Here is a 144,179-nt window from a genome sequence, read left to right on the forward strand (position 1 = left end):
TCAATTCTAACGTGAAAGGGCATATTAACAGTTTGTTTGACATTAAAATGTCTATACCTAAAATGCCATAACTCCTATACTCTTGAGTAACCCAAAAATTATGTTTAATGGTTTTTAAATTACCTAGCTTAAGGTCAACGCAAGCACTCCCTATGGGGTGGATTTCATTGTCGCCAATACCCTTTATAGTTCTACTGAACGGCTTAAAGTAGTGGTTTATGCCATTTGTTAGATTCTTAGGCAATATAGAAACTTCACATCCAGAGTCAATTAAGAAAAGAACGTTTGTAACATTGTCCTTTGCAAATAATAGACTTTGAGGCAAGGTTTTTGGATTTATAGACGATTTATTTGAAATAGCAAACGACCAATTAGTTTTTACAATTGGTTTTGTCGTGATATCATTACGCAATTGAGAGTGAGAGTGTAACGCTATCTGCCCTGCGTTGTGATAATAGTTAATAAATTTACAAAATAACTAGTTGTAAACACTGACAAGTTTAAATTTATTAAAGCACTATGACGTTTGCTTAACGACGAATTTTTAGTACAAAATGCTATTCTTGTTGTAGCAACGGTCAGTTTTATTTATAAACTCTTGTTGATGACATTGAATTGGAACTTTTAGTGGATTGCAGTTGAGTGTTTAAACTTTTGTAAATTTGTTACTTTAAAAGAAGTACCAAATTATAGATTAAACTTTGTTGCTTATTGAAGAAATTATTAAATTATTCTTCAGCTTTATCAACTTTTTGTATAATTTTTACTTGAGTTAATACGTATTTTTTAAATCACATTTGTTATTAAATATTGTTGATTAAACTGTGCTGTATAAATTATAACCGGTTGTTTTTAGTTTAAGCTACTATTTAAGTGATTACTATACCATTAGAATGATTAAGACTAAGAAGGGCTTAAGACATAAAAATAAGTTAACGGGTCATGCAGATACTGAGCCATCAGTATCTGCTGACTTCAAGAGTTTGTTTCAGGTGATGGCTTTTTAGGCTGCCATGGTTTGGCAGAGGGACGAATTGGTACGGATTCTACAGGCTTATTAAGAGGAACTCTGTTCCCATCCTCATGTCCTCTCATTGTTTTGAAGATGGGAAATCGTTTTTTTGATCGTGTTGTTGCCGTAACGGGGACATAGGGCAAGTTGAAACTGCAGCACAATAGTCTGCCCTATCTCCAAACTTTGCATGTTTGTGACAAAACGCGTTTTGTTCGTAATTCGTGCGCTTGTTATACCCTTCCCCGAAATACCCCTGACTACGACTGTGTTCATAGCTGCGGAAATGTTCCCTTTTTTGTGGAATGTTCTCATGCCATTTTTGTTTGTAATATCTCTTATTGTGCTTAAATCGCTGAGGTTCGTATGAAAAGTTTTTAGCATTTTCAAAGACCCTCTGTTCTTCAATGTCGCATATAAATTCCGTGCGCCTAATAAACTCATTATATTCAAGCCCAAAACATTCCTTTATTTTGTTTTTTAAATTATTAGGGGCATGTCTGTGCATAAAGTATTTAATTCTGTCTTCCTCTTTAGACTTTGCCCATTGCTTAGCTGCCAAAAACAAGTCCTGGAATTGAACTGGCTCTGGCCATGATGGGCTTGCACCTAATATGCGAGGCAATTTGCTTCCTTTCCCTTGTAAAAAGTTAACAAGACTGCTATAAGTTCTGTCTTCGTCGTGTGTTTCAACGAAGTCAATTATATCTGAACGGGGCCAAATTCTCTGGAGAATTTCAAACTTCTCCATTTCAGATGTTATACCATAAGCCGTACACCGGTCTTCAAAAAAACGTAACTCCACAGCCGGATCGCGTACGGCATCAATTTTTTGAAAAAGCTTACAATTTTCAAGAGTTTTTTTCTTGAAACTTATTTGTGTTGACATTTCACCTAAAGCGTGCGAGGTGTGATTGTTAAGGGTGAGGCCGCTGTCATTTATGGTCTTATTGGTATCTAATCTTCTATAAATAGCTTTTAGTTCATTTTTTAGTTTATTTTTTTTCTCTAAAACCTTAGCTTGCTCTAGTAAGTGAGCTAAATCCTCAACGTCTAAGTCAACTTCATCTATAGCATTAAAATCTACAATTTCATTATTGTCCCTAGTCTGCGCGCTTACTTCTGTTTCATGAGCGCTGTTTATTGTCGCTTGAATATTGCTGGGAGATTGTGAGTTCGATATCAAGTCAGAGTCGCCATTGAAGTCAGCGGATACTGATGGCTCAGTATCCGCATGACCCGTTAACTTATTTTTATGTCTTAAGCCCTTCTTAGTCTTAATCATTCTAATGGTATAGTAATCACTTAAATAGTAGCTTAAACTAAAAACAACCGGTTATAATTTATACAGCACAGTTTAATCAACAATATTTAATAACAAATGTGATTTAAAAAATACGTATTAACTCAAGTAAAAATTATACAAAAAGTTGATAAAGCTGAAGAATAATTTAATAATTTCTTCAATAAGCAACAAAGTTTAATCTATAATTTGGTACTTCTTTTAAAGTAACAAATTTACAAAAGTTTAAACACTCAACTGCAATCCACTAAAAGTTCCAATTCAATGTCATCAACAAGAGTTTATAAATAAAACTGACCGTTGCTACAACAAGAATAGCATTTTGTACTAAAAATTCGTCGTTAAGCAAACGTCATAGTGCTTTAATAAATTTAAACTTGTCAGTGTTTACAACTAGTTATTTTGTAAATTTATTAACTATTATCACAACGCAGGGCAGATAGCGTTACAATGCTATTGGCATTTTCTCCTTTTCGAGAGAGCTATCTTGTATATAAATTAAATTATGCTTAAAACTGGCTTTAAGTTTTGGCTGCGTAGCATCAACTTTAAGTCATGGCGGCTTTTCGCTACACTTAGTTGTGAATGGTTTCAATCTGGTTTATCGAGTTTAGTTCGCTTTTAGAACACTTTATGAGTTTAGTTTAAACGAACACTAGTTTTCAGCTTCTTTGATTCAAGTACTTTAGTTTTTTAAAAGAATTAAATCTCGATTCATTGGCTTTATGTTGTATAGTATTTTTATCACCCTTTTGTTTCGCAATTTCATTGTAAATACAGTCATTATCACAGACTCGAATTACGTTTAACATTAGTATAAGTAACTTATTTATTAAACCTTTAGTAAATAGTAAGTAAGTCATATTAGTCAATTTATCAAATATACTTTAAGCTTTAGCTTGGGGACATCTCTTATATAAGTTAAAGCGCACGTTGCGTTATAAACCAGGCCCTTAACACTGTATAAGTAGAACACCCCGTAAGCAATAAAGTAAAGAAAGTTTTTAAAAACCACAGTACACTACACGCTTTTAGAAGCAAACTTATTCAAATTATTACTTTAAGTAAAATAATTACTAGCTTTGTAAATCTTACAAATTATATTGTTAACAGTATAAAAATAAACTGTTTTTTAAATTACTATAGTGTATTAATTTATTTTACAAACTAAGTTTCGGTCAAAGACCTCGTTAGTGCTTAAATAAATCTTATTCAAATAGAATTTGAATATAATTTATTTCTCTCTTTACTTTTTTTCTTAAAGCCAAAACATATAATATTACTATAATGTATTTTAGATCACTCATTTCTAGCATTTTTATAAATAACAAAAGTGTAAAAAAGCTTTATAAAAACGATGACATCTTAATTACTTTTAATAAATTCTTTTATAGTTTAGTTTATTGAACAACAACAAAAAAGCGCTTAAAATATTTGGTGCTAGGACCTGGTGCATAAAAAACCCTTTCGGTTATCACTCGCAGACTACGGATACCTTTCAACGTTTTGTCCAGGAAAAGTTTATTTGTTAAGAACTAGCACTTTTTTTCAAACCAGTAATAGTATAATAATTTTTAAGTTTCTCAAATCATCTTGGTTTTTTATAAACATAGAGATATATTTATAAAACTGGTTATGTTTATGGTTTTAAATATGTGGTCTTCAAGTACTTAACTAAATTATGTGTCTTTCTTACGAGTAGCTTAAAGTACTAAATTTACAAATAATATATTCTTACTTAAAGTACGTGATTCCTAAGTTATAAAATATAACACACTGTAAATCAAACAAAAGTACTTTATTATTAAAATATTAGTTACAACAAATCAGAAAAAAAAAACCGTTTAAATCACTACACAGGTAAAAACTATAAAAAATAACAACAACCGTAAAGTTTATAATTAATAACAGCTTAGAAGAACTAATGTTTGCTATTTGATATTCTTGATACTGAAACTAGATGCTCGATGTTCTTAAACTCGTAGTTAACTAGATGTTGAATTAACTTGATGATACGTTGATCATGCGAACTTCGTCGTAACTTAAGACGGCACAATTTAAAACTCATGCGTATTTGAAATACAAACGCCGATATATACGCATTTGAAAGAAATAAAATCCTTCGAATAAAAATGTTATTTTGGAAATTGGGAAAATTGTTTTCAGAAAGCTAAAAGAATAATTTATTTATACAGCTGTTTTGAGTTTTAACAGAACTATAAAACAAAGTATGCCGTTGGCACACTTTCTATTTCGTTCCTTTCAATTAAAGTAACTAATGTTAGATTTCAATTTTTTTTTAATTAACCTTATTCCCACCGAGCTTTTGATTATGTTTACAGCGTTTATCGTATCACTTAAGAAATTTAAAAATTTTGCCGCACAAAATGAAACTGTCAGTATTTTCTTTTAACCCATTGTTTTATACAAAATAAAAGATTTCTGAGCTTTTAAAGATGCATTGAAAAAAGAACTAATATTTTTAACATTTTATAGAAAACACATGGAATATTTTAATTTCTTTCTCTATTTTCAAACTTAAAGTTAAATAAACAAAATTTATAACATTTTTTTAAAAACATTTTCCAAAACAATAGTAGTGTAATATAGTTTTTCATGCAAAAACAAATTTTTAGAAGAATCAACTATAGAATATTTCTTTGAAAGCAACACAAAACTTTATGCATTTAAAAAATTTTTTAAAGACAAAAAGCAGCAAACGCTTTTTTAGTTGTTAACGGTCAAAATTTAGTGGGAGTTAAAAACACTTTAAAACTCAATTTATGTAAGAAAAATTTTAACACGATTCAAATTTAAAAGCTTTACATTTGAACTTGATTAGTTTACGGGGAAAGAAAACTTTTAAACGTAGGGAAAAATAAAGTTTCTTTAAACTTAATATAAAGATGATTTATTAAACTTTTGTATCAACAAATTGTTATGTCATACCTTTTGCTTAATTGAAAAAAATAAAACTTCAGTAATATATCTTGTTAAATTTAAAAAACATTATTACAAGTAAAAAAAACTATAAAACTTTACAATTCATATATTTTATCAAAGAAAGAATACAAGACAAATACGCTTAACAGTTTATAGTTAAACAGTTTAACAGTTTATAAAAAAATTACCTGAGTTTAAAATATATTTAAATTGATTTTCTTTGTTAAATAAAATTTTAAAATTGTTTACTATTAGTAAAGCCTGTTTTGTTAGTTTTATGAAAATACCTACAATTTGTTGTCGAAAGGGCTTTATAATAAGTGTTAAAAGTTTTAGACCTGCTATTAGTAATTCTGACTCTTTTCTGTTCTGTGTTACAACTTCTTTTTTATTAAAGGAATAAAGTACTACCAATTGTTTTTCTTTTTAGCCAATACGCTCCTTGATACACTAGTTTCTGATTTTGTTTTTGAATAATTGTAATAGCCTGAGTCTTGTTTATAACTTTTAAACTGCACTGTTGGCACCTGATGTTTTGGCTCGCTATCATATTTTTTACTGTAACTGCTATTTTTCTACTGTTGCTTCTGATGCTTTTCTTTGCTAAGTTTAACTTGTTTTGCTGTAAAAACAAAAGCTTGCTTATAAGCTCTATTAGATTTTTTTTCTGCTGTTAGGGGTTACTTGAATGATGGTTTTAGTTTAATATTTTTTATTGAAACCTTTGGTTGTAGTTTGAATATTTGTCTACAAGTACTTACTTAGACCCTTAAACTGTTTTACCATTAGGATCTGTTACGTTTGCGGCTTCTGACATGCTCTTTTTACCTATAACAACATCAAACTGGACTTCTTTTCCTTGCACAACAGACCTTAAGAATTTTTTGGTGTTGTTTTTGATGATAGCTATATAATGAAAAAAATATCGCTGTTACGAACATCACGATGAAAAAAACCGTAACTTTTACGAACATAAACCACATTACTTTACCAGTTACTCCAATTGCTACAGTTTGTATGGTTACCTGAGCTTTTTCTTTGGCTTTTTGTGAAACTTTAGTTGTATTAGATGTTTTGGTGGGTAAATATTGATGACATGACAAGCATAATGCTCTATTAAATTATTACTATAGTTCCCATTGTATGATTTTGTTGGTTTAACTTTATCTATATCTTGATTATGTTGGCGATAAATGTGATAATGATTAAAACGATTATCTCTTAGATGAAAGTTTTGTTGATGATTAAGACGACCTTGCTTATGGTAATTTCTTTTAGACTTATAAAGATTTTGCTCATACTGCTGTAGTCTATCGTAATTAACTTGTTTAGTTAGGTATTAATGCGTTTACTTTATGAGCATTCCATATGGCTAGTCCTTTTTTTTGAAAGCTTCTAAGCTTTCATCAAAATGTTACTAAACTTATATTTGATCGAAAAGGGCATCAAGGATTCAAAAAAAAAATTATGTCCTGCTCAGGAATTTTATCTAAAAACTCAGCTAACTGATTGTCCCTAACAATAAAAAAGTTTCTTAACAAACTTCAATATATTTCACATCGTTCTGTCATGTTATAATAGTCTGACAACTCTCCCCTCGGCCAAAACCCTGTTTAAAAACCTATACTTTTCTATATAACTAGAAATAATTTAATAAAGCACTTCTTCCTCTAAATAATTTATGATGTCACAAGGGTTTCTTAGAAAGTCTAATCTTTTAAATTTTTTACTTAGTCTTTACGCCTCAAATGTTTCGCTAAAGTTATTAAATTTATTTTGATTACTTTTTTCGTAATTATCGTAAAAAGGTTCGCGTTTTTCTAGCATCGCACGTTCTTTATGCGGTTGGCTAGACTAATTTAATCTATTATTCAAATTCTGAGTTTCGTTTTACAATATTTTTAACTCTTCTTTATTTGTTAGCTGCTAAACTTGCCTTAATTTCCTAAGTTTCTTTTGAATACTATTTGACGAATAAAATTTAACATTATCTTCCATCATCTCTGCTTGATGAGAATTATTAAGATTGAGACCGTCATTGTTGTTCGTGTGCATCTCTTCTGTTTACTGCTTAAAGATTCTTAACCAGAAGGTACCAGGTTCTTGATAGACACTGCTAGGTCTCCAATGTAACCATAGAGATATATTTATAAAACTGGTTATGTTTATGGTCCTAAATATGTGGTCTCCAAGTACTTAGCTAAATTATGTGTCTTACTTACAAGTAGCTTAAAGTACTAAGTTTACAAATAATATAATCTTACTTAAAGTATGTGATTTTTAAGTTATAAAATATAACACACTTAAAATCAAATAAAATTACTTTATTATTAAAATATTAGTTACAACAAATCAGAAAAAAAAAGTTTAAATCACTACACAGGTAAAAACTATGAAAAGTAATAACAATCGTAAAGTTTATAATTACATTTACCTCTCGCTTATTTACGCACATTGTGTTTACAGAAAAAGTGCGTAAATATATGAGAGATCGTAAAGATACGAGAGGTACCATATATACTTACTGTAATGGCTGTTTTTTGATATTGCTTCTAGTTAAAAGTAGACTGGGGAGTAAAAACAAAAGATAAAACTATACATATATTAAAAAAAATGTAGAAAATTTTTACATCTTTTAATAATAAGTAGATTTTACAAATTATACAGCAATCTCACTTTATTTTACCAACATATGTTTCTGTGTGTCAACGAATCAACACACTTCAACTGGGTTCTGTAAAAAAATAATTACTGTAATGAGAGAATAGAAGCATAAAATAAAGTAGGTGTATACATGTTTTCATTAAAATAAGATATTTCTACAGATAATAGTTATTAATAGGTAAAATACTTAATATTAATATTCTCATTACAGTAATTATTCTTTTTACAGAACCCAGTTGAAGTGTGTTGATTCGTTGACACACAGAAACATATGTTGGTAGAATAAAGGAAGATTATTGTATAATTTGTTTTTATTTATATTCCAGTGAAGTTACTTCTCTAGGATCTTTTGTTAGCAAACAATTAAGTCTATATCTTGAACAGTTAAGTAGATTTTATCTTTATTTATATGTGACTTATTAGATACTTAACATTATACTATTCTACTAAGCAAATTCAATTTATAATTAAGCAATTGCTTACAATTAAGAACAGGTGTGGTGTCTATATAAAAATTTGTTTCTATAGCTTTTAAAAAAATATGCATTTAGTGCTGTAATGGATTTCTTCTTTTGAACAAAAATATGTTAAGTATAAGAAAAAATGTTTATGTTACTACAACTTTTTTTTAAATTTCACCTTTGCCCACATAAGGATAAACTTACCTTGCACTGTATGAAAGGTATATTAATGGATTTTTTAACTAGGAATTTACACTATTTGACACAGTCATATTTCTTTTAAAATTCTAATTCAATCTCTTATTGTTAACAAAACTTCTGATATACTGAACTATAACTAAATGTTTATCAATTAGTTAAGGAACATAAGTTTACAAAGTCTAAAGATATAGATAGGTAAGTTTGCATTTGAAACTATATTTTAAATAAAAAATATACAATAAACCTAATTTGTGCAATATTAAAAAAAACAAAAATTTTATTTTTTGAATGTTTTTGAATTCTAATAAGCGTAATTAGACGAGAGTGCGTAACGTCACGAGTGCGTAAAGATGCGAGAGGTTACTGTACTAACAGCTTAGAAGAACTAATTTTCGCTATTTTATATTCTTGATATTGAAACTGGGTGGGTGTCACTTTTGCACGGTGACTCTTTTGCACGGAGGGTCATTTTTGCACGGCCTTACTTTTTCACGGTAACATTTTTACACGTCAAAATTTTGCACGACGTTACATTTGCATGGCGACAATTTTGCAAAGCGTCACTTTTGCACGGCATTATATTTTCACATATACTTATGAACTGCGAAAATTTTAAATACCAGTCAATTTTGAAGGGAGCTTCACTTTTTCACGCTTCTAATTTTTGTTTACTCAAATAAAAGTTTAAAAAACTTAAATATTATTTTTTTCAACTTTAATAGTATTCGCTTTTAAAACCAAGTTGTTTTGAATGAATAAAATGTGGTAGTTTTTTAAAGAAATTTTAATGTAATGTTTTTATTTAAAGTTTTACGTAGAACAATATAATAACGTACCATAATTCATTAATTCATATTTATAATCTTTATCTAAATGAACTAGATCAACACAGTTTTTTTAATTTTAAATTTAAACAGTTTTGAATATTTTAAATAAAAATAAATTGAATTTCGTTAATCTTTAAACAGAAATATAAACTTAATTTAGTAGGGCTTTAAAACACGAATCTTGAGACTTATTTTCTATTTATATTCTCTTGATGTTAGAATTAGCATTATATAGTTGTTAAACAAATATTTTAATTTTTTTTTTAATTTTAAACAAATGTTAAATTAAAAAAATATATATAGTTAATTTATGTAATTTAAAGGTATTTCCGATTTTACTTGATGTTGATTTTTAGTTATATGAAAAGTTTTTTTTTTAAATAAGCGTGAGAATAAAAATAGCAATATAATAGCGAATTTTTCATGATTTAAACTTGGATTATTTCATTACTATAATGTTGCATGATCATGAAATAAGCCAATGAGAGAGCAACATTTGGAAGTTTAAATTTATGTTCATCAAAAGTATCAAAAGGTTAAAATTTTGCTTTTTATGTTAACCTATAAATTTTATATCAAATTATGTTTTTATCTTTGTTTTAATAAATAAACGTTTTGTGTTATTTTTTTTAATGTGTCTTTCAGCTTAAGCAGTCTAGGTTTTGATGCTTAAGTCCATCATATGGACAATAAACTTGTAATCGTATAGTAAAATATATAAAAAGGCATAGCTGTTAATTAATATATTCAAACTCAAAATAAACTAGAAGAATTTACTACACTTAAAGTATTTTTTTATCTTAGTTTCTAAATAAATTAATTTTTTTGTCCCTGAAATGAATCTTTTATAATAATTTTATTATATCTTTTCTTTAGGTTTTTTCTAACATTAGTTTTTACTGTTTAAGATTTTAAATCTTTCATTTTTTGCCTTTAATATAAGTATGTTATAAAATTTTAGATTTCAGTTTCTTTTTATGTTACAGATTTGGTACTAACTAAAACACTTTAAATTGGCCTGCATCCAAAAAAGATGTTCCGTAAAAATTGTAAACGTGAAAAAATGTCGTCGTGCAAAGATGATGCCGTGCTTAAGTGATGCAGAGCAAAAATGACCCTACGTGCAAAAGTATCTCCTCGTGCTAAAGTGACGACCGTGCAAAAGTGACCACGTGCAAAAGTGTCCCCTCGTGCAAAAGTGACGCCGTGCAAAAGTGACGCTCGTGCAAAAGTGACCCGTTCCCATTGAAACTAGATGCTCGATGTTCTTAAAGTCGTAACTCTTAACTAGATATTTAATTTAACTTGATGATTCATTGATCATGCAAACTGCATCGTAACTTAAGACGACACAATTTAAAACTCATGAGTATTTGAAAGACAAACGCCGATATATACGCATTTGAAAGAAATAAAATCCTTCAAATAAAAAATGTTGTTTTGGAAAGCGGGATAATTGTTTTGAGAAAGCTAAGTGAATGATTTTATTTTTACAATTTTTTTAGTTCTAAAACAATTTTTTTCTCAAAACTTTAAAATAGTGTATGCCGTTGGCACATGTCAACCGTAATTTGTGAATTATTTGTCTTCATTTAAGCAATAATTGTGAATTTATAACAAATCTTTTCTGATATTTATGAAGTTCAATTTTTTACATATTTAATAATTAAAATAAAAAAGTTTAAAAATTAAAACTGTATTTGTCAAGATTTACAATTTCGTTTCAAATTTAACTATAAAATTTAAAATTAAACCAAGTAATTTTTACAGTATTAGTTAAACGAATTTCACTAAATTTGTTTAAAATCTCTTCTTTTTTATCAAAGCCGTAATAAATAAAGATTTAATAAATATAGCTGTTTCTTAATTCGTCAATTCTAGACGCTGAAAATACGATTTAAGTTTTAGAATATTTACAAAACTTTGAAATCACCAAAAATAAAATTTGAGTAAAATTTCATCTGATTTTTACTTTATTTAAACTAAATACATATAAGTTAAGATGTTATTGTAACAGGAGCAGCTAATTTTTTTTAGTTTGGGTAACACTAGTGATTTAACAGATACAAGATCCGGATCCTACATGAGATTTGGCCGGATCCGGATCAATTTAGTTTGGAAAAACTTTTTTTACGCGATCAGCTTCTTTCAGTTTTATATACTTAGATTACTGTACTTTAAACATTTAGTTTATATAAAATTAGTCAAGCCAAACAAACTAATTAAAGTTTAGTTAATTCAACCATTTTTTCTAAACATACAGGCACATACATCCATTAGAGTAAAAATAGTGAACTATTAATTTAAAGTTTCATGCAGATTCTTCTACTGACTTTACAACCTTGTTCTATTTATAAACATAAAACATTTTCTTTTTTATATAAGACATATATTTAAGTTTTAATGTACTTCAGTTGCTTAAATGTCTTTACAGTTTTAATTTAAGTATATTGTTTTCATTTGAGTATATTTAATAATCTAAAAACTCAACAAATACAGCTCATTTAATATTTAGTTACTATAACTTTAAAAGGCAGCAATTTTTCGACACTACACACATCTTGCCAGGTTTGTAAGAAGGTATCTTTCGGCACCACCATCTTCTGTTTATTCTGAAAGGTTATTTATAGAAACTGGTAATTTGTACGAACAAAAGCAAAATCGATTGCTTCCAGAAATCGGCGAAAAACTTCTATTTCTTCATCTTAACTTGAAAAAACAAGAAAAGGATTCTTAGTAGCTTAATCGCGTTGATATAAGTAAATGTTATTTACTAAATGACTTACTTTTATATATGTAAATAGTTGCTTAAGAAGTTATTGTTTATCTTATAGCTCGAAATTTTGTAAATAAAAGTATAATGTACAGCTTATCATTGTTTTAAGCATTCTAACATATAATTTGTATATTTTACGTCATACAAAGTACATTTAAGTTTAGTCGTATAAGTACCTAAAAATTCAAATCTTTTAATTAGTTTAAACTAAGATTTCGTATAGAAAGATTTTTTTTATTACAACTTTCTTTTTTCTTGTATTCATATAAAATATTTAGAAAATAACAGTGTGTTTTTTTTAACAATATATTTGTATTAAACATTTTTTACTAACTAATGGTACTATGATAATTAAATTTTATAAGTTTGTTCTCTATTGAAACTACACAAAACATTTAGGATCCGGATCCGGTCGGATCTTAAATAAATAAAGATCCGAGTCCGGATCCGGCTGGATCCTAAGTAGTGGATTAGGTAGATCACTATGTAACACAGACATCGTTTGTAATTAAGCACTAAGTAACTTTTAATGAAACACCTAATAAATAATTTAGCTTTACTTTGTGGTTATAGGACTTGCTTATTATAATATAAACATACTAAAGTATTGTAAAAGAAAATATTGATTTTTTAAAAACACATATCTTTTTTTAATATAGATGTTTTTTTTTTCAATTTCAAATTGCCACATTTATAGACCACTTAAAGATTATTTAATTTAAATTGTAAACAATTTATTGACATTGTTAAAGTACCGTTTGAAAATTAGCACTATACTTGGATTCAACTTTTTTTACATTTATATATTTCTAGTTAATGAATATGTTTAGTTTTGAGTAAAAAAATTAACTAAATAAAAATGTATGACTTTAGTATCGGTATTAATAAATGTGTTACCGCATATATAAAACAATATAATTTTTTAACTAAATGAATTGAAAGAAGAATTTTTAGATCAACTAAATTTTTGTTTATTTTAATATTCAAAATTTTAAAAATTAGTAAAAAAGCACAAACAAATCTGTTGCTATAAATTTCCTATACAACAAAAACAGTTTTAAAAGATCAAGTTTAAAATGACCAAGTTTAATAAGATCGAGCTTAGATAATCGAGTTTAATAAGATATTGCTTAAAATAATCGATTTTAGTATGATCGAGTTTAAAACGATTGAGTATAAATAAAGTAATCAAGTTTAAAGTTATAAAGTTAATATGATCGAGTTTAATATGATCGAGTTTAGTATGATCGAGTTAAATATAATCAAATTCATTATGATCGAGTTTAAAATAGTTTAGTAAAAAAGTAAAAATTGAATAAGATCAAGTCTGAAATATTTACGAGTATTTACAGTATAGGCTCCAATATTTGCTATAATTTATTATCTCAAAGCTTTTTTTGATTTACTTTAAAGATAGATTTTATTAATTAATGTACAGAATATTTGATCAACTTTTTCTGTTTTATAGCTTTATTATAAAATTTAACAACACACATTTTATACTAAATAATCTAAAGTAAAAATCTTTCAAGAGTGTCTTTTAATACAATATCTTATTAGGAATAAACTGAAAAAAATATTGAAACAAAAACATTAAGAACAATATTTGTATATAACAGCATTAAAGTTATATAAAATGACGTAACTATCAAGTTAGAATTCGAAGGCTAGTGCTGAAGCAACATTCCTGCTTGCTACTGTTATTAAAAGTTATTAGGTTTAAAATCATACTAAAGCGAACCAACGATAAAAACTTACAATAACAAACTTAAGCTTTAAAAATATTTAAGAAAACGATAAATATAAAATTATATATCATAGTTATATGAAAAGTTTAGTCTTATAAACGAACTTTTTCTGTTTACACAAGGCGTTAACGATTGTATTGTCGGAACTTGAATTGTCCGAGTTTAAAATCTCATTTAACCCGATTGTATACATTAGGCTTCTAGAATATTTCGCTGAAAAAATGTTCTAAGCATGCATTGAAAGTTAAAAGTTCACCTCTTAGTCTTTAACTCTTTGTAGTAACTGACACACTCATGATTATCAATTAAGTGTTGTCTTATCGCACAAAAATAATTTTTCCTAGGTTTTTCTGATAGAGCAGTATACAAGCTTTTAAATATTTTTGGCACATGCTGATCAATTTGTGATTAAAACCTTTGAGGTGTTTTTCTCACATAGTCACTACTACACGTAGTTCCTAAGGTACAAAAGGATCTTTAAGACAACGAGCTTATAAGTAAAATCCTTCGCAAGTTGAGTTCAGAGGCTTTTTTTTTTACGTTTACTGTACATCTTTTGGTCCAATCAAGCAGAAATTATGAGTTTTAACGGGTATGCTTAAGCGCTTCACCAGAATTTGATCTGCTTGCTATCTTGAAAACACTTTAAAATATTTTTTTTTATTGTTATAAAGATAACTTAGTATCAAACTTTATAGCCATAGCAAGAATTTTAACATGGTTAAAAATTAATGGTCTTCAGAAGTTTCTAGTCCACTTAAGACTTCCTTATCCTAGGAATACTTCTGAGATTCTCTAGGAAAAGTGTGAGGAACTAAACAAGATTTTTTTTTATGTACGCTTGAAAACAACTTTGTACACTAATTGAGCACTGAAAAAAAATAACAAGACCTTTTTTCCACCTAAAAAAAGCAACGTAGTCTATGAATTTAGCTGTTACTGTGTTAGTAACTACGTTGAAAAACGTCTCAAAGGTTTTACATACATACTGATCAGCCTTAAAAAAACTTTTTTTTTGCATTTGGCTAACACTTATTTGACATTCATAAGTTTGCCAGTAACTACAAGGAGGAGAACTTTTCATTATTAATGCGAGCTGAAAACTTTTTTCAGCTATTTATTCTGGAAGCTTTATGTAAACATTTTAAAATCCAAGTTTATGTAAATAGATAAAACTAGTTTATCAAACTAGACTTTGAAAATCTTTGAATTAAGTATTTTTATGTTAATCGTTTTTCTAATTATTTCAAAATTTAAACACTATAGTTGTGAGCCTTTATCTTTGGTTCGCTTTAATATACTTTTATTACTGAATAACTTTTGATAGTAGTAAATAGTTATGTTGTACTAGCACTAGTTCTTGGTTAAAATTAAATTTAAGTTGTACATTCGACTATAACTTCATTTTATATATTAACTATACAAAATTTAAATTTAATCATTTGCTATCTGGAGTATATATATATATATATATATAATTTATTCAAATGGCGATTTTAAAAATTCTGGAACATATGTTTCACAAAGCTTTAATTTTTCATAAAGCTTTGATCATCAGCCAGTTAAATTCAAAATAAAAAGCACTGTACTAAGCAAAGATACAAAAGTTATGCAAAAAAACAAAAAACAGTATGACGTAATATTGTACATTACAAATATTCAGTACAAAAATCGATCTACCTTCTAACTAATCAAACAACTAAAATTAACGAAAACAACAGTTAATTGACTATAAAATGCTTCAAAATTTGTTGTGTTTTAAGAGAAGCTTTTTTATATGTCGACAAGACGATATAAATTCGCTTCTCTTATTTAAACAACCTTCCTTTTTTAACGCATACATAACGGCTGTTGATTCTTTTAAGCACAGCCTACAAACAGGGTTGTTACCATCTGCTATTGGCTGTGCTCTTTTTATCACCTCCCAAGTTAATTTAAAATCAATGTTTTTGCGCTTAAGGCCGCAAACATACTTCGAAAGCTCAGCTTCATTTTCGTATACACCACCTTTAAAGGATTTTTTATGGTTGGCATACCGAAATCTGAATTGAGTGGAGCATAAGCCGATGTAGAACTTCTTTTCAAGGTCAGAGTTAACTGTTGCCTTGTAAATAATGTTCTCTGACCGGCATTCAAATTGTATTTACAGCCACCGGCGCAATTACACTGATTTTTGATTGAATTACTTTTGTTTAAAATCCTTTGATTATGTGACTTGATTAATCTCTCCAAATTCGCCATACATGAATAACTGATTCGCATATTATGTTTGTTAAATATCTTTGATAATGGGTTATTTTTGTTGAAATGTTTTTTTACTAGATTTATAAATTCTCTGCCGATGTTTGTTTTAACTGAAGTACAGAATGGGGGATTATACCAAATTATATTTCGCTTTCTTTTACTTTTATTGGTCGTTTAGTTTTTTTGCTCCGTTGTTTCAAAATTAAGTTTATCATTGTAACCGCATTTTTTCATTATTAGTTCGTAATCTTGTTTCGTCTTTAAAAAGTTTTCTTCGTTGCTTGATCTTTTATTTAAACGTTTATTAATTATTTTTGGTATTTGGTTTATAATATTTTTTGGGTGGCTAGAATATTTATTTATATACATAATTTTTGCGTTTTGCTTTTTATAAGGCATATATGAGAGATCATGCAAGTTGAGCTTCACATCCAGGTAGTCAGTCGTCAACATTGGTGATTCAATAGTGACTCTTAACCCCATAGACTTGAAGAAGGCGTGCGTTTGTTTTTTTAGCCTTTCAACTATAAAGCCAGAAGAATTGGGCAGTACAGCTAGACCATCGTCCCTGTACAACCCAACTCTTTCTAAACCAAAGATATTCTTCAACCCATCTAACAAAAAAAGACCTACTAATTCACATAACTCTGCACCCATGAACGATCCCTGCGCTACATCAAAAAGAGAGCTGGTGTTATTTGCTCTCTTCTTTTGCCACAGGTTTCCTTGTTCATAAAGTACTATTTTACATGCGTTTTTTATTAGACTTAAATCTTCAGTAGGTACGTTAGTATAAATACCAGCAAATTTTAGTGATTTTATTACCAATTCTTCGCTGATAGAAGGATAAAAATCGACTACATCAAACTTAAAAAAGCTGTACGTTTGTTTTTCCAAACCAGTGAACCAATTTAAGACTTGGTCTGTATCAGTCCACTGCATAAGTTTAGATTTTAAACGCACAGCCTTATTAATACAGTCAATCTTAACCTTAACTATGCGACCTACATCGGACTTAGAAGTATTAATCAATCTACATTTGGGATGTGTCAAAAAGTCATTTTTTATATTATTCACCCTTTTTTCATATTTCTGAAAAAAATTACTTTTAAAAATAGTTTTTAAGTCTTAAATAGTTTACACTCATAAAAAAATTCAGTAATTAGTTAACTATACAAAATTGATATCTATGTGTTTTGTAGAAAGCTTAAACAAATTCTTTAACATAATTAATTGTCGAACACTTTAAACAAATACCTTATTAGTAATTAATTAGTCTTTTACATGGTTGCCATTTTAAAAGCAAAAAAATCTAAATAATATCAAACCAGCCTAAGTTTATTAAAAATTGAAAAAGCTAAAAATTTGCTGTTAATCAAGCTTATATACTTATTCTAATTATCATCATTATAAAAAAGTACACAATATGTAAGAAGACAAGAAACAAATACAATTAGTAATCTACACTACAGTTAAAAAAAAAGTTCTGAGAATTCGAAGAATTATTCAAAGTTTTTGAAATTAAAGTTTCACACTTATCTGAGTTTTAAAAAAGTGTTTCAAACAGGTTTAACCTAGTCTGAGTTATCAAATTTTTAAATTAGCCTGTTTGTTTGGCAACTCTGTTTAAAATAAAGTTGACAAAACAAAGAAATAACGAAGTTTGTTAACAGTAAATTAAACATAGAGCAAAAAGAATTATAAGTCAGCTTGAATGGACAATTAAATTCGTTAAAAAATTTTAACAAAAGAATAAAAGTTTATTAAGTCATTAATGAAGTAGAAAAACTTAAAAATTTTTAAGCATTATAGCAATTCTTTATCTGCAATAAAAGTATTGCATTTAAAAAGAGTATATGTGAAATATAAGACGAGCTATAAGAAGTAAAAAACCTTAGTTAGAAGTTATTGCGAGAAACGAAAAAAACAAACAAAACGCTAAAGTCAGTTCAAACAAAGCACATGATTATCTTCAGTGACTACAGACTGGAAAAAATTGTTTTGGAAAAATATAAAGTAGCAAAAGTAATTACTAAAAAGAAGATACTATTTAGAATTTAATTTCTTTTTAACAATTTATGTCAGCGATAGTATTTTTTTGTTTATTTCTTCAATGACAACAAGAAGTCGTGTTTAGAAAATGTCTGAAGATTATAAAGCCGCGTAAATCAAATTAGGACTTTAATCAATCTGTTAAGATGAGAGCACTGATACAACAAAAATTGCTCACACAGTAATTTTATTAAAAGTTTTTTTACTAACTTTGACATTTTAGAAGAATTTATAGGTTTAGTTCCAATCCAAAGCACAACAATAGGTAAATACATTTTAAAAGCAAAGGTGCAATGCACCAATATGAAAGTTTTTGAAAATAAATTATTTTTCTTCCATTTTTAGTATGAAATTAAAGTAAGAAAACTGTCTTAAAGAATATATCAATATTAAAAAGATACTATCCAGCTACTTTAAATATGTTTTTTAACAAAATAAAATATTTATATGGTAGATTTTTTGTGTCAAATCGAAATCTAATTACTTTAAATATAAAAATTGTTTGAAATTCCAGGTTTTTTCTAAAATTCTCAAATTCAAGCTTTTCCGCGACTCGTGTTTTTTTGCAACACTGATTGTTCACACTTATATATATAAAACAATGTAAATAATATTTCGAATTATATCAGCTGAAACACTTAAAATTTAACATATAATATAATTTAAACCAATACTATGAATTAAACAAAGCATACATCATAAGTTTAATTTGCCACTCTTTAAAGCAAAAAAGCTAGCCTGAGTGACTAAAAATTTGCCTGATATTTTCGTATATAAAAAGCAATTCAAGCCAAAAACTGAAAAAGTGACTAAATTGGCCTGAGTTTTGAAGTCTTCATATGGTCAAAGTCTGAATGTGTGGCAATGTTTAGTTGTTTATTTGCTGGAATTTGAATATTTTGATTAAGAATGTACAAACTTAATAAATTTACCATCCCTAAATCTAGTTTGTATTAAATAGGTATGTACTTCCAAAAAAACAGCAATTGTGTATATTAATATGCAACGCATAAAAATTAACTTAATTTGCCAAAAAACATTGTTTGAAAAAAATGAAAATGCATAGCTGACAATAACTATTTAATTTCTCTCGTTTATATTGTTTTAAGAGTGTGTGTACACACTTAGATATTACATGTAGAAACAATAATGTTATAAAATTATGCATCAAATACACTTAATCTAACTTAAGGTTTTAAATAACAAGTGGTTTAAAATATGAGCACCTTTTTAAATTGGTGTGCATAGGAATTAATTTAAACTGCGAAGAAAACTTCTAAAAAATCAAAGTATGTCAAAACCAAAATAAAGCTTATTTCTTATTATTATGTTAGTTTAAATTTTTTATGCATTCTCAAACATAAAATTTAGTAATAAACATATATAAAAGAAACTTAGGTATAAAAAACATTTAAAAAGTTAAACCTAAACTTTAAAAAAACTACAATATAGTCAATTACTGTGCATTACTTTTGTACAAAATAGAAAACATTTGCAAGTCGTTTTTTTAAATAGGTATTATATAACTAACTTATTAAATCCAGGCACTCTTTACGCTTTTTTTTCTGAAAATTGCTTGCTGTTGTAAGAAAAATAAATACTATGAAACTGAGAAAAAAAAAACCTGTTAGAATGCTAATCTGTCTTTTTTACATTTTTAAGCTAAAGTAGTAAAGTCTTTTAATTATTTTTAAATGTTATACAGGGATTCCAAAACGATATTAATAAAATTAACCAAACTACCGAAAAAAATTTAACTTAAAATAAATTTTTGCTAAGCGGGCCACATTTACATGCTCGCGGGCCACAAAATTTTCTTTCGCGGGCCGTATTCCATTCAAAAAAAAATTGTGCTCGCGGGCCGCAGTTTGCCGACCCCTTTTATGGACTAATGTTTAGTATTATATACAATATATAATGTTAACCCGACTTTTATAGAATTGTATAATATTTGTAATTATTAAATCTAAGTTATGATAAAGTAAAGTAGAATACAAAATACTGTAACAAATTAAAATAAACTCACATGAAAGTTGTAGAAATACTGACTCATAAGACTTAATCGCCGTTAAACATTGGAAAAAATATTCAAGAATTACGTCACAATGTTATGTTCTATTACAAAAACATTAAAAAAATCATTTACGTTGCATTGCAAGATAGATAATTTATTACTTATGTTTAGAAAAAAGCAGTCAGGCATATCAATTAAAAAACATTTTTACTACTATTTTAACTACATAACAAGTAATCTATTGTAAATAAAAAGAAGAAAAACAACAAACATAATTAACTGAATTAATAAATAAATTAAAAAAATTAAATTGAAGTGTCACGAAATGTTGAACACTTATTATTTAATTATAGTTTAAGGTAATTAAAGCTACAGAAACTTGGGGTTATATATTTTTATAAAATGTTTATAATGGTTAAATGTAAATTATAATATGAGTAAACTTAGGTACAACTTAAAATAACAAATTTAAGTTTAGATTTTAAAACTTAAACCACTTACACGCAGACCCGAAAGACACCAAAGCACAAAAGTTAAAATTGCTATTAAGCATTCACAGCCCTGATTAAAAACTAAGTTACAGCACCGTACATAAAAACACCACAACTTAAACTGCATATAAATTGCATATAAAGTAAGATAATTAATTATTACTTTAGAAAAGAGCAGTAGAGTGTTAAAATTAAATACATTTGAAACATATGTTTTAAATATATAACAAATTACGAATTTGTGTTTAATATGAATGTAAATGTGTAAAACAACACGGTGGTTATGTGCTAAGTATAAAGCTGCAGTAAAAAAATCCTCTCACCGATCTGTTGGGAGAATTAGGTAAAAAAGTACGGTTTATCTGTGATTTAAATACAGGCTTTCATCAAGCTTGTAGCTTAACACATTAATGAAAATGAAAAATATATAGTCGAGTAAGACAACCGGCGGTTCTTCTTCAAATAAAATATTGGCGCTTTCTCACCTTTACCTTTTCTTTCACATGAAAACTTACACTTTCACTTTGTATATATTAATATAATTTTATATCCTTACATAACTTTTACTTGTTTATTATTTTATACATTTTTTGTATAAGTCACTTTTCATTCTCCAACCTGGTTTTTGCTTATTACTCAAATATTTGATTTTTTATTTTTTTTATGTGTTAAGCTCCGAGTTTTATTGGAAGCCTGTATTCAAATAACAGATAAACCGTAATTTTTTACCTACTACGCCCAATAGATCGGAGAGAGGATCTTTTTACTGCATGTTTACACTTAGCTCAAAACCACCTTGTTGTTTTACACATTTACATTCATATTAAACACAAATTCGTAATTTGTTATATATTTAAAACATATGTTTCAAATGTATTTAATTTTAACACTCTACTACTCTTTTCTAAAGTAATAATTAATTATCTTACTTTATATGCAATTTATATGCAGTTTAAGTTGTGGTGTTTTTATGTACGGTGCTGTAAGTTAGTTATTAATCAGGGCTGTGAATGCTTAATAACAGTTTTAGTTTTGGACTTTGGTGTCTTTCGGGTCTGCGTGTAAGTGGTTTAAGTTTTAAAATCTAAACTTAAAATTTTTATTTTAAGTTGTACTTAAGTTTACACATATTATAATTTACATTTAACCATTATAAACATTTTATAAAAATATATAACCCCAAGTTTCTGTAGCTTTAATTACCTTAAACTATAATTAAATGATAAGTATACAACATTTCGTGGCACGTCAGTTTGAATTCATTAATTAATTTATTAATTCAGTGGTGTATTTTTGCTATTTTACTTCTTTTTATTTACAATAGATTACTTGTTATATATTTAAAGTAATAGTAAAAAAAATTGAATTAATCGTCTTACAGCTTTTTTCTAAACACAAGTAATAAATTATCTATCTTGTAATGCAAGGTAAATGATTGTTTTTTTTTAAGTTAATGTACTAGAATATAATATCGTGACGTAATTCTCAAATATTTTTTCGAATATTTAACGACAGTATAGTTTTATGAATCAGTATTTCTACAATTTTCATGTGAGTGTATTTTGATTTGTTATTTTACTTTGTTAACTACTTTACTTTATCATAACTTATACTTAATAATTACAAGAATTATATAATGTCATAACAGTCGGATTTAATATTATATATTGTAACTATTATTAAGCATTTATCTATAAAAATCTATAGTATTCATTCTCATTTTTTATACACACATGTATCTACCTACTTTAGCTTCTATTCTTTCCTTACAGTATTTATCTTTTACATAGCTCCGTTGAAGTGTGTTAACTTTCTAACACACAGAAACATTTGTTATTTTTATAAAGAAGAGTACTTTTTAGTTTTATTATCATTTTATATTTTATAAAATGGTCATTGTTTTAATTTCAATATGACTTTATTTCTATTTATTCTTATTAAAACACTGTATTGAAAAGCTAAAGTTGAAAGTTCTTTACAAAAAAATATTTATTATGAAATGTTTGCTGTTGAATCTTTTAGTAAGACTGCAGAATAAAATAACTTGTACAATCTTTACTTAAAGCCTATTTTTATACACTTTTTTTTATCATTACAATGTAAAAATCCAAACAAAACTAGTTTTTTTAATAAATACTTAAAATATTTCATTCCCAGAAATATCACTGCTTCAATTGTAGCTGTGTAAGCAAGCGTAAACTTTTAACATATGTTTTGTATAACTTGAAAAACTAATTTCAGTATTCTCTTAAGATATGATAAAAAGCCCCAAAAAACAAAAGACATTATATTGCAGCAACTTTGGTATTGTTTATTATAATTTTTTACCGGTAAATGGGAGCGCGATAAAAAACTTTTGAAACCTATCGTTTTTGCTCTAAATTTCTGAATGACTGCGAAAATTCTTAATCTTGTACCTTTAATTGAATTATATAATGATATATAACTACAATTTTATAATGATTATTTACTTATAATGTCTGCATTATTAAATGTAATTTGCCTAAGACATGATTTTAGGTTTTAGTTAACAATATTTGTCTTGTTGCTATGAAAATATACAAAGCACAACTTTGATTTTATTTTTAAGGCAAATTTATTATAATTAATACTTTTAGATGGATAACGTATGATAAAAATAAACAAAAAACCAGTTAAGTTCAAAGTCCTAGGTCATGAAGAAGTTTGTAGATGCTCTTAAGCTGAACTATTGTTTAAAAATGCGCCAAGGAACTAAATAATTTTTGCGTTTGGTTATTTGATACTAAAATATGATGATAATAAATATTTTTACGGAGATCTTAAATCAACTACTGCTAATTCAGAACTAACATTTTATTTGAACACTGCACTACTTTTTTTACATAAACTACTTTCAACACTTATTAAATATAAGTTGTGATTAATTTTGAAGCACAAAAATTGGTCGAGAATCTTTTAACTTGTTTTGAAAAAATTTAATCAACCTAAACAACAGAACAATAATTAGTAAAAAATCAAGGAGTTATTTGACATGTGTTGAAATAAAAACGAATTTTTAGTTATATACTTATTTGATAATACAATAATGTAATGCAGTTTTAAGTCTAAATGCTTTTAAACTTAAATAATAAAAAGTTTCTAAATAATACTTTTAACATAGAATAATAAAAATAAATTTCTTTTCACTGCATGGTTTATACAAAACTAAAAGTTTTCTGAAAATTGAATTAGATACACTGGTAATTCAACTTTTTATAAACTCAAAACGTGTTGTAGTTGTATTTATGTGCCTTCTGCAGCAATCACAACAAACTGTAGGGGAGCTTCTGTTGGTTTTTCTTCAGACCGTCCTCCTACTTAAAATATTTTAAAGTAAATTACTTTGAAACTATTGTTTAATTTTCAGTTACAACATCGTTAAAAAAAAATTTAAATATCACATTTAACTTGACAAAATACTTTTTTTAATTAATGTTTCAAAAAAAATAGCTTGTTTTATTAACTTATAGTTTTTGTTCTTAATAAGGCTAAAAGTTTCAAGCTTTAAGTCATAACTCATATTTAAAGGAAATTTATAAAAAACTGAAGCAAAAACGGACTGAGAAAGTTTCTTGTAAAATATTTAAAAGATCTACTTTTTATTAAAATAAAACAGTCTTTTCTAATTTTTTTATAGACTTATTGTATCCATAATTAACCTTTCTATTAGTAGTTTGTTATTTTCAAAAACTTGTGAACATTTTGTATAGAAAATTCTATAGCTGGTTTTTTAAAATCATTAATCTATACTTTTGTTTAATATGAATTTTATTACAACAACTTTCTACAACACAAACTGAGACACGTAAATATATGTTATACGTAAAATACATGATTTTTAGAACCTTGATATACCAAACTTTAAACCAAAAAATGAAAGTATTTGGCTATCCAAAACAATTAGACAACTCTACAGCCACATTTAGTTTTTACAGTTCTAAGTAATAGCGTTCTGGAAACCAAGCTTGGTAGCATAATTGTCACTGTAAAAACTGGCGTACTGCCAAAAACTACTTAGGCATGACATTTTATGTTTAAACAAATAAACATATAATTATTATAAGGAAATCTCTATTTCTAAGAATCCCGCTTGGCTTGGTATTATCTGACAATACTTTTTTATTTTATTAAAAAAAAAGTATCTTAATTTAATAAAATCATCCCCTGTAGTGATAGCATAAAAAAACTATATACAGTATGAACAAGTTTAAAAATAATTGATTTAAAACTTTGTCAAGTCAGTTTGTACTTGGTATTTTTATACTAAAAATATTACTTAAATTAAAAAACTAGTAAACTATACTGTAAAAGTTTAACATACCTAAACCTATAACAATACTTAGAGCTATAGCTAGAAAGAGAAGTATGAGAATAGATCCTAAAATAAGTGAAATACATTTTCTTCTAGTAATAATTTCTTCATCTTCATCTGAGCCAAAATACTTCCACACTTTTGGGTGAACTACACACCATTTAGAACCAAGTCCATACAACAAACTGTTACGACGCTTTTTACTGTTTCAACAACAAGAAAAAAACTTACTGTAGTGCTTTTTTTTGCAAAATTTCAACAGCAACATTTAAAAAAAGCTTTATTTAGTATAATTAAAACAAGTTTTACATTGAGTATGTTTTTAACCTTTTTAATGTGTAAAATTGTGAATGAAAAATAGCTTAAATAAATTTATTACAATTGAGCGTATATTAACTACAACTAGATTCTCTTACTTTTTAATAGAAGTCGATTTTATGCTGAAAATATTTTTGAAATCTAACTTTGACTTCTTATCCTTCGGTTTTATTTTTGATTCAACCTAAAAGCATTTCAAAACAGAAAAATACATTATATAAAACTTAATAAGTTTATAAACAAGTTATTTATATTGTCAAAACAACCTTTACATCTTCTTTATCGTCTTCAACAACAATTGAGTTATCATCAAAGTTTTCGAGCTCACACTATTTAAAAAAATTTATAAGGATAAAATTTTACTCAGTTATAACTTATTTTTTCTTACCGTTGTTTTAGTACTTAAGCGCTCTTTTCTAGAAATAAAGCTTTTTTTATCTTGTTCTTCTCCGAAAGAGTTTAATTTATTGCCATGTTTGCTTTTAAGATTAGCATGAGAAGAAGACGTAGGCTAAAATTTTGTAGTTTTATTATTCGTTTCAGTAATATATTTTGTGTTGTTTTGTAGTATGCAAGGTAAGTTCATAAAATACTATCATCTACTTAAGTACGCAACTTGATTACACCATAAAAAAAAGGGTGTACTCTACTGAAAGTGCGTATTTAACAAAGTAATTAATGAAATGCTAAGGTACATTGTAAACACAAGTTTTGTTTGATCAAAAGTACCTACTCAACTGGAAACTAAAATTTAAGAAAATATTATTCAATCAAAAATTTTTCAAGTGCTTAGTACATATTACAAATGTTAAAAAGTGCCATATGTTTTATTCGTTTTAGATTAAATAATAAAAGGTTATTAAAAAACTGTTTTCAAAAAGTAAGTTTAAAAAAACTCGATTTTAATACTAAGACTTGTAAATGTGTAATACATTTACAATAGTTTTAAACAAATTACGTATAAAAATAGGTAGTTAATTATTCAATTAGAGAAGCAAAACACCATTACTAAACTATATACTAGGCAGCTTACAATTAAGAAAAATGTAGAAAAATAGTTAACGCGTTGTATACATATTTAATGTAGTACTAAGCTTTGCAAAACTGTTAAAGAATGGCACTTTTAGCAAACGTGTGTGCAAGTTAAAAAGTCATTTAAAAGTACATAAAAAATGTATAATTTTTATTATATCATTAGTAACTTGAAAACCTTTTTTATAGTATTGAAAATAATAAAGTATAGCTATCACGAGTTTTCTACACATGTAATTCTAAAAAGTTTTTGTTCTAATCACCATTTTCATACTTACCTACAAGCTTTATTTAAGCTGCATTTAATGTTTCCTTGAAATCTAAATTCTAAGTCACTAACGAGTACTTTATAGTTCGAAATAATTATTATGACTAAAAAATATTACATCTTTTGTACTAAAATATGTTTAAATGATTAGAAAGAATGTTTGATTTTTAGTACTTAAAAAAATAAATGTAATTTTAATTCAAAGCACAAACATCATTCTTTGCTAAATATGTATAAATAATGTTTATCTACTTCACCGTAATTCTATCTCATTTAAACCTCAATAACTTTCATTTTTTTAACAGAAGAACTTGAAATATTTTTAGAAGAACTTTTCAATGATATTTCAATACCAACTGAATTTTTTGGAACTTTATCTTTATTCAATCGAAAAACAGACATTTTACTCAAACTAGCATTATTATCTACGTTAACTTTTTTTAGATTTTCTCCGTGAATTAGTTTAGAAGCATCCATTTTTTTGTCTAATTTTTGCATTAGGTTATAATTTTGATGACTGTTTTTTTTAGCATATGTTTTATTTTGGATTATTTTTGGGTTATTTGTAGTATCTTGTTGAAGCTCAGCTCTTTTTTTAAGTTTAGTATATAAAAAAAAACTAATTTTTTTTTTTAAACTCGTAGTAAAACTTTCCGGTAAATTTCCTTTTTTTAAACTCGAATATCTGCTCTTGATGTTTTTGTTATCAACTCTTAAAGATGCCTTTGAGATTTTTTTTGTATTTTCTGTCTTTTTAAAATCAACATTTACCTCTGGTAAATTACAGCTTAAAGCTGATATCTTGTTTATTTGAATTTTGTTTATGTTTGCTTTGGTTTCATGTAACTTGTTAGTCAGAAACTCATTTTTAAGAACATTATTACAATTATGATGCTTAATTTCGTTACTAACTTTACCTACAGCTTTTTTTTTTTGTGATGGTGGAAATTTAGTAGATTCTGATGAGCTCTTTAAAATACATGAATTGTTATCAATTTTCGTTGAGTCTTTTTCGATATATTTTTTTACAAACTTTTTAATTTCATAATCTTTGTTTTCAACTTTAGACTTCAGTTGTGGTGAAAAGTGCAAAACATCATTATTTTCTTTATTTTTTATTGCTTTGTTTACTACTTTGGTATTTTTGTGTAAGCTTGTCAGTTTTTGTTGGGCCAGAAGTTTGTTTTCTTTACATTGAAAGCTTAGGATATTGTCGTTTTTACTATTATAAGAAAAAGCTTTTGAAAAAAGTTGTTTTTTAGATTTAATCGAATTACATTGATCTGGTTCCATTTCGATTTTTATAAAACTTTCATCGTCAGTCTCAACCATTACAACTACTGGTTTGTTTGTTATTTTCACTTTATTGTCATAAGTTTCTGCAGCTTCTTCAATTTTAAGTTTAACTGTATGATTTTCTTCATTTTTAACACTTTTTAAGTTGTAGTTTTCAAAAAGATCTAATTGTTTAGTGTTTTGTAAAGATAAAACTTTAGATTTATAAATTGCATCGTCATAAGTTTTACTGGCCTGATTATTTTTCAACTCATCTTTGAAAATTTTAACATTTACTGTTTCTTCTTTGCAAATACCTTCAGGTTTACTCCTTTTTTTAACCTCGTTTTCCTTAAGTTTTTGTTTAATTAAGTTATCATTTGTTTTATAAGATGTAGCGTCTCCACTTTTACTTTTAATTGTATGATTTTTTTCACTTGTAGCACTTTTAAAGATGCAGTTTTTTAGTGGATTGTATTGAGGGTCTTCTAGATCGTCTACCTTTTCAGCTTTAACTAAATAAAGATCCCTTAAGTTGTTTTTTGTCATATCTTTAATTTTAATTTGATCACTATTTTTTCTTTCATCGAAAACAGTTTTTAAATTGTGTGATTCTTCTTTGCATTTTTTTTCAGACTTACTAGTTTTGTTAGTCTTACTTTTATTAAATTGTAACTGAGTAGAATTTATTTTTGATTGAAAAGATTTATCTAAATTGTTTTGTTCTTGTAAATAGGATTTTACAACCTGCTTTTCGGAAACTGTAAGTAAGTTTTTTCCGTTTTTAGTATTCTTAGTTTGTTCATTTTGTATTATTACAACACTTTCTTTTATTTTGTCAAAAATTTTACCATCTTTAAAGCTTTCATTTTTATTTTTGCCATTTTTTAAATCGCTGTAAGGCTCTTTTAAATCTATCAAACCAGTTTTTTTTACTAAATTTTTATTATTTAATTGGTTTAGTGATAAAGTAACCTTGTTATTTTTAAAACTGACAATATTTTTAGAAATCTCAGCGTAGTTGTGTGCATTTTCTTTATGCACTAAACTTTCCAATGTTTTTTTCTTTTTTAGTAAAACATTATTTGATTTTTTTTTTAAACCCAATCTTTCGTTTTCAACAACTTTAGTAAGAATGAATTCTAAAACGTTTTGAATTTCATCATTATTTGTATCGATTTTTAATAACACCTTACCATTGGTCTCAACCAAACTGTTTTCTTCTATTAAAGCAATTTGTTTTTGTGCAACATCTCTTTTAACCATGCCGTAATTGGTTGTTAATAAGTTAGTAATTTTCGCTGAATTATATTTTTCTGAACTCTTAAAAAGCTCTTTTTCTGTAGCTGGTAACCTTATATTTTTGTAAAAATGGTCATTTTCTTCTTCTGGTTGTATACTTATGTCTAAACTTTTGTTAACACACTTTACTTTTTCGGCTGATTTTTTGTTTTTAAGGTCTTTTTGTTCAACATTTTCGTTCCGATTTTGATCGTTTTTTAATTTATTTAGACTCTTTATTTCTCGATTAACGTTTCGATCTGCGCAGCTAGTCATGTACAATAACAATTTTCTAACTTCAACAACTACACTGTCATCATTTTTAAGCCTGTAACGAGTATTCTCATCGTTAATATTTTTAGTAAAATAGTTTTCTTTGTCCAATGCTTCTTGTGTACTATATGCTTTCAGTTTATATTTTTCACAGCAAAAATTGTTATTTTCAGATTTAAAGTCATTTATAATTGAGCCTATTTTAAAGAATGAAGATTTATTCAAAACTAGCGTTCCTTCTTTTTTATTTTCATTACAATCGTAGTTTGTGTAATTATTTTGATTTACTTCTTTTTTTAAGTCTATCTGCCAAACAATTCAAAACAATTTAAAAAGCTTTAAAAAAAAATTTTAATCCTAAAAATCAGTAAATAAAAATTAATTACAAAAATTACAGTAGTTAAAAACATTTAGTAATAGTAATCAGTTTATAGTATATATAGTTTTGTAATATTAAATAAAAAAGCCTCTAAATTTGCTATTTTTATTTTTTAGTTTACCTAATCGTTAATAGAGCTTCAAAATTTCATTTCTTTTGATAAAAGTGTATCTTTAATAATTTTAAATACTTTTTAGTTTAATATTTTTGAATCCAACTAGAATAACAAAACAAAACTGTATGGATTAAATTAAACTAAAGTTGATTTATTTTATCATTTGTACTTAGCAAACTAAATAGAAGAAGATACTTTATATGCATTCACAAAATAAAATCAATTGATAAAGTTAAATAAAAAAAAGTTAGGTTAAAGTTTAAAAAAGTTTAAAAAAACTCATAATAAAATTAACGAATTCTGAAAAGAAGACTTTAGTAGCTATGAAAAGTATTACTTATTTACGTAAGCTTTAGAAATTCTTGAAGGATTAAAATAATTGTAGAAAATAACTAGCAGTTTCTTTAACCATAATTTAAAAAACCGTAAACAAGTTATAAATAAAATAAAAAATTACAATAAAAAATATATCTATTGCGTAAATTTAGAACCAAATAAACCTTAACTGTTTAAAAAGTCAACTTTGTTTAACTGTAAAAAATCAAAAACTGCCAAACCTTTATATTTGATAAAAAAAAACTTAAAACAGTAATATATTTATATACTAAAAAATGTTATTTAAAAACATTATCAGTTAGTATACCATTAGCCAAAAAATGAGCAACTTGTATATATAAAACTCATTCGTGTTATAATAGTAAGATGATGGTTGAATTTAAAATTTTAACAAAAAAAAGTCTACATTTATATTTGTTTAATTTAAATTAGAAGCATTTTCGAAAAAAAATTTAACGACTTTGTTCTAAATAAAATTTTAATTATAAATATTTACAGCTAAGTATTAGTCTCATATTTACTTATACCTTTTTCAAAACACTTCTACTTGTTTCTGATTTATTTTGTTTATTTGAAGATTTTAAAAGCAAACAATTATTCTTCAATGTTTTAAATTTCATAAGAAATGCAAAATATTTATTGTTTGAAATTAATTAATAAATTAGATTAAGTTTTAAATTTGTAGACTTTCTAAGCGTTTTGATAATAGTTCTTTATAACTAAGTTACACTAAACCAAGACTTTCGAGTTTAGATAATGCCGAAGAAAATCATTCAGAATAAAGTTTATCAATTAGACACTACTTAATCCCGTTTTTAAATGTTAAAAAAATTATCTATACCAAACAGTATTTTACTTTTCATGTATGCTGTATACAAAAAAAAAAAAACACTTGGAAAGTTTATTACTTTTGTGTTCTAAGAAAAAAACTTTACCTCGTTAGACAGATTTGAACCGATTTTTGAAGTATTCGAATTCTCCTCACCAGATATGAATTCATTATGCTTGCCCTGCAGATCAGCTTCAAAATTTTCTATTTGTTCTTCGCTTTTTTCACTACTTGCGTCTTTTAAAGACCTTCTTTCGGGAGCTGGGCTTACTTTTGAGCTTTGTTTGAGAAAAAGTATAAAATACTTAAGAATTTTTTTTTAAATACAAATACTATACTATTCATTATAGTTTTTAAAAAATTCACAGTTTTTTTATTACGAGTTTGTAAGCATTTATTTTACAATAGAATATTTATGTTTTTATTAACAATAGTTTTTTTTAATTTTTTGAAGATAGAGCTTGTAAACCACATAAATAGTCACGATACTTAATAGTTTCAATATTGTCAATTTTTGTAAGATAAGTTATTTTCTGCTTTGATGTTAAGTTTACTCATAATAAATATTTTTGTGCAGTAAGTTAAGTTTGAAAAATACGCTGCTTCTACTTTTGTTACTAATTTAAAAACTTTTGCATTAAACAAAATTAGTAATTGCAATTAAAAATTTTATAAAGTACGGAAAGGAAAAGTTATATTAAAAAAATTTTTTAACAAGTCTTGTGCACGGTTTAATTTTATTTTGATTTAAATTTAACTATGTTTAATTTTGATTAAAAAATTTTTTTGGTAATGACTGCATATATTTAGTCTTTCTCTTTTCTTGTTTACTATTATAATCTTGTTTGATTTTTCAATTTCAATTTTTTCTAGTTTACAAAGTCTGCAGCCAAAATTAGAATTAATCTTTGATCTTTTCCTGTTTGGAGTTTCCTATTTTATTTTATAATCTGTATTGTTATCTTTTAAATCCCAAATAGAGTTTGCTAGTTTTGTTGTATGTTTTCTTTTATTTATATTGTTAAACGGAATTTTGATTCCTATATCTTTCTTTAAAACTATATTTCGTAGATCCCAAGTACTGTTTGGTTGCTTTTTTGGACATTAAATCTAGGACTTAATAGGACTACTTTTGTTAAATGAAAGTTTAAAATAGCTAGGATTTTTTACAGAAAATGAGTTCGGATTATATAGAGATGACGGGCTAGCATAATAAGAAGCAAATCACCAAGATCAGCTAAAAATACTGCTAAATACTTAATAAAATTATTTAAACAAAACGGCAAAAATAACAATAGAAACCGAATTATTCAAGCAGATTTTTTTACATGTATCCTTTAATAAATTAAATTCAAGTTACTAACCTTACTGAAAAACAAACTGTTTAATTAATATTATTAATATAAATTCTTTACATCCCCGACATATAAAAATGATATGCCAATAGTGATTCAGAAACGCCTAAGCTCATTGTCATCCAGTGAAAAAATATTTAACGAAATAAAAGTTTGTTTAGATGGAAGATTTTTTTTACTGAACATTTGTACTGTACAACTGTTTAGCAATGTGCAATTAATTTCGAACCTACAGCTGACGATTAATAACAATTTATTGTTTTTATGAAAAATATGTTCTGTTATTTTGAAAATCGAATTTTCTCAGTAAATTATATATATATATATATATATATATATATAAAAGGTTTATTTAAAGATGCAAAGATTTTTTAATAATAAAGCCCTCAAGGTGGGCTCAGTGTGAAAAATTTAATTTATTAAGTTAAATAACTTAATTCTATATATATATATATATAACTTATTGAAATAACGATTTTAAAAATTCTGGTACATATGTTTCATAAAGCTTTAATTTTTCATAAAGCTTTAATCATCAGCCAGTTAAATTCAAAATAGAAAGCACTGTACAAATTTTGAATTTAACTGGCTGATGATTAAAGCTTTATGAAAAATTAAAGCTTTATGAAACATATGTACCAGAATTTTTAAAATCGCCATTTCAATAAATTATTTAAAAGCCCTTCAAGTGGGCTCAGTAGAAGGTGTTTAAGTTTAAACATTAACCTTATTTTATATATATATATATATATATATAGAATAAGGTTAATGTTCAAACTTAAACACCTTCTACTTTAAATTTTGAATTTAACTGGCTGATGATTAAAGCTTTATGAAAAATTAAAGCTTTATGAAATATATGTACCAGAATTTTTTAAATCGCCATTTCAAATATAAAATAAGGTTAATGTTCAAATTTAAACACCTTCTACTGAGCCCACTTGAAGGGCTTTTAAATAATTTATTGAAATGGCGATTTTAAAAATTCTGAAACATATGTTTCATAAAGACAAAGAAGATTGTCTCTAATCTTCAACCAGTTCAAATTTAAAATAAAAAGCACTTTGGCAAACAAAGATGCAAAAGTTTACATAAAAAACAAAAACAATATGACGTAAGAATTGTGTGCATTAAAAAAGAGTTTATGTGTGCGTTAAAAAAGGAAGGTTGTTTAAATAAGAGGAGCGAATTTATATCGTCTTGTCGACATATGAAAAAGCTCCTCTTAAAATACAACAAATTTTGAAGTATTTTATAGTCAACTAACTGTTGTTTTTGTTAATTTTGGTTGTTTGATTAGTTAGATGGTAGATCGATTTATGTACTGAATATTTGTAATGTACAATGTTCAATTCTTACGTCATACTGTTTTTGTTTTTTTTGTAAACTTTTGCATCTTTGTTTGCCAAAGTGCTTTTTATTTTAAATTTGAACTGGCTGAAGATTAGAGACAATCTTCTTTGTCTTTATGAAACATATGTTTCAGAATTTTTAAAATCGCCATTTCAATAAATTATATATATATATATAAATATATAACTAAACTCTCACACAAGATTTTTAAGAAAATCTATAAGAAAAATCTCACACATCTTGTGTTTCGAGTCTTTAGTGTGATAAGATTATTACAAACACTCCAGACCTAACATCAATCTGTCTTGAGCATTCATTAAAAAACATTCAACGTAGTAATAGTGAACACCACTTAAAATGTACCAAATGGTTGATAAACTAGTAAGGAAAATTCGTTAGGAAGCTTTCCATTTTAATTTTGATGATAATGGACCAGTTAAGAATGAATACAATGGAATTTTCTAACCGTGTAGAAATCCTAAGGAAGATTAACATCTAAAAAGATTTGAAAATGATTTATATGATTTAATTAAGAGTTTGAAGTTTAAAAAAAATAAAAAACCCGTTGTTCACAAAAACGGAAAATTATTTAAATGAAATAAGAATATAAAACAAATTAATTGCTTTTGCTGATAAATCATTAAATATTTATAAAATTGAACCTAAAAATTACAAAAAACTAATAGAAGAAAACATAGCAGCAAACTACAAAAAGTGCGACAGCAACGCAACAGAAATAATCAATAAAGAAGCTCAAAAAATTATAAGTAACTTAAAAATTCCCGGTAAAATTTCAAAAATATGCATTTGTAACTATAAAAGATCATAAACCTGGATTTACGAATAAACCTAGATGTAGAGTAATAAACTCGTCTAAAACAAATATTTGCCAAGTGGCTAAGAAAACTTTAGATAAGTTAATTAATAGAATGAGGTATGTTATCAAGTTATACCAATGGAAAAAAAAAACACAATCAGTTATAAACTAATTCACTAATATTGAAAACAAACAAACCAAAGATTCAATAAGCTTGATGAAAAAGACTTCTACTCTAGTATTTCAAAAAATACTCTGCTAGAAGCACTAGCATTAGCTAAAAACTATTGTGCAATAAGTAAGGACGAAATCGAAACATTTGTTCACTGCTACAAATGAGTCCTTATTTACAACAATTATGCGTGGTCGAAGAAGGAAATTGTGATGGTTTTGATATATCGAAGGAAAGTTTTCATGGTGCAGAAGTATGCAAACTAGTAGGGTCACTTATACTGTATAAGATTGAGAAGCAAAATATCTTTCAGTAGAAAAAGTTTGTAATTTATAGAGACGATGGCTTAGTGATCGTAGAAAGTAAGTCAGGTCCAATTATTGAGCGGCTTTCAAAAAGAATCAGAAAGGTGTTCAACAGATTCGACTTAAGAATAACTATAGATCCCAACCTTGTAAAAACTGATTTTTTTGATGTGGAGCTAGCCTTCGCAATGACATTTTACACCATACTTTAATGACACAATGCAGAAAACTAAATTTCCATGCGACATATGTCAATGTATAATCAAACCACCCGCTATGTGCTGTCAACCAAGTACCTAAAACCATTAACAAAAGGTTGACAATTATATCTAAGAATGAGAGCTCCTTTAAGAAAGAGTAACAGTACTACCAGTAAGCTTTTTAAAGTTGTTAAAGGAGGTCACAAGCACGATAAAAAGACAAAAAGGAAAAGTATCCTGTATTTCAAGCCACCATTTTCTTTGTAGGTAGAGACAAAAATCGGTCAATGGTTCCTGAAAATTGTTAGCCAAAGTTTTGGCCTAATGCACCCGTACCATAAAAATTTTAATAGAAAACTGTTGAAAAGTTCGTACTCGTGCATGCCAAACATGAAGAGCCAATAATTTCTCATAATGGCAAAATGTTAGAAGATAAGGCAGAGGAACGAAAGCAATGCAACTGCAGAGATAAATGCTTAGTGGATCACAATTGTTTATTAACAAATGTCATCTATAGAGCGACGGTAATAAAATCAGAGAAAAGTAAGCAGTATGTTGGCTCATCAGGTTTAACGTTTAAAAGTAGGTACACACGTCATAAATGTTCTTTTAACAACACTAAATACAGACTAAAAACTACGCTTCGAAATATATTTGGGATTTGAAAGATATAAATAAAGACAGTAACTGAGATTTCAGCAAGAACAAAAGACAAATTCAATTTAAAACATGGCTACACTCTCTGCAATATGGAAAAAGGCGAGATCTCGAAATTATTCTCATATCTCGCTTTAAATAAGCGAAATGAACATTTTAGTAATTTTAAAAAAATTTTAAGCATTTATTTTAAATAATCTGAACGTTTATTTATGCAAACTTAGTGTGCCTTACATTTTTTAATGATTTATCAGTGACGTAACAATGCTTAACAATTTTGCTTAATTTCGTGTACATTTTGATTTATGTTTTAAGATACTACAATAATAAATAACTTAAGAGCTTTTCTGCCTAACAGAATAGTGAAACAATTGTTTTTGTAAAAAGTAGTGCTTTATTAATAAATATATTTATAAATGGGAACGGGTCAAAGTTACATGAATGGGCTATATTACGCGAAGATAGAAATGCACGAAGGGACAATTTTGCACCAAGGCTCAATTTTCACGAGTTACAACTTTGGTTGGAGGGTCATTTAGGAACGAGAGTAAAAAAAGCTAAAAAAGTTTGTACAAAAAACAAACTAAAAGATGAATTAATTAAAAAACAAAAAGATAAAAAAGATTACTGACCGAGAGTAAGGGTCGGGGGTAACAGTGACAGTAAAAAAAAACTAATAACAACTATTAGTAAAAAACACTAGAAAAATAAATTAATTAAAAAGAAAAATATCTACCGATCGATGGTAAGGGTCAGGGGTAACAGTGATAGTAAAAAAAATAAACAAATAACGAATAATAAATAAATTAATAAAAAAAACCATAATTTACCGACCGAGGGTGTGACACTTCAACAGTGTTTTTCGCAGTCGAAAGTGGCTTTCTTTCTTTTCTCTCAAATTTGTTTAACTTAATTTCAGTAACGCGCTTGTTTTGGTGAGTTAGTTTTGAGTGTCTTAGTTGATAACGCTTATCTATTGCAAAATTTTGTGTTCGCATCGTACACTTGTACGTTGGCAACTGTTTTTTATATGAACTTTTGAATTAAAGTAGTTTATTTGTACAGTTTGTTATATTGTGTTTAGTTGATTTCTATACATTACAATACACCTTTATGTTTAGAGACTCGATTTCTTTTTATAAGTATTTAAGCATTCTAACAATCTTACTACTTAATTGGGCTAAGCTTAAATGATAGTATAAGTTAAAATTCTCGTTTCATAAATCGACTTAGCTAAATAACTTAGCTAAGTCAATTCCAAACATTTAAGTAATCGCCACCGATATTGTTATAACGCGTTAAGTCAGTTAACAGCCAGATTCGCGTATCTAAGTAACAACTTTACATCGTTCGATTGGTAAAAGGGTTATTGGTAGTAAAATAAAATAAATATAAAAACTAAATTAGTTAAAAAAGTTAATGATAAAAATTTTAATAAAAACATTATTTAATAAAATTAACCCGTGCAAAAATGTCTCCGTGCAAAATTTTCTGCTCGTGCAAAAGTGTCTTCGTTTAAAAATGACCCTTCGTGCAATTTAGTCCCATCGTGCAAAAGTATCATCGTGCAATTTTATGCACTCGTGCAGTTTTGTCCGCTCGTGCAAGTTTGACATACAAGGGTAATTATATATATATAAATACATAATTGCCAAAAAAAAAAAAAAATTTAAATACTTATTCAAGTAATTTGTGTTACAGATATACATTAAGGCCATGTTGATTGAATCATAGGTTTTACATATATAATTATTTTTATATATTTTTTCTTTGCTTGGGTTTAACAAAAAAAAAGATAAAAATAATGTGTTACATTTACTTCTCACTTCATTAATGTAATAAAAGCTTTTCACTAAAAAACTCTTAAACTGCTTTGTTTAATAACAACAGATATGAAAAGTATATTAGCTTAGAAATAGCTTGGAGAGCTAAAGTATTTAGACAATTTTAATTAAGAAAAAAAAAAATTAGTCAAATAATATTTATATGTAGGGCAATGTTCTTACATTTAGGCTCATAAATGATCTTTAGTTTAGAATAAACGCATAAAAATACCTTTAGTGTAGATAATTTTGTTTTATTCTTACTGCATATGTAAATTTTAGTTATATAATTTAAGTTTGTTTGTTTATATCTGATATTAATTTATTAACAATCCTTATCAGCCGTATACAAATTGTCATAAAATAGTAACTTAAAAAAAAATTTCAATAGAATTCACAAAAATTTCGAAGACACAGTAATAAGTATATTACAAAAAGTAAAACATAGTGATTAGAAACTATTTTATTTTGAATTTAAATAACATAACCTATCAATATTTACTATAAACATTTTATTCAAGACAAATTAAAATTTGAGTGTAATGATGAAGTTTGTAAAAAAACTAATACTTTGCATGAAAGCGTAACTAATAAAGTTGAAGGTTTATCTGAGTCATAAACAATGAGGTCTCACCTTGTTTTAGAAAGTAGACGTTTACGGTTACAATTAGATATGTTATCCTTCTGAAAGCTTCTATTTACAATACACTCTTTGTTAACTTTTTTCTCATTTTTTTTAGGCTGCGCAGATTCTTGTCGTTTCTAATAATTAAACCATGTTTTGATGTAAAAGTTTTACTCTATAGTTTATTTGGCAAAAAAATTTACCTCTGTTAAACAAAAATTATTGAAAGTAATCCTTATATATAGATTATATCTTAACGTTGCATCATTTAAGTTTACGCACTTAAAAACCATTTCAAATATTCTTAAAACAACAGTTATATACTTTTCAGTATAGATAAACCATATTGTTGATTTTTTATTATAAAAAAATACATAAACTATCATAACATTGTATATTTGTTTATCAGATTTACTTTTTGTCTGAAAAGCTATTTTTGAAGTGAAACGTCGTAAAGTAAAATTAAAACAAGTTTATTATAATGAAAAAAATACAGACGAAAAGTAAGTAAAGTTACTACAACCTCATAAAAGCCATTTTTGATGTTCATTTTGTCGAAAGTTAAAAATATTTTTTAACAATTAGCTTACTATATGCTAAAAATGTTTTCTAAGGTATTCAATTTATTTACATTTAATAAGTAAAATTTCTGTTACTCTATCTTAAGTACTCAAGTTATTAGATCCTTGTTTTAGAGTTAACAAAAGTGTAAGTAGAACTGTGAATGTATATTAAAGCCGATGAAACTCATAATTATAATTAAGCCTATAAACAAAAAACATCATTTTTTTAAACCTTAAAATATACCGTATTAATCTAATTAATTTTGCTTTGTAGCAGTTAAAAACGTCTAAATTACTGATGTGAAGTATCAACATTAGAAATAAAGTTCTGTCCGTTTTAGTAGTTTACAAAAAAGTTCATAAATATATTATTTAAAGCGAACAAACTCAACAAAATTACTTTTAACCACATTCAGAAGTGTTGAACATCATATCAACCATAGCTATAATAAAACGAGGAATTACTTAAAGTATAAAGTTAAGAAACATGTAAATATATCTAGTATACCAAAACTACGAAGCTAAATCATATAGAAAAGAACATTTTTAAAGAAAGCATAAATATTAACTAAATAACGTATACAACTAATCAATCAAGATTCAATAATGCAAAAAAAAGGTCAAATACACAAAAAATAAAATTCAGGTTCAAACTTAAAATGTAAATTGCATCTACAATCTTTAGGTTAAAATTAAATAGTCCTTTTAATATGATTTCAAGACACTTCTCTTGGACTCGCATAGCTCTGTTGAAGTGTGTTAAATTGTTAACACACAGAAGCATATGTTAGTTTAACAAAAAGGAGTACTGTGAAATTAATTTATTATAAAATATAGATAAGTTAACAAATCTATACAAAATCCACTTTGCTTCTTATTTTTCGTCAGCTTCGGTTTCTCAATATATTAATTTTCCCTTTTTATCAGTCTTTTGTGTATAGTAGATCACCATGTGACATGGTCATTTGCAAGCAACTTCTACTCATCAGTTATTTTTTCAAAGCTTTTTAGGTGGTACTTACATACGTCCTTAAAACGTAGTATTACCTCGGTTGCGTTTGCCAACGACCAACTCGCTATATAACAAATATTTTAGAGTTTGCACTTCAACCATCCTTAGAACATGACCAAACTAGCGAAGCTTGCTTTGACTGAGAGTAACGTACAAGGTGGTATTATATATTAGTATTGTACGAAATATAATTACCAATAGGAGTATGTCTTCTATAAATACTTTTATAGTTTCTTTGATTGTTCAATCGACTTTAAGATTTTCTAAAAAAGTTTGAAGTCAACTAATTTCATTATGATGAATTCGTAGTTTGCGTGCAGTTCAGATTCAGTATAATCAAATACGACTGATGCTCATTTATTAAAAAAGCAAAATATTCATTCATATGTCGTTTATTATATATAAGATTTCATTTATATCTGTATATTTATAAGTCATCTGTTTTTTAAGTAGTATGTTTTTTAAGCCTGCAGCATAAACTTAGTAGTCAAAAAGTCCTGTGTTTTATACCAAATTGTTTTCTTATTTGAATGTACATGGATTACTTTTACCACTTGTTTTTTTGATTATTACTATTTTAAAAATTGTTTATTTCTAATTAATCTACATTTGTCGTATTGTGGTATATGATATGTATTTATACATTTAAAAAAAGATTTAACTTTAATACTACTTCGTTTTTTACAGCTAGGTTCACCACGATGTTGAAAACTGATGAGCGTAGCGAAAAGTATTTCTATTTGTTTTTTTCATTATAAAAACTATTTTTTGTTTTTGTTCATACCATAAGCTAAATGCTTGTAAATTTAACTTCTGTTTCTAAAAAAAATATTAAATTTTTTGACAGAATGTCTTAACACAAGCTAAAAACGTGCTTTTTCTTAAGATAACTTGTCTTCTGAAGTAAATCCTTCTTGTAGATATCTTAAAACATAACGTTGTTTTACTACTTTAGTAATTTTTATCCTAAGTTATTTTTATGTATGTAAGATATATAGTCTCAAAACTTGCTATTAAAGTATTGAAAACATTATACTCTTTTTTATTTTCCAGTTTTTATTGCAAATAGTTCTTCTACCGTAAATAGTTAAAAGTCAGAATAAATAAAAAAGAATACGTATATTTTTTTAGTTCGCTTACAAAAAATAGTTTTGATAAGCAAAAATTTAAACAAAAAAAATTGGACAAGCAAATTTTCTTAAAAATTATGAATCTAATTTTATTGTCTAAAACCTAAGTTAAATGACATGCTTTTTAAACTCGCATCTAGCATAGGGGTGGGCAACGTACGACCCGCGGAGTGAAAATGACCGACCCAAACCTTTTTTAAATTTAAATGAAATCCAGCCTACGAGTGAAAGCGACCGGCCCGCTAAGCATTTTCAAAATTATATGAAACCTGGCCAGCCAATGTAAATATTACAAAACTTGTTCAAAATATTTTTTTAAACAATTTTCACAAAACAAAACTGTAAGACTTTGACCCTGAAAACGTTTTTAAATGGCTATTAATTTTTATGCAGTGATTAGAACATTATTTAGTTCTAGTATTTTGTTGTATCTCATGTCAGTTTGGAATATTCCTTTCTTAAATTAGCCAAAAACAATTTGTTTACCTAACTAACTTTGGTGATCTTACCTACCATAATTACTTTCATAAACATAGGACGTGTCAAAAATTGATGTCTTTCCCAGATAAGTAATGAGTTGTTTTTCTTTTTTTTTTAAATAATTGACAATTATTTCAAATCAAACTGCTTAACTTTATACTTTAGTTAAAAAATATAAATATTCAAGTTGAGACTACAGTTTGCACTCTTTTATGCGATTGATTTTTTTATTGAGGATTGTTGATCAACTATATTGTTAAGTTTAGTGATAATCATTTGATAAATATTTCAAAGTATTATCTAATTAACTTCAAGTATGATTTTCTTAGAAAATTAATTTGTGTATGTTTGTAATAACATTTTACTATCTATTGAAATTTTGAATATTAGTTATTAATTACAAAAGCAAAATACAAGAAACTTTTATTTTTTTAACTTTTTTTTATTATGTTTGATACTTTGAGAAAGGTTGTCCCACACTCAGACTACTAAATAACTCTTGCTAGTTTAAAAAGATTTTAAAACTCATCAAGTTCAGGATAGTTTGTATTCCAGATTCGGATTTTTATAAATTTCAGGCAAAATTTCATGGCTTAATTATTGTTTTTTAGTTTTGATTTCATTAAGTATTTCAACATTATTTTGATGTTATTAAGTATTTAAGCTTGGTAAATGGTAATTTTTCAAATTGATTTTTTTTTTTACACTTAAAGTAGTTTTTGATCAATCAGCCTGGAATTCTTGTCAAAAATAGTAGAATTTCCTGTTAAATTTTAGAATAAATTAAACATATTTTGCAACATATTAAATATTATTAGATTTATTTTATCTTTTTCAGATTGTAGTATCAGGTTGTAGTAGATTTTAGCTATTTTATCTTGAAAAATGATGAACTTAAAAATTTAGGAGTAATTATGTTGTAATGACTAGAATTTAGTAGTTTAAAATTTAAAAAGACCTCTAAAACCTCAAGATATCCATTCAATCAATGTGCTGAGGATAACTCAGAACAATTTCAATATTTTTTATATTATAAATAGTTTTGTTAAAGCATTTGGTTTTTTTGATGTTGAAAATTTTTAAGTTTTTTTTTAAGGACTTGAAAAAATGCAGGATAGTTTAAGGTCTTATAGGACATTTTTTGACTCTAATAGTGGCAATACTGCACCCTGTATTATGAACTTAAATAAACATAGCTCTGATTTTTATTTCTAAATGTATATGTATGAATAAGTAGTTTAGTTGAAGAGCAATTTAAAGTTTTACTCATATTAATCAAATATACTTTTTATTTAATGTTGCCTAACAGGCAAGCCACTCAAGATAATTTGTAATTTTTAAAATCTCAAAATGACACATAGCAATTTAGGATGTTTACGAGTTACCACACATTTAAGGTACTCAAGAATACTCAGGATATTTTAAGATTTTTAAAAATCTCTATAGGACTCAATATAACTAAGAATAATTTGAATTTGATTTTTAAACTCAGGCTGATTCATGATAGTTTTTTTTAATAAAAATTCCAGGATATTTTTAAGATTTCTGAAAATATCAGGCCATTTTTATGCTCGATTAATTTTCAGTAACAAAATTATTGTATTTATAAGACTATTTAGTATCAATTCGGTCCAGAGTTAAAACAAATAAAAAATTACGAATACTTAGTAAGTATTTACATAAAATTCCATACTTGGGAAACTTGGTACTTAAAAAATGGATTCAAAATTCTGAAGTAACCAATCCATTAGCGTTTAGCTAGATCGAAATCTTTTTTGAAACTAGTTTTCAGACGAAACCGGATCTTTATCTAAAATTAGTACTTAGCTGGATCCGGATAATACTTTTAAATTAGGATCCGGATCATCACTAAATCGAAATGCTCCAGCCTACCAAGAACAAAATTTTTCCGGATCCGGCCCGTCGATTATTTTTGTTGCCCACCCCTAATTTAGCACTCAACAATATTTTTTTTTTATGACTTTAACATTTATTTTTACACAGTGGAATGACAACTGGTCAGTAAAGTGCGGCATAGTTTTTCTCTTTTTAAGTCAAAAATATCTTAAAAAGATAGAAATATAGGAAAAATAAATGAAGCAAGAACAAACTATAGGTGCGACTCTCTTCAGAAAGTCAAATGCAAACAAAAAAACATAAGAGTCTCTAATTAGAAAAAGTAAGTATAATTTTACAAAGTAAAATTCAGCTCTGTTATTAACACTAAGCTTAGCTAGAAATTATGTTTTGATGGTTTTTGTGCGAGGTAAATCTTACTGATCATTCGACGGCCTTCTGTGTAATACATCAAAACTTTCTTTAAATTTTTTTTTATTAAATTATCTTTTAGTTTTGTTATAAGTAGAAATAAATGTATTAATATAAATTTATAAAACAGTTTAAATCATTAAAGCTTAAAAATGTTTATAAATATTGTGTTGTAGTTCTGTGTTAGTTGAAAATACTTTTTGGATTTTTTTCTTTTCTGTTTCAGTAAAAGCAATTTTTTCATCCGCTTGTTTTATTTGTTTCTGCATTTCTTCGATTTGCTTTTCAAGTAATGTAACTCTCGCATCCATTTTCTAAAAATAAACTAAAATACTTGCACTAGCTTCTTTGTTTGATATATTTTATTTAAGAGTTTTGACTTTTTTGTGTAAGTTTTATGAGCAGAACTTTTATTAATTTTAGAACAGCTGTTTATAGATTGTATGTAAACTAGTTTTCTAAGTATTCTAGTTTTCATACTTAAATTATAAACCGTTTATGATAAAATGCTATTTAGAATAAAATATAAAGTTTAATCTTTTTACAAATTTAAACGTTATAGTATATTACAGTAAGAAAAAATTCATAAATAAGTTAATATTATGTAGTTGATTTATTTTTATAATAATTACTCATTTTAGCGACAAATTTCTAGTTTTGCGATTCATTCTCAAATAAGTTTGGGTTCGCCAAACTTATTTTCATAAAATTTTGAAATTAATTGCTTTAATATTTTAGATTACGTCCCTTAACTAGTTAAATACCTATTTACTTTTTCGCTGCCAACACTCGCAATTTAGCTTAAGTCAGGGTTTCTCAAACTTTTTTTCATAAGGCCCCATTTGAAAAAGTTAAAAAGGCATTGATCGCCTCCAACAAGAAAACTTATTAAAGATCATTTTTTGCTCTTTATCACCAAATCTAGAACATCTTGTGTAAGTTTTAATTATGGCATAATACAAACTTTCTAAAATGGCCTATATTGGTAAGCTCTAGTCTAGCGTAGATTTCAAGTTTTCCTTTAATGTCTAAAGTAAACTACCCTTAAACAAGCCTAAAACTTTTTTTTATTTTTATCATGAACTCAAAAATATCTAATGTAAGCCTCAAAATTCTCCCGTAATGTTTAGTTTAGTTTAAAATTCTTCCATACTATCTAATGTCAGTTTGAAAATTTAACCGTATTGTCTAGTATAAGATTTAAAACTACCCCAATAATACGCCTAAGACACTTTTTTTTGCTTTTCATCATCAACTCAAGAGTATCTGGTGTAAGTTTCTAATTATGGTCTTATGGCCTCCCTACGGCCCCTTTACTAATAACGCCCCTACCCCCCCCACCTTTGGGTCCCTTTCTAACCCCCTGAATTTCTAAAATGGACCCACTTTGGGAAACCCTGGTTGAGCTGTATGTTTATAGCCAATTATTTAGTAACAGTTTAATTTTTTATATCATGATTTTAAATTAGTCACTTTTGTTATAAAATTTTATATATAGTTTTTAAAAGTTATTAGATTAAAGAGCTTTAAAAACTTTTTAAATCTAAAAATTTCATAAACCAAAACTAAAACAAGTGTCTGTAATTCATGAAAGGATAAAAGAATAATTACTTTTAATCACTCAACATCTTTTTGTTGATTCGTTTACAAAAAAATACCAATATGATACAAGTTTCAAACTTATCTAAATTCTTTATTTTAAGTATTTACTTTTTATTTTATTTTCATATAAAAAAAAGTTTATAAATGACTTGCAAACCTCAAGAAAATAAGTAAATTCTTATTTTCAGAATACTAGAGATAGTAATAGGTATTTGTTTATATTTTTAATTTACTTAGGGCTCGTGTCTTTGCTAAGGACTTTTTGATATACAAGGTGAGCCATAAGTTCTTAGACTGATTAAAAAAATATAAATGATAAATGGTTTTAAATGCTTATAACAATAAAAACTAAAAACCAAGACAATTTTTAAATTTGTTTATTATATAAATCTTTCACCGTAATTATCAACAGAAGCAAGCAGCGTTTTCTGGGTTGTTCATTCTCATTCTCTAAAAGCAAATGTGTTCAAAGCATTAACACTTTGATGAACAGCATAACAGACTTTGCTTTAAACATAGAGCGCAGCGAAATTATACGAGATTTCAATCAGGTGATGCAAGAGATGTTAATTAATCAAGAGATGTTAAAAATTTACAAGAATTGAAGTGATTATAAGTGTTAATTTTTTATTTAAGTTTATGATGGTGCTTAACCTTGTTGAATGGTAAACTATTGATTTTTGAAGCTTTTTTTTTAAATCTAAAACTATATTAAAATCATTTGAGAGATATGTGTTGAATTTATTCCCCTGTTTAAGAAAAATCAGAGATGACATCCAATACTTGGACACTGCAGTTCACACTATAAATGAAAGCAGATTTTTTGTGTAGTAGGCCTTTTTTACGGAACTGCTAAAATTTTTGTATAAACTTTTTTATTCTTATTATTGAAAAACCTACTATTTTAAATGGGTAGGTATAAAATTTTGCACGAGCAGACAAAATTTCATAAGGGGACTAACTGCACGAAGATACTTATACAAGAAGACCTTTTTTGCACGAGCAGACAGTTTTGCACGAGTTGAACTTTTGATTTATTTATTTTTATAATTTATTTATTTATTTTCTCTTTATAATTTAGTTTGATTTTCGTTTTACTACCACAGTTACCTCTTACCCTTGGTCGGTAACTTTTTTTTCATTTTAATTAATTTTTATTTATTTATTTTAATATCACTGTTACCCCTAACCCTTGCCCTCGGTCAGTAACTTTTTTATTCTTTTTGTTTTTTATTAATTTATATTTTACTTTTATATATACATTTTTTTGTTTTGTTTTTACTCTCGTGCAATTTAGTCCACTCGTCCAAATTTGTCTTTGTTCAAAAGTGTCTTCGTGCAAAATTGAAACTTCGTGCAACTTTGACCCGTTCTCATATTAAATATCTTTTGATAAAAACAAACAACATGTCGCTCTAAGATACCAGCCTTCAAAATTTTTAGAAGAATGTTTGCTTTAGCTAGAAGTGAGAGCTTTTTTGCTTTTTCTTATATTGCAAGAAATAGTTTGAAATCATTTTGATAGTTTATCTTATTGAAGTTACACTCTCATGCTATGTTTAGAGATCTTTTAAGACTCCTCCTTAATCTTTAAAGTACAGCTTTAATCATGTTTTTTGATCTAGAAGTGCGTTGTATTTAACTTCAAGTACAGTGTTTTGGTGTACCAAACTCATTTAAAATTTTCACAATAAACTAAACTGAAGCCTTTGCCACCTTAGAGAGCTTAATGATCTCTATTTTTTTTCCTGCGTAATTTAAGTAAACCATTGCTTTTCTTTTACTCGTTAAAGTAAATTGTGAAAAAATTACATTTAAAGTTCTTAAAGTATGATGACAAGCACTACTTTAAATGTCATTTTTTTTTTTTATTGAAAGAGATATTATGATTTAAAGTCTTTACTTTCAAGTTAAAAATATTCCAAAGAGTTTTGGTTAACCCTGTAAATTTAGAATAAGTATTGTTTTGTTGTAGACGTTTACGTTTTTTTTCTAAAAAAAAACTTAAATTAATGCTCCTTTTGAATAATTAGGTCTTATTCTATTTTTATCAAGCCTTTGTTGTATACCGTCTTACTATTAAAGACCGGGTCCGGTAGATCAGAAGTTTTTGTAACCCTATTCGCATATATGTAAAAATGTAATAGAAATGGAAAAAAATCTACCAATAAATGCATTAAGACTTGTAAAAATGTATAGATTATGTATTATTTTGTAGTTTAGTTACTGCTTTTAATATAAACCATCTATAAACATTTGTACTTTTCATTTCTGCACATAAATATCAAAAATACCATAAAAGACTAAAATATAATTTTCAAATTTCAATCTTATTATTAACAAAAATGAACATACATGATCGTTGTTTGTAATTGTGCTTGTTTCAGTGTGTAGAGTCATTTGAACCTTCAGTTGTTTTTCTAATTCTAGTTTTAAATTTTGCATTTGTGATTGCAATTCATTCTAAAATATTACAAAACGTTACGTAACTTAAAAAAAAAGTTTTTAAGCTAAAAAAAGAGGAAATTTAAAGGAGTAGGAATTTAACTTTATATACAAGACATTATTACTTAAAAAGCTCTGGAGATCCCTTTAGTATAAACAGTGTTAGCTAAAATAACAATTGTTGAACAAAATTTATTTTAATAATTAAGTTCTTATATATTGAGCACTCTATTTAATACAGTTCTATAACTTATGTATACAAGACTAATGGTCTGTAAAAATACTTGTTAAGATTAAAGTGTTGTTTTTTATCTTTTTTTTTTTTTTTATTTATTTGAAAGTCATAAACTATTTAATCAATTTATAAAAATCTATGACCTAAAAAATATATTATAAATTAACACGAATTTAACTTGTTCAAAACTTATTTTATAATTTCATTTGCTAAATGCCAATTTGTTAAATTCGTTTTTAAAGTTTAATGAAAACTTAAAGAAAAAGTCAAAAATATTTTTTTTATTTACATTTCAAAGTTTAATTAACAGTAAAATAAAAAGCTTCAATTGTTATGACTTAATACCTTTATATAATTTTGTTATTTTTATAAAGAACTAACATCAAGTATTAAACAAAATTGTTTTTAAGATTTTAATTACTAATCCATTCTTCTAAACATAAAAATATAAATTGTACTTTAACAACCAAAGACGATTGTACTCACTATCGATCAAATTGGTTTAAAAAAGTTAGCCTAAGTGTGTTGGTCAAAATAAATATAGTTTTATTACACTTTTAGTTTATAGTTTTAAATATGGTACAAACCGTAAAATGGTAAACTGTAAGATGTTAAAACTTATTTTTAAAACTTATTTATAAACAATATACAAAAATTGAATTGCATCAAAAAAAGAAATTTAAATGTCAAATATGTAGGTATTGTTTATGAGTGTATTAAAGGATTTTTAAAATTATTCAACGTCAAAAAATGTATTAATGTTACTTTGAAAAGCTGAAAAAAAAAGACATTTTAAAGTAAGTCTTCGCTCAGTGGACCTGCTACTGTAGAAAAATTTTTGAACATATCTTTTGAAATTAGTTGCTGGAAAGCTAAGATTCTGACGTCTTCAAATCTCAAATCAAAATTAAAAAATGCTGCTACAGAAGAAGTTAAGACAATTGGAGCGATGCGACTTAAAAGTTTTGGATTTTAGTGTAAAAAAAAAGAAGAATCAACCTTCAAAGATAAAACATTTAAAATTTTTAAATTTCATTTTTCTAGTTTAGAAAGGTATTTCAAAGTTTTGTTTAGCAATTTTAAATAGTTCTTTTATAAGAAAACTTGTTTAAGTTTTTTACCAAAAATATTAAAAAAATAATAAACAAAGTTATGTATGTAAACATTATTTTCAATTAAATTGGTAAATATTCATATTTTATAATAGTTTCTGCTCTCACCAGTAAAATGGGTAGCTGTCAAATTTGCACGAGCGTACAAAATTCCACCAGTGCACAAAATTACTTGAGTGCACAAAACTGCACGAAGGTACTTTTGCACGAAGACACTTTTGCACGAGGGGATAAAGTTGCACGAAGGATCACTTTTTAATGAAGATTTTTTTTCACATGCAGACAATTTTGCACGGAGACATTTTTGCTGCGTTAATTTTTATTTTTATTTATTTTTAATTTTCAATTATTTTTATATATTTTCTTTTTTTTTACTATCACAGTTACCCCTAACCCACCCCCCCTTTTTTTTATCTTTTTTATTTTTTGTTTGATTTTTTTTGTTTTTTTTTACTCTCGTGCAAAAGTGTCTTCGTGCAAAAGTACCTTCGTGCAGTTTTGTGCACTCGTGCAATTTTGTGCCCTCGTGAAAATTTGTCTTCGTGCAAAAGTATCTTCGTGCAATTTTGTGCGCTCGTGCAATTTTATTCTCTGCAATTTTATTCTCGTGCTACTTAGTCCCCTCGTGAAATTTAGTAACCTCGTGCAATTTAAACCCGTTCCCCAGTAAAATATAAGCATATGATTTAAAAAAAAACCTGTATTCTAGTAGGCTATAATAAAGTTTCAAAATAACTAATATAAAATATTTAATTTTTACTTCTAAGTTATTGACATACTTAGCACCACGTAAAATTACCTTTTAAATTTTCATTGAATAAATTAGGTAAATCGTGTATTTTTTTTTCAAAACTTTAGTTCAATTTTTAATTAATATTCAAAGTTCTTATAAAATAAAAACAACTAAAATAAGAGTTTAACTTAATTTATTTTAACTCTTTAAACATTATTAGAAATATATACAAAGCAAAAAAATTCAGAAAGGTTCTTTAATACTTTAAATCTGATTATTTTTGTTCTAATAACATTATTTATGTATGTATTGAAAAACTCAGCTAGAATATTAATGAGCTACAATAAGTTTAATTTTGTAAAAAAGTTTCAAGTTTTGATTTTATATATAATTTTTTTTTGAATTCAATGCAATTTAGGTCCATTGTGCCCTAAAAATCTCTGTTTAACAATCGTAGTACTTGCTAAAGTTTACACCTGTTTTTTATAAAGTTCATAGATGAAATTTTACTTTGAACATAAATATAAATTTTTAGTGATACATTTCAAGTTCTGAGTATATTACATCTTATCTAATTAATATAAAACTTTAATCACTAGCTCTAAATATTTTTAATGTATTCTAAACAAAAAAAAATTATTTAGTCAAAATATTATTTAAAAAAAGAATAATCTGGTACGCACAATGCACATAGTTTTATACTTAATTATGCACAGTAAAAAACATTTGAAATTACTTTAGACTGATCCCTAAAATTTAAATGTTTTAAGTGCTTAATCGTCAAATTACTTTTTCAGTATTATGAATAAAAAGTTGAATTTTTATTTTGTATAAATTTTATATATTTTAGTTTCTGATCTACTTATCTTAAATCAATACTTTAAATATAACACCTAAATAGTTTTTTTTCATGTTTCATATTTTGCAAAAGTATTAGTTTTTTAAATTCTGTATTTTTTATACATATATCATTTAAAATATTGTTATTATTATATAAAGTTTTAATAAACGCTTCTATTTTGTTTATAGTTTACTTTTAGTTCTTCTTGCTGGAATTTTGTTTCTTCAAGAGCGTTTTCTACATGATCAAGCGTGTCATATCCTGTTGATCCATCTCTTGTGTTGTAAAAATCTGCATCATCGTCATCGTCATCTTGGTCATTTTCATCTTCTTCGTTAAATGGAATACTCTTTAAAAAATTATGAGTTTAACTTTTCTATAGCTAAAAACTCCCTTTTCTAACCTTCTTCAACTTTGGTTAAAAAAAATTTTTTTTAAGTAGTTTGTTAATATTATTTAACTGTTCAAAATATAGGTTTAATTGTTTGCTAACAAAAGATCTAGTAAAGTAACTTCACTGGAATATAAATAAAAACAAATTATACAGTAATCTTCCTTTATTCTACCAACATATGTTTCTGTGTGTTAACGAATCAACACACTTCAACTGGGTTGTTAATGGGAAAGATAAAGTTATCTTTCCCATTAACAACCCAGTTTCTGTGTGTTGGTTCGTTAACACACAGAAACATATGTTGGTACGTTAAAAGAATGTTGTTAATGTTTTTGAACAAAATTGTTTATGTAGATATTTTATTATTATTTATCTTGTTATTAAAAATTTATCTACGATTTTTAAACATGAACAGTATCCAATAAAACAAATCTCTTCTAAAAGTCAAAACAAAGAAATTTTCTTCGAATCACCATGTAAGCAAAATCTTATTCAGCTTAATATGTTTTACAAAACGGCTGTTACAATTTGTCGGGAGTTTTTAGGTTGCAAGCAACGTCCTTTTTTTTTATCATAACTATAGCGTGACTATTTTGCACATATAATCTTAATTATATCACTAAGTCTCTAGTTTTTAACTACTTTTTCTTTTTTAGAACTCTTTCTTTAATTTAATTATTGCAATAATTTTTGTCAGATAAATTTTAGCATTAACCTTAAGCTTTAAAACCAATTTAGACCCTTAGTTTAAAACCTTGTTCATATAATTTTAAATATCGATCTATTGGATCTTGGTTTGAAAAATATTTTGATCATTTTATCGATTAGAAACATTAAGTCAAGATCTTAATAAAGAAACAAAGTTTTTATAACTTTAGAAATTAATCACACAAGATTTATAACAACACAACTCCAGAAATAACTGTAAGTAAAACATCAATGCAAACAAAACTTCATAATAAGATACTTCTACAAGTAGCGATTGACTTACCTTGCAAAAATTAGAAAACATTCTTCGAATTTTATTGAAGTTAAAAAATGTTAACGAAAAACTATAAGGTTAGTTTTAAACTTAATTCTTACTAGCAAAAATTTTCCTTAATTTGAATTAACACAAAACTTTAAAATATAGTTTTGTACTTGTTTTACTTCCTCCTTTTAATGATACAATATTTATTGTATTGTTTAAAGTTTTTTTTTCCTCTGTCATTTAATAATGATTTACGTTTTTTAATGTTTTATATGTAATTTAACTAAACTTAAAATAAATAAACCAGAAAGTACTTATTATTTTTAATTTTCAACTACAATCTAAATTAAAGAATACATCGGCGAAAGTCATCAGAGACAGAGCCAGGACATTCATGGGTATTGAGAGCTCGAAATTTGTTACCAATAACTTGTAATCATACCACCTTGATCACCAGATCACATTTTCTCGGTAGACTGAGGTCCGGGTTTTGTTCTTAAGAAACTATCCAGAGAGTTATTGCAAAATAAAGCTGTAGTCGTCGATATAAAAACAATTATTATGGTTTATCTTCGTGATACAAAATTGCTAGTATTAAATTGTTAAGTTGGCATGTAATTTAAAATACATGGTACGGAAATTTAACAAGCTGTCATCACTGATATGTACCAGAAAATGGTAGCTTTGTAGTTAAACATTATAAAAGAATTTAGACTACAATTGTGACAAACTCGCCCTTTTTTTTATTAATTTGTAATTTTAACTTTCGGCCATTTTTGTCATGTATTGGCAGCTAATGTTTAATTTATTGATAGTTGTTGTTATCATGAGCTTTATCATTACTAACGTGTTCATATTGCCAGCCTACATTTGAAAAGTGCCAACTTTCTATTCATAAATCTAATCAGTTGAACATTGTTTGAACATAATGTTTATAAACTGTTTGTTTCTTTATTGCTGTTCTTAATTTAAATTACACAGATTAAACTATTTGTAATTATAAAATTTATTGTTGTGATTTTTCACCTAGATTTTACTTATAAAATTAAGATATTTAATATTTACTTTCTTGTGTTTAATATTTACTTTCTTGAACATTTTTATAACCACGGAGCAGGAAAACGTAGATAAGATCCTTAACGTTAAAAAACTTTGAAATTGTACTTTTAACCTTTTGTATTAAAAAACCTGTACAAAAGTACCAATTTTTCCATTTTTGTTTTGTTAAAATCTTTAATTATTGTAAATCGAAAACTGTACCTTTAAAATATTGCAGTACATATAGCTGCAAGCACGATTTGCGTCAAATAACGCATTTTGGAAAAATTAATAAAAAACAACATAATTTTTAATTTAAAAAAACCACTATTTTTTATACTTATTAGAATGTTTTTTTATACACTTTTAAAGGAAATTTTAGTTTTTTAATGCATTCTAAATATATTAAAAATATAATTTATATCATTTTGATAATAAAGAGCTGTATCTATTTACCTTTACCGGTTACTAAGAGGTATGGTGTTCTTAATAACAAAAGTAATGATACTTTATAAATTATAGTCTTAAATACAAAAAATTGTATCATACAATGAATAAACGTTGCTTTAAACAATTTATTTAAGCACTTTTAATTTTTAAACTAAATTTAAAACTATTAAAGCATAAAACATTATATTTTACGTTTACAATCTGTTAGTTATCCAAAACAGTTACAGACAAATTGTTTTCTCATGAAATAAGTGAACCGATTAAGCAAAAATTAAGTTAAAGACCCAAACCTAACATAAAGTATTTATTGATTTATTTAGTTTAACTTTAATCTATTCTTTCTAAAACCGTAATTATCAAAATATATTTTTTTTAAACTCAACTGATAGAAATTTAAAAAAAGGTTAAGGCTAACTTTTATAAACTTTCTTTGAACATTTATTTTCTAAAAGCTCAAAGCGTAACTTAAATCAGGAGTCAGCAAACTGCAGCCCTTAAAGCTAATCTGCGGTCCGCTAGATAACTATCAGCTCAAAACAAACTTTTAAAAACAATAACAACAGGTTATTTTGAGGTAAAAGCTTACAATCAGACGCTTTTTTTAATAGTTACATTTTGATAGTGCTCTCTTATTTCTTGATTTATAACATTTTCGGTGAAACTAATAACTTTGTTTTGATTACAACAAAAAAACAAATAGATTGTTTTAAACAGTGCGACCCACGAGCCAATTTCTTCTAAAGAAATTAGATTCTGACTTATAAAAAGCTTCCGACTCCAGCTTTAAGTACTTCGACAAAAAAGCATCACAGTGTCCTTTTATAATGACGTATCTGATTTATAAAATAGTAGATGCTAATAAAAAATAAATAGTCTTGAATCTATTAATTATTAAGCACCAATTAGTTTAAAACAAACTATATCTATCAGCAACTTGTTATTGTTTTATGGTTATATCCTATTCATTAAAAAAAATGAAAAAAACAGAAACTCACAAAGCTTTGTTTTTCACTTTTTTGGTCTGTTTCAATAATGTATACTGGTCGAGATAGAACCTGGTCGTGTATTGTATAAAATTTTATAAATTAAACTTATTAGTATATTTAGTATTCATAAACCGCTTAAACTATTAGTAAAATATACTCTAATTATGGTATTTAAAACTAAAGTAATAAGTAACTTGTAAAAAACAGACAATCGATTAAAAGTTTTACTTTTTTTTTACAACTTAGTTTCAAAAGTTATAAAAAGAGTAATAAGTTCAAGAGCTTTAAAAAGACTTTCCCTCAGAAGTGCCCAAATTACCTAAAACTTCCGTACCTTGGCAACATTTATGGGAAGTTTTCTGAGAAAGTAAACCAGATTTTCGGCTGTGTTTGTTTAAGAAGAATTTTTATGCTGATCGACCTCTAAATAAAACTTAGAAAAATGTTTCTTCTACCCAATATAAAAGTAACATCAAAACTTTAATAAATATTTTATATTTATTATAATGTAGTAATAATGAAGGTTTTTGTATAATAAGTTAAGTTTAAAAAAATACGCTGATCTTGTTAGTATAGGTATTTATGCATTTTTTAAAAGTTTGGAAAGGTTGTATTATTTCAGTCTAATAGTTTTTTTGCTTGAAGAGGTCGCATTTTTTTTGCTACCGAAACCGGTCGTGAATAAAATATTTAATTTGCACAACTCTATTCAAATAAGCCCTTTACAATTAAGTAAATTAAGCATTCTTTTTTAGTTAAGACAAATAACTATAGAAAGGTTGTATTAGAAACATGTTTGAAACTTTTCAAAATGCATAAATTCTTAAACTAACAAGATCAGCGTATTTTTTCAAACTCAGCTTATTGTACAAAAACGGGTAGGTCTTTTTATGGGTAGTATTTTATGGTTTCTATTTTATGTGCAGAATTGCTGCAATCAAATATGCCCTTAATTTTAGGTGATGTCATCAAAATTATGGGTAGTATTCGGTAGGTCTTTTTATGGGTCCTATTTTATGGGTAGAATTGCTGCAATCAATTCTGCCCGATAATTTGATGTGATGTCATTAAAATTATGGGTAGTATTTAGATGTTGCTGCAATTAAGTTGCCGCAATTAAATGAAAAATAAATTATTTTTTAGGCCTTATATAAATATTATGGATAGTTTTTGTAGTTTTAAATTTATAAACAAACAAATAAAAAAAAAACTTGAATACACATAAACCAATAGCTTGATTTATTCTTACATTTATTTAGTTATATTTTGTAAATTAACAAAATTAATGGCTTGCAAGATTATAAATATTTTGGATAGTTTATGTATCTAAAATTTTTTAAACAAAATTAAAAAATTAAACTTGAACACACCTAAACTAATTGTTTGATTCATAATTGTATATATGTAGTTTATATTTACTAATCTTATAGAAGTAGTGGCTTGGCCTCATGTGTACTATTTTATGGGCACTATTTTATAATTTAAACAAATTTTTCAATTATTAATTTTTAACAAAATGTAATTTAAATAAATGTAAATATAAATCAAAAAATTATTTTATTTGTATTTGAATTGTTTTTTTTTTTTGGTTATAAAATCTTAACTACAAAAACTATCTTATTTAATAAAAAATAAATAAACAAAACTTGTATACACTTAAGTTTTTTTTTAATTTATATTTAGTAAAATTATAGAAGTTATGGCTTCGCTTTATGTTTACTATTTTATAGGCACTATTTTATGTGTAGAAATTACTTTAATCAATTCTGCCCATATTTGATGTGATTTCATTTAAAATATGGGTAGTATTGACATGTTGCTGCAATTAAATGTAAAATAAAACAATGTATAGGCTTTATACAAATACTATTGATAGTTTTTTTAATTAAGATTGTGTAAACAAAAAAATAAAAAATAACTTTTATACAAATAAACTAATTGTTTGATTTATATGTACATTTATTTAAATTATATTTTGTTAAAATTTATTAATTTAAAATTTTGTTGAAATTATAAAATAGTGCCCATAAAATAGTACACACAAGGCCAAGCCACTACTTCTATAAGTTTACTGAAAATAAATAAATAAAAAAACTTATAAATCAAACAACTGGTTTAAGTGTATACAAGTTTTTGTTTATTTTTCTTTATTAAATCTTAAATAAAAAAAAATATCCATAATCTTTTAATTTTAAGTCTAGCCTTTACTTTTGTTAGTTTAGAAATTATATTTTAAATAAATGTACGTATAAATCATACAATTAGTTTATTTATATTTAAGTTGTTTTTATTATTTTGTTTATAAAATGTTAACTACAAAAACTATCCATAATATTTATATAAGTCCTAGACAGTAAACATGAAACAGACAGTAACATGAAACTTATAGAAGTAGTGACTTGGCCTTATGTGTACTATTTTATGGGCACTATTTTATTTGTAGAATTGCTTCTAAATTAAACATAAAACTATCCATAATCTTTCAATAAGTCTAGCCTTTATTTCTGTTAGTTTACAAATGTAATTTAAATAAATCTACAACTTAATCAAACTATTGGTTTATGTGTATTCAAGTTATTTTTTATTTGTTTGTTTATATATTTTAAAATAAAAAAAACTATCCATAATATTCATATAAGGCCTAGACCAGGGTTTCCCAAAGTGGGCGATATTGCCCCCCTGGGGGCGATTTTAGTAAGTCGGGGGGCGATAATTAGTAAAGGGGCGAAAGGGTGGGCGATAACTAGTAAGGGGGCGAAAAGGGGGCGATTTTAAAATTTTGGGCTGTCATAAAATCTTTTATTTTTAAATTGCTATTTTACTAATTTTAGCTTGCTATTAAATATTTGACCCTTGGTAAAACTTAAACAAAAAAAGTTTATTTTATTTATATAAAATATAGAGACAAAAATCAAGTGCTTATGACTCCTACTTTCAAGTAAATTACATATTTTCATTCATATATTTTCTTATTTAACAATTACATAGATCATAGACGATCGGAATCCCTCTCACCATTTATAACCTGACATATATGTTATTTGGGATTATAAATTGTTCATAAAAATCTATGTTATATATTATTAAGTTTATAGGTAAATTGGCAACCCTGTATAACTTTATTTCTTATTCTAACTTAGAGACTTTTCAAAAAAATATTGGAAATATCAAGAGGTGATAGTTATATTACCTCATGATATTTCCAATTGTATTTTGAAAAGTGAATTTTTCCAAAGAACGAAATAAAAGCTTTTGGAGTCAACAAAAACTAAGGCAAAAGTATCCAATCATTTGAGAGGAATATAGATTGTTGTTTATAGTTTTTCCTTTTAGCTATGTTGTTGAGAAAGCTTTCAGATCAGTTATCAACATCTTGAGCAAAAGATCTTATCTAGATATTTGTAAAGGAGACTTTTTATTACTGATTAAGAATCATATAAGGAAAACTTGCAAGCAGTCATGAACCTCATCCTTCACATTATTTTATGATTTTTTTTTTGTTTTATTTAATCTTTTAAAATACTTTTTATTTAACCTGGTTTGTATTGTATTTAAGTAGTATATTTATAATAAAATTTTATTAAGTTATTTATTTTACAACAGGTTTGCATAATGCCTAATGAATATTAATTACGGTAGACTTCCTCTTGAGTTCGCACTTTTTACCCAAAAAAAGTGCAAATTTATATTTTCTAAAATTTAACTTAAATAAAGTCTATTACTAACGAAGTATTAATAAAACAAAAATACATAATATATAATATCCTAAATAGATCTATTTTTTGATGAACAATTGTTTTATGTTTTAGTTGACGTTATGTTTATGCATAACGTTATTGCATATAATATATTTAAATTTATCATTTTGTAAAAAAATGGTAATAATTTTGAGTTTGCACTTTTTGATTTCGTTCAAAGTGCCAACTCAAGCGGAAGTCTACTGTATTTATTAAATCATTTATGTTTTAAATCTGATATTAGTTTTATTTTGACCTGGTTAATTTTGTAGTTTATATTTGTCGTTTTACATTACATAAAAAGTTTTTATAGCATAGTGATTAAAGTGTTTGTTTAACATAAATTTATTTAAAATGTTTTTGCTATTACTTGTTTAATCTGTATAAATAAGTCTTGATACCATTAAAGTTTTTATTTTAAGTTTTTTTTTTGGTTTTAAAAGAGTATAGATTTGAGGTCTCTATTTGAAATTACTTCAAATTTTTCATTTAAAAGATTCTTAAACTCAATTTTATTTTCTAACTTGAATTATTATGGTTAAAAAACCCATTCATTAAAGAATTTTAAATTATTAATACAAATGTTTTTTGTTTTATCTTAATTTTTAATATATTAGCAATTAGAATGTGTTGTTTATTTTAATAGTTCAAAACTAGCTTTTAGTTTTTCACTATTTTCTTCTGGTAAATTATCTTAGGCTAATGACTAGAGAAAAAATAAATTTAAAACAGTATTAAATAAGCCATTAAAAAGACTGCTGCAGTTACAAAACAAAATTTTAAGCTAATTAAAAGAATTTTTTAATCGATTGCTTTCTGTTCACAGAATTAACTGCAAAACTTTTGATTATTTTTTGAATTTATATTAAAAAAAAAGAAAATGTTAAAATTAAGGTTTAGTTTCCTAAAGGTTATTCCAAGTCAAATACTATTTAATGGTATTCTATTACAAAACATGGAGTTTAAAAAGTTTAAAATTAAGTTTTTAACTTTACAAGTAATTTGCTAATAATATATCTTAGCATTGAAATTAATAACTTTACTTCATTAACTGAAGCTGTTGATGAAACCACTTTTCATGTGAGATAATCAACCAGTCGGTCAAACTTCCTCAAACTAGATCAAAAATTATGTTTTATTATTTATTTTATTATATGTAATATAAACTGTTCATTTTTTTATAGTTTCTTAATTTCTGGTATAGTAATTTTAGAATATGCCTATTTATAAAACAATTTTAGTACTTTGTGCAGCTTAAACAAGTTACTTAGTATTAACTTCTAAATGTCCGAAATTCGTTATATGAGAGATTATTATAATGTCAGGTTTAAATTAAGATATCAGATGGGTAACGTACGGTTAAGATCCAGTCAAATATCGACATGCTAAGTAATTTGGAAACTAATTGTGCAAAAGAAACAAAATTTAGTTTTTTGATACTAAATATTTTGAAATACACTTTCAATTTGGTTTTCAGTTTACAGTAGTATTTCCTAGATCACAATAATACTAAATCGTTTTATTACAATTTTGCTCGAGTTTTTTAATTTTTTTCTATGTTATTTTTTTAAATTATGCAGCCCATAATTTTATTTTATAAACCAGTTGAAACTAGAAAATATTTAAAGTAAATATGAATTGCTGACTACAAAAGTTGTCCACAACTACCCTAAAAGTTTCATTATTTTCAAATCAGTTCATATCTAAACAAGATTAATTACAGATTACACAAGGCTTTTTAATAATTAAGTTTTTTAATACACTTAACTGGGCTTATAAGAAAACAAATGTAACTTATTTTCTCAAGCCCTGTAAACTACTTTGAACACAGCTCAAATGTGCGTGCATAAGAAGTACCAGACTAAATTACATTTCGAACACAACTTTTTCGGCTCAAAAGTTTCTACTCAAGAGAAAAACTACTTTGTAAAATCGTGGGGGGCGATTATTTTTCGAATTTCTGTTAAGGGGGCGATTTAGAAAATGAGTTTGGGAAACCCTGGCCTAGACAGTATTTTACATTTCATTTAATTGCAGCAACATCTAAATACTACCCATAGTTTTCATTACATTACATCAAATAATGGGCAGAATTAATTGCAGCAATTCTATCCATAAAATAGTGCACATAAAATACTACCCATAAAAAGTCCTACCGTACAAAAACCTTCATTATTACTACGTCATAATTATTATAAAATTTTCAAATTCTAAATTTCTGTTAAACATAGTTAATAAACTTTAGATTTACTGATGAGTATATGAGGTTATATCTCTTATCATGGTCGCTGATAAGTCAAACAATCTATATAAAGTGGGCAAATGTACTTACAAAAAAGTATTAAACAAAAAATGTACGCCGAGTATAAAATATCAAACAAAAACACTGTAAATAAAATAAATGATGAGACCTATAACCTAATAAAAACACACAACGTAGAAGGCAAGATACCAAAACTCGAAGAAAAACAAGCGTTTTTTACAATCAAAGATCACTAAGAAAACTTCCCCAACAAAATCGATTACAGAGTCATAAACCCAAGTAAATCAACTTTCACCAAATACTCAAAAAACTTAATAAATAAAATTAATTGTACAATACGAAAACATTCTAAATTAAACCAATGGAAAAATACAGATGAAGTGATCACCTGATTCAAAAATTCAAAAACTAACAAAAACTACAGATTAACCAAATTTTACCCAAATACAACTAAAAACAACTTTATTAAAGCCTTAGTATTCGCCGAAAAGTTTTACCCAATAACATACAAAGAAATGAATCTAATAATACACTCTTGTAAGGCAATTTTAACACATAAAAACCAAACCTGGGAAAAAACAAGCTCAAACCAACTATTTAATGTAAGTTTGGGATCATTTAACGGGACAGAAATCTGCGATTTATAGGGTTATTTTTACTGAATTAAACCAAAAAAAGTAAGATTTTTATAGATAACTAATTCGGATTATATAGAAATGACGGACTAGGGATAATAAGAAGCAAATACCCGAGATCGGCTGAAAACACTGCTAAATTTTTAATTAAATTATTTAAACAAAACGGCTCTAAAATAACAATAGAATCCGGTTTATTCCAAGCAGATTTTTTAGATGTATCCTTCAACATATTAAACTTAAGTTACCAACCCTACAACAAACCAAGCTCACCAATTTTATACGTAAACAACAACTCCAATCACCCCCGACAAGAACTAAACCAACTATCCGAAACAATAAACAGAAGACTAATAAAACTATCTAACAATGAAAAATCTTTTAACAGTGTAAAAAGTGAATACCAAAAAGCATTAATTTCAGCCATTTACAAAAATACCTTGAAATATGATAAGACTACTTTATCAAAAATAAATAAAAGACAAAGAAAAAAAGATATAGTATTTTTCAACCCACCATTTAGTCTAAATGTAAGCTCTAAAATAGGTAAACAATTTTTAAATCTGATTACCACATCCTTTGATGAAAACCATCCATATAATAAAATATTCAACCGCAACACAATTGAAGTATTACACAGTTGTACAAGTAATTCCAGAAGTAAAATAATAGCACACAGCAATAAAATATTAAACAAAAACAATTAAGCCGATAAAAGCACCAAAAAAGACAATCTTTGCAATTGCCGCTAAGAACCTTGCCCTTTAAACAATCAATATCTAGTCTCAAACATAATATATAGAGCAACAATAACATCAAATAAAACAACAAAACAGTACTTAGGATCCACAGGAAATACTTTCAAACAAAGATACAGAAACCACAAATCATCATTCAACAACATTAAAAAAAGACATACAACAGAACTGGCAAACTACATTTGGAATTTAAAAGATAACAATATAGAGTACAAAATTAAATAAGAAATATTAAACAGGAAAAATCAAAATTCAATACTAAATTTGGCAGCAAACTTTTGAAGTTAAAAAAAATTGAAATTAATAAATCAGACAAGAACACAACATTAAACAAGAAAAGCGAAAGACAAAATATTTGCATTCATTACCAAAAATATTTTTTAGCAAAGTTAAAACTAACTATATATAAAACAAAGTAAAATTAAGCCGCGAACACGAGTAGTTTAAAAGAATTTTCATATGCCTTAAAACATTTTCCCAATATAACCTTTTCAAAACTTTCAAAATGCATAAATTAACAAGTTCAGCGTATTTTTTCAAACTCAGATTACTGTACTATAAACTCTATCCATTATTACTACGTCTACATTATTATAAAATTTCTAACTTCTAAATTTATGTTTCAAATTGTAATAAACATTAGCTACTGAGGAGTATATGGGATTTTATATCTCATATACGAAATGTTCGTCTAAAGTATTGTTTTTTATATAACCAAATAAATAAATATTTATATTGTAAGCATTACGTATGCTTTCCTAAAGAAGAGAAGAGTTTTTTTTCGCGTGTAGCAAATCGAACAAAACCGAACGCGGCGAGAGGGGCGGATCATTCATTCACTAGGTTCACTTGCTTTGGTTTCTGTTTGTTGAGCTGACGTTTGTAGTCTATACAATTTCAAGCTAGTTTACGCTACAACGTAGAGTTAACGATTGTGTTTAGTAAGTGAGTTAATTTGTTAGATTGTGTTAGTTGCTACACCTTTACTGTTTAGTTGTTTTGACAGCTGATTCTTGAGCTTCTCGCCAAGAAACCAAAGCAAAGGTATATTCAGTCTTTTACTGTTGATCAGCTTTTGTTGTAAATCGGACTTTTTCTGTAGTGTTGCATTCAAGAGCCGCTAAGAAACGAAGACAAGCGTATTTTCCATACAGCTTTCCGTTTCCGGTTTTTCTTTAACAAGTTTTTAACGAAAGTCAAGTACTAACACATCTAGCGAAAAGTGCCGAGAAACAAACCATCGAGCTCTGAATTGCACGTGTGTGACTGTTTTTTTTGTAGCGTTTTGTGTTTTAATTGTAGATTAAATTTTGAGTGCTAAAAAGTTGTTTTATTAACGATAGAACGTAGCCAAGTAAATATTAGATTATTAGTACTGGTATATTGTAGTTTAGCCCTTATAGTAAGGTATTTTACAATAAGTTTAACTAAGCTACTTATTTACCTTCTAGTCATAATTAATACTTCATTTCAAATAAATAGTAAAGTTATTAAGAACTAGACTAACTAACTACATTTCAGCTTACTTCAAGAATACATTTAAAGTCAACTACGGTTTAGTTGCCACCGTAACCGAGATCTTAACCTCGGTAAGCAATGAGTACTACCAGTAAGAAACCAAAAATCCTTTCAGCCACGAGCCTCACTAAGCTGGTTACGAAGTACACTAAGCGTGCACATTCGGCTGATAAGGCAGCAGAAGGCAGCATAAGGCAGCTCTAGTAGACGCTTCCAACAAAGTAATCCTGAGCTCAATACAGTCTCTGACCAGCACAGTGTGCGTTCAGATAACACTGTAACAGCTGAGGGTTATAATATATACAGCTATTTTGGAAAGTATTCTATTAATATTAATGAACAAAAAAAAGCTTCTACATTTAAAAACTCCTAGACACGCCCCTAATACCGATTATAGTGTAATACATTAGTTATAATGTTTAGTTGATGTTAAATGGCTCCATAAGAATCATTTCGTACATTAAACTTCTTAAAAACATATATTCTACATTCATTATAAAAACTGATTATCTTCTAAGCTATTCTTATCAATTGTAAAATGTATACAATTTAGTAATATACTTTTTTTTTTGTCTAATGTTCATAAAAAATATTGTTAATTTAGAATTTAAAAGTTCAGAATTTCTTAATATAAATATTTACTTAGCAGAATTCATGTGCACTGTGTAATTTTAAAAATGGTGATAAGAAAACCTAGTTTAAAGTATAAAATCTTGTTTGATAAAGGATACCTTTTGGTAGCTTATTGTAACAAAGTCTGAAGTTTTTGCACTGCTTCATATTCATATTACCTTAATAAAAAACTTAGCTACTTTTTCAAAACTTTTAAAATATTTATCGTAATTAAAAGTATTACTACTCCTGTATATAATTAAGTATTTTTTGACATACATCAGTTTCTGATCGCGTGATTTCGTGGTTTATTGTACCTAACTGGTTTCCCATTGTCTCAATTTGTTTTTCGAGGTCATCAATGCGTTGTTGAGTTCTTTCATCTCTTACACAAGATTCGTCTTGTTCATCAAGCTCTATTTTAAGAAGCCGACGCAAGTCATCAAGTTGCTTTTCTGTCTAATTTTGATATTTACTTCAGTCGTAATAAAAAAACATGACTCTATTACTAAAAACTAAACTGTGTGGCAACAGCTTTTTGTAATGTACTTATTAAAAAAAATAGCAAAATTTAAAATATCGACGTTATCAGAGAATTTTTTCTATAAATACTAATTTCAATCTAAGCTAATAAAGTTTATATATACGTACTGTACTACTGTGAAGAAAAATTAATAAGTAACAAAAATAAACAATACTATTATTCTTACTAGCTTAAATAAATTTAAGTTTTATAACATAAGCATCTCTAGAAAAAATTTGATTATTAGACTGAATAAGCAGATGATATATCAATAAAATAATAAACGTTTTATGCTAAATTTATATTCATAGCTTTTATAATTTATTCTGCAAACATTTATAGCTAAACTAATCTGTATAATGTTTTCTCCTATTACTTACTTGATGAATAACTAAAACGTTTGTTTTATTCTAAGTATACCAGGTCTACTTTATCGAACTGTTTAGTAAATATTCTTATTATAATTTAAGAAATATTAAATTTTTTAATAAAAATTGTTTTGAAATTGTATAGAATCTTGAAACATTAAACAATGATTTCTGTGCTAAACCTTTGTTTCTTCTTTTTTAGTAAACTAGACTGAGTAATCAAAATGGTAAGCATCTTTTTCAAGTAACATATTTCGTATAATACTTTTTTTATGAAAAATCTAAGCAAAATTACTGATAACACCTCATCATTTAAACAGCTTGAAATAGTTTAAAATAATCAGAAACTAATAAACTTTACATTAAATAAATTATTTTACAAACTGACTGATTTAATTAGGAGGACTAAATTAAATTATTAATAAAAATCTATAGAAAATTAAGATAAATATGTAGACATAGATAAGGTAAAAATAAATATACTAAATTGAATCCTTATTTGTAGTTTAAGAAGTATCTTTTAGAACATGAGTTGTTGCAATCACTGTGAAAGTAATTAACACAAATAAAAACTTAATTAGTTTTTGAAAAAACTAGTAGTTGAAAAACTATTATTATTTTTTTTTAATCTAAGATGACCAAAAGAAAGGTAGAGAATATTACCGTTTCATCATTTAAAGAATTTGTATTTAAGGATTCTTATTGCAATTCTTTTACTAAATCAGTGTTCGCCAAACAAAATACATTAAACATTTGTATTGCTACTTTCGTAAATGTTACTTTTAAGTTTTATTTTGTTGTTATCCTATATTATTTTCATATATATTCATAAAATTTCTAGGTTCGAAAAAATTACGCGGTTGGGAAAAAAAAAACTATTTTCTAATTAATTATTAAAGCTTTTAAAGCTAGCTGTTCAAGTTATGTAAACGTTTGAGGCTAAACTGATCTGTTTAACTATTTACTTTTTTTATCAAATCCACAAAATTTCTTTTTTGAAAGAAACATAAAAGATACCAATCAAAAAGCTATAGTTAGTATAATAATTGAAATAAGATTAACAATACAATAAATAAAGTCTTGTTATACTTACAAGCGTTGCGAAATCTTAAAAACTATAAAAACAACAAAGTGAAATAAATTTAAAGTTTTGATGTAGTTGAAAAGAGCATATAATATTTTTTTTTAAAGTTTACTTGAACTGTTTAGAAAAAACAAATCTTCAATAAAAAACAAAAATATAAACTGAACCAAGTTTATCATTTTTTAGTAATTTACGATTATACTAGGCATTTTAAAACTAAACATATTTAAAAATGTTAACGAATTTGAGCTTCTTTTCTTTATTTTTTTTTATTTCATAAAATAAAACTTTATTGTGCTTTGATTTAAGAAAAAAAATGAAGTGTATTATCTAACAGCTTAAATATATGAAATTTTTAATTTTAATGAAATTTCAAGTATATTAAGTTTTAAGTATAGATATATAAAACATAAATCAGCGAAAACTCATGTTGAACATAGAAACAAAATTATATTTAAAAGCAGATAAAAAATTTGGAAAGTATTAATACGTAAAACAGAAATCAAAACAGTCTTGCATTTAAAAATTTTTTTTGTTCAAAATGATTTTTTTTGAGCTGAATTGTCGTATTAAATGTTTCGGTAAATAGATTTAACATAAAACAATTAAAGATGAATATTATAATATACGAAATCATTTATTACTAATTTTGGTAGTAACTAGGTTTTACTGCGAGGCGGATTGTCAAATTGAAATGCTTATTCTATTTGACTGTACAATGTTGTGTTAAAGGTTTATTACAAGTTAAAAAAAACAAAAAAAAAATTTTTGAACCAACTTACATCGTTTTGTTGTTTAAGTAGCCGGTTCGTAGTTCTCAGTAATGAACTTTTAACTGAGCCCTAAAATTTAAGCACAAGGTTTTAATCTATTACTTATAAAAAAATTAAAGAACAAAATACTAAAGATATTTGCTATAGTAGTCTTTTTAAACATCTTATTTAAAGCATCATATTGAAAATATAACATAACGCCAATTTATTTTTTACTGTGTAATCATGTAAAATGATCAATTTATTTTATAGTTTGTTCTAAACTGTACAATAAAATTATAACTTACTATAAATAACTAACATTAAGTTCCTTTAGTTTTTTATAATCAAAAACATTTTAAACGTTGAGAGAACGTAATAATAAATGTTTTAAAGTTTCATTTAAGTATTTTTGTATAATAATTAAATATAAAACAAACTACATAATAATATCTAGTTTTAGGAATGTTCAAACATGTATGCTTAACAAAAGTAAACACAAACTTAATTAAACGATTAAAAGCTACCAACAACAACTACAAAAAAAGCGTTTTATAATTTAAATGAAGTTTAATGTTACTAATTCAAAGCATGTTAACTTATTTATTCTAATTTTAAAATGATTAAGTTCAATTTCAAGTTTAATATTAAGAAGACCAGTTATTAAAAAAACTAGTAGTCTATACATTAAATTAAGCAACAGGGTACATAAACTTACTTTGAAATTTTTTATTACACAATTAGTTTTTTCAGTTATTTTAAAACTTAATTTAGTTACAATAAAACTTTTATGTGGTTAACTTACATAATGTATTTTAATAACTTCTACTTGTAAAGATGATGATCTATTTATGTTAATTAACCAGTATATTTTTTTTCAATTCCAAATATCACAGTCGATAATAACTATATTTTAGTAAGCTAAACTTGCTTACATTATTTCAAATAAATTATAATTTTTTGTGTAATAAAATAAGCAAAAGTTTAAAAATCAAGGACACAAAATTTATAGTTTTAGACTTTTAAATTTAAAAAAAGTATTATTATAATCAAAAGAGTAATCAAAGTATTTTATTTCAATTCGTATTCATTCCAATTTAGTAAGAAACTATTTCTGATGAGCCTTACTACGAAAGTACTAAAATAAATTTAAAGAAAATGAAATGTATTTTGTTATATTTTTTTAAATCAAAAGAGGTAAAGTTTCCAAATTTATTGCTTTGTAGCTTAAAATTTTATACCAAAAAACTATTTACATCATGGTAATAAAACAGATTCAAAATTTTTAATTATTAGATTTAAAATTTTTTTGTCACAAACTTAAGATTTTTATTATAAGCGTTGTTACTATTTAAATAAATTTATTTATATTAAAATTCTTAAAATAAGAATTTTTCATTGTTAAAAAAGACTTTTTTATGTTTTTTTTTGTTTCCGACTACCTTAGTTCTAGGTAAATTAATTATTTTATATAATAATTAACTTAAGCCAGTTTACTTTACACCTTTAAATATATTTGTTGTGTTGCTTTTTACCTCTACTTGATCTTTTTTTGGGTTACACAAATTAGATTTTATGTTTTTACGGCAACTATCATTTTCTTTTGTATTAATACATTGTTCCTTTAAATCTGTAAAAGTCTTTTGTTTCCAAGGTTTAAAATTACTTTCTCTTTTTTTATGAGCTATGTTGTCACAAACATTCATGGCAATTAAGTTTTTCTTTTGAGTATTTTCTTCGATAAGGGTTGCCTGGCTTTCATTTTTTAAACTAGAAAAACTTTGCTTTTCAAAATAAATTTCGTCTATAAATTTTGAACATTCAATAACGTTTTTTATAAGCCGAACTGACTTGCTTTTTTTGTTTTTTTTCTTTGTTCTACTTAATTTAATTGCTTCTATGCATATTCTATATGCAAGTCCTTTGCAAAAATAACTTAATTTTTTGTTTAAACAATCTTTTAATATTATAGTTTTAAAGTTTTTTATTTCTTGTTTCTTATTATCATCTTCTACGTGAAATTCCTTAAAATTTTTACTTGAATTGTTGTTACCAAACTGTCTATTATTTTTATGTTGGTTTTCGTTTGAATTGTACAAACAGTTGTTTTTTGTTTTTTTGTCGCTATAATTTATAGTTTTTCTGGGTTTAATTATACACGTACTTGCTTGTTTTTTAGAAAACTCTTCGACAAAATTTTCAAATTTGTTTGTTTTACCTGAATCAAAGTTGCTTATATAATTTACGGAATTATACCTAGGAAAGTTGTTTAACATACTATCTGTAATCGTAGAAATTTTAGGAAGATTGTTTTCAATGTTAAAACTTTTGACTTCGACATTCTTTATGTTATCGTTTTTTAATCGTTGTATGTTTATATTTTCTTCGTTTACAATTTTGACAGGTAATTTTTTTAAATAAATATTTGGTAGGTCCTCATTTTCTTGTTTTAAAGTTTTATTTAGATCGATCAATGGCGGAGTTAGAGCTTTTGTTTCTTTTGCCTGTCTTAAATCTGACACTTTTAGTCTACTGGTTAATCTGCCATTTCTAGTTGATATATTTCTACTACTACTTTTTCTTTTAACACGTTTTTTTTTTCTATGCTTACTTTCTTCCTCGTGTGTTGAATATTTTTCACTGCTCGAACTTGAACGTAAATTATACTTCTTTAAATACATTTGATTAGCTGCACAAGAGTTTTTTTTCTCAAAATCTTTTTTTATATTTTTTAAGATTTTTGTATTGTTATCAGAAGACCTTTCTGATACAATGTTAGTATTAATTTGTTTTTTTTTTGCTTCAGATTTTTCAGTAACCTTTAATTGTTTGAAGTTAGGAATTTTAGGTTTTCTATCATTTAAAATAACAAGGTTTTTGTTTTCTAATTGGTTTTTGAAATTATTTTTTATTACTAAAAACGATTTTTTGTTTAACTTTTTTCCTTTTTTCACTACTTGTTTTTCAAAAGAATCAACTGTATTTTTAGACTTTATTTTACGAGTTTTATGTTCTTCAAAAACATTTTTGTTACTTTTTGGCCTAACAACTGAATCATGAACACTACTTAGTTGAAAATGATCTTTTTCTATACTATTTTCTATATCCGAACTAGTCTCATCTGAACTAATCAAACTACTTTCACCTTTAGTTTTAGTAACTTTTTCCAAACAACTGGAGTTTTCTGAAGAACTGTTATTATTTAAATCAAATTCTACATTTTTAGTACAGTTTTCTAAGTCAACTGGCAAGTAAAATGGCTGCTGAATTTTTCTATCAAATGTTTTACCTTTGCTTTTACGTGTCATAATACCACTTGATATTGGATATTCTTTTAAGTAAAGTTCAGTGCTTACATAATTGTTTTGGATGTTATTTCTTGATAATTTTGCTGTCTTTACTCTTCTATCTGGTGGTTTGTAAAATGGCTCTATATTGTGTTCATCTTTATTTAGCCGGTTTTTGTCAGAAAAGTTAATTTTTGGTCTTCGAATACCGTCTCTAGTAGATAAATACAACCTTTTGTAAAGCCTTCTATTTTGTTGATACTGGTTTTGTTTTTGGCTAAAAATATTTTGGTATGTCGAATGCACATGCTGTAATTTGTTGGTTTTTCATTACAAACTCAGGCATTTTATAATCAACTAGGTTCCAGTGGCGTAGCGTGGTATTTTGGTCAGGGGATGCGCAAATTTTTTTTCTCAAAAAATCCTCTAAATTAAAACTTTTGTAATTAGCTATAAAAAAACTTTTTATAAGTAATATAATTGAAATAAATTTATTAAGTAAAATAAGTTCGTTAACTGTTTTGAAAAATATTTATATATTACAAAATTAAACAATTAAATAAAAGTATAAATTTCATTAGAATTACTTACACTTGCAAAAATGTAAACTTACTAAATAAAGATTGTTTTTATTACTTATAGTAAACTTTATATCTTTAAAATATAATATATTCTATAAAACGAAAGTATCTGTTTTATTTACGAAAAAAATATCAATATATTAAATATACAATACAACAGTGATAACAACACCTCATTGCACATAATTTTAATAAAGTTACAGAGAAGTTAAAATAGACCAACTTTATAACTGTTATTACAATTTATTACAACTTTGTAAAATAGTCAAAAGTATACTTTTTAAATTTAATTAATTTGATTGTATTTGTTTAAAATAAAAATCACAAACAAAGTTTATTTCTCATAGGCCGACACGCTTATCTTGTATGTTTATAAAAATAAAGTTCAGAAAACTAGCAGTAGTCTAAAGAATGTAGCATAAAAAAAAATTGTAAAATTGTTTAATTTTTCTTTAAGCGTAACGTATTTTTGTAAACTTTTTGTAGAAAAATAAGCTGCCATAAGGTGTGCTATATTAATTGCGTACTTTTTAAGTCTAAATTCTTATGAAGTTAATAAACTTATAAAAAATTTTCTTATGGAGTTTTTCATCAACATCGGTGCACATTTGCAATTACGCACCGAATCAGTATATTGAGTAATAACATGTACTTTCCTAAATTGTCACTAATTGGTATTCAAAATTTCGTTTAACTTTTTGAATACTAGATAAACATAGTTAAAAAAAAGGCAAATTAAGCAGAAAAAATAAATTATAAAGGATAAAGATATTACATTCTTTTTTTACATTTTTCTTTTTTTTGGTGGCACGCTTGCGCCAGTGTCCCTCCCCACGCTACGCCCCTGCTAGGTTCTATATTCAGTAATATACTTGAGTGGTTTTTTAAGGAAGATGAAAAACTTTAGAAGCTATTTAAATATTAAGTAATTTAATAAAAGTAATATTTTCAATAAATATAAGGCAATAAATAAAAAACCATTAGAATTTTTTATTAAGTTTTGTAAACACATATAGTTAATTTAAAGTAGTTTCAAGATTTTTTAAAGTGTATCTATATATAATTTTTATTTAAAATTTGTATATATATTATTAATATGTACGAAAATACCAAATAAATAAATCGAAAACGTACATTTTTATTCTATTTAGAGTTGTAGATTGAACCAAACTTACTAATGTTTAATAAGCAAATAAAACTTAACTATAATGGTATGATATGAATTACACATTTTACATAGTAAAATTATTTTTATTTATTTAAATTAGTACACTGCTGACTAAAATAAAAAATACTTTTTAGACTTTTTAAAAGTATTATGTAAGAAGTTATAGAAATTAATAAGTTATTTAAAACAAAAAGTGAGTATAAATTATTTTAATTGTTAGTGTACAACTTATTATTATTGCTCAGTTTTTCTTTTTTTTTTTAATACTTTTCTTTAAATAAAGCAGACAGTTAAAAATAATCGATAATGCTTTTAACCGCAAGTAAAATGTTAATAAAAAGTGTGAATTCGTTTGTTGGACGTTATTTTTATTTCAATAGTTATACCACTTATAATAGTATTGTACGAGTTAAACAAGTTAGTTTATAGCTTGAAAAACTGTTTATTTGTAAAGTTTAATTTTTTTAGTTTTTGTTCTAAGTAATTGTTTAGTAAATTGTATGAACAAAACTATGCCTACATCCTATTTAATTGGGAATCAATAGACTAAAAAGTATATATGAAAGTTTTTAATGAAATCAGTTTAAAAAAAGTAAAAACTTTTATTTGATAATTTAAAAAAGTTAGTGACAAATGGAGTTAACTCTTTAAGGTTTTTAACTTATTTTAGGCTTTTATTTTTATCTACTAAAATTATTCTTTTTAAAGATGTTAAAAAAAAAACGATGTAGAATGCAGCTTTTTGATTTAAATCTAAAGTTTATTGCTTGACAAGTATTCTTAACATTGTAAAATTAAATAGCTGTAACTGATAAAACAAATAAGTATTACTAACATCATTTCCGTAGTAGTAAGGAGTTTGTTTTTTTAATAGCCATGGATCAGCATATTCAAATCTACCTTGGTGCTAAAAGTTGTAAACTAAAGTTTTATACTAGTAAGTTCTTGTAAAATTGATCATTTTTAAGCTTTTTAGTTTTTATTCTGTCGAATCATAAAATAAAAATTTATTATAAATTTTACAATATATATTATTTTGTTTAAATAACTGAGTGTATAAGAAAATCAGGTTTTCCTAGAATGACTTACTTGACTAGTTAAGTATGGTGTTGCAGGATAACTTTGGTACAAAAGATCATTTGAAGCTGGATGGTACATAAAACGTCTATTTTCTTGCAGCTTTTGCACATAACTGGGATCATAAATAAAGTTTAAATTTCCGTGTTGTCTAGAGTACGTTGACAAATGTTCTTTTGGAAAACTAAAGTGAGGAGATTCGGAGAAGTTTTTTTGATTTTTCTATTAAAGTTAGAGTATTAAGATAAAATAAATAATTATTCTAAAATATATAGAATGTCAAGAGTAATATTTTCTTCAATATATTTTATATTTATTATTGATTTTAAGTTAAATAATCTTATAGTTTTAATATAATGTAAAAAGTAAATAACTTTAAGCGTAAGAGTATCTAACCCGCATTGAACAAACAATTTTTTTATTTTATATTCTAGGCAGGATATAAAAATAGTTTTTCGAACAAAGAACTTTGTATCTTAAATTAAATACAGATTATTATTTGAAATAAAAACGTTTGAGAGCAGGTTATCTTTAGTAAAAAAAGATTAATTGTTTTATTAAAACAGAAATTTTATATGAAAAACTAAAATTTAAATACTAAAAAGATTGGAAAGAAAAAGATTAAAAAGTTTTTATGAACATAAATTTGACAGGAACAAACAAAAGACAGGCTACAAGATTTCATGACAACTATTTCTTTTAATTAAATTATTAATTTGATTATGATTAATACATCACGCCTAGATACTAGCATTTTGACTTTCTGACAGATTTGCTTAACTAATACTTAAATTGACATAATTTTAGTAGTGCATAATTTGTTTTTGTATACGTTATGATGTATATAGGGCAATGCTATTGATAAAATCCACAGAAAGTCTTTTGTAACCAGTGCGTCTCATTTCTATGGCTCATTTTCTTAAATTAATCACTTTTCTATAGTACAGTTTTTACAGCCTCAAACGAAGTCTGGTTTACCTGGTGACTTTAAAAACCACGCTTTGACGAAACGAGACTATCAAAGTCAGCAATGATTCTAAAAGACTTTTTCTATGTGGAGCTTTTAAACGTGTAAACATAAAGATAACTAACTATAGCATAAATTTACCTAGTCTTTATAAAATATTAAAGTTATCAGTAAGCTTTAAAAAGAATAAGCTTTATAATATGGTGTCACAATAGGTTTGCGAAACACGCAATAGTTTCTGAAAGTTTTAATAAACTTTGTCCTTGTATATGTGTACTGTATAGTTATGGTAGATCAACCAGAATTAATTCTTTAAAATAGCTGTCAAAATCTATTACATTCAAAAGTAAATGAATATTTGTTTTTATTTTTGTTGTTTGTGAGTAACAAAAATAAATCTTTAAAAACTTTGATTAAAGGACCAGGTGTACGAAAAAACCTTTCGGTTATTGAATCCTACACCAGTATAAAGTTTAATGTCTTGTCCAGGACTATATATATGAGTTATGCTGCAATTTTTTGATCTTACAAAATTAATTCAGGAGCCCTACTGTTTTTGAATACTTTTTGCCAAAGATTATAATTAGAAAAATTAAAATCTTGAAATTTATATTTATTTCAAAGTTTTGATTATTTACCCACCTTTTTTTTTATACTTTAGGTTTAAATTTAGATAAGCAAGGTTTTATTACTCTTAGTTTAAAAAAAAAAGTTAAATCTTACCTACGATTTTCTAAGTCTATAAATCTCGATAAACAAAAGAAAGGAAAACCAATTCAACTTTTTTTTTACCAATTCAAAAAAATCTAACATATAAATATTTAAGTACCACCTACATTGATTTTAATACGAATACAAACTATACAGGGTTTTACCAATGTTGTGCTTTCATTACTTGGTACCTTAAACTCAGTTTAGTTATAATTTTTTTTTTGCAGTGAAAGGTAGCAACATTTTTACGGTTCCGTTTAAAAAAGAAAAGTATATTAAAAACTTTTTGAAAACAAATTTATGATTGACTTTTTTGGGATACAAATTTAAATAAAAAATGTCGACAAATACATTGCATTTTTTTATTAAGTAGAACATAGAATATTATATTCTATAGCTTAGTTAAACACAATAGTAGTTGATAAGTGTGTTTTGAAAAAATTTTACTTAATAAAAAAATGCTATGTATTTGACGACATTTTTCATTTAAACTTATAATTAAAAGTTTTTTAATTTGAATGTAATACATGCTTTAAATGTTTTTTGCTTTAAACCTCTTTTTCAAACATTCTTTTTTTAGACCGTGTTGATTTCTGCCACTTCCATTGTAATGAAGTAAGATGCTGTAATAAAATTTTTATTGAATATAACTTTAAAGTTAATCCTTTTTATCAATTCTTAAAATTTTTTCATTCGGTTTAACTTTTTATAGTATATAGTTTTGAAATTAGTTTAACTTAAAGCTATACTATCTTCTATTTTTTCTTTTAGATTTCGTTATTTTTAAAGTTCAAATACTTTGCTTAAAATTGAACTTTATTCTTGGTTGAATTATAAAATATAATCATTTAAGAAATTTTGAATTAATTAAAAGTTTTAATTTTGAATTAATAAGATATTCTGCTCATTTTATAGTTATAAAAATTTTTAACATTTAGTAATAACCTTGAAAAAACTAAAACTTTACATAATTTGATTTAAATGTTTAAATAGATCAATTTAGATACATCGTTTTTGTATTTTTAACTGCTCATTATTTATCAAAAGTTAATTTACTCTTTCATTTCTTTCCATCACAAACATATCAATATTTCCATTATTTGTTGATTTCCATTTATACTTTGAATCTTGTGTGTACTGGGCACGAGAAAACTAAAACAAAGCTTGTTTAATATATACCTTTAATTTAAGCACACAGTATTGATTATTTAAAAAAAAACTTCGTTTTTCAAACTAGTATACGTAATTTATATTTAATTTTATAATTTTATAGAAGATGTTTTCAATTTTAAATGAACTGTGCATATCTCTGTTAAAATTATTAATTTTTAAATAGTTCAGGTTAAAAACTTTAAGTAAAAACTTATAAAAAAAGTAACTTTAAAAGAAGTATGTGAGTAGTTTTTTCTTGTTTTTTTGAAAAAAATTGTTAAAAAAATTTCTTTATAATATTATTTTTAGCTATTCAAAAATATAAATTTAAACGTTTGTTAACAAAAGATCCTAACGAAACAAGTTCACTGGAACATATAATGATAGCAAATTATACATTATCATTTCTGTATTACACTAATACATGTTTTAATTTAACCTATGGATTACCACTCAGAAACATGTGTTAGTGTAATAAAGTTTATAACTCCTATGTATAACATAAAAAATTAAAATTACATCTACTTAAGACAGAGATACAACATTGTTACTTAAGTTCACACTAATTTAAAAACTTAAGTATTCTTTTAGAAATTTATAGATTTAATTTTAGGCGTTTTTTGTGCGTAAATCTTTTAAATAAAGGTAAAATAAAGTTTCTGTTATCGACTAAGATAAATATAAATAATTAAAATCAATTATTATTAAAACTTAAGTAAGCTTGTTAAGTAGTCACATAAGAACTAACTATACCAATTTTAGTTTTATTAAAATAGTACTAAATGCGTAAAGATAAATATATTTTTAAACTTTAACAAATTTTATAATAAAGTATGGTTGTAAAAGTTGTTTTTTGTGTCTTGCAAAAATAAGTCAAAATCATTAAAACACAACTAACCATTGTTTCTTGCCTTCGCGTTTCCTTTGGACTCTGTCGGTTTTGTTTATTTTAGTATTTCAAAGTAAATTAAAACAAATTAAGTAAAACTTACCTCCACAGGACTTGACATATTCTAGTTTTGTTTTTAATAAGTTGTGTATTAGTTCATAGTAGTTGGTAAAGTTTTGACTAGTTTACAACTAAAAAACCTTTAGCAATGTTTGTTTGAAACTAAATTAGTCTACTTAAAAACTATGCTGTTTATAGTTATTTTTGTTTATTCATATTAGTTTAAAAGGCAAGTTTTTAATTGAGTACGCATTTTTTCTTCGGTGCACACTTCCTGTTGAGTATGAGTAATTCATAGTTTATTTAGCACGATAAAGAAATCGAAGCTCCTAAACTAGGTTAAAGGACTTGGATAAATAGAAATACCTTTCGGCCAGTAACCTACACGCCAGCTCACAAGCTTTCGTTTGACTTTCGGTTGACTTTCGGTAGTTTCATCAAAAACGAAAGCCGGGGCTCAGTCTACTGAAAGCTTGTGGTCTAATGATCGAATTTATTTGTTAGCTTAAGCTAGTCTCACGGCACAAGTAAGTCCAGACTTTGGTCTGGTAGACTTTCGCCGATGTTTTTTGTGGTCAGGCTTTTTAAATTAAAACTAGATAAGAAATTAATATTCTTAAATAAAATTACTAAAAATGTATACACTTTTAAAAAGTAAAAATACAAAACTAAGCATTAAAAACAGTTTTCTGTAGTGATTTTTTTTATAATTTAACGAAATTTTTAAATCAAAATAATCAATATCTTATTAATCTTTAAAAATAATTCTTGTTTTTGTTTCTTTACTCTATAAATATCCATGGATTAGTTAGTAAACACTTATTTTTTTTATGTGTTCTCAAATTGTAAGGAATAAAAATTTAGCAAAAAATGTTAAAGTATTCTTACCTCATCAGTTTGAAAGTATAAAAACAAAAGTTTTAATTGACTAAAATTTATTTAAAAAGTAATTAAAAAAAACAATTAAAGTAGAAAACGCTGTTTATAATTAATGTAGTTAAAAATATAAAGAAGTAATTTTTAAAACTACCGCCTCGACATATCCATCTTATTCAAAAGATTTTAAACAGAAAAATGTTAAAATTATCGTACAGTTGTATTAATAATTCAAAATTAGTAATATCAATACAGACTAAGTAATTTATGTAAAATAAAAGAGCCTGTAATAGCAGAAACGACCTATGTTCACTAAATAGTAACTGCTTTGCAAGAAACCTCGTTATAAAGCCACAAAAAAGGACAACACATAGAAATTTACGTAGACTAGACTAGTACTACAAAAATAGATACCAGAATCATAAAACAACCTTTAAAAACGAACAAAAAATATGGCACAGAGTTATCAAATTTTATATAAAATTTAAAGAGACGGATTCATATTCTTGAAAAATTATTAGTTTTATTCATCGTTATTTTTCATAGAACAAAAGAAGTAAACTAATTAATTCCAAATAAAGTAAGTTGGTCCGATATTTTTTCACGTACTTACAAAATTTGAAAAACTTTATTTGTAATTTTTCAGTGTATACTTATTTAATGTTTTTAAACGCTTTTTCTAACCTAAAATTAATAATTTTATTTCTGATAAGTAAAAAGCTATATTTCATAGTAATGTTTAAAACTTCGTAAATATTATAAAGGTAAAAATGTTAGACCCAATAAACTTAATTGCAACTATTTAGTTAACTTTTTTAACTATTAAGAAAATAATGATGACTAAAATTAATTATCTCACTGATACTTAGAATTCGTCCTGAATTTAAATGACATGAAAAAATACGACTTGGAATGGGAAATATTTTGTAAAAATAAACTAAAATAAAACTTACAAATTCAGCAGGTCAGAGAAAGTTGAGATAGAAAAAGTTAACAGAATACAAAATTAAACTAAAGAAAGGTAGACTAAAACCCTGTCTACACAACAAAAAAAATCTTTAAAATAAATATTAATTTAAAATAATGACAAATAAAACAAAACACAAAATACAAATCACTTTTACACTTGCGTTTTTGAAATAAAACTAACCTAGCTTTTTTATTTGTTTCATCAGAATACAATATGTTTAGTTTTTCAATTTCTTCACTAACAAAATTTACTTACTGTATTTAAGTTGCGAAACATTAATAGCAATATCTAAAAATAATTGCTAATTTTTAAGTTGCTTTTAAGTCTGTTTAGATGACCATTAGACAAAAATTCACAACTTTACATTTTAAAATATTTAAAGTTTAAACATACTATTATATGTACAAATCTTAGAAATAAACGAAAATTAATAATTCCAACATCATCAACTTTTTATGTATTTAATTTTTTCGGTAGCAGAAATTTTAAACAAATGCTTAGATATAGTTTTTAATAACTCATATGAAAAGAGTAACTTTCTAAATCATCTCAAACATTTTCTGTAACTACGAGTGAAAGTGAAACAAACTAAAACAATTTACGGTAGTTTCAAGAACTTCTAAGCACTCTTGAGAGTTGTTGTACAATGACGTTAATATTGCCACATGACTTTTAAAAACAATATATTCATTTATGAGGACTTAAAAACAAATTTATAAACATTTCTAGGTCTGTTTAATATTGTTTAACATATTATAGTTTAAACTGATGTTGTTTAGAACATATTTATAGCATTTTGAAATATTGAAAACAAACAAAAAGTTACCAATCTATAACTTTATTATAAAGGTACTTATATAAAGTGTTTGATAGCTTTCGTAAGTAAAGTTTAACTGGTTTACAAATTTATCAGTTTTAAATAAGTTTATATAAGAAAAAAAATATCTAACTAAAAGTTAAGAAATTTAAAAAGAAAAGAAGAGTTTGTAGTTAACTAACATTAAACTTAATGTAATTAAGGGATTCGCGACTTCAGTCTGCTAACTTTTCTTTAAAAACAGTTTCTAAATAAAAAAATGTATTCTCTTCAAGATATTTTTTGATAGTAATCTCTCTACAGACGTTTTCGTTAAAAAAAAAACAAAACTCAGTGTGAAAATGCATTTTTCTAATTCTATAAAATTTAATAGTAATACAAGTTTAAAGTTATTTTTTTTATCTTTAGATGTGCTTTCATTGTTTTAGTTTGGTAGTTCTAATCAAAACATGTAAGTCATTAATGTTCTTTGTAAAAGTATGTATAAAGAAGTAACTTAATTCATTTCTTAGCAAAAACACTAAAATCTTCATAAACCTGCTTATAAGTTCTAATTACTAGCTTTTCCAAAAAATTAAATAGCTTGATTTAATTTATATTTGAAAGTTTTGAAGCACATACATTATACGTAAAAAACCATTTTTGTTTGAAACAGCAACCATAATGCTGTGCATCCTTGCTAACCCGGCCGGTTTTAGTCGAGAAGTAGATTAAATTGATTCAGCTTAGAAATTTGTTTTCACTTTAAAACTAAAAATCAATATAAATCAAATTGTTTATGTTGTGATTTGCTTTTGTTAAATTGATTTCAAACTTTATTAAATTATGTTTCGTTTTTTTTTTTTTTGGTTTCTTTTGTTTGGTTCGTTGAATAAAATTTAAATACGTTAACTTAATATAAAAAATAGTTTGCGCTTTTTATATGCATTGAAAAATACAAAAGAAGTAAAGTGTTTGAAAAAAAGTGTTTTGTTATTATCTAGCCATAATTACAAAAAAGGCATACCAAACATGGCCTTATTAGCGAGCATGCACTTTTTTTTTCTTATTTTAGTTTTTCTACTGTAAATAACTTTTTTGCCAGTTTGAACTTTTCCAATAAAACAGCAATCTTTTTTGTGCTTAATTTCACTGAAGTCAAATCAAATTGATAAACCTTTAAAAATCAGCTCAATTTCAAGATTATCTTAGTTGTTTGGTAGCTGAAACTTATGAACTAGTTTATTTAATTGAAACATTTTTTCTATAAATATTTAAAAAGTGAAACCTATTAATAAGTTGAAGAAATTATTTAGCTTAAGTAATTAAGTCCAAAACGGTTTTAATTAAAATGTTCACTATAAAGCTATTAAAAAGTTTCATTGAAAAAAAATTAGTATTTAAGACGTCTCTTTTGTATGGAATACTAATATTATGTATTAATTAATACTTTAGCAGGTAAATAAAGTTAATTAAGGACACGTAAAAAGTTTTATGGAAAATTTAGATATATTTTTGAAAACAGTAAAATATTAACTATAGTAAAAATTTCTTTAAATTCTGCTTAAATTCTCTAATCTATTTAAAAACATACACAAAATTTATAAACAAAACTTTAATAAATAAAAAGTTAACGTTTTATAAATTAATTTTAAAGTTTTAAAATAATAACAGGAAAATGAATCATCCATTAGATCCGCTTTTTAGGTTAGCAACTTTAAAAAAGTTAAGTTAAAATATCTAAATGAATAACTTCAGATTTTAAAGTGTGTTTTAAATTTATAGTTAAATATTTATGTTAGTTTATTATCGAACAAAAAAATAGTTCTCATACTAAGTTTGAGTATATAAATACAAGATATAAATTAAAAACTAAAACAGTTTAAGATACTCATTTTAAAAGTATTGTTTTTTAAAAGATATTCAAATAAACGTTTTTTTCTTAATTAGAACTAAACGAAAATAAGTTTTTAGTATCTAGAAAAACTAGAACTGCTTTACTTTATGGTTAAAAAATAAACGCATTTCTTAAATGATATTCTAAAAGTAAAAAAAATCTTGAAAAAAAGTGCGTATTAGTTTTTAGTGTAAAAAGTCTGAAAGACATACTTTTTTAAATATATAGACTTATTTTTTTAAACCTTGTAAGTAGTAAGTTGTTCTAATCAAAATAAAAAACATAGTAGTTGAACAGCTGTACAAAAATGTTTAGTATAAAATTGCTATTATTTTTTCTGTTTGTTTACTTCACACCACCTGTTGTTTTTGGAGGTAAGGCTTTTGTTTTAAATTGTATACTTTTTTTAATAAGTTTCTTGTAGTTGTTTGAAATCTTAATTATTCTTAAACTTTAAAGTTACAAGCTCTGTGTGTCAAAATGCTAAAAGTATTAGTTCCTACCAAAATAAAACTAAAAACTTGCTCATTCAATTGTTACTAATTATGACATATATTAAGATTAGTTGGTTTAAAAGTATTGTTTATTGAACGACAAAAAAACACTAAAAAAGTTTGGTCCAAGACCTGGTGTACGAAAAAACTTTTTCAAAAAAAAAGGCATAGATTTATTTATTTGGTCGTTTGAACCAGGGGCGTAGCGTGGGGAGGGACAATGGCGCATGCGAGCCACTCAAAAAAAAAAAGAATGTAATATCTTTATCCTTAGTTGTTTATTTATTCTGCTTAATTTACCTTTTTTCAACTATGTTTATCTAGTATTCGAAAAGTTAAACGAAATTTTGTTAATCAATTAGTGACAAGTTCGGGAAATTACCCAATACACTGATTCGGTGCGCAAGCGAAAGTGCGCACCGGTGTTGATGAAAAACTTAATAAGAAAAAAAATTATAATTTGATTAATTCATAATAATTTAGACTCAAAAAGAACGCAACTAATTAGTGCACCGCTTTAGTATAATCTTTTGACAGATTTTTCTACAAAAAAATTAGAAGTATACGTCACGCTTAAAGAAAAATTAAACAATTTTACAAGTTTTTTTTTTATGCTACAATAAATGTTAAGACTACTGCTAGTTTTCTGATCTTTATTTTTGTAAACTAAAGAGAAAAAGCGTGTCGGCCTATAGGAAATAAAACTTCTTTGTGGTTTTTATTTTAAACAAATACAATCAGATACATTAAATGTAAAAAGTATACTTATAACTATTTTACAAAATTGTAATAAATTGCATTAACAGTTATAGAGTTGGTCTATTTTAATTTCTGTGTAACTTTATTTAAATTATGTGCAATGAGGTGTTGTTATCGCTTTTGTATTGTATATTAACGAGATTGATAATTTTTTCGTAAATAAAACAAATACTTTCGTATATTGAATATATTAATTTTTAAACATACAAAGTTTACTGTAAGTAGTAAAAACAGTTTTTATTTAGAAGTTTACATTTGTGCAAGTATAAGTAATTCTAATGAAATTTATACCTTTTTTTAATTGTTTAATTTTGTAATATACATGTATTTTTTGAAACAGTTACTTCGAACTTATTTTACTTAATTTATTTCAATTATATTACTTAGAAAAAGATCTTTTTATAGCTAATTACAAAAGTTTAAATTTAAGGGATTTTTTGAGAAAAAAATTTGCGCACCCCCTGATCAAAATACCACACTACGCCACTGGTTTGAACTACTGTGTAGTGTATATTTAGTGGTAATAGTGCTAAGTGTTTATTTTGATACCTACTTAGGTTTGAAAACAATTTAGTTTCACTAAATTTTCATTAAATATAAAATTCTTGGTTGTAGTAAAACCGAAAGTTATCAATATCTATATGTATTTCAGATAAAGTTCATTAACAGTGTAAAATTTGAAAATAAGAATTAATTTTACATACTGCATAAAAATAAAAATAATAGTTTTAGTGGTTTCAACCAATTCTCGTGAGTAAAATTTTTCCAAATAGGCATAAAACTTTTCAAATGAAATAAAACTAAGGCCCATTGTTAACATCAAATTATAAACTTTAGCTATAAAAGTAAACTATGTTTATCCAAAACTAAATTTTTAAATTGATCTTAAGAAAGTTAATGATATTACTGTTGACTATTTGAATTAACTAAAATTATTTAACTGTGGAGCTATACTTTACCAAGTTAAACATATTATAAGCAAACTTTTTAATAAAACAAACTAAACGTTTTCATTTATTTAAGAAAAACTTAATACAGAAATCTTAAAAATCTATTAGAATAAAGTTACTCTCTTTACTTGGTTTATGAAAATGCTTCCAGAACAGCTTGAAGGAGTTTTAAGCTTGAATTAAAATCAAACTTCAACCCTTAATTTTTTAGCCTACTTGTGGCTGTTGATTAATACTTTCGGAAAATATTCCTATGAAAATATTCCTATTCTCTATGCCTGTCACGGCAAAGAAATTTTATGTATCTAGTTTATCAGAACAACAATCTTTAGTCCAGTCTTTGACAATCTTCGGTACATAATGATTCATCTATCTGTCATCAATCTACACAGCCACTACCAAAATGATATAACTCAAAGGTTCCAGTTACGAATAAATGAAAACTGTCAAAAACTGAATAAAATGTTTATAAGAAACAACTATAAAAAACTACCTCTTAGCGGTAAGCTAGTTCTAACACCAAAAACCTCGAGTGATTCGGAAACAGTTGATCAAAAAAAATAATATTTCTGATTGTTTCGTAAGCGAAAAGCTCTTTCAAGCTACATATTCTCGAAGCACTTTATATTTAAATATAAAAAACTTAGTTTTTAAACTATGATATTTTTTTACTAGACTTAGCTTATAAATATTCAACTTAATTTGAGTAAACAATTTGAGCTTTCATTTTGTTGTTTATTTGTAAAGGTTTTCATTTGTAGATTAAAAGAGTTATTATGTTTAATTGATACTATCACTATTCAGTTAAGAATTGTTCCAAATAAAAAAACATTGAACCTTCAAATAGTTAGAAGCAGTTTTAAATAAGTTTAAAGCTGGTTGAAATATTCTGTTTTTAATTTTTTTTTTTTTATTATCAATTCTGTAAAAGGTCAAATTATTGTTTTAAATTTTTAGTTGATTGTTCAGTCTGTAAATTTTTATTTTCATTCAAATAATAGACCATAACTTATCTCTGTTTAAAACGTTTTTGAAACTTTTATCTGCATTTTAGTATCTAGACTATTTTTTTGTTTAGACTTAAACGTTCTATACACAAGTCTTTTAAAGATATCAGATTAATTAAGATAATTTTATTTTGTTTCACTTCTTTTTTAAAAATGATGTTATTAATATTTACATACTATTATTTTTAAAGTTCTAAGTTGTATACTATATAATATTTTGATAATATTTGGATAAGTTTTAAAGTTTGATATTTTTATTTTATCAGATTTGACCATTGGTGATAGCACAGAATTTTCTTGTGAAGAAGGAAACCTTGTTCTGAAGTTTGTTCTTTTTAAATTAAGTTATACTAGTTGCTTTAAAATTTATAAAAAGCTGTGCACAGACTTTCATTATTAAATATCGGTCAACATTTCCAATGGTTTAATTTTTATTGACAAAATATCCTAAATTTATTCTGAAGTAGCAGAGAAATAGAAATATTTATCAAAATACAATAGACTTACTTAAATACAAATTCGTTTAGACAAAACGCAAACATTATTTTTTAATGATCAATTAAAATTTGTACCCTTCAAAATGTTTCGTTTCTATAGCACTACGTATAAGATTAAAACTTTTGGAAACTATTTTAAATTACCTATTAAAAATAAAAACGTAAAATTAAAGCTTGAAGTTTTAACTATGTAACTCACAAGCATTTTCTAAACCAGGGTTTCCTAAAGTGGTCCATATGGCCACCTTAGGGGTCATCTTAGAAAGTAAGGAGCGATAAGCTGCAAAAGGGGCAATGAAGAGTAATAGGGCTATAAAGGGTTACTTCGGCATATTTCACAAGATTTTAGAAACTTACTTTAGATATTCTGGGGTTTGTATCTAGGAAAACAAAAGTCTTAAACACAGTTGACTAGGTTAATAAAACTTACTCTAGATGTTTTTGGTTTGTAACAAATAGGCGATCATTTTTTTGGTTTTCTGAAAAAATGTATTGAGAAAATAAGTTTGGGAAACCCTGTTTTTTGTTTTTTTAGTAGCAATAAAGAAGAGTCAAACAAATTATTTTAGTATCAAAATATATTTCTTTTATTATAGGGTTAATGCGTTTTAAAATTGTTTTTTAATTATAACTTGTTATACAACAAACAACTGTGTAAAAACTAGTCCATTAATTATTTTCAAACTTTTAAATAAGCTTTTAAAATCTTTTTAAACGATAGATTTTGTTTCTAAATACCACTTTTATTTCAACTAGTTTCAAATAACTTTTTTTTTTGTGAACACAAAAGTTTTGAATTTTTTTTAAGTTAACTACCGCTTTAATCGGATAAGTTTTACTCGAAATACACATTTGTTTGTTTACAAATTTAATAAATAATAAAAAAAGTAGTAGTACTTTTATGTACTTATAAAAGCAAAAAAAAAACAACAGCTTAAACAAAGTGATTGATATATGTTTTATTTCAAGGTACAAAAGTGTATAATAGCGTTTTTTTAATGATCTAAATTATTCTAACACAAATTTTTAACTTTTAAACGTTTAAAAGTGCATTGATATTTTTGCTTAGCTTTTCTTGAGATAAAATTGGGTAAACACAAACTGTGAATAATAATAGATAATTTAAAAGTATTAATAAAAAGTTTTTTTTAAACTAATACTTTATATACCAGTTTAAAATTGGATTCAAAATTATAAAATAACGGAAAGCACTATAAACCTTTAGTAAAATTTCTTTAAAACTTATATTTTAATGCTCAAAAAATTCAAACTAACCTTATAAAAATCATTCATTATTTGTTGTAATATGGTAAGAAAAGATCGCGGGTTGGAAATGATAGCAAATCATTTCAAAATTATTATTAAAAAGTGGAACACATGTTTAATGCAAAGTTTTTTTTAGAAAATTATATTAAATTTTAAACTTAAAACATACAAATCACACAAAACTAAAAACATTGCAACATTACTTTGAATTTTGTGCATTTTTTAGACAAGTTCAACAACTATATACATATTCAGACTAATATACTCCTCTTGTTTAGGCAGACTTATTGATTTCCACTTTACAGCATACATAATGGCGGTAACTTCTTTTTAGCACAGTCTACACACCGGGTTATAACTATCGACTGTAGGCTGTGTTGTTTATAAAACCTCCAAAGATATTTTGTTATCAACATTTTTTCGCTTTAAGCCGCAAACATACTTTTTAAGCCCAATCATCCACGTCACCTTTATAAGATTTTTACGGTTGCCATATCTGAAACTTAACTTAGTTGAGTTAAGCCTAAGCCGATGTAAAACTTCTTCTCAAGGTGAATTTTAAATGTTGCCTTGTAAATAATATTTTCGAATGTTAATTATCCCATTTCCAATTGTATTTGCGAAATTACACTGACTTTCACTTTGATTATTTTTGTTTATTAGTTTTAGGTATGTGCTTTATTTATTACCTCAAAATTTTCCGTTCATAATTAAAAACTATGCTTAAATTACATTAAACCTGAATTAGGTAAAAACTAAAAAAATTTGAATGAGCATATGTGTACACTGTACATTGGTGTGCATGGAAATTTATTTTAACTCCACAGTAATTTACTTTAAAAAATGTAATTGTATTCTGAACTAAATAGTTGTACCTTATAAGGTATTCTTACTTTTGTTGAAATGTGTCTGTACAAACTTAAACAAAATTAAAGTGAAAAAACAACTATAATACATAATTATGCAGATTTTTTTGCGGGCGGCATTCCATTAAAAAAACGTACTCGCAGGACGCAGATTTACCCTTTTGGTAGACCCCTGTTTTAGCGTAAAATGAAGTAGTTTTCGTCTTGAAAACAAACTTAGAGAAGCAACTAAATAAGTTTTTTTCTAACAAATATGCAACTAGTTAAATTGTTTGCAGGTGATAATATCTTAAAGTTAATTGTTTTAATAAAATATTGCCTTAAAAATGAAGGGGTATGTTTTAAATGGTGTTTCATTAACTTGATCGAGTAAAAAAAAAGCCCAAAAGTTTAAACAGTAGTTTTGATTTTTCAATGAGTTCTGCAACATTAGATCTGTAGGATTAAATGCCTTATTACGTTATAAATTGTTTTAAAACGAAAAAGAGTAATTTATAAAAAAAATAAACATATAGATAAATTCTTGTGTATATATTGTTTAACATGCTTTGTAAACTTGTAAATATTGATGTAAATTAAAATTTTCAACTAGAATTATTCCTGGTGACTATGCAAAGTACGGTATAGAATATGATACTGATGCAGTTTATATTTCGCAAAACTTCTCTTTGTCTCCAAACTCAAACTGTAGAGATTTATTAAACAACTTTACTTCAGGACTTATATTTCAAGTAAATAGTAGTAGTCCAGGATGTGAAGCAGAAATAAGAGTGAGTTTATAACTTAATGTTTTGTAATTTTATTAGAATATTGTTATGGTTAAAACTATTACCTAACTGATAACATAATTTTACATTAAAAAAGTATTTTTGTCAATACTTATTAAAAAACTGAATTAAAAATTTATACTTAAAAAAGGCACAAACTAACTAGAGTGGTAGATTTTCTAGTCTAAAATTTTCTTCAGATGTACCTACCAAAACAAATAGGTAAAGTTTTACTAAGCTTAATAATTAAAATAAGTTTACTCAGCAATTTTCAGTACTGGCTATGAGCAATTAGCATATTGCTACAATTAAGTTTGTTTTCAAATCATACCTTCAATAAATAAGACTGTTTTAGATCTGGCGGTTTTAAATGTCTTAGGCGTTTAGCTTATATTCTTAAGAATAAATTTATGATTTTTTATTCTATGAAAACAAATAATTAGAACAGCTAGATTTTTCAAAATTATAGTTGTTTGGCATTGTGACAATCTTTGGCTGTATTACTACATGTTTAAGCTTATAATTTTAAATTATAAGATGTTTTGTACATTCATAGAATAAGACTACCGAAAATTGAAAAATCTATAACTACAGTAAATGATAATGATAATGATAATTATCATTATCATTATCATTATTATTATTATTATTATTATTATTATTATTATTATTATTATTATTATTATTATTATTATTATTATTATTATTATTATTATTATTATTATTATTATTACTATTATTATTATTATTATTATTATCTTTAATTTAATCTTAGTGATTTCAACGTATACTCCACTATATAAATTTGGTATAGAACAAAATACGATACACTAGTTTTATCAACATTAGAACTTACTTAACTACGTTCTACTGTTAATACTAAAAGTGTAGGTTCGGCACTCTAAGTTTGTTTTACAATGTTACTAACAAGCGACAAAAAATAATACTCACACACATGCAAGTCAGAGCTCGATGGTTTGTTTGCAGGGTAACTTTTATTGAATGTATTAGCGTTTGTTTACAGTCCTCAGCAATTCTTACTGACTCAGAGCCAAGCTAGGACTTGAATATGAAAAGTCAGCTTTGGTTGAACTGCAATAGAAGTATCTATTTGAGAAACGGTTGTTTAAAAACAACTAAAGCTGGAAATAAATACAAACCAAATATACACTTGCTTTTGCTTTTCGGCGATTCTTACAGGAAAATAACTCACTGTAATAGTGTAGCTCGAAAAACGGTCATAGAGAACAACGAAAGCTGAAAAGTGTAACACTTGCTTTAGTTTTTTGGCAATTTTTACAGGAAATTAATTCATTGTAGAAGTGAAAAGTTCGAAAAACGGTTGTAGCGATCAACGAAAGCTGAAAAGTGTATTGAATTCCACTTGCTTTCGTTTCTCAGCGGTGTCTATTAAAGTTAGTAGACTACAATATAAGTGCAATGCTGAGTAACAGTCGCTATAAAACATCGAAAGCTGAACGTATATAATCGCTAAACTACAATCTAAGTGACGTTCACAACAAGACCGAAACACGTTCTGGTAAATGTTTCTCGAGGTCCTGTTTGATACTAAGTCAAAAAATACGTAATTCTAACAAAAAACAATGAAATCTGGTTCACAAAGAATCTAAAAACTGCCTGCTAAAACAAAAGAGCGTTTGCTTTAATTGTAACTAATTGTAACTATTCTTGCCAACAATGATAGCTAGCCGAAACGAAAAGCGAATGAACCTGAAAATACTCGCTTTAAACAAAAAGCTGCGACGCTTAAATACGACGGAAGTTTTAACATTCTACTTAAGAGTATTCAAAAACTGCAAAACCGCAAAAAAACTCCCTTTTCAAGCAGCGCTCGGCTTTATATAGTGTTATACTAGAGTAAAAAAATTGTTTATCTTTTTCGAGTCTCTCGGAACAAGCAGACAATGCTTACATATTTTTAGAATATGGTTTTATATAAATTAATCTAAAAAAGTTAAAGTATATAAGTAAAAAATAAGTTTTAGAACAAACTTTTAAATTTAAAAATACAAGTATATAACAAGGTTATTCATAACATCTGTCTTTAATTAACAAAGTTGCAAAAGTAAAATGAACATTTTATACCTAACTTTTGTGTTGTAAATTGTTATTTAAAACTACTTAAAGCTAGTATTTTATCTTCAAAAGTTCTTCCAGTTTTACTAAAAATTTTTAAAATTTTCTGTTTTAATTTTTTCTCACCTGCTTTAAGAAACAAATGGTTTTAATATTTCTTATTTAAGTTTATCTGCTTAATTTACCTAACTATTATTTATTTAGTTTCTAAGAACTTTTCTAAAGTTTTTTCGTTGTATAAACTTAGATATTAAAAACTTTGTTAAACTTAGATATAAGTATTAATATTAAACTTAAGTTCGATAAAGTTGACCGTAATAGTCAACACTTTTGGTGGCTTCAGATAAATTGGTAAAGTTCTAGGGCTGCTTTATAAACATGCAATATTTACCGACACCTTTGAAGGATTTTTTGATAAAGTTCATGAGATTGGGCAAGGGGTAGAGTAGGCGTTTGGGTTAGGGTTAGAGAATAGAGTATAATAAGTTTTTTGATAATTACTATAAATAAAAAATAAACAAACTTGCGTATCAGTAAAAATCTGCATGTACTTAAATCAGTCTAATAAATTTGTTCTACTTTCTGAAGCCACCCGTTATTTTGTAAAAGAAATAAATACTTAATGTTCTAGCGTGTAAAAAAATTCATTTATAAAGTGATTTTGTGTAAATGCAAACTTTGGAAATATGTTTTTCGGCACAATATAGAAACAAAAAAAAAAGCAAATTGATTAAAATATATTTTAAAATACTACTCTTTTATGACTCAAAAAGCAAAACAATAACACAGATATTTGGTTTTATGATATAATTTTCTTGAAAAACAAATAATCATGTCTTATTTATATTAAATAAATAATTAAAACAAAATTTTGATCTAATGATTGTATTTTTGCTTTTCACTCCTTTACTATATAATAGAAATATTATTTACTCTCCTCGTGATTTCAAGCAACTTTTCAATATATTTATTTAGCTTAAAATAAATATAAAAACCTTGAAAAGTAAAGATGTTCAAACAGTACACAAAAATAATACTTAAAAAAAATATAAAAAATTATACTTCTGACATAACTAAAATTTTACAACGTTTTATTAGTCTTAATTTAATAAGAAAAGTAAATGTATAGTATGAACTATAGTATAAAACTTTACGGTACCCTAAAATCTCATTTTCAAACTTGATCCTACATTTTTAGCTTGTTTAGTTTGCAAGTTGTTGAAAGTTTAGAAAAACTTTGTACATTGATTACAATGATATAAGTTTATATATAAATAAGACCATAAAATATAATAATGATAACAGTTATACGATTATTTACTTCACACTACTTACAAAGATGTATTTTGTAAATGGTTCAATACTTTTTAAAATTTAAAATATAGTGTATACAATAAAATTGAAAAAACACTATAGAATTTTTAAAATTTAAAAAACAGGAGCTTACAACTGGTTATGAATTTATATACACACTTAGAGCACACGAAGACTATACAACTGTTAGACGTAGAAACATCGTCAGTAGATTTATCTGTGCATATAACAAAAACTATGAGTTGATAACTTCTTACACAACAACAGGGTTGGAAAATTCATATAAAACTTTATAATCTTAAATACTATTCATAGAAATAAGGTCCTAAAAACTTACAACTGAAACCTAGTTTATTTCTGGCTTTATAAGAAATCTTGAAAAACCAAATACATTAATGAGTTTTTTAAGTAAATTGTTTTATCAAAAAAAAAAACTTTATCTACTTCAAATAAACATAACTATGTTAAAATGAAAATCTCAGTTTTTAGTAAACCTTAAAAAAAGTTATAAAACTACTATTTTATAGATGATAAACAAATATGTAAAATTTAGACTACTTAGTTTATGCACTCTGTAGAAAAAACTCTTTTACGTATGAAGTTGTTAAAGTTGTTATAAACATAAACAATACTTAAACAATTTTTACTTTGTTTAGATTTAAAAAAAACTGTTTGTAAAAATGTTTTTTCATCTTAGCTCTAAAATATAATGTTTGAAAATTGTTTGAAATTTTACAGATCAGGAAGTCCACTTGGAAGTCCCTTACAATTTACACCCCAGATTCAAATGTATGTGATGAGATCTGATGACAATAAGATTTTAGATAATGGAAATACCATCTCATCTGGTACCCAGTTGTATGTAGAAGTTGATTATGAACCTGCTGAAGAAGGAAATTATGGAGTTGTGGTTTGTTATTATGTTATAAATTTAGTTTTGTTTTTAATAGTAGTTTATAGAACTTATTTTTTTTGAATTTACTCATATACTTGTTTTCAAGATATAGTGATATATCTGTAATAACGAAGTTTAAATATTTTAATTTTTTAGACCTTTATCGTAATTTAAAGTTAATAAAATTTAAAACCTAAGTTATTAAAGTTTAGTCACTAGTTTTATAAACATTTTTTATAACAAATTTTTTTTTTGTTTTTTTTAAGCCTACTTTTGTACTTATTTTCTGAGTCATCAAATTATTGAAAAAAAAACTTTTTTAAAAATTTTATTTCAACTAAAAAATTACAAAACTTCTACTGTTTTTTTTTTGTTACAATTATTTAGTATACTTCAAAATGTTTGCATAACGATAATAGTTAATAAATGTTTTAAACTTAACTGAAATTTTTTTTTGTTTAAATAAAAATTTTAGCTCATAAATTTTAATCTAACTCTTATAAAATCATTAAAGCACTGTTTTCATTAAAAAAGAACTCAAAAAATTTCACGAAAAATTTGATATTTTTTATAAACAACAAATAAAAGTAAAATTTATATAAAGTTTTAAGTTTGACATTTTATATTTAGAACTTATAAACTTGTAGAAAAAGGTTTTTAAGTCTTAATGCTTTTCTTTTTTGCTCTGATTATCTCGATAAATACAAATAATAACGATCGTATACCTAACTTCTAGAAAATGTTTATTTTAAACTTTTCAAATTAAACTGTACTGTACTTCTTAAATAATTTTTAAGCTAAATTTGTAATTGTAAAAAATATAAATAAATCATTGCGTTTAATGTACAAGTTTGTGTCGTAACGTTTTCTTAAAAATTCAGTTTTGTTTAAACCTAACACTTTTAAAAAAGTTAGATAATAAGTAAAATTTTAAAAGTTTTTATTAAAAGAAAAAAAATATCAATAAAAAATGCTCTAGAGCTTAAAACAAGCTGTCTATTGAAATAAAAAATCAAACTATTCTCAAAACTTTCATCATTTATTGAGAGTTTTAATAAGTAAAACGGATGTAAAAAATAAACAAGATACAAAAATTACAATTTCAACAAATTATAAAAGCTTTGAAAAATATTTTATTTTTATTTTAAAAGAAATCTTGGTTTTAAGCTCTAGGTCTAGACTCTAGAACATTCCTTAATTAGAAAAGATTGTATTTTTCTTTAAATTAAAACTTTTTAAAATTTAGTTATTATCTAACTTTTTTAAAAGTATTGATTTTTAAACAAATTCAAGTTTTTAAAAAAACTTTTTTAGGAAGCTTTACAATATAAGTTAAAACCAAAAATTGGTTTCTATTTTGTATAACTAAAAGTTTAGTCAGAAAGTTATTTAAGAAGTAGAGCACAATTTAATTTGAAAAGATAAAAAATAAATATTTGCTAGAAGTTAGGTTTACGATGCTTATTTTTTATACTTATCGAGAAAACCAGAGCAAAAAAGAAGTCTGTTAAGGCTTAATAAAATGTTTCTGCAAATTTATAAGTTCTAGCTTTAATCGTATACTTTTTATTTAAAAATTTTATTCATTACAAGATAACTAGTTACTGAGATTCACTGCAAAACGGATTTTGAAACTGTGAATCTGCAATAATAAAAAAATGATGACAAACTATTGGTAAAAGTATAGTTATATTTTAGGAAAACATGTTGTATTAACTTATTTATTATATAATGGCTAACTAAATTATTGTGCAGAAATAAAACAAAAATATACAAACAAATTTTAGTCAAAATTTATAAAAGTTATATGAAAAAACAATATAAAATTTATCATATGTTGTTTAAAATTTGAGTTTTTACGGTAAGAATTGTAATATTTAGCCTTAGGTAATATAAAATGGTTTTAAATTAAAAAGGCTGATTTCAAAATCAATATGTTGTTCTAAACATAAACTTTTGGTTTTGGTTAAATTAAAAAAAAAGTATTAAATACCAGAAATACAGTTTAAGTTTACACTAATAAAATCGCAATAAAAAAAATCAAAAAACTTATATTTAGTAATATTGATTAAAAATAAGAGTTTAAAAATTTAAAAGAATTTTCATAACAAAACATATTGATATTGAAGATGGATACAACACATACTTATTTGTAACAGTAAATCTACTTTTTAAACGTTGATCTATAAAAGTTCGTTTAAATAATTTTGGCATTAAGTGATGAGTTCTTGTTTTTTAATTACAAACTTTCTTTTATCTGATAGTGCAAACTGAGTAACTGTTTATTTTGTAAAAGTTAATATTTTGAAATAAATGAATTTTCAATGTGTTTCAAATTCATCTCTGTTTTGAATTTGTTATAACTTAATATTTAATAAACTTTATATTTAACAATGAAAATATTGGTTAGAGTTTCTTACAAACTAATTGACTAAGCAATGTAAGTACTCTTATTTTAATTTATAAAATTTGAACTTAAATTTTAAGTTTATTTTTATAAGTTTAAAAGTATTCTGACAATAAAAACTATAGCTTACATCATGTACGGCAAGAAAAACACCATCTGATGCAGAAAGTGTTGTTGAATTTATGAACAATGGGTATGTTAAAGTTTACATTTTTTATGCAAAAAGTAAAGCTTTTTAAATAACGGTAGTTAAGAGTATAAACTACTTTTGTTAGAATTTGAGCTGTAACCTAAGAGCATTTTATAATACTATTAGCAAAAGTTTAATCATAAAAACATTATATTGCATTAAAATTTATTTAGCTATGTTATATGCTATGCTCTTCACAGTGTGCAGTAAGCTTATTTTTGTATGTCGAAGTATTTAGGTTAAAAAAATACTAATTCAGGGATGAAAAGAAAAAGGATTTTTTTTGCTTAATTTATAACTTGAATTATTACAGTACAAAATAAAAGATAGGTTGAGTATTGGTTACCTATTTTACTTTGCTTCTTCTCAGTAATTTTTCTATTTTTCTTATACGTTTCATAAAAAACATAAAGTTTTTGATCAGCTAAAGGTCATAAATTACCATGGAAAATTAGGGGCGTCATAAACCACTTAAAAATTTTTTTTTAGTTTTTGCTTACCTTATTAAATGTTCTTGTTAAGGTTTTTGCTAAATATAAAACTAATGCAGTAATAAATTATTTTTTTTAATAATTAATAAAGAAATAATTTTCATTTAATTGATTCCTTTATATTTAAATTGAAAAAATTAAAAGGTTAAAGTACTTAGTTCAAACTAAACTTTTAAAATAACAGTTTTACACTTAACGTGAACAATTCATTTTATTTTAAAGTAAACAATATTACGCCACAATTTTAAAATTGATTAAAATTTTTTATTTTGATATGATACTTAAATATAGTTTCACTAATAGTTGTAATTAATAGCTGTAATTTTATATTTGCATGTAAAATTATTTGTTTATTGTGAATTGTGAAACTTACTTATGAACACTTTTTTGTAAACATATAATAACAATGTTTAACTTCAATTTTTTTAAACTTTTGTGTACTTATCTAATGTTTTACTATAGGTTAACTTTTGTAAGGAATACATTTATTAATAACTATTTCTTATCTATATTTGACCAATGTTAAACTTGGCCATCATCAACAAAGCTAAAATTTTTCGCGCCATCAATGATAAATGATAAACTTCAACACAAGACTTACAACAACAGCAATAGAGACATCCTACGATCGGTTTCGTTCGATATTTATAGAATCAGCTATTAAGACGAAACCGGTCGTGGGTTATCTCGGATACAAATATTTTTAGTCACGTGATGAAACTCATTATTTATAAAAAATATATAAGAATGTCTTTAATCTGATTTGATGAAAAGTATTTTTAAATATTGGAATAAATAGGCTTGAGTTAATTACTAAGTTAAGATAACTTTGTTTCAAGTAAAGATAATTAAGTTAAGAGTTAAGATAACTTTGTTTCAAGTTTGTTCAAGGTACCTTGTTTCACTGCAAAAACTACTCATCATACGAGAATAAAGCTGCAAAAACAAAATAAACAGTAGCGATGATTTATAAATAATAACACAAAAATAAGTACTAATACCATAGACTGAAAGTAAGAAAAAAACTTTTTTTACTAGGAAAAAAACAAAAACTATTAAAGTTTAGAAATAAAAACACACAATAATATAGTATACTTTTCAAATGTCGAACAAAAAAAAAACTTATAAAAAATTATATGATTATATAAACTATGTCACCTTCTACATAGCCCACTTGAAGGGCATTTTAATAAATTATTGAGAAAACATGAGTTTAAAGATATTAGAACATGTGTTTCATGAAAACCATAAGATAAATTTTAGTCATGAACTGTTGTAGATTCGAAATGAATTGAACTTTTCTAAACGTTAATACAAAATTTATACAAAAAAAACACTATAACATAATTATTGAATATAGTAGAGTGCAAATATTCAGTACAAAAATGAATATTCCATCTAAACAAGGGGTCGGAAAACTGCGGCCCGCGGGCCAAATGCAGCCCTTTAAGCCAAAATCTGCGGCCCGCGAGGTACTGTTCAGCTCAAAAAACACCTTTTTAAAAAGATTAAAAGAGTATTTTTTGAAGTAAATACTAATGATTAGGTTCTCAATTTAATAATTATTCATTAGTAGTGTACTACTGTTGCTAATTTTATCACTTTTTTACTTTAAAATGATATTTTTAAGTTTATTACTACAAGTACTTTAAAGTAATTACAGACTTTTTTATACATTGCGGCCCGCGAGCAATTTTTTCTATAAAAATTTAATGTTCGGTTCTTAAAAAAGGCTGCCCACCCCTGATTTAAAATAACAACTAAATTTCACAAAACTACAAAAAAGTGACATTAAACCTTTTTTTTTTTGGATTTTAAGAGGAGCTTTTTCATATGTCAACACAATGGTATGAATTCACTCCTTTTATTTAAGCAACCCTTAAAGTTATAGAAATATATCGTATATGAAACAGCTGTATAAAGCTGTTGTTTGTTGTATAATTAAAAATTAAGCTTTACTTTTACTTGCTGAGCACTATTGACCAATACTTAAAAAAAAAATCATCAATATATATACTAATTAAAAAATAAAATGATTAAAATAAACAAAGACACTTTTAAGTTAATAAAATAACAAAAGACACTTTTTAAACAAATTAAGAAAAAAACAAACAGAAGAATGTAACCTTTGTGGTTTGCAGTAATGGATTTCTTTTAGATATAGAGCTAAAGCTTATTATTATTCTTATTTTTTTTTTTTAAAGCTAAATGCTTAAAGCGTTTGGTGCTGGGGGCAGGACCTACATTTTCCTAGTCAACGTTAAAGAAACTAAGTATTAAATAAAATGAAATATGAAATAGCTAAATAGTCTTAAAAACTTTATTTTAATACTTTAACTTAAATTTTTAAATTTTATAAATTTAAAACAACCAGTTTTAAATTCACAAATAGTTTAATCTTGTAATGAATTGATAACAGCAATAAAGAAAATTTCAGATACAAGTTGGAACTATCAAAGTCAGTGTTAAAAACAGCTTACATCAACAACAACTCAATAATAATAAAAAAATTAACCAATGAACCCATTTGTTTGGGGCTGTTGGGTGTTGCTGTCTAATGATCAGTTTCTAGTTGTTTGCAAGCTACTTCAAGGAAGTTGTTCTTGACTATCTCCCATTATAACTGATAAAACATGTGGGATCTTATAGTATCCATCCAGTTTTAAATATTAAAAAAAACATTTAGGCCTATTGTGGCAGATTACATTGACAGCTTGGCACTCAACGCACGACCGAGTCCAACGTTCAACTTTTTTTTAAAGTTGGTCGCCAGTAGTCTTGTGCCACTAATAATGTGGATTACTCTATACCAAGATGAAGTCGTTGGTTGGCTACATTTAAAACTACTTATCTTAATTCAGTTGATAAAATTATCCTGCTGTATCCTTCCTCAACTACAACCTCCAAGTTTTTTAGTTTAAGAAACTCAACCTTTTTTAAGGTTCAAAGCTGTTTCTATAAGGTTGGGTTCAAATCTCTGGAGTGTCGCAATTGATTCCTTATACAGACTCTCTTGGCTAATTAATTCCTCGTGTTCTTCTACTGATTCGTACTGCAGCTCCTCTTCAGCCTTTGATTCACAATCAAGTATTTCCTCATAATCGGAGTCTGACTCATACTGTCTGAGATACAATGATGTTACTTGTGGTGGGCGACTGAGTGCATCTGTAACATGATTTTCTGACCATGGAATATGAAAGATTTCCGGTCGTATTCTTTTATTGTTAGCAGATACCTTTGCTCATAGGAAAGTTGGTTTTTCAATAATTTTTTATGGCTTTCACCAACGCTAAAGAATCTGATATAAGAATCAATTTTCTAGCTAATATTCTAGCATGAAAGTGTTTCATACCTAGTGAAAGGGCTCGCAGTTCTTGACATACCGACGATCTTGATCTACTATGTCTTGACAAGCATTTTGAGAAAAATGCAAGAGAAACTATTTTCCCTTCTTCTTTTTCCTGTTCTAAGATAGCTCCGACATTTGTCGGAAGTGTCAGAAGACAGTTTAAGGGGTTTTCCGTGATCTTTATACTCTAAAGTTGCTACCTCCGCCAGTGCACATTTTGTTTTCTCAAAAGATTGCACCTGTGTTTCGTTTTTTCGTAGTATTGTCCTGTTGGTTTTCTTTGGACCCCCTGAGATTTCGTTTAAGAGTGCCGTAGTTTCTGCCATTTTCGGTAAGAATTTATGATACTTATTGATGAGTTTGAGAAATCTATTTAAATTGTTCCGTGTAATTGGTATAAGGTATTCTCTGATAGCTTGTACTTTTCTACTCAATTTTCTATTCCGTTGACACCTATCGAATGTCCTAAAAACTCTAATTGTGGTTTATCAAAGGTAGACTTAGACGTATTTAGAAACAGCCATTTACGATATAATACCTTTAATGCTTCTTCCACATACATGAGGTGGTCTTCTTCTGTTTTTGAATATATAAAAATGTCATCTAAGTACACGTGAGTATTTTTTCGCATTCCTTTAATAGTCATCATATTTTGGAAGCGTATAGGGTTTTTTAGACCAAAATGGCAACGTGATGGGATATAAACTCCATTATGAGTTATCACTGCTGCATACTTTCTTGACAATGGGCAAGCTGAAAAAAGCCTCTTATAAATCTATATTACTTCTAATTTTAGTAAAGAAACAAGTTCCTCCTGGTATAATTGCAGATAATAAATCAACTTTTGGGAGTGGGTAGCATAAAGGTTTAGTGAAATGATTTAGCCTAGTATAATTCACGCAAACTCGTAAAGAGCCATCTTTTTTCTTCACACATGTTACGGGGGAAGCACATGTGTCCCCACTGCCTCACTCTACTATGCCCCTCTGACAAAGATCGTTGAAGTGTCTCTCTATTTGATCTATTTGTCCCCAGCATCTCCTAAGTTTGATAGATTTTACTTCATAATTTTCTACCACAATTTCTAAACTGTGACTATGTTTAGGGTTTTCATCATAATGTGGCTTTCTAGTTATTTCTGGACACTGATCTGTCAGGGCTCTACATTTTTCTTCTAATGAAGCATATTTGTTGGTGACTGCAACTTTGTTAACTGAAGCTACTATTTTAGCTTTTAATTCATTTTGGAAAAGTAGTTTAGCTGCTTGGTCTAAACTAATTTCATTTAAATTCAGTTGTAGCTGGTGATATTGATAGCTGATTTTTCGTAAGTGTATCTAACCCAAAGATGCAATAGTTTCCTGACTCTTGCATTACCCAGAAATTGTGTTTTATAGGATTTAGATCGCCTAATTTAAGGGTGATATAAGCACTGCCAATGGAATGGATTTTATCATTTTCTATTTCCTGAATCATTTTGCTTTGAGGTGGAAAGTACCTGTTTACCCCGTTTGTAAGCTCTTTTGGGAGGATACTTATTTCACTGCCGGTATCTAACAAGAAAACCACGTTGCTGTAATTTTCCAACACAAATTGTAAATTTTGTGGTAGATCTTTTGGGTTTGTTGCTAGAATTTTTTTTATAGCAAATGCCCACTTTTGTACCCCACTTATGCTCTGCTCAAATTGTCTGGGGCTGCTCTTCATTTTCATTACTTATAACAGCTCTACAATTTCTATTTGTTAAAGGGCTTGTTTTACTTGTCTTAAAACCACATGCTTGCATTTTTTTTTATATATCTTGTTTTTCGCTTTATGGGTGCTCACTGCATAAGTTTCACAGGAACTTTCTTGTCTCCTTTTTCAATTACTACGGTTTGACTTATTGAGGTGCTCTCTGACACACATTTTACAGGATTTTTTCATCTGTACCCTAATTGTTGAATTTTGGTTTTTAGTAGTTACTGTTGTGTTTTCTGACACACGTTTCACAGGAATTTTCTCATCGGTGGTGTTCTCTGTCACACAATTCACAGGAACTTTCTCATCTTGGTACTCTCTCACTAATATTTCACACTTCACAGTAATTTTCTCATCATGTTACTCTCTTACAAATATTTCACAGGAATTTTCTCATCTGTGGTGCTCTCTAACAAACACTTCACAGGAATTTGGGTTAGCCCTTCTATAGTTATTGTAAAGGTATCATGTGGAGTAACATTTTAGATGGTTTTATTCACAAAAGTTTTACCTCTCCTTTTTTTACCATTCTTGATGAGTGAGCTATTGTTTTTCTGTTTTTTGACTGATAATTGTCTTGAAAAAATTTAGGAATAAGGGTTAGTTAACAGGTTTTACTGTGACACTGCATGTGCTTTGAGTATCACTTGCTTCTTCAAGGAGGGGTAATTCTAGACTGTAGATTTGCTAGCTTGGTGGTTCTAAAGTTCCAGCAGCCTTTGAGAAAACTTTTTCACTTTTTAGATCAACGAAGGGAATGCCCCGGAGTGGTGTTCACATTAGTGGCCATGTAACAAATTTGCTCTTTGTTATTAAATTATATTTTAGTTTACGGCCATTTTTGTATGTGTTTGTGTTTAATGTTTTTATTGTTTATATAGTTGTTGTAGATGTAATTTGGACTACTTTTGTACATATTCTTATAAATTGTTTTAACATGGCTGTTATTAATTTAAAATAAAAGAGAATAAACCATTTGTCACACTGAAACACTTATATTTAGTTATATAAAAAGTAACTTGTCTCTATATGTATAAAAGTAATCCCTTAAGACAGGCCTAGGGTTACAGCCATGCTAGACCGCGGTGAAGGTTTTCCAGACCAGGTAATTTAGCTACATCTAGACTGGAGATGGGTTTATAATTTAGGTCTATGCTAGATGAAGCTTTGAGTCTAAGATAATTTCAATCAATAATTAAAATTAAGTCAATCATTACACCCCCATCCTTTCCGTCTCTCATTCTAGAACTCCTTGAGTTTTGACAGTTGGCATTATTAAATGAGCTTCCAATCTGTCCCTGCCCAAATTTTCTGCCTTGCTGTGCATTCCTTTTTTAGTTCAGGAAATGCTGATTCCGTTTTGGTCTGTTGAAATATATGATCTCTATTAAATCACCTCTTTAGTTTCTCATATCTGCATCGCAGACATCGATGACACACCTTTTGTAAGCCAAGTGACAGACTACTCGACACTCAATTTTTAAAGTGGTTAGGAATCGAATGCAAAAAAAAACTTATGTAATTTTTTTTATTTTCCAGGTCAAGGAGCCATTTCGAGGCCTCATAATTGAGATCATAGCCACTGATATTATGAATTTGTTTGTTCGGAAGCAAAGCCCATGGTAAGGCTCCAACCTTATGCATCAAGTAACCACGCAAGCTATTAAAATTTATGTCTCTAGGCTTAGTGCACCGGGTGTATGCTGACATATTATTATTTGGCCAATATTCTCTGAGCACAAAATATTTGTCATCCTCATCATAGTCATCCTGGTCAGCCATGCGTTTTTTAAAATATAGAAAACAGCTTTTTCATCCTCGAAGTAAAATACAAAATTTTTCAACCATTTGAGTCATTCATCACCCAAATTCAGTATTTCAAACCCTCATACTGCTCCTCCTGGTATAGTGCTTGTTGCAAGGTGAGGCTTGTATATCTGGGGCTAGCTACAAACTGTCGGATTTTCGTATGTATCGAAGGATGCCTTACAGAATTTGAAAGATTCTGTCTTACATCATACCTGTGTTTTTCTTTCCTGATTATCCTGGCCCTCCTGACCTATCTGTCTAGTCAATTCACGGTTTTTGAGCTTGATTAGTAGAGCTCTTCTTCTAGCAATTTAGCTGCTTTATGTCTCTTAAACTCTTCATTTTGGATTTTTAGTTACTTTATTTATTCTTCTTAAGATATAGTCAACTCACATGGGTGTGAACTCTAACTCTATCATGGTTACGACCTGAACTTCTAACAGTCCTGTTGCCTGACTGATCTATCTCACTGGGAGTGGGAACACTTGCCATAACTGTATTGCTACATGAAACTATTTAAGTCCTGTTGCCTGAGTGATTTGCCATTGTGGCATTATTAACTTTTCCTGAGTTAGAAGGTTGAGTGTCAAATCAGGGTCACCAATTGTAACCCTTGTGGCCTGCGTTTAACGCTTTTAGATGTAGAGTTAAAGCTCCTCTTATTCTTAACCTCTTTAAAATCCAAACGCTTAGAGCGTTTGATGCTGGGGGCAAGACCTACACTTTCCTGCTCCATGTTCAAGAAATCAAATATTAAATCCAATGAAAAATAAAATAGCTAAACAGTTTTGAAAATATAACTTAAATTTAAATCTAACAACCAGTTTTACAATTTCAAACATTTTAATCTTGCAATGAATTGATAACAGCAATAAAGAAGTTTTCCGATACAGGTTGGCACTATCAAAGTTATTGTAAAAAACAGCTTACATTAACAACAATTTATAAACAATAAAAACATTAACCACTAACACAAAAATTACCGAAAACTTAAATACAATTTAATAACAAAGGGCGAATATGATACAAAAGTATGTACCAAAATTTGTACTAAACTGTACCAAAAAAAAGATAAACCTGATAAGAGTTTGTATTATCGAGCTACTATCATTAAGAGTTTGTACTATCGAGCTTGTATTATTTGTTCTTCTGATTTTTTTTCATTCTAAAACAAAGAAGATTAAGGTAATGTTAGTGGGACATGGTTATCCATTACAGCTGATAAAAAGAGTCATAAAATCACACGATGGAATCCTAAATTGTTTGACCGGAGAAATTTCCTGCAGTTCTTAAGCTACCATATTTGGGTAACGTATCACGTTTATTTGAGAAAAAAGAGCAAGAACAAACACAGTCGACTTATAATCAAATAATGCTAAGAGTGATATTTGTTTCAAAACCTTTTCTTAGTTTGGAACTCAAGGACCCAATATCCTACCTTGATAAAAGTTGTATTATTTACAAATTTAATTGCTTCTGCGAAAAAGCTACATTGGGCAAACATCTAGGCATGTAAAAACAAGAGTAAATAAACATATACCTAAATGTATATTAAACTTTAAAAAAGAAAAGACTAAAAATAAGACGAAAGCTATTATAAAAACGACAAAATGATCTTTGATAGCAGAACATCTGATTAATAACGTCGATTGTGCAAACAACTATGATTTATCGAGAGTTAAGGTTATTAATAACTGTACAAATTCAATTAATTTGTATAGTTAAGAAGCAATCTCAGTATTTTTGATTAAGCCTGAATTATGTCAACAAAAAGAGTTTGACTAGAAGGTTTTTTTATTTATTTAAAAGTGTCTTCGGTTAACTTATTTACCTTAAAATGTCTTGTTTGTCTAATCATTTTTTTTTTATAAATTAAAATGTTTATTTTTGAACTACATTTATATATTTGTTTATTTATTTAATCACATAATAAACAACAGTTTTATACAGCTGCTACGTAAATGAGATATTTCTATCTCATATACTCTTCAGTATAGCTTTAGTTTATTAAACATGTATTGCAGAAATTAAAGTAAGCTTTATCGCTTGACAATTTAAACTTTGAAAATTGATTATAAATAGAAGCTGTAAAAGCTTTAAAAACAGATACAGATTTAAATAAAAAAATTTAACATTTAAAACATTTTTTAATAAAAAAAACATAAATTACAACAAGGACACATGTACGTATAATATGTATACATTAAAACATAACTATAAAATGTCCTAACTAAAAATATTGTATTGGGTAATAAGCTCAATTATTTTGTTTAAAATTCCTTTCTCTATAAGTAGAAACAATGGACCATTTTTCTAAGTTACAAAACCAGCACGTATTTTGAAGTATAAACTTGCTTTAATGTATATGACAATTTTTGTTTTGACAGTATACTTGTTGTAATCTTTGCAGAGATTCCACGAGTGATTGGTCAGCTGGGTGTAATAACTTGGTTTTATTTTGACCTTTAAAGGAAAAGAATGGTCTGAGTTGACTGTTTATGTAGTTCAACAAGAAGACTAGTTAAAACAATTTATGGCACTTTATTATTATTTTCTGTGAATAACTTTACCTCATAAGTTTTGCACTCTAGCTTACACAAGTTACCAACTTGGCATTCGTTCTGTTTTTCCAGTTGCATAGGTTTTGACTGCATGCTGGTTATTTTGAGTAATTTTTTTTTGTGAGAATAAATTTTTGCATTAATATTTTGGGAACAACTGTAAGAAATCTTTATGCAATTTCTCTAATAAATTGTTTGAATTCATGCAATAGTGTTGTGATTTTTTTTCTATATACCACAAATAATAAACAATAATCTAAATTAATCGTTTTTTTTTTGTTCCTAGTATTAATGTTTATCAAATTTCTATATTTGTGAAATTGTAAATATATTTTTCTAATATTTAGCAATTGACCAGGTACAATAAGTTTGTATGTTTTATAAGAATAAAAATTAGATAAGTAAAATACATTTTATATAACTTTTTACAGCACTTTTAAATTCTATAAATTAATTAAATGAGGTATAATACTAAAAAATTTAAATATTTATAATTAGCTTATATCAACAGTGATAAAAAATGAATTTAGGTGTGCAGTTGTCAATAACATTGACACAGATAACTCTGAGTTGGTAGTTAACAATGAAGGTTAGTAACTTTATAATTTATTTGTTTGAAAATTACACATCTTCTTTTAAATTTATTTTTTAGCTTCTAGTTATTTCTAATAAAGTATCTACTTAACAAGTGTATCACTATTTAAATGTAGAAGCGACCTTTGTATTTACAATTATGTTTATTAAGATTTTATAAAACTATAACTGTTAAAAATATTTCAAGAAATACCTTAAGAATTTTTTATTTTATTTTTGCACACTTTACTCTTAGTAGCTATTATGTTTGTATATAAGTTAATACATAACTTTAGTGTATTTAGTTTGAAAAAACATAAAACACGACTGATTTTGTTAAGTCAATATCGCTTAAAGTTTTGATTTAGACTATTTCTAAGATTGAAATTGGTTTTATTTTATTGTAAATATTATACAGCTTATAAAAATTAATTAATTGTTTTTTTCTAAAGCAAATTTTAAAAGAATTACATTTTTTTATTTTCAACTACATATGAAAACTTTATAATCACTGCTTTTATATTAATACAAAAGTATAATAAAATCAGACACAGTTTTGTAAAATAAATGTTTTTATTATATTTAACTCATTATTAAGTGTTTTGTGTTTAGTTTATTAAACTGAAAGTAAACGATTAAATCTTTTAAAAAATATTTGTGGTACATCTCAGTCAGTATGTTTCTTGGTGTTGTATTAAATTTAGACTTATATATTTTTTTTAATTAACAGCTATGAGCAGTAAAATATTAACAATTTTTAATATTTTTATAATGAAAAAAATATTATTTTCAACGTTCTTGAAGGTAAACAACTGCTAGTTTGTTAATAAGAAATGAAAGTATTTTTTTCTCAATTTCAAGTCGTTATAAAAGCAGTTGAAAGTTTTACCAAACTTTTTAAAGCACTAGACAGCACCGAACGACTATAAACAACATTCTGCGACCTTGTTTTGTCCTTATAAAGACCTGCCAGGTAGGAAGAGTAAGTATGAACTGTTGCAATATTCAAACTAAACGTGATTAAAAACATTAGTACTAAAGCATTCGTTTGTTTGTACATTCGAGAAAACAAATAAGTCATTCACAACTAAACGTCTCTCAGGCATTGTCTGTTTCAATGTGAGGTTATAGCTTACACTCGTTTGAACAGCTAACCAGTAATTGTTCGGCTATCTTTAAAAAAGCTGAGATGCTTTCGTATTTAAAAAACTGAAAACTTTATGACGTAAATTTAAATTTTTTCAGGCTGTAACTACAAAAAAAAAGATTCAAACTAAAAACCAAAATCTAATTTCTTAGTGGCCAATGCCCATATTAGCAATTCAGGAGGCTATGAGCTACAAAGGGGGCTGTGACTAGTAAAGACGCCATAGAGGGTACAAAACTACATTTCTAGAGAAATTTAAAACTTACAATAGATATCCTAGAGTCAGTAATAAAGAACAAAAAAGTCTTGGGCACAGCTTACGGGAGATTTAAAACTTACACTACTAGATACTCTAGGGTTTGTGGAAGCAGTCATTTTTTTCTAAAAAAGTTTGATTCATGAAAACAAGTTTGGGAAACCCCATTACAACTTTTTTGAATTTTTTGAATTATAAAATCATTAATTATTGTGTCGAAACCTTGATACAATTTTGCTTCTCTTATTTATATAACCCTCTTGGTTCAATGCGTATAGAACGACAGCATCTTCTTTTAAGCACAGCCTTTTGTTTTATTTAATATATTATTATTAACACTAATGCTTTTGAAAAATGCAAATCATCTTGATCTGGTCGGATTTTGAATCAAAAATCCGGCTCCTTAATTGAGAATGCGTTAGGTCAACAGTATTTTTATATGGGGATTTACTATTGAAGTAGAGTTCCTTTTGTACTTTTGTAACCCTAGGCCTGTGTTAGGGATTACTTTTATATAAAAAAGCAAAGTTAGTTTTTAAAGAATTAAATACAAGTGAAAAATAGTTTAATCTCTTTTATTTTAAATTAATAATAGCAATGAGAGGAGAATTTATAAGAATGTATACAAAATTAGTTTAAATTACATCAATCACAACTGCTTACATTAACAACAACAACAACAACAACAACAACAACAACAACAACAACAACAACAACAACAACAACAACAACAACAACAACAACAACAACAACAACAACAACAACAACAACAACAACAACAACAACAACAACAACAACAACAACAACAACAACAACAACAACAACAACAACAACAACAACAACAACAACAACAACAACAACAACAACATTCTAAATAATAAAATCAGTAAACACGTAACGAAAGTGGCCATAAATAAATATACAATATAATAACAGGGTAAATTTGTTACACTTTTAGAATTAACTTGGTTCTTTTTTTCGAATGGTCAATGGTTTTTTCAATTTTAAATTAGTTTTAATATATATATGTCTTTAAGTATTGTACTACATTGTCGACTTTGTTTTTATTGTTTTTTATTACTTCTAAAAACAACAAACTTCTAAACACTTAAAAACATGTTTTATTATGATTATATTTTTTCTATGTTGTAATTTTTTTTGAATTCTTGTTAATATGAATTTAAACTTAAATAAAACTGAAATGAATTTTTTTAAATGTTTTCTTACATTGTAAAATTTTAATAAAACTTTCTTGCAATTGGATCGTCATATTTATAGGTTAGAAATTGATACCCAATTTTTCAAGAAATTTATTTTCAAAATAAAATGATACTAGCCTAAAAGTTCAATACTAATGACTTTTTTAAAACATAAAATAAGATAACCTTTAACTGTTCAAAATTATATGGTAATTGTTCGTTAATAATGATCTTAGCGAAGCAAGTTTGCTGTAGTATATGATAAAAACAATTTATGCAGTACTTTTTCTTTATTTAACTTACACATGTTTCAGTTTGTTAAACGAGTTAACACACTTCTACGGAGCTATGTAAAAAAAACAAATACTACAAGAAAAAAAATAGAAGCTAAAGTAGGTGATTATGTGCGTTTACTAAAGATAAGCGAAATTACTATAGATTATTAGTTATTATTAGATACAATATATGTTGTGTACTTTTACTTTATAGATAACAATAAAAGTTCTCGACTTATTAAAAGGAGAATGATCAATTTAAAATTTTACTAACAGTACAATGTTTCACTCGCTTGTACCTAATCAAACGAGGTTATGAGTTGAATAAAATTTTAATCAAAAAGAAGCTTCAAAAAGTACACAATATATGTTATTTAAAAACATCTAATTAAATATTTAACTTAATTTACATTTATAATATAGTCATTGTTCTAGATATGCAGCTAAGACTTTGTTGATCACAGCATGAGCTCATTTTTTAATGAAAGTAGTCATTAGAGTATTCTTTACTAGCTTTTGCTAGCTTTGTAAACTTTAGTTAAATATTTAGTAATTTTTTTTAATATCAAGCTTAGAATAATGATAAAACAACTGCAAAAATATGTCCAATAATTTAAAATTGCCCCCTTATTTGCTAATTTAGTACTTTTGTCCACTAACCAAACTAAAGTTGACAAAAAGGGGTTAATAACGCCCACTTTTTGGAAAATCCAAGTGTAGAGCAATCCAAAAAAATCATACTTTAATTGGATTTAATTATCAAAGCTAAAGTTTTTAAAAAGTTAATAACGAATATTTATTCAATTTATTATAATAAAAAAATAATTTTGGCTTGCAGAATAAAATTATCAAATGGCTCGGTTTTGAAAAAACAACCGGATTCCAAATCAAAAACCAATATATGTTACAACTTTTTTGTAATAAAGAAAAAAGATTTTTCAACCAAAGTTAAAATATAGTATTAGAACTAAATAAAAAAGAAAAATACTAAATGTTGAAGTTATTTGGCCATTTAGGAAATATTAAAAAATAGTGTTGGCAAAAACTTAATACTCGTAAACAAATAGTTAAACAGTTCTTCTGCAGTATAAATATTGTTAGTTTAAATTTTGCCTGTATCGTGTCTAACTGTTTTAGAAAAATATTAATCAAGTAATAATGTTTTTGGGTATTATTTCTTAACGCCAAAGCAACAACTTTTCTCGCAATCATAATTTTCAATATATAAATACCTACAAACGGTCGCTTCAACGCTAATGTACTAAAGATAGCTTGGTAAGTTCACAATAGCGGTTTCTCGCGACTATACATACCTGATTAGTCCTATAAAGGAAGAAATGGTCGTAGGGTGTCTCAGATTCTATTGGTATTGGTCGTGTGGTGAAGCTCATTATTTATTTAAATAAAAATTAAAGGTATTTTTTATACTTATAAATTAAAACTAGTATATGTCAAAGTTTTTGTTTAGGCTTAATATATATGCATTAATACAGCTTGTTTTTTGTTTGTGCCTTTTTTAACAGTAAATACGGTACACTCACAATTCCCATGCAATTTTTTTTCTTCATTTTTTAACTTTATGTTTGTTCTTTTTTTTTTGATTTTACTATAACTGTTACCCCTTACACTAGGCCGGTAAACGGTTTTCGAATGTGATTGAGTGGGAATGGTTAGATATTTATAACTGAGTTTTACCCGTATATACAATAAATGTAAGTATTAAAAACTACAAAATGGGTTTACTAAAGCTAAATCAGTAGTGTAAACCACCTTTAAAGAAAATTAACAAAATTTTAGGAAACTCTACTTCAAGCTTTAGTTTTACATCGTTTACTTGGCAAGACTCACACACAGATGATCAACAACAAATGACAATTTCTTGTCAAGCAGAAAAATGTCTTATGCAAGATGATGCTTGCAACAAAATTGTTAGAATGTTTTAAATTTTAAGTTATTTGCCTTATTAGATTTCATAGTATATTTTTTTACAACTCTAAGTAAAAATTTAGTTGAGTTTATAATGAATTAATAAAAAAGTGTATAAAATTTAAAAGTAAACAAAGTAAGTTATTTATAAAAGTTTCAGAAAATTTTATATTCCAGTTGAAAATATAAAAATCGCGTAAAAAAATATATAAAAAGTTAGTTGTAGTAAAGTAAAGAATTACTATTTGTTCAATTTTATTTAGAAACATTTCTATGGATTACTTTGTTCAATTAAAAAGTATTAAAATAACTTTGACTTGTTAATACAACATAAGTAAACGAGTTAAAAAGTTATTATAAAATTTTAGTTATTACTTTTTTAGTATGTATTACAGTTAGTTAGTTGAAAAACATTATTAACAGTATTTAAAAGTTCTAAAAACGTTAGTATTCAAAATTATGAGATAAAAACCAACAGTTATCTTTTAATGAATAAAAAGAAAACTAAATGAAATATCTATTTAACTAAATCAAGTTATTTCACTAACAGTTTAACTTTATAAATGTTAATGCAAATACCTACTGACTTAAGAACTATAATTGTTTGCCATCTTTGAAAACTAGGTATAAACTGTTTATTTTGTTTGATTGTGATTATTTGTTGTTTTTTATAGCTAATTAAGATAAAGGGAATACATCTTGACTTTGCTGATGTTGGTCAAAAACGTTAATACTAAGTTAATTGCTATCTATGATTAAAAAAATATTACTTGAGAACTTTGTAATGAATTTAACAAACTTGTTTTAAAACTATAATAGGTTTATGTTTAAAAGCAACTGTTATTAAAAAAAAGATAACTTCTATTTTCGTATTTATACGAGACTAACTTTTAAATAAATTTAAGAACAAAAATTATTATCATATAATATTATAAAATATGATTACTAAAACCAACTCATTTTTGAAGCTTTTAAAAAAGTTTTTTTTAAACTTTTACTTCATAAACTTACTATGAGTTGATTACAAAATTTTAAAGTTTAGTATTACTTTTTTAGTTCAGAAGTTTTATGGTGTTTTTTGATTAAATGTATCTTTTTTTTTTGCAGTGTAACAACAAAAAAGTTAATAAGCGCAGATTTAGACGAAAACGGAATCTTATAGATACTGCTCGAGTTGAGTCAGTTGCAAAAATAAATACCATAGCTACTGAAGAATGCAAAGTAAGACTTACTTATAACTCAGTATTATATTTTTTAATCACTTCTTCATAAACAAAACAGATAGAATTTGTTTTACATACTCAGATTGTTTATCTTATTTAGGGTTTCCTTTGCTAATTGTCTTAATTGCTCACTTTTTAAACTAAAAGTTTCCGACCTTTTTATCTGATGAGCCATATTTGAACAACATTTTTACGATAATCTCAAAATATTCTCTTTATACGAATAAAATATAGTAAAGAACAAAACTATGTGAATAAACTGTAATTGTATTTTTACAACATTGTTACCTAATGTAATAAATAAAAACAGAACAAAAAATAGTAACTGTTTATTTAATATTAAACTAGTTATCTAATACAGGGATATTTTATTATATTAAAAGGTCTACAAGTTAGACATCCCTAGTCTTAATACTTAGAATTAAATCTAATAAAAATTTGAGTAGGAGTTAGCTATTAAATTTTGATATATTTAAGGTAGTCACACATATTTTTTTAAATAATCACTTAACTACGTTTATTGTTAAAATCTTTTTACGTAAGAACATTTTCTACGAACAAATTTACAGTATTTGTTTACTAGTTATAAAATTTTAGATAAATATTTGTTTCAAAGTTAAAATTTTCTGTATAGTATACTGAAAACAAGCTATATATTTTAAAAAAGCTGTTACATAGTTAACATTTCTGAAAGTTCTTTTAATTTGGTACCTAATTAATAGATTTTTAACTACATTTTAAATATGCTGTGCATAGTTAGAAAACTAAAAAAAAATTCTTGTGCTCACTAAACTATTAAGTACATACTTTTTTTCTACAAAAGTTAGTATTCAATAGTAATTTTTTAAGTACTCGCTTTATTGAAAGTGGCATACATTTTTTTGTATTAACCAAATAACGAAGTCCTACGAAATTGTGATGAAAAAAGAACTTGAAAGTATAGAAGATAAAACAGAAGATCAATGTGTACAACTAATAAAACTTAGAATATGTATTAATCATAAACAGTTTTAGTACATAAACGCAAGATAATAATATTCAATTACATTACCGTCAAAGAATGCATACTACTTATGATATATGTTAATCTTTCTCTTGACTTTGCACTTACCGTTGAGTTCGCACTTTTATGCCAAAAAACTTTTATTCCACGTGAAAATTTGTACTTTGTAAATTAAACTTAAAAAAACTAATTTATTAACTAAGTATAAATGACAAAAAGAAAAAACATGTTTAAACAAATTGCAAGATATTTGATCAACTGTGTACACAATCGATATTATTTGTTTAAATGATATTTTTGCGTTTTTCACCTTAAACATTCTTTTTCACACAAACATTTACATTTACTTTAAGTACATTTATACAGTTATTTTACCACAGATGTTTTTGTGTCAAAACTTTATTCCGACTAACGGCGTTTCACTGCTCTCAAATAAATTTAAGAACAGATCTACGGAGTCTATAAAATATTAACACACATTAGAAAAAAAACATGTATAATTATGTATAGTATTTATGTGAGTAATAACTATAAACGAACTTTATGGTTTGAATTTGTCTACTAAAACTGCAAATTTAATAAAAGTATATACTAACCTCAAAAAAGATCTAAGAATAGGCAAGTTTTTTAAAATTAAAATTAAATTAAGCTGTGCAGAAATGTTACGTCATAACAAATTTAACAAATTAATCAATAATTTTTGCAGCTAACGCAGTTAGTCGGAATAAAGTTTTACAACAAAAACATCTGTGGTATATATTCCGATAAGCTTAGCTTATCAGGATCTCCAGGATTTAACGTCTTTTAACTTTACATCTTATACTTATTTTAAATACCTAATTTAATATATAGTTTCTATACTTTTTATTCTTCGCTTTGATTCTTTAATTCTTATTTTATTGCATTATTTTTTAATGAGTTATTTTTAAACTATAGTTTTAAACATGTATTTAAATTACAGAAAAGTTGTGCTTTTTTTCTATTGTTTTCCCATATAAAATCAGCAAGAAATTTTTTACTGCAGGCCTAAATTAGAAATTTTTTTTTTTGTTGTTTTACATTCATAATATTTTTAATGTGTTTATATTTTTTAACTAGTTTTAAAAAAGGTAAATTGCAAAGATTGTTTTATAGTGCACTTTTTACTTTAGAGATCAAAACAAAAGTTCTCGGCTTAAAAATAAGGAGGCTAATATCACTTTATTTTTTTTAATTATGTTGTTAAATCAATGACTAACTCGTTTAAAATAATTTAAACGAGATCCTCAATTGATTAATAAAATCTTATTCATGTAGAATATATTAAAATAGAATGACTCTTTATATACCAGTGCAAAATTTTAAAATAATTTTAATCTTCACATTGTTAGGTAGTAATTGTTTAAAGACTATCAACATGAGACTAGCTTTAAGTTTTAGTACTTAGAAGCTTTATGATCTTTTTTTGTTGTTATTAGCCTGTTTTAAATTATCTGTCATTTAAATCACATTAAAAAATAATTTTATTTGGTTTACATAGATGTCGTACATTCTAATCTAGTGTCATATTTGATGGTTATTGGTTAATGTTTGTAAACTAAAACTGTTTATGATTAGAACATGCAGTAAGTTTTATTAGTTATTGATTTTATTACCTATACTTAGAGTTTATGTTTATAAAATACACACATTCATCTTCTTTTTTATCTTATATTCTTTTAATTATGTTCCTAAATAATTGTTATTAGTTTTATATCTCAAAGTAATTGTTTTGATCGGATCTCTTTTAACAAGCATGTTATCAATCTAATATTTTTACAATTCAGTTTTTTTTGTTACGAAAAAAATAAGTTAAAAACGTATTAAAATCTACCAAAATAAATTCTAAAAAGCTCTTCTATTAAAATTATTTTCACTACTTGCAAAACTTTTTCACAGGAAAGTATACTTTCTGCGTACTACTGTGTAAAGGTGTAACCTCTAAGAAACACAGCATTAAATTAAATAAAAATTTAATATAAAATATGTAGAATATAGAAAAACCTGGTGTTTAAGAAAACTGGTAACTTTTTAACTAATTTTCATATAAAAAATATAAAAACTTAGTTTCAACAGAACAAACATTGTTCCGATATATGTCAAGGTAATGGAAAGTGTGGTTGTTTTACAGGAAGAGTTTTAGGAGCTGATAAGAAAACGTGCAAAGGTTAACAATATAATATTTTTGATAATAAAAGACATTAAGTAGACTCATAACAGATACTTAACAAAGTTCTGTAAACAGTGTTTCGTTAAAAAAAAACTTTAAATGCTTAAACAGTATTTTTGTTACAAAACAAAAAAAAAATAGCGTTGCAGTTTTTTATATAACACTTTAAATGTTTTTCTAAGAACTAAGTCACTTTTAATATACCGATTAAACTATGTAAAACGTTTATACAGTAAAAGTACTGTATATAAGTTTTAATATATACGACTACTAATAATTGAATAACGTTATTTTTTATAAATAAATAAAGAGATCAACATCTTTAAATTACAATACATCATCGTTTTCTATACAATGAGTTTTTTATTTCTTTTGGCTGGTAAAATTAAATTATTGTTACCAATAGACTGTTATTGTTAATTAAAGTAAAATAATACTTTTAAAAGCACAACAATCACACACTGTAAAAATTAGTCTTATAAAAAGGCTTTATAATTGATTAAACAAAGTTCTCAACTGATTTGTGAAATACTTTTTAAAAGAATTTTTAAGATATATTTAACCAAGAGTTGAAAATTTTATCTGTAATAAATCAGAACATTTTTTGATTATACTTTTACATCTAAAGTATTTATTTTTATATCTCAAATATAAATATATATTTCAGCTCCTTTTTGTCAATGAAACTCAATCCGAATTTAGAGGACTTAATTTAAAAACTTTTAAAAAAATCTAATAAAATTTACCCTGTAAAGATTTTTTTAAGTTTATCTACGTATTTCTTTAATACTGAGTCATATTTATTCGTCGTTTTATTACATGAACTGCATAAAATTTTGTTACAAACCTGATAAACATTTTTATAATAAGGCTGTAAAAAACAATATTTACAAATATTTATGCAGCGTTTTACCTTTAGTTTTTAATTTTTGGTTAAAAGCCTTATCTTTTTACAAGAAAGAGTTTAACAACTAAGCTTTTCGTTATTTGATCTAAAAAACACTAAATAATGAACTTTACCACACGACCATCAACAACAGTATCCGTTGACAGCGGCTTCTCGCGAATAAGCCTGTCTGATGAGTCCTAATAAGGACGAAACCGGTCGTAGGTTGTCTTGGTTACTGCTGTTGATGGTTGTGTCGTAAAGTTCATTATTCATTATTGATGTCCAAAAAAATCTAAACTTTGTTGATGATTGCCGAAATAAATACTGGTTTTAACTAAGATTTAAATGTAAGGAGCTATCGGTTATAATCTAAAATTGTTTTGAATTAAAAGCTAATTTTTTTAAGTTAAAAGTTATTTTCTATATCGAAATTATTCAAAGAAAAATCATTTTAAGCCCTATATCAAAAAATAATGTAAAATTGTAATACGTTTTAATATGTCTACCAGGAACCTTTTTTCGAAGTTTTAACAAATATATTTACTAAAGTTCTTTATGAATCTCAAGTTTTTCAATAATTTTTTTCTGAAAGTTCTTATCATAGTTATTTAAATAAAATTAACCGATAATAAACTTAAGATTTTAACAATATAAAACTGTGATTTATACAATAACTTTTATACATTTAGAATGACATGTTTGAAGGTAGTCTACCTTTTTTATAGTATTAGTTTGTTACATATTATACAGTTAAACATTTAAAGTAACAATCAATCCATAATATATTGGATAACTGTAAAAATTTTAATAAGTTTTTCATAAAAATTGTTTAAACAATGTCTTTCTATGCTAATATATTTTTTTTTTAAATACTCATATAGAAGCAAAATGAACACAATATCTTTTATTACAAGGTAATAAAATTGCAATATTTAAGTCCAAAATCTAAAATAATTAAACTATATAATCTAACTTAGTTAACATAAAAAACTCTCTTTTAAATAGTTACTAAAAAAACATTAAGTATTTACGTTAAATACCAAATATAATCTATTTACACTTAAGTCAATTATGCTTAAAACTTGCTTAAGAGTAGGTCAATAAACCAAAACTTAGATCTGTATTGTCTAGTTTTCTTATATTTTTATTAACAGCACTACACGTTTATAATTATTTTATAAAACATACATTTATAATACAAGTAATAGAGTTAGCGTAAAACCTTCTAATTTAAATTTTATAAAAATGTGTATCATTGCATAAAAAAATGAACAAAAAAAATATCTAGAAGTCTTAAAATACTAAGGTAAAACTGTATAAAATGTGTTAATTGTTTTGATAAAGACTTCTGAAAGTAACATTAGAGTTTTTTTAGTACAAAAATAATAAATATAATGTAATCTTCGTGCTAACTTTAATTTTGTTTTACAGATAAAAATCATAAGAAAAAGTAAAGATATTTCCAAGATATTGTTTTATCCGTTTAAAAAAAAACGAAACTTATTTTTTTAGTATAAAAGATACCGTTTCAATAAATTTGTATTAACTATGTTAAGTTGTAGTTTTTTTTTATTTGTTTACTTTTTTGTTTACTGTTTTGCTCTGATGTATTTACTGTAGAACTTTTCTAGTTTAAAATTAAAAAACAACAAACATACCAGTTAATTGTACAATAAACGATTTATACATTTTAAGATTACATCAATAAAAGTACATTACAAAACATTTTAAGTCAATTCTTATGGTAATGAAACTTCATTTTATTCTATTGTTGCTATTAAAAAACCTTTACTTAGATCAGGGGTCGGCAGGCAGTTGGTGCTCGCGGGCCAAATTTCAAGTTTGCTAAATCTTCGCGGGCCACAGTTTTAGTTTTAGTGATATTTGAATAATTTTTTGGCTTTAGTTTTGGTCACACCAGAGATAGTTTTACTTTTATTCACTTAATTACTTTAATTGACTTTTAGCTACACATAGAATGCCTATTTAATATATAAATATCTATTGTAATAGAATTTACATTGTTTAATATACTTAAGTTTTTATAAAATATGTACTTTCTAAAATACTTAATAAGTTAAACTTAATAAAATAATTTTAGTATTTTACTTACCACCTAACTCTCTATAAAAACCGTGTTTGAAAACATATATGGGTCACTTTTATACATTTTAAATATTATGAACTACCTTTTCATATTTTAAAAATGTTAATTTTAGTAAATATTTTTTGCGTTTTAAATAGTTTGCGCTCTTTAGAAAATTCATTAATTAATTAATTAAGAAAATTAACACCTATTTATACTGTAGGTAAGGTAAATATAAATTTTTAGCATAATTAAAGATAGAAAATAATACTTTATAAAATACCTTATTAATAACTAGTTAGTCTTTTACACGGTTGCCACTTTAAAGCAAAAATATCTAAGTTATATTCAAAGTTTACTAAAACTTAAAATGGCTAAAAAGTTTCTTTTAATCAGGCTTATATACATAACTCAAATATTATTATTATAAAAAAGCACAATATGTAAATAGACAAAATATTAAATTAGTAAACTACATTACAGTCATAAAAACTATTTTGAGAGTTCGAAGACATATTCAAAGTGTTTGAAATAAAAGCTTCAGATAGACCTGAGTTTTATAAAAATTTCTTAAACAACTTCAACCTAATCTTAATTAAAAAAAAAAAACTAGCATGTTGTTTGGCAACCATGTTTAAAATCAAGTTCACAAAATAAAGAAATAACGAAATTTATTAACAGTTAATTAATTATATAATTAAAAAAATTAATGTAGTTCAGCTTGAAGGGACAAATAAGTTTTTAAACGTCTTTAACATATGTATAAAAACGTATTAAACTATTAATGAATTTGAAAAACCTATTTTTATTGAGCATTATAGAAAATCTTTATTTGCAACAAAAATACTGCATTTAAAAAGAGCAAATGTGAATTATAAGACGAGCTATAAGAACTATAATACGTTAGTCTGGAGTTATTGCGAGAAAAAAAAATCGCTTATGTCAGTTTCAACAACGCACATAATCATTTTCAGTAAAAGTAAAAGCAAAAGTAATTACTTAAAAAAGATACCTTGAGAGTTAAAAACTTATCTAATTAATTTGTGTTTGCGTTAGTAAAATATTTTTGTTTATTTCTTTAATAACAAGAATAAGTGGTGTTTAGAAATGTCTGAAGATTATAAAGCCGCATAAACCAAAATAGGACTTAACCCAATCTGTTAAGATGCGAAAACTGAAACAACAGATATTGCTAATTTTAGAATTTTTATTACAGGTGGTTTTACTAATTTTGTCATTTTAGAAGAACTTCTAGGTTTAGTTCCAATAGAAAGCACAACAATAGGTAAAGACATTTTAAAAGCAAAAGTGCAATGCACCAATATAAAGTTTTTAAAAGTATAACTTTTTGTTTCTATTTTTAGTATATAATTAAGTTAAAGGTAATAAAAAATGTCTTAAATAATATAGAAAAATTTAAAAGATACTGTTAAGATACTTAAAATGTGTTTTTTAATAAAGAATATTTATATGGTAGATTTTAGTGTCAAATCGAACTTTCATTACTTTAAATGTAAAAAATATTTAAAATTTCAGGTTTTTTCAATAATTCTCAATTTCAAGGCTTTTTTAGATTTCAAGTATAAATTGTCAAATTCCAAGCTTTTCAAGGATTTTTCGGCAACACTAATTGTTCACACTTATATGTATACAATTAGTTAAATATTAAGTCAAGTTATATCAGCCGAAAGACTTAACATTTAGAATATGTTTTAATTCAAATCAACACTGTGCACTGAACAAAACACACATCTAAAATTTGATTTACCACTCTTTAACGCAAAAAAGTCAGTCCGAGTGACGAAAACTAGCCTGATATTTTAGCATACAAAAAGTAATTCAAGCCAAAAACTGAAAAATGACTAAATCGGCCTGAGATTTGAAGTCTTCAAATAATCATAGTCTGAGTATGTGGCAATTTATATTTGTTTATTTGATCGAATTTGAACTATTTTGATTAAAAATGTACAAACCTAATAAATAACCATTCCTCAATCTAGTTTGTATTAAATAGGTAGTTTCAAAAAACAGCAACTAGTTATATTAGTATGCAACGTATAAAAATAAACACTTATTTTGCCAAAAAACATGGCTTGAAAAATCAAAAAGTATACCTAACAAAAACTTTTTTAATTTATATCATATATGTTGTTTTAAATGTGTCTATACACACTTAGATGTTACATGTAGAAAGAATAGTGTTAGAAAATTGTGCATTAACTAAACTTTTTTCGTTAAATATTTAATAACAAGTGGTTTAAAATATGAGCATATGTGTTTATTGGTGTGCATAGGAATCAATTTAAAATGCAAAGAAAACTTCTAAAAAATCAAAGGTGTTAAAACCAAAATAAAATTAACCTTATTTCTTATTATTTTTGTTATTATTATTAGTATTATTATTATTTTGTTATTTTTAATTTTTTTGTTGAAACAAGGATTTAAAATTTATAAATAAAACATCTGTAATAGAAACTTATGTATAAAAAACGTGTAGAAAAAACTAAAGTGTAAAGAAATGACATTTTAGTTAATTACTGGACATTACTTTTGAACAAAACGGAAAACATTTGCATTTAGTTTTTACCAAATAGGTATTCTATAACTTCTTACTAGTTCAAGCACTTTCTACACTCTTTTTTCAGAAAATAATTTGCTTTTGTAAGAAGAAAGTTATTATAAAATTTAAGAAAAATAACCTGTCGAATGCTAACCTGTCTTATTCACATTTATAAGCTAAATAAGTAAAGTCTTTTAATTTTTTTTTAAATGATATACAGGAACTTTAAACTAAATTTATCAAATAAATTTAACTTATTTTATTTTGTTCAGCGAGCCACATTTACATACTCGCGGGCCACAAAATTTTTTTTCGCGGGCCGCATTCGATTCAAAAAAATAACGTGCTCGCGGGCCGCAGATTTACCCTTCGCGGGCCGCATTTGGCCCGCGGGCCGCAGTTTGCCGACCCCTGACTTAGATGCTATACAAAGCAAATAAATTTTATAAACAAAAACAATAAATTCACTTTAATAAAGTTTTTTGTGAGTAAAACCTTTTAAAATAAAGCTTTTTGATACCGATTATGTTTTTCAATATTTAACGCATCGTCTGCAAAAAATATATTTAAACTACTACTAATTTTAAGAAATCAAGTACATTTTATCAATGTTGTCGAATTTGTGAAATTGATTTTCAAATTTTATTTTTAATCTGTAAATCAACTTAGTAAATCTTAATACTATATGATATATAATAGTATTAAGTTATTAACTATCAATGTAAATTAACCAAAACATTGAGTTTATTTAATATTTTGAAAAGAGGTCGGCAATGTACGACCTGCGAGCCGGATTTGAAACGTACACAGATATATCTCATTCAAACGTATTTTTAAGCTTTATAAATATATTCTGCTGATAGAATAAGTGTAAGACTTTCACTAACTAATATTTCGAAATGTGATCTTAGTTTCTATTTTACTACACCTTATTGCTTATTTCGCTGAATATTTTATTGCAATTTTTCTTTTTATAGGTTATTTTTGATTTTGTGGTAAATTTTTCTAATTTTTGTGCCCAGCTAGACTTTTTTTTAAGATTTAAGGCCCGTAAAAGTTTTATTTAAAACACAATAAAAGTCGCCCAACCCTAATTTAGAACAAAATTACAGAGATTTGTTTAAAATTAATAAGACAACACATAATTTACAAAAATATTAATTTTAGATAAAACATAATTTTTTTATTATTATACTCTACTACACCTTAAAGTACTTTTTACTGAGTGCTGAACTTTAACTAAGACATTATTTTCTTCTACAGAATAGTTAAGTTTATATTTTCTGTTTATAGCATATTTTTATTTGCTTTTAAAAATACTTAAGTACACATTAAAAATAGGTAAATGTATGCAAAATTTAAAGCTTTCTTTTGCTTGTAAATCCTAGCTTATTCTCAAAACTCTAAAACTATTCGGTAACATTAAAAAAAATTCAACAAAAGTTTGAAAGACCAAGTTTTCACTCATTTTTTGACTAGAAAAGTTTACAAGCTTTTACTACCGAATTAAATCACCTAAAACTTCGTTTTGTGCTATCTTAAGCCCCATAACTAAATGGTTATAAGTGTATTGATTCTTCTTTAAACTAGCTTCTGAATAAGCAATTTGTTTTTTCCGTATATAATCTCCAAACTTCACCTTCAAAAATATAAATTTTATGAGTTAATTATGTTTCAATTCAGTTTACAAAAAAAGTAATATTGTGTATTATATGTATTAAAGAGCTCAAAAACTAAACTCATGTATAGCAATATAATTGTAGACTTTTGGTGTACGACTATTTAAATTCCGAAAATTCAAATTATATATTTTTCAGTATTTGTCACATATCTCCTTTAAAAGTCTTTTTGTTCAGTCTTTTTTTATACCGTTGTAACGTTAATAATTAACTATAAGAAAAAAAAATATTTTTGTAAAATTTTCAAAGTCTTTTGAGATGTGGCTAAAACAAGTTTCAAATAAGTACTATTTTTAATTATTATTTTTTACTTTCATAATCTTATTTACAAGACCTACATATGCTTTTTTATTTTTTCATATACCTATTAATTATCTAGCTATGGTCTTTTAAAAATTTCTTAAAGAGTTTTAGTTTTGGAAATTTAAATTCTCATGCAACCGTGAACTTTTATGATAAATATTATAACAAAGTCTAATATATAAGCTTTTTTGTTAGTTAAATTTTTATAGCTACTAGGAGTAAACATTTGAACAACTTAAAGAAATATTTTATTTTTACATTTATAGAAGCATAAGTGTTATTCTATCTATTCTAAGTGCAAATGTTTATTAACCATTAAGGTTCAACCATTTAAAGCATTTCTAAAATAGGTATAAAATACTATTCAAAATTTACAGGATAAAATAAATTATAAACAATGTTTTTTGAATTTTTAGAATTAACATTTTATCTAAATAAGCTACTCATAAGGTGTAACAAATAACATGTAATATTTTGTGTTTATTTAAGAAATAAAATTTGAATCATATATATTTATTTATTTGTTTTTAACTAACTTGATTGTTGCTAAGCTGCTTTTCAAAATTCATTTAAAGTTTTATCTCTTGATGTTAGAAACTTAGATACCAATAAAATCGTAGTTTTAAAAACATGATAGAAATTATTAACGCTGCATTTGTTATTATTAAAAGTAAAATTCCGTTTATTATAATAGTAAATTAAGTTTTATGATTACGAAACAGAAACTTTATTTATACACCACAGTAAATAGTTTTGTACAGTTTTATAAATAAAATACTATTGTTGTAAAATTATGTAAATCTTAGAAGTTGAGAATACTCGACATGTTTAAAGTTTTCTAGTTTCAAGTAAAAATATAAAAATTTTAAATAAGATTTAAAAGTGCAACAATAAAAAATTAAAGGATTCTAGTTTATATATATTTTGATACTAAATTTGATTTTTCTGTTCTTCGAACCAAGTTTTCATTAACTAATACATTTAAATTTAAGTTCATACAAGCTATTTTAAGCAACCGTATATCAAAAAAATAACTTTGAATCTAAAAGAATAAAAAATGTACTAGATGATTTATTTAAAGCTAATGAGGGCCAGCTTTTTTTTATTATAGTAATAAATTAGCTATTAGAAACTTTTTACAGCTTAGAAATTATAAGCAATCAAAGTTTGTGAGTTTAAAACGTTCCTTATTGTTGTTGCACAAAGAAAAAGACAAAACAAAATTTGTTTGTTAACAACCATCTTCTCCTTCTCTTTTTACTTAGTCTTATTTACTTACTTATTACTCGTATTAGTATTTATTTACTTAACAAAAAATATTTTTTTATAGAAAATACTTTGTTTTGGTTTTGATATTTTTAAAGTCCTAACCCAAAATTTATTTTATGTTCTTAAAGAATTTTCCTAAAATTTTAAGATAAATAATAGATTTACAGAGTATTCAGACTTCCAAAACAAATGAAAAAGCTGTATCGGAAACTTTTGATTGTATCGATTTTTAAATGATTTTATCTCAAAAGTCAATGAAAATCTATATTCTATAAAAACTGACTTATAGTTTATGTTTTTTGCTTTCAAAAACTCAAAGTCAATATTTGAAAAAAAAAGTATTTACTCCACTTTATGGCTTTAGTATGATTAAGGTAAACTTTTTATTTTAATGCTTAAAAATTGGAAAATTTATATGCACTAACGTAATAACAACAAATTTACCATTATTCTTTCTTTATTACACTATCACATGTTTCTGTGTGTTAACGAGTTTGTGAACCATAACACATAACCAACTTATTTTTTTATGTTTTAAGTTTTAAGTTTTATATTTATTTATTTGTAATTTATTTCATAATTTAATTTATTATATATATAAAACATCTGTACAAGATATTTTAATTTTGGTACCCGACTGCTCTTTTCTAAAGCAATGATTAGTTATCTTACTTAGTATGTAATATATATATGCAGTTGAAGTTGTGGTGTTTTTATGTATAGCGCTATAGCTTAATTATTTGTCAATGTTTTGAAAGTTTGATAACAGTGTTAGTTTTTTGTGCTCTGTTTTCTTAAATTTAAGTTCAACTTGTTATTTGAAGTTGTACCTAACTTTACTTTAGTTATTATTTAGTTTTGACCATTATAAATATTCTACAATAAATATTATCCCAAGTTTCTAGAGCTTTAAATACCTTAATTATTTTTAATTCAGTAATTAGTGTTTGTTGTTTTACTTCTTTTCATTTACAATAGATAACAATACATACATACATATAAAAATAAAATAAAAACAAATTGTACAGTAGTCTTCCTTTAATGTACCAACATATGTTTATGTGTGTTAACGAATCAACACACTTCAACTGGGTTCTGTAAAAATTAAATACTGTAATGTAAGATTAGAAGCATAGAATAAAGTAGGTGTATACATGTTATCATTAAAATTAAAATATAAAAACTTCTACAGATTTTTACAGGATAACAGTGAATAATAGGCATAATACTTAAAGTTAAATCCGACTGTTATAAAACTAAATTATATTTGTAGTTTTTAAGTTTAAACTAAGTAAAGTAAACTAAAATACACAACAAAACAACAAATCATAATATAAACAAACTACTTACTTTAATGGAAAGAAATACTGATTCAAATTTATTTCACTGTTGTCAACGATTGAACAAAAAACATCCAATTATTACGTCACAATATATATGAAGATTAATACAGTTATTTAAATTGTATTATAAAATTGGTTAATTTAGTCTTTATGTTTGGGAAAGCTTCCTAGCCCTTTAATATGAAAAGTAGTGTGTAATCTATTTTGAATAAAAATTAAAAAACAACTATTAACTAATGAATCAATAAATTTTAACAACGGTAAAGAAAATAAAAGTCACAGGAACTTGATATAACGTGTGTTTTATATATTAAATCAGGGGTCGGCAAACTTCGGACCGCGGGCCAAATTTTCGGAAAAAAAAAAAGTATTTGTTCCTGAATATCATTTAATAAACATTTAATATCTTCACTGCTTTAGCTTAAATATGTGAAAAAAGACAGATATTAGTTCTAGCGTTTTTCTTTAAAATTTAGATTTTGCTTTTGTTTTCAAACAACAAAATCTTGAAGTGTATAAAAGAGCTTACGTGCTTGGATTGGAAATTTTCTTAAATTCAGTAAGTTGACAATGCAATAAGTAATTTTATTTAGTATAAAGGTATTTATGTGTACAAACACTAGGCAAACATTACAGAGTTTTACTAACATGTCAATTCTTTATAATTTTGGTCTTTGCTTTGACATGTGGTTATAAAAAGTTTCTTTTATAATTATTTTATAACTATATTTAAATTTGTAAAGAAACATTTAAAGGAAATCAAAAATTATTTACTAAAACTAAAATATTTTTATAATTTGTAACTTATTTTGTTTAAATGGCAAAGTTTTTTAATCTTGGCATTTTTAATTTTTTTTTATCTTTTAAAAACACTGACTGGTTTGATGTAACTGATTGTAACTTTTTTGTATCAAAAATTTGCAACCAAAAAAACATTAAATATATTTTTAAATTACTTAAAGATTTTAATAGAAAAACTTGTGCTTTTTGAAATAAAGTTAATAATAAAAGTTTTGTTTATATTTTAGTTAACTAAACAAAATAACTGAAATTTTAAGTATGTGCTGTGCAATGTATTGAATATATAAAAATTATTTTCAACAACTTAAAATAAAATGATAAATAAATAGAAGTTGATTAAATATAAAAACTGTACAAATGAATCCACATCTGTTTTTTAAGCTTAGTTTTTTACAGATGTCAGTGAGAGTTGCTTGTAAATGACTACGTAAAAAGGCTATCTACAAAATGCAAAAGACTTGAAAAAAGAAAAAAAACAACACTTTATAAAACCGAACTAGAAGAGGAAATGGATATCAAATTTTATTAATTGTTTTATTGCATCACTGTGCTTGTAGTTGATCTTTTATTGTTGTGTATCGTGTAGATTTTTTTAAAACACAAAACGCTTGATAGATTGCTTATTTCATTGTTAAAGAGTTAGGTGATAATGAAAAGAACAAAAATGTTATTTTATTTAAATCAATTTATAAATAATGATAGAAATAATATTAGGTCATAAGTATTATACTGAATATTAATTTTAGACTTTGAAACAAAAAAAAATTTAAATAGGCCAAGCCAGACCCCTATAAGTAGCTAAATATGACTAAAACCGATTAAAAAAAAACTGACTAAAACTAAAACTCCCGCCTGCGGAAAATTTTGAAACTTGAAATTTGACCCGCGAAAACCAATTGCCAACCGACCCCTGTATCAAATGTTTGTAATGATTAAATCTAAAATTATAACAAAATCAAAGTTAGATACAATTAGGAAGCAGATTTAGTTAAAATGTAAAAATTTTAAATTTAAGAAAACAAAGCACAAATAAAAACTTGTTATAAGCTTACAAAGCACTGGCCAATAATTAAGTTACAGCGACATACATAAATCACAATGACTTAAATTACATATAAGTTGTATATAATAGTTATTAAAATAATTGATTGTTGTTTTATAAAGTAGCAGTTGGGTGTTTAAATTAAAGATCCCATACAAATATTTTAAGTATTTAATAATTAAACTGTGTTATATATGAAAGTTAAAATGTAAAACATAAAACAACAAGGTGGTCATATGCTAAGTATAAACCTGCAGTAAAAATACCTCTAGCTTTATTGGGCGTAGTAGGTAAAAAAGCACGGTTTATCTGTGATTTGAATACAGGATTTTAATTAAACTTGGAACTTAACACATAAAGATGTGAAAAATTATAGTCGGAGGGTAAAGTGAATATATGAAATGTCGGAGAATAGAAAGTGTCATGTGTAAAGTAAATATATAAATAATAAATAAATAAAACTATATTTTAATTAGGATATATAATTATATTTAAATATCAAAATTTCTTATAGTTGTATGAACAACGTCAAGTCAATAATACAATCACGTAATAACTTTGTTTTATCTAAATAACGAGTTGATAACAAATTAATATATTTTGAACAGTTACATACATATATATATAGATTTACAATAACTCTTTTACATTATGGTGCCTTACTACTTTTTCCAAACATAAAGAACAAATTATCTAGTTTATAGTGTAAGTTCGATTGGCTCGTTAAAAATTATAATATATAAAAGCGTAACATAGTGACGTAATTATTATATACTTTTTTCAATGATTAGTAATGACTTAATATTTAAAATCAGTAGTTTCTTGATTTTCATGTAAGTGGTTTATATTATGATTTATTATTTTATGTTGTTTTTTTACTTTACTTTATCTAAATTAGACTTAATAATTACAAATATTATATAGTTTCATAAAAGTCGGATCTAACGTTATGCATTATATCTATTATTGGCCATAAACCTACAACAATCTATAGTAATTATTCTTATTTTATAATACACACATACATATATACCTACTTTAGCTTCTATTCTTTCCTTACAGTATTTATTTTTTTACAGAGTTTTGTTGAAGTGTGTTAACCCGTTAAACAGAGAAACATGTGTTAGTATAATAAAGAAAGAATACTGTTAAATTTGTTATTATTATATATTCCAGTTAACTTGTTTTGGTCGGATCTTTGTTAACAAAAGCTTAAATTTATATTTTTGAATAGGTATTAATGTAGCCATGTTTTTATAGGATTTAAGTTCTTCTTTAGTCTTATCTTTAAAAATAGTTTGAAATTAAAAAATAAATTGTATCAAAAGGTTTAATTATAAGTGTATGGTGGTGAAAAACTTTTTTATTTAATTCTAGGAATTAGATCACAACAGCTTGAATTGTCGTGCACCTATAAACTTTAAATTATGTACACGTTAAACCGATTAAATTTTAATCTAATGTTGTTGTTAAACAAAAATTTTTTGACTTAAACTCAATAGAAAGTTTTTGCTGAAATAAATTTATCAGATGTTTCCTTAAATGAAAACGACTGCTAACAGATAGTTCTTTTTTGTTTTTACTAAAATGTTTTATATATTAAAGATCGGAAAATTACGGGCTGCAGGTTGAATACAGCTTACAAGCGACAATCTTTGGTCAGTAAAGTTTCTTTCATCTAAAATCAACTTATTCATGTTTGTGTATATATTTTCTTAATATGTGTTTGTATTTATGCTCAGTTCAATGGTGAGTAGACAGTGGTGTCTTTTTTTTTTTTTTGCTAGCAAAAATTTAAACATAAGTAAGTTATAAAAAAAACAAAAGCGATTCTTAACTAGAAGGTGATATATGATTCTCTCACTAGATAAAGTTTTATTTCTGCTACCCATATACATTTCTGCTAAAACTTAATTCTTTCGGGAGATTTTAGTTATTAAATGATTATTTTCCTCCAGTGATGTACTGGATCCAAGATCCGGGACTGTTACCGGTCTTCTTTTGCTTGGAACCGGATCCGGTTAAATTCCTATCCTAGAATCCTAGCTGAAATTTAGCCGGGTCCGGATCCAGTTAGTTTGGAAAGACTTTGTTTTTCTGCAATCAGCTTCTTTCAATTTTATATACTTAGATTACTGTGGTTTGAATATTTAATATACATAAAATTAGTCAAGCTGTAACAAATTTGCTCTTTGTTATTAAACTGTGTTTTAGTTTTCGGCCATTTTCGTTATGTATTGGCGGTTAATGTTTTTATTGTTTTCAAATTGTTATTGTTTAAGCCGTTTTTTTAAACTAAATTTGATGTGTTAACCTTGTATTTGAGAAATTCTTTATTGGTGTTAATAATTCATTACAAGTTTAAACTATTTACAAATTTTAAACTGGTTGACTTAAGTTTATAAAGTTTTAAATTTAAACTAGAGTTTTAAAATAAAGTTTTTTAAACTAATTAGCTATTCTACATTTCCTTTGATTTAATATTTAATTTATTGAATATGGAACAGGAAAATTTAGGTCTTGCCCCTATCACCAATTAACAAATTAATAATAAAACTAAAAGAAGCTTTAGTTCTATATCTAAAAGTAATACCAAAACGCAGCCCACAAGGGTTACAAAGCAAAACAGATAATTGAACTCTAGTTTATCAATCCTTTGTTGTAAAAATGCAGGTGTATTGTAGTTTATCAAAAAGTTATTAGGTTATCTTATTAAGTTCTCATCAATATTAAAAATATCTTTTTAGTTCCTTTATAATAAACTTAGGGATGTGTTATTTGGTTCTTCTTTTAAATAAGTAATTAGAAACAGGGTTTGCACACAGTCAGGATACAAGGTTGGGTAGTTTTGTAAATTTAAGAACTTATAAAGTTTCGGAAAATATATATTCTAGATTTTAATTTAAGTAAGATTAAGTTGAATTCAATTACTTATAATTCAATTTTTCATAACCATTTTTTTTTGATAAGAACTTGAATTTCAATAACTTTAAACAAGTTAGAAAAACATTTAAAAGCCTTTGATAAAACTCAATATGATTCAGTACAGTCACATTGACAAAAAAAAAGTGGCAACCCCTAGAAATATAAGACTAATCATATTAATTTTATTAATTTCTAACACTTAACTATTTATTTTTCCCTGTTTGAAAATGTCAATTGATGGAAATTTTTTAACGTAAGTGAGGAAGACCCTTGTTATGCAATTTGCAGTCTTTGCAATAAACTCATTAAAAGAGGTAATGCTAATTCGTACAGCACTTCTTCTTTACTAAAGCATTTGAATTCAAAACATCAAAGAGTAAGGTCAGAGGCTAGAAAATCATCATCGTCATCCAATAAAGCAGTCAGCGATAGTTTGTCACCAAATTTTAAACAAAAGAAGCTAACAGCAATGTACCAAGCTAGTATTGAGAGTTATCGCACTACTAAACAATGTAAAAAATTATGAACATGATTGCTGAGGACAACCAACCGTTTTCAATTAATAGCAGTCAAGGTTCCACAGAACTGTTTGCTGTTTCAGAGCCAGGTTACTTGATTCCGAGCACTAAGTACTTCACTGATACAATGCTTCCACAGACTTATAAAATTTTGAAGATAAGATTACAAACTGAGTTATCAAAAGCTTCGTTTTTGTCAGTTACAAGTGACATATGGGCAAGTACAAAGACAAATATCTTTCTTCAACAGCATTGGTTAAATAAAAGCTTTAAGTACAATCACCGAGTTTCGCACTGTAAGGAAATAGAAGGTTCTCATACTGGCTTTAGTATTTGTTAAAACATAAAGGATATGCTTGAAAACTGGGGTAATATATAAATAGTATTCACGTTTTTCTGCGCGACAACCCATTTAACATGAAGGCTGGTATGTTGATGTTAGAATCCTCTTCAATACCCTGTTTCATTTACACGCTTCAACTAATAATTAAAGAGTCACTGTTTTTAGAAAGTAAGATTAGTGTGTTAAAAGCCAAGGCCCGTCAAACTATTGGCTACTTTAACCATTTTTGTACAGCGTGCGAGAAACAAAAAAGTTCGAGGTCACTTAAGTTCATCAATGTCAATGCAAAAAGCCTTGCTACTTGTGCAAGATATTGAAAAAAGATGGAACTCAACCATCCTTATGCTTAAAAGACTAGAAAAATTAAAAATAAGTGTCCAGAACTACGTGGCTAACAACAAATTTAAACCCAAAAACATTCTTACAGCTGATGAATAGAAACTTGTTAGCTTCCTTAATAAGCTGCTCGAACCCTTTTTTAGAGTAACGCAGCAATGTAGTAAAAACAACGCATTGCTGTCAAGTGTAAACCTTGCATGCAGCAGTACTGAAAAAGGTTTCTAATCATAAAGCTTATAGTCCACTAGGTCAAATTAGTTCTACAACCTTAGCAACCATGGCAGAAAATATAAAAAATGCTTTCGAAAAAAAGGTTTTATTTAACTAATAACAGCACACGAATAAACCTTCATCTTGTTTTTACTCACAACAGCTGTTGACTTTTTCCCTGCTAATTTCAAACAGAAGGTTGTGAGGCTACTTAAATCACAAGTAAAAAATCATAGTTGTCGTGAGACTGATCAAAGTGGTCAAGTTCCTCTAGTACCGCCTAACAAACCTAAAGCTCAAATACCTACAAATGATCTTCCCAAAAATTTTTGTCGTTCTATTATACATTTAAATCGCAAAGAAGTGTAAACACTTACGAAAGTAATCAACAAGATTCAGTTAATCAGGAAATTGAGGCAGAAATTAAGGTTTTTTTGGCTAGAGAAAATTAGTCTGCTGAAGAAGTTAAAAAAGCTGAAGTCTTGTCTTACAGAAATCAAACAAGAAAAAATACACACATCTTGCCAGGTTTGCAAAAAGGTTTCTTTTAGCACCACCATATTCTATTTAATCTTAAAGGTTATTTTTAGAAGCTGGTAACTTGTACGAACAAAACTGGAATCGAATACTTCCAAAAACCGGTGAAAAATTTTTATTTCTTCACCACAACTTAAAAAAAATAAGAACAGGTTTCTTTGTAGCTTAATGGCATTGATATGAGTAAATATTACTTATTAAATTACTTACTTTTGTATATGTAAACAGTTGCTAAAGAAGTGATTGTAAGTAAAATTCTAATGTAAAGCCTACCATTAGAAAATAAATTAGTAATTTTTTTAAGCATTGTAACATTTAATCTAGTTTTTTTTTGATGTCATACAAGTACAAAAGTCAAAATTAGTTGTATATGTAGCTTGAAATTTAACATTTAAACTGAGATTTCGTATAGGTAGATGTTTTTTTTTTTTTCAACGTTATTTTTCCTAGTATTCAAATAAAAAATTCAGACAAAAACATTGTGTTGTTTTTAACAATAATTGTATTAAACAATTTTTACTAATTAAAGGTATTATAAAAATAAATTTTTAAAGTTTGTTCTCTATTGAAACTACATAAAACTAAAAACATTTAGGATCCGGATTTAAAAAACTAAATCCCGAACCGGATCCGGCCGGATCTTAAATTAGAAAAAAGATTCGGAACTAGCCGGATTTTAATTAATGGATCCGATAGATCACTGTTTTCCTAAAAGTTTAGTTATTAATAATGATTTTTATAAACATTTTTGTTAAGCAAAGTGAAGTTTATGTATATTCAAAACAAGTTTTTTCTAGATATTTACTTTTGCTAAATATAAAACTTTAAAGTTTTTCCATACTTTTTTTTGTAACCTGCCCTCATTAAGGTATTTGGCAGTCAAAAAAAAAATTGTATTCAAATCAAAGGTAAAAAATATAACAGTGTAATGTATTATTTTGTATATCATTAGTAGCGTTAAAATGAGATATGAGGAACATAAAATATATAACACCAGTGTTAAAAAAATTGTAAAGCCAAAAATTGATAGAAAATGTTCTAATATTATTTAGAAGCTGCGTATCAAAAGCAAACAATATGAAATATTTTAGAAAGTATTGCATCTAGCAAAAAAGCTTTTAACTTATGCTGATTATAATTATATAAACTAGAAAAACCTAAAATTACAAATACAGAAATAAAGAATCACTGAACAAAATAAATTAATTAGTAACTTAATTTACGCAAATTTAATAAGTGTTCTTTTATTTATACACAACTAAAAAAAACTCTTATGTTCTGCTCTTTTTTAATAGGGATTTTTTTATACAACACAAACCCAGTAAAACCAGTTTCATATGCTTTACGTCTTTAAATTGTTTTGTTAAGTATGTAATAAAGTAATACTTAGTAGTTTATACGCAGATAATAACAATTATTAATATTCTAATAAATTTTAAACCTTAATTAAAGTAACAAATATCTGTTTGTAATTTTTTTTAAGTTTTGTAATTTTTTAAAACTAGTTTAGCATCTTTTTTTTATAATACTTTACTCTCCAAAATCTTTTTTTTTATAATTTCCTGATTAAAACTATATGACTTTCGTCTAGTTATTAAATTGTATTTTATATATTTTGTAAGTTTTGAACTTTTGTATATTTGTTAAATGTTTATACTATTTCACCCATTGTAATATATGTTTTTTAAGGGCTTTGTATCACATGATCTCTAGCCCTGCTTCTGAACTTAGTAGTAAATGTTTTATAGTAAGAACATCACAGTTTACTCTCTATTTAAGTTTTTTTTAATGCATTAAACTTTTCATTCAAGCATTTTTTTAAATTTGTTTTCTTAGCAGAAATTTTTATGATCAAAACACTAGTTGCTGACGGCATTTTATCCTCATTTCTATGTTCCATGCTTATTAAAAACCGTGTATTTTTTACATTATAGATAACAGTAAAATCTCTCGACTTAATGATAAGGAGAATGATCAATTAAAAATTTTTAACTTTATTTTTTTTTAAATATTTCAATCGCTTGAGCCAAATCAAACGAGTGAAACACTGAATCATTGCTAAATGTAAGTATATTTATTTATTTGTTTTAGTTTTAAGATTATAATTTTATTAAGCAGCTTAAATTTTTCAAAAATTAACATAAACCAACATGGTAACATTATGGTTTTCCTATATTGATAGCTTTAAACTATAAATTTGATTTAGTTTTTTGTCTTGATTAAAATAAACAAATTATAATTTATTTACCTTATTTTACAATTTTTTTGCTAAAACAAAGTTATAGAAAAGTCAAAAAAGTATTTAATGGAAGAATAACTATCGTTAATAGTCTAGATAATATTTAAATGTTTGGATACGGGTACAGCCTTATTTAGATTGAAAAAAGATCAAGTAATTATTATTTGATATATAAAAAATTCAAAAATTCTATACTTCATTTATAACTAACATCACAGCTTTTATATTTATCTGTTGTATTTGAATTTTAGAACAACATTCATACTTTTTACTAGAAATTCATTAAGTATATTACATCGAAAACAGTCTTAAATTTTTTTTTTAAAAGAAGTAATCATAATTAAGTTCTATTTATAAAAACAGTTTAATAGACTCATATCGATACTTTTTGAAAAAATATTCTAATTAATATCTTTTTATTTTATTCTTAATTGTTTCGAAAATTTTAATTTGATTTTTAAACAACTGAAAACTAGTAAACCTCTCCCCAAGAAAGTTTGTTGCAAAGTTTATCTGAATCATCTTTCAATTTTATACGACTTACCCAAGGCTTCATATCAAGTTTGTCATATAGTTTTACGCAGCTGTTGAAATTTAATCGTATGCTTTACTTGTGAACTAAATTCCTCTTCACAAATGTTAATTTTTTTCTTTATCAAGTATTAAACTTAAATCAAAAATGTCTGTTTTGAATTATTAAAGTTTATTTCTTAACGTCAAGCAAATTTACTTAAATTTATAACAATATAGGGTTTATGAAACATCTTTTTGAAGTGATTCTGTTACTGTTAAAAGTTTTGCGCAATTATTCATTTATGAAAATCTCTTGGCATTTCAAAGTTTTATATAGTTTTAATATATCAACACAAAAATTTACTGTTATCGTGTTTGAACTATGCCTGCAGATCAAAATGTTAAAACTTAATAAGTACAGAAATCATCATTTTGAGTACGCTCTTTTGAGCCAAAACCTAAGTATGTATTTAGAATGCAAATTTATATTTAGATTGGAAGTTTTTATATACTCATTTTTTGACTGTCTGAAAGCACATACTCAGTGGAAATATTAATGTACAAAATTTTTTATACAATTTTCACAATATTATACTAGGTAAGAATAAACATACTTTGTTGTATAAGGATAGTAAATATTTTTTAATGTATTATTTACAATAATCTGCTTTTTAATGTAAACAATAAAATTTACTTAAAGTGTATATCTAACTAACAATAACATCATACTAACTTGTCTTCTGTTACATTAAGCAGTTTTTGAAACGAAACTAAATCAGTTTTCATTCTTTCTTGGCCATAGTTTTCAATCTAGAATGTTTCAAATTTAACTAAAAAACTAACAAAAAAAATTAGATAACGATTTGACATTAAAACAAGTAGTTTAAATCGTAAAAACAATTAATGCTACAAACAATATTATTTACTAGTTAATATCGTTTACTTTATCGTAAATACCGGTTTTATGAACGTCCGTATAATATAAAATTATGCTTGAAACTTTGCCAAATCTTATTTAATTTTGTACTAAAGTTTATTAAATTTTTTCGTCACTTTTTAGCTTTTTCTAAACCTTAAAACATGACAGGTATGTTCTTAGGGTCCTAATAACTTGGTAAAGAATTTTTTTTTTATAAATAAAGACATTTAATAAAAAAAAAGAGTTTGTTCTTTACGTCCTTCTACAGTAAAAAGCATTTTCAAAAACTCATTGAGTTTAGCATTTTCAAGTTCATATAACCTTTTTAAAACTTTATAGTTAGCTTCAAACTAAAAAATATTTATTTATTTTTTCAATTATTGGGTATGTACAGTTTATTTTTTGCTATAAAAACACTTCAGGTAAAAAGTTGTGTTGTTTTTTATGTACGTTTACATAGTAATACCAAGAAAAATATTTGAGTTTATTATTTCGAACTTTAAACAACTTATTTCGCACGTTAACTTAAAATTGTAAAATTTTACAGATAAGTTGTTTTAGGCAGTGGTAATCAACCTCTTCAAAATCTATGTACAGTAAATTACTGTAAAATAGTTTATGTGCACACTAGAATAAAATAAATACAAATCATAAAATAAAAACATTACATTTTTATTTTTTGAGTGCCTTAATGTGTTTAGAACTCTTGTTTTATGCTATAGTTAGCTTTTACTATTACTCTTCTGCCTATTTTCTTTAAGTCATAAAAACTTATATTATCTTACAAAATTTTCTGTTTACAGTAAAATAGTTTTTTTTTTTGAACTTTACTGTGCACAGCTGGACACTGCGAAAACAACAAATCTAGAGTATAATTACTAATAAAAATTTATGTTAGAAATCGAAAACTTTATGTTAAAAGTATTTTGAAAATTTGTCAAAAAATTACTTGGTTTAATACTTTTTAACTTTTGGAATTTTTTATATATTCTATAGTTAACTTGAAAGCATAAAACTTTACATATATTTCTTAATAGTCTAGTTATCTTGTATGCAAAATAAGTTAGAAACTAACGACATTTATGTAAAAAAAAACGTATACTATTGAAAACATGCTTTAGTTTAATATGTTATTCTAAATTTAACTTTCTTATTACTTTAATAAAAACCATAAAAACCATATTTACTTCTTAAGCCATAAAAATTTGCACATATGTTCTTTATACTTAAATTTATGTTATATAAAGTTTTGTTAGGAACAAAGGTATAATTTATTCAACAATTGTCAATTCAAGCTTACGCCGTTTCACCTAGAAGGTTCTTCGGAACTTTTTTAAACTGACAATAAAATGAAATGAAGCACACAAATTTATATAATGAGATTAGGTAATGAGAAAGTAATTAGTTATTAATCAATTAGTAATTACGTGCTTGAGCAAATACAAGGGAAGTTAATTAATTATTTGTAAATATAAAACTATGCAAAACAATCTTCAAATAAAATAAAAATAAATGAATACGTATAAACAAATTGCTAGCAATACAAAAATAATAAGTAGAAAAAACTTAAGATGGTATAATAAACAAAAAATAAAACAATAAATAAAGTAAATATAAAAAATACAACTAAAAATAACACTTTAATTAACTAGATCTGAATTGGGGGCAGATCGATGTTAGTTCTTTTCTTACATTGAGTGCTTTATCTCTGTCCGCTTCAGCAATGGCCATTCTTTCTAGGTTGCATATAGTGCAATTGTCTGCTTTTCTCGGAACTAAGCAGTTAATTTTAAACAATACTTGCCATTCAATTTCGGAGAAATCAATATTGTTTGATGTAGTAAATTTGGCCAAAGCTGTTGACTGTAATTTCTTTATAATGCTGTGATTGTGTTGCTGCCACCTTTTTTTTTAATGAGTTTCCTATGGAACCAATGTATTCTTTTCTAACTTTTGCTTTATATACTCCTTTTTAGAGGCATTCACCATTAAATAGGCAATTCATCTTATTACTACAGTTGCAAGTTATATTTGTTTTGTTTTCAGCTTCTAAAATCGTTTTGTTGTGTGAATTGATAATATTTCTTATGTTGGGCAAACAGCTATACGTGGTTTTAAATTGTATTCGTGTTAAAATCTTATGAAATTTGTTGTTTTTGGGAAATGTAGGCGAACAAGGTCCAAAAATTTCTTACCTATATTAGTTTTTACAGAATTACAAAACGGAGGGTTAAAATATATGATTTTTCTTGATCTTTTTGTTTTTCTTACTCTTACAATCCAGGTCATTTTTGTCATAGTCTTTTAGCTTGTAATGTCCACTTGAAATTAGTGCTTCGTTATAATCTTTTTTAACGCTATCAAATATCTCTTTGTTGCTGGAAAATTTGCTTAATCTATTATTAATCATTGGACTTATGGCTTTTCTTATTGTTTTAGGGTGATTAGACCCATTATTTATGTATTTTACATTAGAATTTTTCTTTTGTATGGTGCAAAAGCATTGCTGCTTAAATTCATGTTAATATCCAAAAAATCCGTTTGGATTAAGTTGCATCCAACGGAAATCTTGAATCCGTGAGACTTAAATTATTTCTAATTGCTTTAGTTGCTCTTTCACTTTTGCACTTAGATCTATTTAAAACGGCTAGACCATCGTCACGATATAAGCCAAAAGATAATAAATTACTAATTGATTAATAACTAATTACTTTCTCATTACCTAATCTCATTATATATATTTGTTTGCTTCATTTCATTTTATTGTCAATTTAAAAAAGCTCTGAAGAACCTTCTAGATGAAACAGCGTAAGCTTGAATTGACAATTGTAGAATAAATTAAATTTAATAATTAAGTTCTTTATATAGAGCACTCTACTTCATTTATTTTTTTTAATATATGAACAAAGGTATATAAAACTTTAATTTTGCTGTACTTAATAAGTAAAACTGTTTAGGTTTTGGAACCATAGATTACCAATGAATTAGATTAAGTTTATATATCAAGAAACGCCTCCATTAAGCTTAAGTAAACCTTTTATATCTTATATGTTCCTAAAGCTGTTTTAGAACAAGCTTATGGAAATTTTGATGGTTATAAATTTTAAATAGGTTTTTTTTTAATATGGAAACCAAACAGAGAGAAAGTTTTAGCACTACTTTAATTGAAGTAAAGAATATAACTGATTTTTAAAGTAAGTATAAAAAGGAATTTTAAACTATAAATAAGCTTCCAAAACTTAACTTTATTCCATAGAGGTTGTAATGAGTTTCAAAGTTTTATTCGATAAACATCAACCAATATATTATCAATAAATAATAAACTTCATGACACGACAGCTTCCTTGACAACCTGCGACCGGTTTCGTCCTTATTAGGACTCATAGCACCGCTTTTAAGTTCTATTGAAGCGGGATTAAGTACATATGCACTTCCGCGACCGTTTGTGGGTAAAATTAAAAAAATTGACGTAGTGAAATCGTATAAGATATTGTTAGCTTATGTGAGGTTATTGTCTACGCTTAATTTACCAGTTTTGACCAGCATTTATTTCAGCGATCTTGAACAAAATTAATATTTTTCGCGCCACCAATAATAGATGATAAACTTCACCACAAAACCAACAATAGAATTAGTTAGCATTAGAAATTCAGATAGAATACAAACTGAAAATAATACATATTTTAAAAATAAGCAATGTGTAAAAATATAATTGCAATTTAATAAATATGTGAACTAGATATAGAAGAATGAAAAGTATCACGAAGTTTTCCTTTTTAGTTTAATGATTAAAAAAATTTAATTTATATATTAAAACGTTTTAAATTATAACAAAACTCTACTTATCCAGTAGTTTCTTTAACTCTTTAACTCTGTAACTCTTTAAAAAATACATGGAAAATTTTATGGTTTTAAGTTGTGAAATAACTTCACTGGAATATAAATAAAAACTAATTGTACAGTAGTCTTCCTTTATTGTACCAACATTATTCTTTCCGTTAACAACCCAGTTGAAGTGTGTTGATTCGTTAACACGCAGAAACATATGTTGGTACAATAAAGGAAGATTACTGTACAATTTGTTTTTATAAAAACTATAGTAAACATATTAAACTTTACGAGTTTATGAAAACACTATTTATTATACAGTAACACTTAAAATAGACAACATTTTCAAAAATAATATTAATAGCATTATTCCACCAAGTTTATTTGAGTACAACAAAGTTTTACTGCTAAGAGAAGATTATCACCTAATGTTATTATCGCTCACTCAAAAATAAAGCACTCTAAATTTGTCAATTTGCTACTTCAATCACTATACATAAATGTCTTTAGTTTTTAAGAGAACTTTTCATATCCATTAATTAGACTCTAAAGAGCATACATATCAAGTTTTATTGTTTTAAGTAAGCTAGAAATCACGGAAAGTTTGCATGAAGCATAAAAACATCAACGTCAAGATTTCTTTATGGGTTGAAACTGGTTTAGCACAAGCTCTATAAAAACTTTGTCTACTTCCACTGGCTTCAGAAGTAAACCATAAGGAAAAAAAAATTTACCTACAATGAAAAAAATAACTCCTTAGACCTGTACTTCAATCATTTAGCAAATTAATAACTATAAATTTTCCGTAGTTGTGGATGCGTAGGCAATATGAAACTGTATTCCGACAGCTTCTGTGACATTGAATAATTACAGCTAAATCATTCTTGCTGATTCGCTGAGCCGATTGTCGTTGTTGTTAGTGAAAATAATTAATAATAATTATATCCTAGCAATATTCTTGAACTAAACTATTTTTAAATCGATTGTCTACGATTGTTTTCATTTCAAAGGATATTACATACTATTTTTAAATGCCAACAAACTCAAAACCTGAACTTAACAACAATAAACTAAAGTTAGTTCACCACACTACCGTATGTCATCTTAATATCACCTCTCTCAAAAGGTAGGTCAGAAATCACAGTAAAGGCCAATCAACAATAATTAGTGGAGAATATTTTCCTAAGAGTAAGAAAAAGATGCATTCTTTACTCTCGCAAAAAATTCTCAAAATTTAGTCTACAAATTACCTCCTGCCAAAAAGATCTTAGTCTAAGTCTAAAGGACTCGTTACCTTGTAGCAATATCGCATGCTTTACTGCTTTCTTAATTATATAAAAGAAGATATTGCAAAAAAAAATATTGATTTCTCAATGCTTAAATATGATAATTATCAATACATGTTGCTTTTGGTAGAATGGTGATGCCAATTTTACCTGTTAACTGTTTTTGAATCTGAATACTATTTAACCGACTATTGTGTTTTTTTTTCTTTATAGTGTGTGTTTAGTTTGTATTCATTAAACTGTGTAACAAGTTATAAAACTTTTTGAACAGTACTTAGGTTACAATCACAAAGAAATTCTACTTCAAATAAATTAGTAGGGTTAGCTTTATATAATAACACATAGTTTATGTAATGAGTTTTCAGGTCCTCTACAAATATAACCTTATAATGGGAAGAATGTTACTAGATACAATAGTTAATAAATCTCAGGTATGCAGCGGGACTCACGGACTAAAAAGGAATAAGTATTGAATACTCGTTATGTTAAGTCATTATAGAGCACACTAAATCGATGTTATCATGTGTTGCTATGGCGATCATGTTATGAAAAACTTGGGAAAAATTTATGTTGAAGTTTAGATGACGGGTTGTCACTTATATGTTTTATAAGTTATATATAGTTTTTCTACGTTTTCAACATTTGTTGCAAATCTTCAAATAGTCACTTTTCTAAAATAGACAAATATTTCACTGCAGAAATCTGTTTTATTAAGAACAAAACAAATAGAAAGTTTGCAGGTCAATAATGGTTTCGAACGCTTCCATTAGATACAAAATTAAAAACAAAAACTATTATCTTACAGCTCAAGTTCTTTCCTTACATCTGAATATTCAAACTGTATGACTTTAGACTAAACCAATAGTAAAGCAAAGAAACTACATACTTTCCAATTTGAAATTTATTAATAAACCTGAAAAATACTTTGTTTGTGATGAAATTTTACCAGCTAATGAGCTACGTCGCTCTTGTTGTGCTAAGACAAAATAATTTCTACGACGCCACGAGTGGTACTTATCAATTTTTTTTAAATGTAAACTTAGATTCTTTTATAAATACACTAGTTAACAGTATGTTCGTATATAAACTTTATACCAGAAGTGGTCTGTTTTTAGCAAATGTTTGTTCAACCACCTTGTAAACCTAAATTAAAGTAAGGGCTTAATTGAAGGTTTGGTTGCAATACAAGTTTGCATTTACTTAAAGATGTATGATGTATATAAGAGTTTAATAGCACTTTTGAAAAACTGCAAAGTCTCTAACAAAAGAGTAAAAAAAATGTAATGGTTTTGTAGAGAAAAAGTATCTTTATTGCGTTTAAAAAGGTTTTAAATCTAATGAACAAACCGAAAGAAAGCTTGAAAATACAAAGTGTTGCCTTACTTATGGATCAAAAATATCTACTAGCTTTAGTGAATACTTTCCAAAGTAGCAATGTTTAAGTTATCTTTAGCAAAACTGAGAATTTTTGTAATTATACCATTAGAACTAAACTTTAAAAGCATTCACAACAATTTCCGAGAAAATTTACAACTTGTTTAGTTCTAATTAGAACTTGTCAGTCATGCATAGCCGCAAACAACAGCTTTTTTAGCCTAACCAAAAGGGATTCAGTACTGTTTCTGCTGAAGCATCTGTTTATCGGTACAGTCAATAAAATTGACACAACTAAATCGTTTTATTTTAGCATCTAAGACAGAGTGTTTAGCGTATGGCACGCGGGCTGAATTCGGTCCACAATATAATCATCAGCTTAGTGCTTATTGTAAGTATTTTCAAAAGTTGAAAAACTTTTACAAGACTTTTAAGTTTTTCTCATCTAGGTAAAGTATTTCGTTTATAATAATATATATATTTTTATGCAATAAATAATTAAATTTAAAGTTGCTTAAAGCTCATAAGAAAAATATCTTATCATACTTCTTGGAAATTAATTGTTGCTAAGTTCTATTTATATGTAAATTTAACAAACTATTGAGCATATTTAAGATTTGAAAAGTATATAAAACTAGAGTAAACCTCTCTATTTAACTTTTTACTGAAGTGCTGATATATGCTGTAGTCTAAGTAATTCCAATTTTTAATTTTCTCATTTAATGTACTCGTTAAGTTGTACCTTGCGGTGTCTTGGCGAACTTTTAATCTTAAATATTTTATGTCATCTAAGGAGTCCATACATAGTTTATCTAGAAGTTAAAGCTTTAAATTAAAAAAATATTAATAATACATTTTTTTACTATACTTCACAATTGTATGAGTTTTTAAAATCAAAAGACTTAAATATTTAAGTATAATACACAGATATAACAAGTTGGTGTATTTCTTTAAGCTAAACTTTTATGAAAATATTTGAAACACTTTATAGAATAAATATAAATATATCTCTTTTTAAGAACGGGTCTGAAAAGCTTGACGTCACTTTAGCACAGAAAGACACTTTAGCACGGAATGACAATTTAGCGCAGAGTGTCACTTTAGAACGGCGTCATGTGAGCAAGGACTGACACTCAGGCACAGAGAGTCCATTTAGCACGGAGTCACTTAAGCACAAAGAGTTACTTTAGCACAAAAGTTATTTAGATAATTTTACTTTTACATTTTCAACAAAAAACTGTTTTTATAAACCTAGCAATATGTACAAGCTCTGGGTTTCTTAAAATTATTTAAACAAGCTTAAATTTAAAGCGTTAATTTTAAATAAAAAATATTAAAGTTAAATGTTAAATAAATTGTATTTATATTATTAGTAATTCTTTGTTGGATAAATTAAAATATCATAGAAATTAAGATCATTTGAAAGGTTTGTAGTTAAATTACTATTTAATTAACAATCTTCTTGATTTTTAGTACCTTATTTTAATTATTAAATATTATCATTCTCTAAAAGTAACGCCTACAAAGGATATTTTCTAACTAAATGCTACCTTCAAGTGATTTCTCTTAGTAAAAATAGTATTTTACTTAAAAATGCTGACGAGCTTTGCCCAACAGTTTCCTCATTACTTAATTATAACTTTAAATGAAAATAACTTTAGCAAGTAGACCCCCTTAAATTCCCACTATTAAGTGTCTAAAGTGCATACCAAACAGGATGCAGAGCTGACTGTATTAAAATCAACTTTAAACATTTTATTCAAAATGGTCTTAACTATTATTTAACTTATTAACTAAAAATTATCGGCCATGCTTAAGTGACCCTACGTGCTAAAGTGTTACTCCGTGCTAAAAAGTCACTCTGTGGTAAAGTGAAGATCTTTGCTAAAAATACGCTGTGGTTTTCTGACACCTACTCCTCTTTGTATGTCTTTTTTAACTTGATTGTATTTTATATGTGAAACAAAAAACAAAAGGTTCTAAATAGGAAGTTAATCCAACATTTTAAATTTAGAAACAAGTCATCTTAATAGCATTACTTTAAAATATTTTTAAGGTTTAAAAAACTTATCTTTGAAAATTAATTATTATTAAATACAATTTATAGGCTAGACTTAAAACTACTAACTTCTTATTTTTAAGAAAAATTAATTGCACAAGAAACAACTTTTGATGTTATTTTTAATTATACTGCTGATTTTTATTCAATGTACAGTACTACTTAGGTACGCATTTCGAACACAGCGAAAAAGTGCGTAGATCAGGGTTTCCCAAAGTGGGCCATGACAGATACTCAGGGGGCCATGTGCAGTAAAGGAGCCACAGGGGGGCCATGAGTCCATAACTTGAAACTTACACTAGATATTCTAGAATTGCAGAAGAAGAGCATAAAAAAAAAAAAGGTCTTATGTGTATTTTATGGTAGTTTAGAAACTTACATATTCTTGAGTTGCAGATGAAGAGCAAAAAAAAAAAAAAAGGTCTTATGTGTATTTTATCGTAGTT

General features: G+C 25.9%; 3 protein-coding genes across 11 annotated transcripts in view; 1 reads left to right on the plus strand and 2 right to left on the minus strand.

The window, feature by feature from the left end:
• Nucleotides 1-23,343: 23,343 nt before the first annotated feature.
• LOC145844025 (uncharacterized) lies at nt 23,344-78,343 on the minus strand. 8 transcript variants are annotated; one of them, XM_082951344.1, is made up of 21 exons: nt 76,927-78,343; nt 76,833-76,865; nt 75,839-75,934; nt 75,337-75,405; nt 73,117-73,326; nt 72,863-72,934; nt 68,527-70,587; nt 67,022-67,081; nt 64,544-64,723; nt 54,751-54,810; nt 51,097-51,252; nt 47,893-48,000; nt 44,133-44,249; nt 38,492-38,619; nt 31,282-31,453; nt 26,967-29,822; nt 25,776-25,898; nt 25,654-25,716; nt 25,486-25,571; nt 25,079-25,272; nt 23,344-24,071 (listed from the first exon to the last, which is right to left on the minus strand). In XM_082951344.1, the coding sequence occupies exons 1-21, from the start codon at nt 76,942-76,944 to the stop codon at nt 24,001-24,003; spliced, it is 6,933 nt and encodes a 2,310-aa protein (XP_082807470.1). In that variant the 5' UTR covers nt 76,945-78,343; the 3' UTR covers nt 23,344-24,000. The 8 variants fall into 8 exon arrangements, with proteins under 8 accessions (XP_082807470.1, XP_082807471.1, XP_082807469.1 ...); XM_082951345.1 differs by having other exon boundaries at nt 23,344-24,074; nt 25,486-25,547; nt 76,927-78,342; XM_082951343.1 differs by having other exon boundaries at nt 23,344-24,074; nt 76,927-78,341.
• Nucleotides 78,344-81,724: 3,381 nt separating this feature from the next.
• LOC145844842 (uncharacterized) lies at nt 81,725-114,673 on the plus strand. Its single transcript, XM_082952261.1, has 10 exons — nt 81,725-81,796; nt 84,899-84,956; nt 87,854-88,031; nt 91,565-91,707; nt 92,178-92,349; nt 94,867-94,934; nt 105,412-105,470; nt 110,129-110,259; nt 111,365-111,478; nt 114,578-114,673. The coding sequence occupies exons 1-10, from the start codon at nt 81,730-81,732 to the stop codon at nt 114,671-114,673; spliced, it is 1,086 nt and encodes a 361-aa protein (XP_082808387.1). The 5' UTR covers nt 81,725-81,729.
• A 6,170-nt stretch (nt 114,674-120,843) lies between these two features.
• LOC145844040 (galactosylceramide sulfotransferase-like) overlaps nt 120,844-144,179 on the minus strand; it is a 30,099-nt gene continuing 6,763 nt past the window's right edge. For both annotated transcript variants that reach the window (XM_082951369.1, XM_082951368.1), the window contains exons 7-10: nt 142,320-142,486; nt 135,001-135,077; nt 134,236-134,338; nt 120,844-121,845 (exon numbers count right to left, since the gene is read on the minus strand). In XM_082951369.1, coding sequence (XP_082807495.1) covers nt 121,705-121,845; nt 134,236-134,338; nt 135,001-135,077; nt 142,320-142,486 — 488 coding nt within the window. In that variant the 3' untranslated portion in view covers nt 120,844-121,704. The remainder of the gene's footprint in view (nt 121,846-134,235; nt 134,339-135,000; nt 135,078-142,319; nt 142,487-144,179) is intronic.

This window comes from Thalia democratica, chromosome 9 (assembly GCF_965202585.1).
Source record: "Thalia democratica chromosome 9, ktThaDemo2.hap1.1, whole genome shotgun sequence".
NCBI lineage: Eukaryota > Metazoa > Chordata > Thaliacea > Salpida > Salpidae > Thalia > Thalia democratica.

Bases quoted from the DNA above. Each gene is read 5' to 3' on its own strand.
- LOC145844025 (XM_082951343.1), bottom strand. The intron at 75,935-76,832 runs GTTAGTTGTGTT...GCTTTGTTTTAG, and splicing joins CGCGAAGGCAAGAAACAATG to TTTTCTCGTGCCCAGTACAC. The intron at 31,454-38,491 runs GTGAGACCTCAT...TCTCAAACAAAG, and splicing joins CGTCTACTTTCTAAAACAAG to CTCAAAAGTAAGCCCAGCTC.
- LOC145844842 (XM_082952261.1), top strand. From the start codon at position 81,730: ATGTTTAGTATAAAATTGCTATTATTTTTTCTGTTTGTTTACTTCACA. The intron at 88,032-91,564 runs GTGAGTTTATAA...TTTAAAAAACAG, and splicing joins GATGTGAAGCAGAAATAAGA to GAGCTTACAACTGGTTATGA. The intron at 111,479-114,577 runs GTAAGACTTACT...TAGTTTCAACAG, and splicing joins TAGCTACTGAAGAATGCAAA to AACAAACATTGTTCCGATAT.